Below are 144,179 nucleotides of genomic sequence, written 5' to 3'. Positions count from 1 at the left end.
TAAGACTCAGGAGAGAGAATGGAAGACTGAGAGAGGAAGGTTCTAGGAGATGCAGAAGGGGCTGAATCATGGTACAGCTAGAAAGAACTGGCCTTAAAGAATGAAGGAATTCTTATCATATGAGAAAAGAGAAAAAAGGTCAAAAATTGTATAAAGATGGAGGCAAGTGTCTACATGGTAGGGGGCAGGTAGGGAGCAATAAAGGAGTCTCAATTTTTCTTAACACAAGCCTCTTCTCTAGAGAGTTGTGAAGGACCACATATGAGCCTCAAATACTTCCCTTTGCACCCATCCAAGGCCCATGCATCCAGGTCCACACACTCCCTTTCCCTCAACCTCACACCTTAAGGTTGGAATTATATATTTTACCATTTCAGTGGCAGAAGAAGAAAGAAAAAAATTTTTTTCATTTTTTTTGATTCTAAAGTATAATTGATCTGACACCTCAGCTAGATTTCCTTTTCTATTTGGCCATCCAAGAGTATTAGTATTTGTACAAGTCATCCTCAGACAACCACCTGCTGAGTGTTTTAACAGAAAGAGAGCACCTTCAGATAAAAGTTCTCAAAAAGAAGTTATTCCAAGAGAAAAAGATATTGTCCAGTTCCAGCACCTTCCACATCCTTTATATTGCTTCTCCTAAATAAAGCTCAACTTCTTAGTGGGAGAGTCTTGGTAGAATTTTATACTGCTCTTAGCCCATCAGAAGACTTTTTTCCTACCAAAGGAACTAGAGTATAACATACCTATTTGAAATAGTTCATTTCAAAATATTTTCTGGGATAAAGACTTCCAGTTCTGGAGGATAATGATAGTTACCTGAATTTAAGTCAGTATTTAATGCTATAAAAAAAAAACAACATAAAATCAAAGAATGAAAATAAAACCACACATGACCCTGCAATATTACTGAGACAGAATACCAGGAATTTAAATTTTAAATTCTCTATTTAAATAATAGAGAAATAAACACCACATTCCAACAACACCCCCACAATCACTGCAAGGTTGTAGATTTGAAAAATGGGGAGGAGAAGGCATAAGAGACTCAGTGAAAGAGAGGAGAAGGAAACAGGAAAGATACAAAAATAGACAAAATTACCACCAAAAGGAGAAACTCTAACACTAAATGCCAAAATACCGAAAACAAGATTTGCTGGTTCACAGCACCAGCTACCCAGAAGAAGCTACAAAGGAAGAAGGATAGAAAGTGACAACCTATTCATATGGAACCACGAAAGACCTCAAATTACCAAAGCTGTCCTGAGAAAGAACAGAGCTGGGGGGATTACACTCCCTGACTTCAAGCTATACTACAAAGCTACAGTTTTGTATGTGTATCAAATCAAAAATCAAAATAGTATGGTACTGGCACAAGAATGGACCCATAGATCAATGCAACAGAATAGAGAGCCAGATATAAACCCACAACTATATGGTCAATTAATATATGATGTGGGAGCCATATAAAATGAGGAAAAGACATCCTCTTCAATAACTGGTCCTGGGAAAAGTGGACAACTTACATGCAAGACAATGAAACTGGATTACTGTCTAACTTCATACACAAAAGTAACTAGAAACGGATCAAATACCTGAATGTAAGATATGAAACCAGAAAACTCTTAGAAGAAAACATAGGAAAAAATATCTCTTGAACATAAGCATAAGCAATTTTTTCCTGGGCACATCTCCTCAGGCAAGGGAAACAGAACAAAAATGTGAACAAGTTTTCACATCAAACTAAAAAGTTTCTGTAAAGCAAGGGACACCATCAGCAGAACAAAAAGGCAACCTACAGTATGGGAGAATATATTTGTAAAGGACTCATCTCATAGAGGTGAACATTCAAAATATATAAAAATCTCATACACCTCAACATCAAAAATAATAATAATAACCTGATTAAAAAATGGATGGAGGTTAACTAGTTTCATTGTTCATTTTAAACTATTTTCTATGAAATTGAATATCTCATCATAGACTTCACCATTAAAATATGGTATCTTAAAATGTATCCTGTCAAGTATTCACATTGAGGCACTGAAAGATCTTAAACATAGATCTATTCGGCTTACCCAGGAAATAAAAATGAACAAATTGCCTTCTAAAAAAATGGATGGAGGACCTGAACAGACACTTTTCCAAAGAAGAAATACAGATGACCAAAAGGCACATGAAAGATGCTCCACATGGCTAATCATCAGAGAAATGCAAATCAAAACCACAATGAGATATCACCTCACACCAGGGAGAATGGCCAATAACAAGTGTTGCCAAGGATGTGGAGAAATAGGAACCCACCCACACTATTGGTAGGAATATAAATTGATACAGCCACTGTGGAAAGCAGTATGGAGTTTCCTCAAAAAACTAAAACTAGAAATATCATTTGTCCCAGTAATCCCACTTCTAGGAATTTACCCTAAGAAAACAAAATCCCTGATTCAAAAAGATATATGCACCCCTATGTTTCTCACTGCATTATATACAATAGCCATGATATGGAAACAACCTAAGTGTCCATCAATAGATGAATGGATAAAGAAGATGTGGTATATATACATAATGGAATATTATTCAGCCATAATAAAAAGAAATACTGCCATTTTCAATGACATGGATGGATCTAGAGGGCATTATTGTCAGTGAAATAAGCCAGGCAGAGAAACACCAATACCATATTTCACTTACTTGTGGAATATAAAAACAAAGTAAAACAAAATGAATAAAATAGCAGTAATCTCATAGACATTGAGAAGGAACTGGTGGTTACCATGGGGAGGGGTTAAGGTGGGTGGGTGGGGAGAGTGAGGAGGATAAAGGGACACAAAAATTCACAAACATAATATAAGTTAGTCACAGGGATAGTACAGCACGGAGAATATAGTCAATGATTCTGTAACATCTTCCTACATTGATGGATAGTAACTGCACTATTGAGGCTGAGGATTTAATAATATGGGTAACTGTTGAACCACTGTGTTATATAACAGACACTATTATAAGATTGAATATCACTAATGCTTCAATTAAAAAAGAAAGAAAGTGACAGCATCCAAGAAGTACTGCTTCTGGGAGAGAAGCATATTAAATAGAAAAAGGATGGTGTTTCGGGGAGGCATGGCACCTTGTTTCTTGACATAAAACAAAGAAGAAAAAAATATTAAAAGTCTTAGAGAAACAAAAGCAAAAAAAGAAATATTAATTCCTCCACCTGAACCAGCACTATCAACATCATTGAACTTCATTATATTTCAGGAAAGACTGCTTTTGAATTAGAAACTGCATACATAAGAATATCTAGGAACAGAATAAAATAAAACTAACTAAATATATATATATGTATACAGTACAAAGAAAAGACGAAATTAATTTAGGTTGATAAAAATTATTCTTTTCCCTCCAGAGGAAAAAAAGCCAGGAGGCAGGAAAAAGCATTAACACAATACTCCTAGCTGAATTAAATAGCATCAAATGAACATTCTGAAAATTAAAAGAAAATTAGATTTAGAAATTTGAAACTAAGAACTTTTTTTAAAAACTGGAAAATGTGCATGAAATTTGATTAAATAAAGTAAAGAAATTGTTGTTAAGGACAAGCCATCTCAGAAAAGAAGAACAAATTATAAGGTGACCAAGACAGAATAAATTCAAATGAATATTTAATAAGGGATATTGACAAAATCACAATACCAACCAAGGGAATGAAAAAAATAAAATAAAGAAAAAAGAAAAATGCTTAAAATGGAAAACTGGAAAAGAAGGCCCAACATACATGTAATTAGAATCCCAGAAGATATACAAAATAATAAAACAATGACAAATTTTAAATATAATAAAGGAAATTTTTCTGGAAATGAGAAATAACAAATTTTACATATTTAAAGGTATCACTATATATATAAGAAAACTAGATAAAACAGTCCTGGTAAAACTACAGAACTTCAAAAATAAACAAAAAATTCTCAGGGCTAACAGACAAAAAGACCACGTAAGTTATAGGAGTAAGAAAATTTGACTGGTCTGAGTCTTCTCAAGAGCAATTTCTAAAGCAAGACAACAGTGGAACAACATTGTCAAAAAACTTTAGAAAAAGAAAGAGTGAAGAATTTTATATCCAACCAGCTGTCATTTAAAACTATAGAAAGCAGTTTTGAAGGTGTGAAAACTCAGAGAATATTGTATACATATGCCCTTCTTAAGGAATAAAATGGAATAATCATTATTCAACCAGCAGAGAACTGGGAAAACTTCAGCAAAGGCACTGTAGTGAACATTTAATATGCTTAATTTGGAGCTTAAACTGAAACAAAGAGTGGGACATTTGTCAAAGAAGAAAATGTGAATATTGTGTGTTCTAAAAAAGTAAAATGAATGCAACTAACTAATAGGATAAAAAAAAGTGGAAAATAGAGTAAAGTCATTATACAGGTAATAAATGGGAGTGAAAAGGTACCATTTGACAAACAAGGCTATAAATAATTAAGAAAGGAGATTAAAGGAATTATAAAAGTATAAACACAAAGGTAATAAACGAAAAAAATACAAATTTTCTTTAATGCCAAAAAACTCTTTAAAAGGTAGCAAAACACACAAAATTTAGAGAAATAAAGTAAATATGACATAATACACACAGTAATTACAACATAAAATAATATGACACAGTAGCACCGAACATATGTCATAGCAATAAATGTGAATTAGCTTACCTTGTCTATTAAAAGAAAAATATTTTCTAATCGGCTTATAATACAAAACTCAACTATGTTATATACAAGATGATTTTAAGTATTGTAATAACTTTGTATGGTGACAGATGATAACTACATTTATTGTGACGAGCATTTCATAATGTATATAGATGCTGAATCACTGTATTATATAGCTGAAACTAATAATATTGTATGTCAACTATACTTAAAAGAAAACAGTGATTTTGAAAGATTATACACATAAAGTTAATGGCATAGATGTAGCAGTCAAATGGAAACTATAAGAAAGCAGGGTTTCTAATCCTAATATAAGGTAGAATTCAGATCAAAAACCATTAAACAAGTAAAATTAAAATGCAATGTAATGCCCAAAGCCAGAATTCATCTAGATTATAAATACTTATACCTCAAATAACATATAATGTACATAAGCAAATCAAAAGCTATTAACGCAAAGAGAGAAGGAAACTTACAAATAGGAAAAATGGAAACATAAATAAGGACATAGAGAATCTAAACAATATAACCAAGAATGCATTTCTTATAAATATATATGAAATACAACACTAACCCCAAAAATAAATATATTCTTTCAGGGTTAACACTGAAAAATTTACCCATTTGATATTATGTTAGATGACAAAGAAAACAGCATAAAGTCACATGAAGTAGAAACATTACAAACAACACACGCTAACCAGAAAGCAATAAAATTAGAAGTGAAGAATGCAATAAATAATCAAAATGGCCTTCCAACTTGGGTTTATTTAAAACAATTCTTTGAAATAGTATAAGAAAATATAAACAGAAATTACTAAACTTCAAAATAATATTAAAGTACTACATGTCAGAAAGTCTGTTGGATATACTTAAGGGCAGTGATAATAAGAAAATTCATAGTCTTAAACATCTATATTAATTAAAATGAAAGAATGAAAATAACAAATGAAATTCACAATTCAAAAAGCTATAAAAAGAGTAACAAAGTAAACCAGAAGTAAGCATGAAAAAGGAAGATAAAAATAAAAGTAGAAATGTATGATGTGGAGAATTAGGGAAAAAAAGATCAAAATTTTAAAATTATAATTCTGGTTCTTTAATAAAAATCAACAATAGTAAAAAAAACTAGTCAATTTAATCAAGAAAAAAGGAAGAAAGCACACAAACTAAGATATGAAAACAAGTGAATACTGATAAGAAGACAACTTTGCATGTCTTTATGTAAAAAAAATGTGAAAACTAGGAAGTTTCTTAGGAAAGTATAGCTTACCAAACTTGACTCCAGTAGATATAGAAACTTTAATATGCTTATTTAGAAGCAACAGAAGAAATAATGTTACCAAAGTATTACACAACAACATAAAAAGGTTTTTTTAATAAACAGGCCATGGTGGTTTTGCAGGCAATTCTACCAAACTTTTAGAACCGGATAGTCTCAAGCTACATAATTATTTCAGAGAATAAAAAATAAGAAAAACTTTGAAATTCCTTTTATAAAAAAACATTAAAAAAGAATATTACAGACCAATACCATCTATAAATATCAATACAAAATCCTAAGTAAAATATTAGTTAACAGATTCCAACACTGCTGAAAGATAATCATTTGGCATGGCTAAGTGGGATTTACACAAAGAATATGGGATTTCTGATATTAGAAAACATAATTCAGCATATTAATAGTTCTAAGGAAAGAAATCATATCTTTCTCCTTCCAGCTGCTAAAAACAACTCAGAAAACTTAACACAATTCCTAATAGAAACTCGTGAGAAATAAGAATAGATGGGGATTTCCTTAACATGATAAAATATGTAAAGTCTGCATCTTAATGAGTGGAGACTAGAAGCATTACCATTAAGATCAAGAGAAAAGTAAAGGTGTCCACTATCTCCACTGCTAATTAACACTGGGCAGGAGTATTAGCTAATGCTATTTGACAAGAGAAACAATTAGAGCCATAAGAATTAGAAAAAGGAGAAAGAGAAGGAGGAGAGAGATTTGAAGAAAATGGACATTTAAAAAATTTCAGTTTTACTGAGGTATAATTAACATATAAAATTATAAGGTATTGAAAATGTACATCATGGTGTGACATACATACACATAGGGAAAGGATTCCCCCCCCATCAAGTTAATTAAGGCATCGATCATCTCACATATGTGTGTGTGAGAGAGAACATTTCAGTTCTACTTTCTTAGCAAATATCACTTATACAATACAGTATTAACTATGGTTAAAACATTTTACATTAGGTCCTCAAAACTTATTCATGTTATAGCTAAAAGTTTGTACCCATTCACCAACCTCTCCCTATTTCCCCCATCCCCACTCCCTTGGCAACCAGTTATCTAGTCTGTTTCTATGAGCCTGAGCTTTTTTTTTTCTAGATTCCACATACAAGTGATACTACACAGTATCTGTCTTTCTCTGTCTGCCTTATTTTACTTAGCATAATGCCTTCAAGTTCTATCCATGCTGTTGCAAATGATAGGATTTCCTTCATTCTCAGGGCTGAATAATGTTCCATTGTGTGTGTGTGTGTGTGTGTGTGTGTGTGTGTGTGTGTGTGTGTGTGTGTGTGTGTTTGAGGTATAAAAAATACACATCTTTAGCCACAGATTTGTTGATGACACTTGTGCTGTTTTCATATCTTGGCTAATGTGAATAATGCTGCAATGAACATGACAGTGCAGATATCTGTCCAAGAGTCTGTTTACATTTCCTTTGGGGAGATACATGGAAGTGGGATTGTTGTATCATATGATAACTATATATTTAATTTTGGGGGACTCTCCATACGGTTTTCCATAGTGGCTACACTAATTTACATTCCCACAAACAGTGCACAAGAGTTCCTTTTTCTCCACATCCTCATCAACACTTGTTATCGCTTGTCTTTTTGATGACAACCATTCTAACAGGTGTGAGGTGACATTTCATTGTGGTTTTGATTTGCATTTCCTGATTAGTGATGTTGAGCACCTTTTCATGAACCTGTTGACAATTTGCATGTCTTCTTTGGGAAAATTTCTATGGTCCCTCTGCCCATTTTTTAATCAGGTTGGTGTTTTTTTCTATTCAGTTGTATGCGCTCTTTATATATTTTGGAAATTAACCCTTATCAGATGATTTGCAAATATGTTCCCCAATTCCAGTAACTGGCTTTTCATTTAGCTGATTGTTTCCTTTGCTGTGCAGTTTTTTTTAGGTTGTTATGTGCAACAGATATGTGCACAAGCTTCTTCTAGGGGGATACATTTATTTTTGCTTCTGCTGCTTTTGCTTTGATGTTAAATCCAAAAAAATCATTGCCAAAAAAGATGTCAAGGGACTTACCCCCTTTGTTTTCTTCTAGGAGTTTTATGATTTCAGGTCTTATGTTCAAGTCTTTAATCCACTTTGAGTTAACTTTTGTGTAAGGTATAAGATAGGAGTCCAGTTTCATACTTTTGCATGTGGTTGTCCAATTTTCCCAACACTATTTATTGGAAAGACTACCCTTTCCCCATAGTGTATTCTTGGCACCATCAAAAAATTTGTTGATTGTTTGTGGGTAAATTGCAATATTTCCAGAATCTCTCACCTAGCTTTAGTGCACCTCCATATCAATAGGTGTTTCCAAGAGGTGGAGAGAGGTAGTCCACCTCCATATCAATGGGTAATTATACGGGCTAGCAGGGCTTATCTGGACCAGTTACCAGCTCCTCTCCATCTTGACGGAGTCATCTTGGGTAGGTGAACTTCATCTTTCAGCTGGACCCTCCCCTTGATTGTCTCTCAAAACTTTGTGATTGTCCAAATTGCCTGTTTTGTTCTTAGCGGCTCCCAATAGGTGAGGCTGTGTCAAGACCTGTCAATGTTCCAAGTGGGAGGGTCTCAGTCAGTACCAATCAATACCTAGATGCAGGCTGACAGAAGCCAGGCACTCAAGCAGCACCTTTTAAAGTATGGACCTCTTTCAGAGAAAAATAAACAAAACTTGGAGCTTGGCATTTCTGTCTTCCATCTCCACTGAGCCCTGGGGCATAGTCAGTCAAGACTCATTTCTTTGTTTGCTACAACCCTATGGGATCTGTGAACACAAGCCCCAGACAATCAAGTGTGTGTCCTCTGAGAAGCAGCCACAAAAGCCAGGGCACCAGATATGTGCACAAGCTTCTTCTAGGGAGATACCAGGGCCCTGAAGCAGACCAGAAGAACACGGAGAATAGCCCACCTGCCTTCCAGGTACAATCAACCCCTAAACTGTACTAAATTAGAAGCCTGATCCTCAGGCTGCAGCTTTTAAAGTATGAAAACAGGCCCCTTTCTTGGGGAAGACTGGGAGACAGGTGGTTTTGTCTGCTCCCTGGGTGCCAAGCCCTGGAGGAACAGACACCCTGAGTCTTCCGGACCCATTAAGACTGTTTCATTGTTTGCTAGTCTTAATGATCTCAAGGATGCAAGGCCCACTGGCATTCAGAGCTAGATGTCTTGAGGGCCTGTCCCTTTGTTGAAAATCTTTAAATTGGGGTGCTAGATGAAGAGTCTAAACCCTTCCCTCCTCAGAGAGGTTGGGAGTTGTGATTTCCCTTCTGATTATATGTCACTGTGCCAAGAGTGTGAAACAACCGTTCATACCCGTCTTAATGTGGACATTTTCTTGTTTGCCCCGTATGTAGGAGTAGCTCAGTTACTTTCTGGATATCTTTCAAAGGGAATTGCTCCATGCATAGCAGTAGAGTCGATGTTTCTGTGGGCAGAAGTAAATTCAGGATTTCCTTATGTTGCCATCTTGAACTGAAAGTCATAGTGGATATTTAAATACACCTAGAAACCCCGAGAGAATCAATGATAAAACTACCTCAAAAAATTAAAGAATTAATCAAGGGTAGAAATATAACATGTTGTGGGTAAAATTGCAATATTTAAAGAATCTCTTGCCTGGCCTTAGTGCATCTCCATATCAATAGGTGATTACAAGGCGGAATGAAGGCATATCTGGACCACAGAGGTTTGGGTGAGGTCCCTTTTTTTGCAGCTGTGTCACATAGTCCATCTTCATATCAACAGGTGATCACAAGGGGGAGCAAGGGCATAACTGGACCAGAGATGTTGGGTGAAGTCACGTTTTGCACCTGGATCATGAGAGACATGGGGGAGCAGAAGTGGACATCTGCTTGTAAGCAATAAACATGTTTCTTCCACTTTATTTCTCCCTTTGACTGATTTTGGCTTCAAAGGTAATTTGCCACCAACTGGGAACATATTTTCCCCCCAGAGTTATACCTGGACGTAGTCAACAGGACCTCTGAACCCAAAATCTGTCTTCATGGGTAAGATGCTTGGACAGGCTTCCCGTAGAGACAGTGGGGAGATACCTGGAAATGCCCCCTGTGGATGGGGGGAGGCCCCAGTGGCTGCTGCACCCTTACATCTGATAGCAAGGGAGGATGCGGCTTCACCCAGCCCCTGATGGAGCTTCTACTTGGGAAATGCCCTAGTGGGAAACTGGTCTAGGTTAAAGCACCTCCTAGATGGGTGGGCCCTTCCCCAGAGCTGGGGAAGGGTGGAGATTCCAGAAGCTGTAGAATTAGCTTTCCATGAGATAGAAGACTGTGTAGAGGCCCTGAGTGGCCATGTAGCAGCCGAGATTGTGGGATGTCTGCTTTTTGAAATAGTGGAAAGTATCACCAAGGGGAGAGACACACTTCAGCCGGAGAAAGACACACTTGAGCATTGCTTGGAGGAGCTGGACAATGACCTATGGGATGCCCTTAAGAAAGAGAGGCAGTTATTGAAAAGCCAGGTTGCATCCCTGGAAGATACATTAGCAGTGAGGGAGGAGACAGAAGGAGAATCCACACTGTAGGAGGCCATGGGGGAGGGGGAGGAAGGAGCAGTGCCTTCAGCCCCAGAGATGGTACTGGAGATGTTGGGAGGGGATGAGGGGGTGGAGCTGAGGGCCGAACAGTTGTGCAGGACACCACCTTTCCCATATTAAAGGTCTTCCCAGTTGTAATTAAGAAAATAAAGACACAACAACCATGGGCTCCTCAGGGGGAGGAGCACTCCATGCTCTACCCCTATACTCAGGGTGATCTGGTGGACATGAGCCTCTGGTTTCAGTACAAGCCGTAAGAACCTCTGCCTACATAGCTTTTGAGTCTTTGGGATATGGGGGTGGAAAACATTGTTAGTTCGGGTTCTGAAATGGGTAGACTGGCTTCCCTGACTATTCACCCTTCTCTCCAGCAGCAGTTGCAAAGTGCCCGTCACACCTCAGGCAATCAGGGGATTCTAGATTGGCTGACAGCAGCCATCAGGACAGTTTGGCCTAATCCTAGTGATTGACCATACTTACTCACTAGCTGGGAAACGTATGCAGAGCTCTAGCAGGTGTTATGGGAGCTGGACACAAAAAAATATCGTCTATGATATGGACCCCCAGCACCCCAATGAGTTGTGCACCATAGGAGTGAGAAATCTGATGCTCCATACAGCATCTCCATCTCTCTTTGGGTCCCTAGTGATTATTCTTGTCCCCCACATAGGGAAACCCATAAGGAAGGCTACTCATGCTTTAGCAGATCTGAGGGAGGTTGAAACAATAAGAGCATGGGAGAAAGTATGGGCTACGACTGAAAGGAGAGGTGCAAATGGAGGTCTTAAGGACCCAGATGTGAGTTGATTTGATAAAGGCCGGGGTAGTGAAAGAAAAACTTGATGGCAGCCAAATAGGGTCTTGTTAGAACTTTGGTACCAATTAAAGCCAGAGCAGCAGTTTCAGTTGCTGAGGTCCAGGACACAGAAGCCAGAGGCAAAGCCCCATATGTGGCCTGTGTCCCTGCAAGACTTTCTAGGGGACAGTACTCAGAATTCACCTGGGCCCTAACCCCCACAGGAGGATAATTGCACATTGTGGTTTGACTAAGGTGGGGTGGTCAAGTACCCCACATTAGGGGACATGGTGGGGACCAGAGGCCACATGTAGAATTAGCAATTCATTGGTCCCCTGTGAATGTACAATGTGTCCTGGCGCTGATAGACACAGGAGCTGAGTGTTCTGATTTATGGCAACCCTGAGATTTTCCCAGGCCCTCTGCTGTGATAGATGGCTATAGGGGTAAGGCAATTAGAGTGAAGAAAGCCCACATCCCATTAGGGATAGGGTATTTACCCCCAAAGGAGTATACTGTGTACATTTCTCCCCTCCCTGAATATATTTGGGGGGTAGATATCCTGCAGGGCCTGTGGTCACAGACCACTGCAGGTGAGTTCAGACTGAGGGGACATGTGGTAAAGGCAGTTCTGAGGGGACAAGCCAAGCACCTACCTGTAGCTCTTCTTGTACCTTGGCAGGTGACAAATACTAAGCAGTATAAATTGGCTGGGGGGGCACAAGGCAACTGGAGAAACTCTACAGGAGTTGGAGAAGGCGGGCATCATAAAGCCCACTCATAGTCCTTTTAATTCCCCAGTGTGGCCAGTGGAAAACCCGGACAGCTCCTGGCATATGACTATGGATTACAGGGAATTGAATTAAGTCACACCCCCTTTGCATGTTGCTGTCCCTCTATAGCAGCCCTTATGGACACCTTCAGTCATGAACTAGGGACATATCATTCTGTTGTGGACCTTGCTAATGCTTTCTTCTTTATTGACATAGCACAGGAAAGCCAGGAACAGTTTGCCTTCACGTGGGAAGGCCGGTAGTGAACATTCACTGTCCTTCCACAGGGGCACCTCCACGGTCCCACCATTTGTCACAGGCTTATAGCCCAGGACTCAGCAACATGGAAAAAACCACAAATGGTGTGGCTGTATCACTACATTGATGACATCATGCTCACGTCTGATTCTCTTGCAGATTTAGGAGGGGCAGTTCCTAGACTGCTGCAACATCTAAAGAGAAAGGATGGGCTGTGAACAGCACCAAGTTTCAGGGACCTGCTTTGTCTGTAAAGTTCTTGGGGGTTGTCTGGTCAGATATAATTAAAGTTTTCCCAGAAACAGTCATAGACAAGTCCAGGCTTTCGCTACCACTATGACTGTGGCTGTATTAGAAGAGTGTTTGGGTCTTTTGGGCTACTGCAGAGTGTTTATTCCACACTTGGCACAAATTCTGAAGCCCTTATACTGGCTGTCACAAAAGGGCATCAGGTAGGACTGAGATGAAACATGTGCAGGTGATTTTACTGCTGCTAAGCAAACAGCCCAATGCCATACAGGCCTTGAGTGTAATGGACTCATCAAGGCCCTGTGAGCTAGAAGTTCATGTAACCGAAGATGGTTATGGATGGGGCCTTTGGAAACAGCTTGAACAGATGCACCAACCTATTAGATTCTGGTCACAACTATGGAAAGGAGGCAAGGTCCAGCACACTTTGATAGGGAAGCAACTGGCTGATGTGTACCACATCTTGCTAGCTACAGAGCCCATCACCAGAACAGTTCTGACCAAGGTAATAACCACCCATCCCATAGCAGGGTAGGTGTGATACTGGACCCAAAGGCCACAGTGTGGCATGGCACAGATACCTACATTGGCAAAATGGGGTGCATACTTACAACAGTGTAGCACCCTCTTCAATAGCCCCTTAAGTGGAGAACTCCAACGCTTACTGGGGACAGTGACATGTACCAGTGGAAAGCAGGAAGAACTTGCCTTTGAGCTATTGGTAGACAGGGTCTTTATCAGAAGAGAAAAGCCCCTATATCTGAAGATCCTTGGTACACAGATGGCTCCAGTCATGCACAGCCCCCAAAGTGGTGGGCTGTGGCTTTCCATCCTAAGACTGAGACAATATGATTGGAGGACAGAGAGAGGAAGAGCAGCCAATGGGCTGAGTTGTGGGCAGTATGGCTCGTGATCACCCAGGAGCCTTCCCTCATAGTTGTCTGCACTGACAGCTGGGCCGTCTATCAGGGCTTGACCCTGTGGCTACCAACATGGTACCACGTCAACTGGATGGTTGGTCACTGGCCCCTTTGGGGGCAAGAGTTGTGGCAAGACCTATGGGCCTCTGGTCAGACTAAGACAGTTACTGTATATCATGTGACTGGCCATCTGCCTTTGGCATCCCCAGGGAATGATGAAGCAGACACATTGGCCCAGGTGCATTGGCTAGAAGGAAAGCCTGCCTCTGATGTGGCCCAATGATTACATCAGCATTTGTTGCACAAGGGGCAAAAGACAATGTGGGCTGTAGCCCATCAGTGGGGCTTGCCATTGACCTTTGAAGAAGTCAGCAGAGCCTAGAAGGAGTGCCTTGTGTGCTCTAAGGGGAACTTGCACCAAGTCCCCCAGTAACATGGGACAATAGTAAAGGGACTGATACCCCTTGTCAGGTGGCAGATAGACTATATTGGGCCTCTGCCAATATCAGAAGGATATCAGTATGCTATTACTGTGTGGGCACAGCTACTGGACTGTTGGTTGCTTTTCCTGCACATCATGCCAGTCAGCAAATGATCAAAAGGGGTCTAGAGCATCTCTTTGCAGCCTATGGCCGGTTGCAGGTGATGGAGAGCAATCAAGGCACTCACTTTACTGGACATGCATTACGAGACTGGGTGCAGCAACTGGGAATAAAGTGCAAGTTTCATGTACCATAGAACCCTATCTGGGCAGACATGATAGAGAGGTACAATGGCTTCTTGAAATCTGGCCTGAAGTCAGAGAGCAAGAGTCTGCGAGGCTGGTCAGTTTGCTCATGGGCAGTGCTATGGTGTTTAAATGAGAAGCCCTGAAAAGGAGCCTTGAGCCCTGTGGACATGCTAACACACATTGCTGCCTCTCCCATACAACTGTATGTGCAAAGAGTTATTGAAGAGGAGTTATTGAAGCCAGGATATGCCAGCAGAGCAACATCCGGCTGCCAGCCCCAACTGCATCAAACCCTGGAGACTCTCTTGAGTGGATGTGGCCCTGGACATTTTGACACATGAGCCAGTGATGGCTGGCCCTACTGGCACCTTGAGGAAAAGGCCTAGAAGCTGGCCTTCTCGGTGTTCCTGGAGTAGCAGCTGAATAACCCCCAAAGATCATGGTAGTGTACCCAAAACAACCAGGAGGTAAGAACATCTCATGGGGAAGTTTTGTTTTATCTTTATGGCCAGTGCATGTAGCTCCCATAGCCCTATATATTGACCCAACTGTAACTCCCACAGGGAAGCGGTAAAGGTGTGGTATCCTAGACCAGGACAAGATCCTATTCCTGCCACTGTCCTATCACAGGACCACTCTCTTGCATGCACCCTACTGTACAGACAAGATTTGCCTATGCTGGTGTCATTAAATATGTATCTTACCATCCTTAAGTTTATTTTCTGCTACAGTCGCTGGATCCACCCCTGGACTGCAGCTACCGCGTGATGATTGCTCTGAACTCCGTACCCATTCAGCTACTGGTGTGTATGGAATGAGAGAGCCATAGACTTAATCTGCATAGGACTTTGAACCTAGTTGAACCTACATTGCTCCAGCTTTCTTGCACAAGGGCCATTGTGGAAGATGGGGAGGGAGTAGATTGTGAGGCAAGATTTCTGGAGGGTTGGGCTCTCCGTAAAATTGCAATATTTCCAGAATCTCCCGCCTGCCTTAGTGCATCTCCAAATCAATAGTTGTTTCCAAGGGGTGGAGAGAAGTAGTCCATCTCCATATCAGTGAGTGATTACAAGGGGGAGAGAGGGCATATCTGGACCAGAGAGGTTGGGTGAGGTCCCTTTTTTGCAGCTGGGTCATGAGAGACATGGAGGAGCAGAAGTGGACAAACTGCTTATAAGCAATAAACCAGTTTCTCCCACTTTATGTCTCCCTTTGACTGATTCTGGCTTCAAAGATAATTTGTCCCAGACTGGGAACATATTTTCCCCCCAGAGTTACACATGCAAAAATTGGCAACCTTCATATACACAAATAATAAACAGAAGATGTAAGAGAAAATCCTATTTATATCAGCAATAAAAAAGATAAAATACTTTTAAACAAACTTAGAAATGTTCAAAACCTATAGGCATAAAACTATAAAATACTTCCAAGTGGAAAGACATTCCTTATTCTTGGTTGGAGATTTCAACATCTCTACTGATATCATCAAGATGTCAGCTCTCCCATGAAGTTAATTTATAGATTTAATACAATCCCAACAAAAATACCTGCAAGTTTTTTTCTTCAGGTAAACAAGATATCAATAAAATTTATCTGGAAAAATAAACATGCAAGAATACTTGGAAAACACTGAAAAGAAAAGCTATAAGGGCCTTTCCCTGCTAGATATTAAAAACACCATAACATGTCAAAACTGTTCAAGCTATTCCCTAAAATTTGTGGAGTGTAATGTATTTACCTCAGTAAAAGTAAATAAAAATAAAACATACTATAGAACAGTATACTACTCGTGCATGGACAGACCAATTGATTAGAATAAAAATTTCAAGAACAGATCCAACTGTTAATGGAAATTTTAGTATGTGATAAAGGTGTCATCTCACATTACTTGGGTGATATCAAATGTTTTAATAAATGTTATTGGGACCACTAATAGCCAATGGAAAAAGATAAAAATTAAATTCATTCCTGACATATATATTAAAGCAAAATGAAACCACACAAGCATTAGAAGAAAACACTCAGGTAAATTCTTCTGTAACTTGGCTATAGGGAAGGATTAACAATGACTCAAAATCCAGATGTATTAAAAGAAAAATTGGTATTTTTGACTACATCAAAATAAGAAAACATTTGTGACATAAAATTTCAAAAACAAAGGACAAATAGGAAGAAAAATCTGTAAGAAATATAACAAATGAAAGGGCTGATATCTCTGATAGAAAAAGAAAATAGGAAAAAATTAACAAAAATCCTTAAGAAAAATAGGCAAAAAAAATGGAGAGTCAATTCGCCAATAAAAAATATTTAAATATGATTCTAAACATGTGAAAAGATGTTTTTCTTCCAGCCCCATTAATCAATCAAGTAACTTTGTAACCAGGACAAGAGACAGACCTCCAAAATGTGAATGAACCTATGTGGATAAAGAACTCCAAGATCAGGATCAACACAGTCACCTAAATAACCCTATTCTTCAGACAAAACTTCAAAATAATTATTTAGCACCTGTATATATCATGTCTTATGCTGACCCTTACCCAAAAGGCCCTATAAAACCCCAAACCCTAAACCCTTAAGCGCACATTCTCTCTGAGGTCACCCACACTCCCATCTGAGTGTGTACTATCTTATATCAAATTTTCTTGTTGCATAAGCCAATTGCGCTTGTCTCTGAACTCTTTTCTATGATAAAGACAAAAACACTCCAACCTCCACCTTTGGGGGTAAACGTCTTTGTTGCTTTGCTTTTTCATTAAGCTTTCTAGTCTTAATACCATCCTTTCCTCTCCATTTTATTTCAGACCAGTAGGCAAGGGGAAGTTCTCAGAACATAAACTCACTCCTCCCAGTGCTCTGCAGCTCCCCCAAGTCCTGGGGTGGTAGGGATATAATTCCCACACCGTTCAGATGCAAGCAGACACTGGATACCAGGTGACCCTGGCACCAGGAGCTGGCAAGGAATCTGCCCTATGCCAAGCAGGAGTTCAATGAACTTCCCTTTCTCCCTCTGCTCTTCCTTGCTCTCTGCTGCCTGCATAACTGCTGACATTTGCTTCTACTATTGCTTCCCAAAATTCCTTCCTTACCTACATTCATCTCATCTGGCAGATAATTCTTTCTCAGTTAGAGTCAAGAAACCTCCCCTTTCTGGGTTTAGGTCTCACCAAGAGCACAGTGAGACCTCCCCATATGCAGCTGCTTGACAACAAAGTGATAAGCAAGTGAGCAAATGTGTTGATGGTGCCAGAAGCCAGAACAGACACGCCAAATGGAATGGAGAAGCAAGTAAAGAACTTTGAGAATTTGGATTAAAATTAAAGGTATCGGTATGAGCTCATGGTTTCTTATACACAAACACACACACACACTCACAAATTCTGTCTACTAAAGGAGTTATCTCATCCGAGTTTCTAAATGAAATGCCATCCCTACTAATAGAAAAAAGAGCTCCTCGCAGAAATGCTAATTCCAGGTCTGAGGCAAGAAAAGTTTAGGATCAGCCTTAAACATTTTTTTATGCCAGAAAGCAAGAAAGCACTGAAAGAAATGATGGAAGCTTATCAAAAAAAACACAAGAGCTTGAAGGGCCTCCCACTGACCAAATCTGTGGTGATTAGAGCATGAAAATGAATACAGTAAGAATTATAATCTACTGAATAAAATAGGAATCCATAAATCTGTACTGGCTGTGGGGAAAGTTGGGGTTCCTACGGCCAGGATCCTCATCTGAACCTAAACTACTGGATGATATAACAGGCCTGCTGCGAGGCTAATGCTTCCACATCCATAAGCAGTAAGCTGGTATTAACTGAGTCACTATATAAAGAGCTCTGCGCAGAGCTCTGGGTGGAGCCAGTAACAAAGGATTGCAGACCTGCACACTGTTGGGTGCAGATGTAATTCCAGTGCTCAACCTATTGCCAGGACAACAAATCGGGTAATAATCCCTCTCACCCCAAGAACATTCCATTGTTATTCCCTAGTCTCACTGAATCCATAGTGAATTTGCCAGGGGCCAAAACCCACTGACAAGACATGGTACTAGACGACAATGATGAGGATGCTGATAAATGATAGACGATATATACACACGTACATAAGCTTTTTTACTGTATCTTGTTTCAATATTAATTTCTTTGATTATTAATAATAATGGATTTTAGATGCTTCTATTTCTTCTTTGAAATGCCTGCCCATGTCCTTTCCCCTTATTTTGAATGGAGTTTTCATATTTTTAATAAGATTATAAGCACTCTCTCTCTCTCATTTATATATATATGATAGCAAACCTTTATCATATGTATTGCAACTATTTCTCCTAATTTGTAATTTTCCTTTTGGTAAACAGAAACTTTTTATCTTTAAAAGCTCCTTCTGACAGTATATGAACTTCAAGAAAAATATCTATTGTTATATTCTTACAAACATATTCCTTAACCTCTCCTTAAAAAAAAACAATTAAATATAAAGTCCCCCCACATCCCTAAAAGGCACCACTAAAGCTGAAATGGAAGAGGAAAGGAAAAGAGACAGGAAAGAGGAAGCCAAACTGTGAGGGTTAATGAGAGAGGAGGCATATTCCCTCTGCTGTGCCTTAAAACATTCAATTGCAAGAGGGAAGGACAGGAGGAGAAAAATGTGATCCTCTTACACAGAGAAATTAATTACTTTCTTAGATTTGAAACCTTTCCAATGAAAAATTTCCTGTTGCCCAGAAGTACCTTTCTAATTAATGATCTTTAGTTTCTCAGGTAAGCTCATGCTGCACAAATCCCTTCTCAGCTTATAAAGCAAGAGGCACTTCAGGCTTGAACTGCAGGCTGAAAGGACGGGAGAGTTACACAGAGGAAATGAACTGACAGCTGGAGTCCAAGAGTCCCGCTCCTGTGCTTGGAACCCAGGAGGGGCTACAGGGATCTTTGCCCTGTAGCTCGATGGAGACTCCTGTGTGCTGACTCAAGGCTCCAGCACACTCTTGAACAATCACTTCATAGTGAACTTCTAAATTACTGAGCACAATTGTAGAGATCAGTAGAAAACACCAACCTCCAAAGACATTTCCTACAGCATAATTTGAAGAAGTAGAATACATGAAGCTGTGAGCCACAGAAAATCAGGTCTTCGCAGTAATTAGAAAATTTTCTAAGCTTTCTCTCAAGAAAATCAGTTCATCGGTTAAAGGATCAATTTGAAACATGGTTGGTTTACAAATTTTCATTTGAGTTGAAAAAAATCACAGCCAGATATTTGAGCCAATATTCTAAATAACACCACTAAGACTGATTAATTACTTACTGTTAATAAAATTGTAATGGAAAATTGATTATTCACTAGTAGTTAAAAGCTGTTTTCCACATGCCAGAATGAAGACAGTCTTTAAAGCAGAAAAAAAAAAAAAGCAGCCACTAGAGTATCTTGTTAAATCAGAAAGGGAAGAAAGAAGCTTAATACTGTGTCCCCAGAAATGTAACTTCCTCCCGTAAACTTTGATTTTATAACATTTACTTTCAACAGCTTAATAAATGCTTACCTCATGATCAGCTAAATCCCAACTAGCAAAGCAGTCTTTTTCTTTTATAGCTTGATCCTGTTTGACCTACCGTAGCGATGCCACAAAGCATTATAATATGTATATCTTTTGAATGTGTGTGTGACTTTTTTCCAAGTAAATAGTAGGAGGCCATTTCTGCACTTGCTATGAAAACTCCTATTAGACCTCCACTCAAATCTACCCACCTCATTTGGTTTTTGTGTGCGTCGTGCAGCTGTTCACACTGATGTGATATCTGAGTTAGTTCCCTGCCAAAAGCTATTCTTTTAAATAGAAATAAGAAAATAAACTCTCCTTGAGCAGATCAACTGGACCATGTTTTCTCTTCACTCAAAGGAATACAACCTTACAGAAAGAAGCAGCCAGGTGTTAGCCAACTCATCATCTTTCTTTCAAGGAAAGTCACACCTTCTGTCCTGAGGGACTGCTTTGACCAACCACTACCAATAGTTCTATCATCCTTCTTCCCATGTGAAGACTCAAAATGTGGCATAATTTGGATTCATTTCATTTCATTCTTCTCTATGTCCAGGTCACATTCCATACATAATTTCTTTTTAATACTTGTTATAATAAAATATGTAAGTATAAAAGCAGAGGACATATCAATAGGATTGCAAATATATGTTAGTACCAACTAATACCAGCACGAGTATACAACTGAATTTGAAAGTCATATGAACATTTTTCAGCTACACATTAGGCAGACTGGAATACTAATGTATCCTGTTTATTACATAATAAAATACATTTGCTATAGAAAATTTAGAAAAATACAGATATGCCTAACAAAAATGAAAATCTCCCATAATTCCACTGCCTGAAGATGATCACTGTTAACATTTGGTGTATGTTCTTTCCAATTTTTCCCATTCTTATATATGCAGTTGTTTTTACAGAGGGGGACTTCATGCTGTACAGCTTGTTTTATAATGTTCTTTCTGTCAGATATACACACAAAACATCATTCTTCACAGCTACAGTTTATGAATTTTGTGAATCCCCTAATTTGGTTATCTAAGCCTTTAAAGATTTTTAGATTCTATACCTGGATCCATTTTTTCCTATCACCTTTACTTAATGATTGCTTTATAATAGTTAACACATACTGCCCAGGCTTCCCTTAAAGCCTACTATTGTATCAACACATCAGCAATAATGTTCAGCTCTTAGAAGAAACCATGCATCCTAATGTGAAATCCAACTAAACACATTTTTTATTGAACTATAGCATTTAGTTCCTCAGGCTCATCTGCTATCAATTAGGGTGATAAGCAGGCACTCAAAAGCTAGCTTTTCAATTATGTTTTCTACCTTTCAACTGAAATGTTCCTGTCATTGCATATCGTGTAGTAATTTTGAAAAGGCTTCATCTTAGCAACCAAGTGATAACTTTAAAATCAAGAATCTGAACCAATTAATTTCTAACATTAATTACTTTTTAAAACAAAAGGCACTTTAAAGTAAGTGACTGCAAATATACTTTTTATCCCCTAACAGTCCTTATCTCTTTTTCCCCCAGCTCACAATTCTGTTGACAACTCATGCTCAGACTCAAATCATCATTCAAATCATAATTAAAGCATAATTCTGAGCTCTCTTTGTACATGCTAATTCCACAATCACCAGATGTAAAACCACACAGAAATTCCTATAGAGCATTATTAGTTTGCAAGGAGCAGAATTAAGATGCATAAAGGTATCTTCTATAGCAAGTAAATATTTTGGTTTTAATTACATTATTACCTTGTTTTATGCTACTAATTACTACGATTTATTGTATAATTGACTCAGAAAAAAATATTACCAGAGCAGTTCTGCAGTCTTAAATTGAAGATAGTATATACTAATGATTTTGCCTAAGCCCTCCGTTACCTTAAAAATATAATGTAACATATTTTGTTATAAGTGTAATAAATTGCTTTCCTACTCTCCCACTAATATATAAAGTTATCATATTCTACTTTTACTTGATGATTTATTTCTCTATAAATTATCGGGCAATAAAAGATTGTGTCTTCAAGCCAAGGACAATGTATTGGTATTTTTATTCCCTAGCACCCAACCCAGAATTTGAAAGCTAGTAGGTGCTCGATTAATTTTATTAAATACATTAATGAATTAGTCATCTAAGGTATTCCTTTAACTTAACATCACAAAAAGTATCACTGTTAAATACTAGCTAGTATCTATTTCAGCCTTTACAGATTAAAAACCTGCAGCCTTTAGAGCAAAGACTGAGCATTAGAAATAACAGTTTGCTGTAGATTGAAAACAAATGAACTCATTGTGAGACTCGGCAGTCATTCATAAACCACTTGAGCTGCCTGCCCTCTTGCAGTTTATGACCTCAGTCAAGCCTTTCTAGTGAAATAAAGCCTTGTGTTCACTCTGGGGCCATCTATTGTTCTCTCTGTAATTTGTACCAAATTTTAAAGGTTATAAATACTTGCAGCAAAGCACAGTTGCTGAGCTGCATTCATTCACACTTAGGTGCCTTTTTTTTATTAACTAGGAGACCAGGGACAGGCATTTACTTACTTCATAATAACCTAATCCCGTACATACCTTTGAACTCAGGATATTCTTCAAATGCTATGATTTATTATGTCCTCCTTGGTCACATAATAGTCAATCTCATCAAATTCAACTAGGCCAACCTCATTCTCCTAGGAGTAGTAGCTAACAATAAAAAGTGAAGAGTTATTTCTTATATGAAACTATATATACTTGAATTATTTTCAGATTATAAAAAAATTCTGATAAATTATGTTGCAAATGACAATGAAATAAGTGAAACTAAGCATAGTTAAATACATAAATTTCTCTGCATTACCACTTCTAAGCCTATTTCTTTCTTGTTCTGTACTTTTCGTTATATTTTTCTTGAACTAATGTGCCCTCTAATGGCTAAAATAAAAATATAATCAGAACTGTAAATGTCCCAACATATGAATATTTCTATTTCAGAGATACTTCTTTGACTTGAACCTATGCATTCATTATTAAAAATGGATATGTCTTTAACAAGTAACAAGAAGACTATGAATTTTATCTGTTCTGTATGACAGACAGTGCAAATGAGGTTCAGCAAACAGGCCTTTGTCAAATAGATTTAGATGTTAGTTCCTACAAAAAAAAGTGTCAAATATTTTTAGTGATGTCTATAATTAAGTCTTGCATGTCCTGAAGTTGAAATACAGATTGCAGTTCTGATTATTCGAATATTATAATTGAAGCATTTAGCTTAAGGAAGATATTACTCCAAAACAGAATATTTTGGTTCTTCCTTCATTTTTATTTCTCTAACCTGAAATGAAAGTCTGCCCTAACCTCTAAAAAATACAAACATGTATACACAAAGAAAGTTAAATACTTATGCTATTTATTCACAATTTACCCTCAGTGTTCATGCTATCTTATTTTTGGTTCAGTTGTAATATCAAAAAGTAATGGAGATTCAGTAATTACCCAGTTAGTGTGGCCAGAGGCAATAGTCCTCTGAGCTAAGGCAGGGATTCAGGGAGAAATTGCTTGAATGATTCAGCTTGGCTTATATTAAGTTCAGGAAAGTTATTGTAGTTTTACAACACAATTTATATCTAAGACCAAGAATTTGGTCGAGACAGAAACGCATACATCTAGAAGGGTAGAATTGAAATCAAAGGCATAAACAGAGAATCATGCTTAAAGATTCTTCTGCCTTATTTAAACATTATTGTTAGTACTTTAATTTTTTCCTTATCAAAATTTGGTCACATGGAATTTTAAAGGCCCTTCCAATTTTTGATGCATTAAAAAAAAAAAGACAGCCTTTCACCTGCCTCAGAAAGTAAAGATGTTATTTTCCTATTATATACATGGGGTAACTGTCACTGAGGTGAACTGACCTACTAAACACTGCACCAAGACAGTGATGGAAGCAAGATTAGAACTGAGAATTATTTATGCAGTTAGCTGATTTGGGCTGGTGCTTTGTGTACATCACAGGAATATGTTATTTTGTTAGGGAAAAAAATTACATTTTCTTAAATTAGATTTCTGCCTTTATCTTTCAGCGCTAGTTTTATATAGCACATTCTGTATTCTATATATACAGATTAATTTTTTTATTAAAAGTGAATAGGAAACTATTGAAAGGGCTGCAGGCTGAAGGACAGGAAACCTAGATTCCACTTCTATTTATGCTCCCAAGTGAACCTGAGCAAAGCATGAAAGATTCTGATCCTCAATTGCTCGCCTTATAAAGAAGGAAGCTGAATTTAAAAACTTCTGATCTCCCTTCTACTTTAAAACTGGAGGGTTTTTTTTCTAATAGTAAATGTGGAAAAAATACATAGGCATTTTGTAAATATAACCTAAAATTATAAGATGTTATTTAGCTTTTTTAAGATAATCTTTTCTTTTAGATTTTATCATTGTACTTGACCATTTCTCAAAAATCCTTGATAACATTCAAACAGGTTAGGTAGAAGAAAATATTTGGTGAATGCACTTTTAAACTATAACCACTAAGAATTAATGTAATTCCTATTATCATCTGCCCAAGTTTGTGTTGCTTTTGATTAAGATGTCTATCTTTTTTTTTGTTTTGTTTTTCGGCACATTTCTACCTCTTATACTTTGAAGACAGAAATTACTTCCTCCCAGTGGTAGCATTATTAAAGGAGAAGATTGACCAGTAAATCAAGATTGAGTTTGCCAATCTAATGAACACAAACAACTGAGACCCAGGTGAGTAAATTACAAGTAAAAGGTGAATCAGTGTAGTCTCATATTCTTAAAGGAAAATTTAGATGCAGTATTTCAAAGCATTTAAAAACATATGTAATAAATGTATGTTTGCACCAAAATCAATATAATGATAAACGATTGGAACTAGAGATATCTTGGTTGATAAAGATGAAAGTAATTCCCTAAAGCTCAACACAACTCACATTAGAACTGGCAATTATTCTTGAATCTCATAAATCTCACATTAAAGAGAGATGGAAATCTAGATAAAATCGGTCCAATGGTTCTTCTGTGATTTCAGCACAGCCTCAGCACGTGGAAACTCTGTTGAGGCCTCCAGCAGTTCACCAGTAGCCAGGACTGGAAGTTTTGCCAAGGAGCATTGACTGAAAAACTCCCTTTGTCCTATTTCCACCAAATCCCTTTCATCCTCTTATTCTCTGGAAGCATGAGCAAATCTTTCACTTGTGCCAACAAAAACTAAAGCCAAGTTGTGTAGATAGCTCATGCATAGATCAAAAGAATGGTCAGGAACCTCCATTCCCTGTCTTTACTTCTCACCACAGTCAGATGCTTCTTTGACCTCTGACTGCTTGCCCTGGGCTCACCAAGTAGTTATCACTCCTGCTTCCTTGAAGCCATATGCAAGACCCACACTTGAGGAAGCATACTGAGGGTTATCCTAACTGCAGCCTCATTCTTTAATTTCTGATTTGTATTGGTCTCCAAGCATATGCTTCATGACCTCCTACCCTAGGCTTCCAATTTTGTATCATCCCTAGGACTGCAAAGCTCTGAGATCCCCTGAGCCCTTCAAATATTACTGCTATTCAGGACTTGCCCCCACAAACATCAATGCTATGATGCATGATGAGGCAGAATAAGGTAATAAAATGCTGAAGACATGGACTCTAGAGCCAGAATACCTGGGTTTGAATCCCAGATCTTCTACTTACTAGCTTTGTGACTCTGGACAAGTAACTCAACCTCTCTAGACCTCAGTTTCCTTTCTTACAAAATAGGTTCAAGAGTGGAAACCTTACAAAGTTATGATTAATCATGTCTTTACAAATAAAATGCTCAGAATAATGCCTGGCACATAATAAGTGATCAAAAAATGTTAGCTATTATTAGAATACCCATTTAACATTTCCCTTCAGTCATGATGGCAGAACACTAAAAAAGCAATTAAATTAATTTTAGTAATTCAACCATCTGACAATCTTAGTTTCTATTTTTTATAATCAAGGTGCTCATAATCCTAGTTACCCAGTTTACACCTGTTGTCCTAATTATTAATAGCAACCTCTTTTATTCTCAGTGTCTAGATTTGGATAAGTATGCAATCACCATTATATATATAATATAATACATACCAATTATAATATAGAGTACTCAGTTGTTCTCCTCTATGAGAGAGAATGAATTAGAAGGCCTCTGAGTTCATGTAAAACATGAAGGATGTTAAAATACAAATGGAAGGAAATACTTGAATGTCTTGTAAATAATGTCTAAAATATTATAAAGTGCTATTAGCTTTGGTTAAGATAACATAATTTGATGGCTTTTTTATTTCTAAATAAAGCAAGTTTGAATTTACTTGTGGAGAGTTACTTTTATTTCACTTCTTCGAAATATGTAAGAATCTCTCTGATCTGTGCTCTCACTCTCCTTCTGTTCTCTCCTTTTCCCTACTTGCTTTCACTCCCTCTTGTCTCCACTGAATTGTGAGGTGGGGAGAGGAGTAGGCAAAAAGAAAGAGAGCTTCTCCCCTTTCCTTAAACTCAACCATTAAATCGGGGTCTGCAAAAAAGCTAGCCAGTCTCCAATCCACATCATGTGAGCAATCACTCCTAAATAAATATTAACTCAACTTCTTAATGAGACTGACGTGCTGCCTACTGCACTAAGGAGGCAACTTCAATTTCTTAAATATAAGAAAGAGACAAATAGATTTGGAAGAGTCATCTGTCATTGTGTAATATCTACAGAATAATATTAAACTCAAGAAGTAGTAACATCTTCACTTAGTTCTTTACTAACATTTTAACATACTTAAAATCAGAAATAGCTTCTGGAGAATGACAGAATTTTTTTAAGATTATATTAAAACATATCATATGAGAATTGTTTTTATTTATCATATCTTTTCATTGCATAGGGTAGCTTTTCCAATTTGAATAGTATACTATTTGTCCACCTTTAAATTAATCACATTGCTTTATTATAAGTCATTGATTGATAAAACTTGTAAAATGTAGGCCAAATAGATTTTACTTATAAAGCATATACTGCAATCAATACTACTTACTTAAAAAGTTGATTGATTATATAAACATAGTTCACAATTATGAAAATTAGATATTTCTGTATACCTCAGTAGACATGCAAAATTTAATCTTAAATATGAATCACACTATAATTGCTTGATTGTTGCAATGAGCAGAAAAAAAAAAAAGGATCCTGCAGACAAGAAATTGTGAAAGCAATCATAGAGGGAAATAATTGTTACATTTATGATTCTTTCAATTATGGATTATGGAAACGATTGCAAGGCAACCTCTTCAGTTTCAAGACAGCATGGTGTTTTATATAATAAGGCTTTGAGGAAAGCAACTATTTCCAATAGTGTTTGCAATTTAATTGGCTACCTTTGAAACTAATGAAGTCTTTTTGCTTTCCAACTTTGATTCCCTACTATATTTTAAAACATTGGCATTCTGTCCAACTATTTAACCTCCATTTCTGTTCTTAGATTCTCTGGAGGATAATGCATACATGTTTTACTAGAGCTGAGCAACACTTTCACAGGGAGGAGTAAGGGCACAATCTGTTAAGCATCTGTAAGTTTATTGGTTTATCCAACAATATGCCTACACTGTACCTCTACCCTACTATAATTGCATTGAACGTTTAAAAAATCACCTTAAAACACAAATAGAATTTATTAAGTCCTCAAATAAAGCTAGCCTCTAATGCCTGGCCCATTTAACAGAAATAGTACTAAGAAGGATGCACTCCCTGTTTAAAGGTTTGTCTAGAAGAAGCATTGCCTTAAACAGGCTCTGGTCTGGTGAAGGCTGATGTTCTCAAAGGTATCTGCAGCAACAGAAATGCCAGTTAATGAGTATGGCAGCTTGAGAAATGACAGTTTCAGTGCCCTGGTTTAACCAATAAAAAAAAGGAGGAGTCTTCGTGTAACCAAAAAGGGGGAGTCTTAATAATATTATACTGTAAAGGTGGGGAAAGGGGGGGCTAAAAATGTACACCTCAGGACTAAAAGGGGAGATAAAAAATTATATGACCTAAAAATCCTAGCAGCTTAAATTTGAGGGAGGAAAACATTAATCACAGGCTAATTTCAATAATCCATTTGATTTTCCTATAGTGAGGTCTCAACTATAATATGACATTCTCTGTAATTCATGCCATAGAAAAGTGGTTTTTTGGTTGTCTGTAGAGTGTCATTCAGTCAGTAATACCAACACAGAATGTGTAAGAAAGGGTATTATTAGAGACAGCGATATTTGAACAGAAACACACAGATTCACAAAATGAATTTGCCCACTGTGATATTACCTCAAGTAAATCAATGTTTTGTTGGGTTTCACTAAAACGATTTCTGTTTTTCCTAGGTGGTCTGTGCTTATATAAAACCATGTGAAAGGAAGTAAATGCCATTCTGGGCAGTAAGGCCCAGTCCTCATTCCCACTTCATCAGTGCCTGCAGAGCTCCTAGGAGCCCTTCTGTCCCTCAGACAGCTCCTCCTGCGGCTGGCTCTGCACCCTGCTGGCCCCAAACAAAGGTATGTCATTATTTGACAGACACTGAAGACTCCCAGAATACCTCCCCATGAAATCCAATACTGATTAACTCCCACTTTTATGGCTCTTCTGATACCTCAAAGGATGGATTCCAGGAAGACCTTATTCAAATGTTACTAGAGGACCTAACACATTATCATTAACTATGATAGCAACACCAAATTTGTAATTTCATAATCTCTTTGTTAGAAAAGGCATTGAAAACTGAGGTCAGTTTTCATTATTCAAACATTTATTGTCAATCTACCACACTAGACTAATGGTTGGGAATCTCAAAATAAATACAGTGTCCCTACCCTGAAGGAGTTCCTGATGGGGAAAGTGGACGTATATACAATCATTTTAATGCATGTGTTAGATGATCTTTAATAAGAAATCGCTGCATAACAAGGAACAGAAAATGAATTAGACGTTAAATAAAATAGATACTACCATAAAGAGTTAAGACTTTCTAAAAAGCAATCGTAGACTCAAGAGAGACTCTCTAGGAATTGATAAGCCAGTGAGATCCGAGACAGCTGTCAGCCAGTCTCTCTCAGCCTATCTCTCATATATATTATGCTCTCTCCTGCAATTTGCCCCATTTTTCTACCTTTTCCTATAGATCAGCTCTCTTGGCTCACACACATGACCCATCAACCCTTGAGACCATAAGATCTTACTCTTCCAACACCCGTAGTCAACTAATTCGCTCTCTCTCTCTATCCCCATATCAATTCTGTGGAAAGGGAATCTGACTTCATCCTATCCCAATCCAAGGACAGAGTCTCATAAAAGGAAGTGTGGGGATGAAGAGGAAATAATTACCATCTCCAATATAATAATTTCAAAGTGAACCCTAAAGGAAAGGTCAACATCTTTCAGAGAAACAAAGGGAAAAAAGTAATCCAAGCAGAATGTCATGACTGAAGGTATGGGTAGAGCAAAGCAACCCATGTAAAGACCCATGTTGTATAAAAAACCATGGCCAGGAAGCAACAGATGATGCTGGAAGATGGCCAGGACCCAGGCAGCAAAGTCTTATTCATGCTCTGCTTAGGAGTATGGTTTTTATCCAATATGTGATGGAGCTGGAGTGTCAAAATTTTAACCAGTGGAAAGGCAAAAGCAAACCTGTGTTTTAGGGGAAAAAAAACTCTAGCAGCAGGGTGAAGGGCGGACTACAAGATGACCAGAGTGAATGCACCACTCAAGAAGCTACTGTAGGAATTCAGAAAAGGAAAAGTGCAGTGTCAAAATAAGACCACGGCCAAAAAGGATATAGACGAGAAGAAGGTGCACCAGACTTAGGAAAAGGAACACAGTGGAGGGAAGGTCACAGAAGACACTGCATTCTTTCCGATTTTTACTTGGGGTAGCCTTTCCTATGGTCTCTGAATATTTTAATCCAAATAAATAAAGGCAGACTCCAAATCTTCAGGATTTGAGCACAAGGGGCAGCAAAATAACTGGTAATCAAGCCTTCATCAAAGGCACACTCTAGTTATTCTGTCATTTTATTAAAACGTCTGTCAGTTCAGCCTACCACATAAAAAGGATGGAAATTCATTCCCAATGAAGCTTTAACTTGCGGGTGCTGAGTCTTATTTCATTATGCATTTAATTAGAAGTTTTCACAGTGTTGTTTTCCTTTCAATTCTAAGAATAAAAATTAAAATATGAGAAATGCAAACTTCTCAGATGATCCCATGACTTTGAAGCTACATATCTCAATATATGATCTCTTGCTTTTGCATTTAGAAACCCTGGGGAGCAACATTATCACACTGATTATGAATGCATATATTTTCATAAGAATATGCAATCTTAGCTAGCTCAGCACAGGACACTGAAGTAACTGAGTATCAAATTAAAGATTATTCTTTTTTGTGTGGAATTCACTCCAGCAAGAAATTGAACAAGGGGATTTAAAATCCAAAAACAGTAGGACCACCTCCTGAGACATTATTAATTATTAGTGGGCCCCAGTCTTCCAGTTCCTTATCTCCCTATACACCCAATGCTCCCATTGCTTTAAATTATTATCATTATTTGTTAAGTGCCTTCACTGTGCTTGGTACCCTGCCAAGCACAGAAGAAAAGGTACCATACCTGCCCAGGGGCTTTCTACCTAAATTGCACAAATATCATTTAAGTTTGAAAATGGGCTGTAGTTGTCAATTACAGTATTTTCTGAAGGTTTGGAAGCAATAGAGCAAAACTACAAGTTTCCCTCTTTGGGTCTTCTTTATATTCCACAGCCTGGACTACTAACCCAGAAAACAATGTCACAGAAATATGCCGCAGGTCAGTAATGAGAGGCCATCAAAAGCTCAGAGAAAATTATCAACACTTAGAAACAATCCTGCTGTCTGACTCATTCTGCTCCCTGCTTTCTGGGGGGAGGTGGGGGGGTGAAGGCTGTGTTCAGAAGCAATGGCAAAAAGGGGAGTGGAGCTGACTTCCTCTTTCCTGTCTCTGTCCTACCCAGTTCATGCAGTGACATCACCAGCTGTGCTCAAACCTGTCTAAACTTTCACCATCCTCTCAGAAGCCTTATTTTTCCCAGACATCCACACCAACTCCTATGACAAATGTTTAGAAAGTGGAGTCTGAAACTTGACCTCTGATTTAGATCCTTCTATAAATGATTGTGTTTCCACAAACATCTAAGTGTATAAAAGAAAAATGGGGTGCCCTTTCACCTCTATTTGTCCCCTTCAGTCACTCCCATCATTACTAATAAAAACAACCCTTTTTAAAAATCAAAAACGCTGTGCTTGCCTCAAGGTCAGAGAGATGATAGAGCAAAAGCAGTGAATCGGGGCTGTATCCCACCACGGGATGAAGGAAACCCCAGACAAAAACCACACGAGAGAGCTGTGGAAAGGAAAGCAGGCAAAACAAATCCTTGGGCCAGCAAAGAAAACAGGTAGGGGAGTTTTTGGTGGAGGGGAGGGGAAGTTAGGAAATGGCCTGAGGCTCCAGGGAAGGATTTGGAGGTTGCTCTACCAGAAAGTTCCTTACCTAGTAACTCCACAGCCACCGCAGCCGCGATTAAACCAGCAACAGCCTCCTGGTCACACCGTAAGATCCCCACCAGTGACCTGAAGGTCCACCCCAAGTGGTTTGTCATTAGGGCATTCCTGCTTCCTCCAGCCAGTGAAGAAGAAAGGGAGGAGCTCCTCCTGATTCCACAGAGGGGAACCATGAAGTACACTCAACACCAATGACTGAGGGTCATTTCCTGAGACAACATTATTATACAGAGTGAATTATCTAAATTTGAACACATTTTCCCTTCAAAATACACATTCCTTGAAGGCAAAGCTCTTATCTGAGCATAAATACAGAGATCAGTACATATGAATACATTTCCAAAGGATAAATGCTCATATACCCACTGCATTATTGCCTTAATTCCCACAGAGGCAGCTCCTTAGTGGTTGCAAACTCACGAAAGCACCACCACTATGCCCACTTCTACAATGTTCACCTCTGCCACCTCCTCTGTCCTCTTTTCTGTTTCCCATCTGTATTCATTCAGTCCTACAGTGCCTCCCCCTATGCATGTGCTACATGCATATTCATTACTGTTTCAAAGTTATTTACTGAGTACCTACTATGTACAAGACATTATAATGGGTACAAGGCCTTGTTAAGTTTAGAGTCCTTGAAGTTTAAGCCTTCCATTCGTGTTGCTCTAACCCACCAATTTCTAAAATGTCAACTAGGTCTTAGTCCACTGATTCAATATGACTAAGTTCTGATTCTGGCATGGCATTTGTCTGGAGATTCTTGAATGCATGCATAGTTCATTACTTACTGATACTTTGCAGTCTCGTTCGGACCACCAAAACCCTCGTCCATTTTCTCAGAATGAACTTCTGTTGTTCAATCATTGAAATAAGTGAAATTGCCTTCAATAGCTCAGTAAAACTGTTGTACAGAGATTGTATATAAAAGTAATTTTAAAATAGTTATGTCCACAGATAACTCTGAGAAGATAAATGGAGCAAAAGGAGATGAAAACTATAATTCAATTAAAATAACTGAAATCCTGAGAGAAAGAGGTACAACTGTGCCATATTCACTTGAAAATAAGAGTCTTTAAGGGGGAAAAATTGAGGCAGAGGTGAGTTTTCACTGGACAAAAAGATTTACAGTATCACTTTGCAGTATGAGGAAAATATGGTTCAATTGGTCAAAGTAGAATATATATACTTCTTTTTTGGTATATATGAATATGGTAAATTTGTAGTATTTATACACTAGTTGCTCAATATAAGTTTGCTAAATAATGGATACCCATTTCTCAATTTTTAGCTCCCATTTCATCTTCAAAACCTTGACAAATATCTACAAAAATAATAATAACCAGGTAGGGAACATATTTTAAGAACAGGTTAAATGGTTTAAAATTGGATCAGTCCTCTGCTTTCTCTTAGCCACCCAGAAAAAGACTAATGTATGATTGTCAGATCTGGAATCCATAAATGTCATAAGCACAAAGCTGGATAATCCATATCAGTGGAGGGCAAGGAGGGAGATGCAGAAGACCAGGGAAAGAGGCAGAGAGATTACACTTAAAGAAAACATTTTATAATCACAGTTTCTAAGTGTTAAAGGAATGTTTTTTAATCTTCTTGTATTTTTTCTAGTTTCTGTGGTACCTAAATTCTTTCTATGCAAATTACTGCTTAGGTGTTATTCTTCCTTGCCAGTAAATTCCCTTCTTTTCTACATCTTTTCTATGTATTTTTTACTCTTATATTTCTGCAGATTGTCTAATCCTTGCCTCTTCTCCACTTTTCATTAGTCTGTTCTAAAGTAATCTTTTCTTCCCTCAACCATTTTATTTTTTTCTAATTTCTTCTCAGCTTAAATCCATTAGTATACAATCAGATATACAGACAACAGCAGTAGCTAACACAGGATGCTAGAAATAAGTACAAGAACAATAGCAACATCATCCTATTTTTAAATTTTTTAAAAATCAGCTTTTGTTTAAGATTCTACCTTACTTTCTTTTTCGTGTTAGCAACACCTTTACTCATTTAAAGATAGTAGCCTGAATCAATGTTTCCAACAAGAACCAAACCCCAAGCTAGAAGCTCAGAGAACTCAGGGTCTGTGAAAACTTGCCTATGCCTCCACTTTTTGATGAGAATAGATTTGGGTCTGGATGAAGTCACCGATGTGCCTCTGAAGAAACAAATGTCAGCGCGACCTATTAAAGTCAACCCTGAGCTAGGTAGCAACAATGAGCTGGGGATTAGCATTGACAGCTCCCTTAATGTGATTCTTTTGGACAGGGATTAATTTAATGTGTTGCTGTCAAATGAAACAAAAAACGAGATGGATTTACTAATGACTCTATTCTATACCACACACTTTTCCACCCCTGATCTATGTCAGAATGAATCTGACAGCAAAAGAAAATAATTTTTTAAATGAAAAGGAAGAAGACATTGTCTTCTCGACAAACTTTCAAGAAAGGAGTTTTTACTGGGCTCCCAAGAGGGAGTATGAGCATAGGGTGCGGGCCCAAGCCAAGGGAGACATCAGGCGCAGTCTAGCACCACTCCAGGGAACACATTGAGCAGCAGGGTGGGACCTGGTGTCTGGCCCCAAGCTTAGGAGCAAACTTGCAAGATGGCCTTAACTTCTCCAGGCATTCACCTCCGTTGTGAAAATGTAAGGTTGTATTAGAAGACATCTAAATTCCCTTAGCTCCAAATTTGTAGTATCTAAAAGAGGGGGCCCCCAAACCTTCTAGCAGTATTAGCCTTTTTGCAAAGAGGATTCTGCAGGGAAGCTGTGACAAAAGAGGGGGCGAGTCAAAGAATGAGGGTTGATCTTTAGCAAAACCGTTTGCCAAGTCAAATGCTAAAGCCTCCTTAAAATAATTTGGATTCTTCTTTGTTCTCCTTAACAAAGAAACTTTAATTCGCAGTTCTCTGCGAAGAAAGACAATGCAGACAAGCCATTTTAAGGTGAAAGGTGTCTTGTCAATTAATAACCACTGAATAATTAAAGATTGGCAGAAGGTATTCATCAAGTATCATGAAACTGCATCGACTTAACAATATAGACCGGGCATTATTCTTCCTTGGGATTGTTTTACCCCCTATGAGGTGCACACGCCCTAGTCTTACACCACGTACGTTCCCGTGAGGTCAGTAAACACCCCCGGCCTCCCCGGGTCCGAGTCTGGTCTCGTGGACACGGACGCCCGACCGCAGAGCCTGAGCCCGCGCGCTGGGAAAACACTGAGACGTGCGGCTAACTCAGCCCCGCGCGGGGCAGCCCCAGCCCTCGGGGCGGTAGCTCGGCCGTACGGAGCCTAAGGCACGGGCCCCGGGAGGGGATCCCCGGCGACGGCGTGGCCGGGGGACCCGAGGGCCGTGCGGGAAGAGCCCGGGCGCCGCAGGGAGCGGAGGAACGCGGCGCCTCTCCCTCGCCGGAGCCGGGCGCCGTTCGCACCTCGCTCTTCCGCCGAGACTCCGGCTGCGGGGAGACTCCTGGACCTGCCCGCGGGTCGCGCCCCCGGGAAGCGCTCTGGCTTGGGGGCCAGTGAACGCTCTCGCCCAGCGGCCGCCCCAGCCCGGCCGGGGCCGCGCTCCGCATGCCCCGCGCGTCCTATTGCCGTGCGGCTGGCGCGGTCTGGCCGGGGCCCGAATGGATCGCGGTGCAGAGGCGGTGAGAGCCCTGGCTCCGGCACGGAGCTCGGGGACGAGGCAGCGGCCCGACCGCCCTGCGTTCGGTGCTGTCCCCCCCCTTAAACCGGGCTGAAGGTGCCGTCTCCGCCGGCTCCCCGTGGGATGGAACGAGAGGACGGACGCCCAGCTCCCAGTGCCCTGCCCCGTCTTGGTTCGATCCCACTTCTTTGTGCCTCTCTCTTCTCCGGCTTGTGCCGTCATTTTTGATGCTGTGCTTCCCCTTGTTTTGTCTCTCCAGTCTTTTGCAGAATCTTTTCTGCTTTTCTTTCATTTCTTCTTTTCCTCCCCCAACAAATTAACTAAATATTTGTTTCCACTTCCTAGATACTGGTTTTCCAAGGCAAATCCCCATCATCTCCACCGGCCCCCCTTCCCGGAGCCACCAAAAATAGTCGGAGAGTCAAGGTGGAATTCTGCTTACTGACGTAAACGCGGTGTCCAGAAACACGTTCCCTCGGCCCACTTCCAACCACTAAATTTCTGCTATGCGGGATCCCTAAGAACACCGCTGCCTTAAGGGCAGGGGCCTCTGTGGCATATCTGTCACCGTGTCTCCGATGCCAGGCCCAGAATCTATTCAAGGGCTTAGCAAAAGTCCGCAAGGAGACCAGCGAGCCGAACTAAGAAGCTGAAACCGGAACCCGAAACCGGAACCCTGTCTTATAATTACTCGCTTTGATTTCTTAACACGGAGAAAAATAAAAATATATATATATTGTTCCATATTCATATATGAACACATTTTTTAATTCTTCAAATAAGGTGAAAGATAAATGTAAAAGTAGCACAAAATCTACTTTTTTAAAATAGCCATGTTATGTAATTTTCACCTATAGAACTGAGGTTTAGATCAAGTTCTTAATTATTGAGGTTGGTTGGAAAAGAGAGAAAATTGAATTGCCTAAAACTTGAACTGCATTTATACGCATTTATTGAAATATTTTAAAGATGCCCAGTAATGTTATTTCTTTATAACAGAAAACTACTGTATACACTAACATAGCATATGTAGTATTGAGTACAGATAAGTGAAATACCATAAACAATAACCAAAGTTTGTGTAAAAACTTTTTTAAAAGAGACAAAAAGCTCAAGGGGAAAAAAAAACTTTCAAAGAAGGCTAAATAGAGAATTTTTAGTTGCCTGCCAGTTACCTCAAACCCAAAAGTATCAAGTTTCCTTTGAAATTATTTCTCATTTTTATTAGAATCTAATTGAAGATCACCTGTAAAATGTTGGAAGAAGAAAGACAAGTGGAGAAATATCAATTCTATGCTTAGATTTTTGAAAGAGTAAAAGAACCACAGTACCACCTTGTGGGGAAGAGATTTTTTTCATCTTCTATATTATGATTGTTTTATTTCCCTCTATTATATAATCACAGACACACACATTTTAAGTAAAAACAAAGCCATTTAAAGCACAGGACAAAAACTTGGGTCTATACAAATAAATTGTGAAAATATGCCTCCTCTATTTTTTTAAACACTAACATGTCTATAACAAAATAACTTTTAAGTTTTATTAACAAGTTAAATGTAACAATACATAGTATTAAGAAATTGTCTAATACTACAAATAATACTACAAATAATCACAGAAATCAAATGTAAGCATGAAACAGTAAATATAAAATTATATACACATCCTAAAAGAATAATAATTCTTTTAAAAATCGGTTTAAATTTCACTGTTAAATACTATTTATGGTTTTTGTACTATAGTTTTTTGTTCAGTTGCTTGGACCTGGTAAAGGCATATTCTTAAAACGCAAAGTAATGTTTCATTTTTTTAAGTTGTTTGTCTCATTACATTTAAGATTGGCAAAGCAACCAGACATTTATAGAACCTGTATTTGTCAGTTTAACAAAGCTGTTAAAGTCACTTTGAGGACATATAAAGGGCATAGATCATAAAGCTTGGATCTTGAGAAGATTATAAGCGTCTAAAGCCAAGAAATACAAAACAAAAAAACCTTTTCTCTTCTACTGCACATCTGGAAATATCTTACTTGACATGAATGTTTCCTGCTCTAAAGGTGTTTTCTATAAGGCAAGAGAGAATTCTGGGGTTACCTGTAGGCATTCTTTATTCTCTGTGCTTTAGAATCACAGAGCTGGTATATGCCTCTGACCTTCAAGAAGGACTAAATCAAAAGCATCCCAGGAAGAGACCAGTGTATTTCAACTGTGTTCAGGAGAGCCCCAGGGGCTATCAAAAGATAAGGAGAGGGAACACCGAGAGAGGCCCCTCACTCTCAGCTTCCACGGACTCTGCTTTCATCATTTACACATACAGGAATTCCTACGATTGAGTTTAAACAACAGGCTCCATGACTTTTAATATATTGGAGAATCACTGATCGAACCTACACTACTATAAATCCATTAAAGAATTGCTGTATGTCCTGATGCTTCCTGCACATTTATTAACAAATGAACTTTAACCACAGTTAACCATGCTTCCACATGCTCTATTCTTTTTTCTTCAAAAAAAGTTCATTGAAAAATATACACAGGTTAGCTATCTAAAAAAAAAAAACACTCGATTCAAACAGAAGTATAGTATATTAAATAAAAAAATCTCTATATCACAACTCCAACCTCCACTTCCAGGAATAACAGTTAACATGTTGGTTGGTAGACACTTTTTCTAGACGCTTTTTGTTTCTGGGGATTGATACACACACACACACACACACACACACACATAAAGGGTTTGTTTGTTTCAAGAAAACAGAATCTTGTCACCTGTGTTTTCTCCCTCGATAAGAAATCTTTGTGTCAGAACCACCTACAGACCACCTCGTTCCTTATAATGACTCCATATTATCCAAAGTATGGATGTATATGATTTATTTAATCTCATCTCAATTGTTGAATATTCAGGTTTTTATTTTTATATCATATTTATATTTGCTCTTCTCTCTATTTAAAATAAATTTTCTAAACTCCACCTTGCCAACATTTACACATACAAGTTTCAGTTTTTTACATTACCTCAGGATAATCACACTATCAACCTATAATAAACAACAATTTCAGTATTTTTAAATATAATTTCTCACTACAATATACTTCTCTACCTGAACACTTTAAACACAATAAAACAGATGGCTCTTTTTTGGCATATTAACTTCTTTACAAGAAAACAACAACCTATCTCCTTTTTAGATTTTCCCAATACCTCAAGAATGGGATTTATGCTTTTTAGAGAGCAATTTAGCTATATCTATCAATATTTAAAATGTGCATATCTTTCAATCTACCACAGCAGTAGCTTTTCTACAGGAATAGTCACACAAATTCATTAATTCATTTAACACACTTACTGAGCCCATTTAATGAGTTAACCATTTTGCTACATTCTCATGGAAGAGTGCTTAAAAGAAGAAGAAAAAGAAAAATCTCAGATTATACTGGGGTAAATCTACACTGGATAAGTAATCACACAATATGCTTGTCATTATTAATTATGCGAAAGTAACAGGAAAGCTACATCATAATAAACTAACATTGGGCTTTCTTCTCAAGGAGCTACAAAATGTTATAAAATCTCTCATTACACTTTACTTTTGAAATCCAGTCTTTGATGGTATATTTCTAAAGCATCCCACATATGTTGTTTCTTTTTAAAATTTGTCTCAACATACACACAAACCACTTAAGCCTAATGAATCTTTGATTAAGCCTGACAAATCACTGCTTTCAGCTTATTTAATCATTTTAATCTTTGTCCCAAATTTAATATTAAGATACTTAGGCCTTTGTCTCCTACCAGCCGTTTCATTTTTCTATTGTGAATTCATTTTTCAAATAAGGATAAAAATATAGAATATTCAAATATTAAATAAACACTGCTACCTGGATGAAGTCAATAAGACAGTGAAGCTAAATTTTTGTCTGGCAGCAGTCCCGACCCTGCACTATTTCAGAATCATTGCTGATAAGATGGTTTAGAAGAATCCAAATTCAGTGTATAGAAGGTAGTTTGGGTGTGTCAATGTTTAATGTTGACTTTAATATGCCAAAAGGAATGTAAAAAAGCTAAAAGCCAACATAAAATATAAAGTGTTTTTCATTGCATTAGAGAAATACAGACTAGAAAAAAGGTGTGACTCTTATCAATGGTTCAGTTTTCAAGGATGTCATTTGTAAGAGTAGAAACAGATACCAAGATGATGCTGAGCTATGAACCCACAGAAAATTTAGACATGCCTGAGTGTGTCTAGAGGACAAGTGAGACTTGGCCACCAAAGGTCTATTTCTAAAAAAGAACAAAGATACTGCTGGGAAATAAGTCAGCTTTAGATTAGCAGAGATAAGAAGTACCCATTTGACTCAAGTAAGGGCACAAGCTAGTGTTAACACAGAGGAGTGATTCAATCTGGCTGTTAGCAAGCTTTTTGAGACATGTATGCAGATTTCCTGGAAGCTCTGGTAAGAATTGAAAAGGCCCTAATTTAAGAGACCTCAGAGTGGGCTGGAGATAAAAGAGGAGTGGAAGGGATGTGATAACCAGAGACATACTGTTTTGTTTCTCTTAGTGTGACCCTGGACCCTATTTTTATTCTGTATCTGTTGCATCCTGAAGAAATGTGAGCCAAAGAATATAACACTAGGCCCTAACTGGGGAAAATCATTATGAAGCAGACATTGTGCCAAGTTCTTTCTTTCAAGTTTTGGTTGATTTTAAATTTTGGAAGCAGAGTTCTTTTCTATGTGTATCATGAGAAGAACTGCTAACTACTCTAGAAAAGACTTTTGAGGGCTCATTAATGACACTAACTGCTATAAATCTATGTCCTGAAACAATGATAGGGAAAAACAAAAACAAACAAATATATATATATATATATATATATATATATATATATATATATAAAACAGCCCTGACCTCTGGGGATTGGGGCAGGGACTTACTGGGAAAGAGCAGGAGGGAACTTACTGAGACACTGGTAATGTTTTACATCTTGATTTGCATTTAATAGGTATTCATTTGTTGAAATCCAGCGAATGTACATATACTAAAAATTTGTGCATTATATGTAAAATTTACCGCAAAAAAAATGTAAAAAATTGAACTCTTGCTAATGACATGAATGCTGAAGTATTGAGGGAAAATGTACCAATGTCTGCAATTTACTCTCATCAGTGAATACATCAAAGTTAAGATATATTAATGGGTGAATAAACAGTAAATAGATGGAGCAATGTGATAAAACAAGCAAAGTAAAATGTTCATGATAGAATCTAGGTGATAAATATTTGAGTGCTCACAGTAAAATTATTTCAAGTTTGCTGTATGTTTGAAAATTTTCATAATAAAATATCAGGGTAAAAAATTAATTATTTGGAACTAAGATGGTTTGAAGTCTAAAAGGGACCACACAGCAGGCTAAGAAAGGATCTCTTTACATGCTGTCTAAAACCAACCAAGAACCAGGGAGGGACAGGAATAGACAAGATCAGTATGCCAGCTCATCTCATTTCCCCTGCCTCTGACTCCCGCAGCACCTCCCAGCACACCAGATTACAGGGATTCTCCCACCCAGTGGGTCTATCTTTGCCTGGTTACTCAGCGACTCCATGTGTTCAGCAGTCAGTATGTCTGCCGATACAGCTGTCCACTATATAACCACCCCCAGTTAAGGCACACATCACACTCCAAACAAACAAGCTTAGAAACTGACACACTTGCCCATATTCCCAGTCTCATCATTGGCTTCCACGTTGCTGCCTGAGCCTCATTTGTCCAGTCAGGTTTGGAATTCAGTGCCCCCATTCATGACTATTGGGCTTCTGGATTTCCCTGCCTCTTTCAATTCCATCTCTGGGAAGCTGTAGTTGTAAGGGAAGAGTTTCTGTTTTGGTTCCTGTTATCTCATCAGGTTTCTGTGGTCATTCTCCCAGTTTGGTGCCTGAGGCCCAGCCTATCACATAAATAGATGATGACTGCTGTACCAGAATGACCCCAAAGATAGGTAGTTAAAGAAGACCACAGAGGGTCCTTGACTTGGAAGGCAAAAGGCTCAAAAAAGGATTGAGACAGTAGAAGTTACATGTAAAAGGGCCTGAGGTCAAGCCACACAGTTACACAACAAATGTATTTAAGTCCCTACAATGTCTTAGGCACTATGCCAGGCAATGAGTAACTCAGTGGTGAATAAAACAAATATAATCTCTGATCTCACAGAGTTTATGGAGCTGGGAGAGGTAGTAAACAGATATTAAGAAACAAATATACATAAATACATATACATATTAAAGTGTATTATATATACTATAAAAAATAAGGTTCTTTGATAGACTATTAAGGAGACCCACTTTACACTGGGTGGGGAGGAACTGTCTCTCTGAAGAAGTGTCATTTAAGCTGCAGTCATGTGAAGTGTCGGGGGAAGAGAGAGTCATGGTGGAAGGGAGAAGATAGGAAAATCTGTGAGGCAGATTAATGTTAAAGAAAGGTGAAGAAATCTTGTTTGACTGAAGCCACATGAGTAAGGGGTTATAAGCTCTTGGATAAGGTTTCAGACAAGTAAGCGTGGGCCAGATCCATGAAATCCTGGTAAGCATGTTAAGGTCTTTAGATTTTATTTAAGTTCAATGGGAAATCATGTGGTTTCAGGCAGAGGAATGGAGCCTTTCTGACCCCCAGAAATGGCTCTGGTTCACAGTACCAAGTCTTCTTGAATAATACAAGAATGTTAACTCCAAGAGGTCAGGGATTTTTATCTGTACTGCTCACTTCTCTATCTGTGCCTAGAATAGCTGGAACTTAGTAAACAGTCATTGAATAAACAAGTTCATATCTACAGATAATAAGCCTTCTTTATGATTGCAGATTTAGGTCATATTCAAACTTTCAATGGCTCTGCTCTCCTTTTAGCATCTAACTATGGTTTCAACACTATAGACATTTTTACAGCTTCACAGCAAAGAAAAGCTTTGCTCTCCAGCACATACCCCAAAAATGTGAAGGTTTTTTAAACAGAAGTTTCAATACAATAATAAATAATAAATTAATTGGTGTTTTGATCAAAAAAGTCTTGTTGAGGGAAGAAGAATTAGGTTTCATATAGACCATATAATAAGTATTAGGAAGCCTACAAGTGAGAAAAAAAATGCAAACTGTGAAAGGGAGGCAGGAGAGTGTTGGTGGAACAGTTGGAATTTAATGGTTCATGTAAGAGTTCAGGCGTGGATCTCCAGGCATCACTGGACCCAGGATGCTCAAGCACTGTCATTAGGATTCTCCCATCCAGGCTCCAATTACCTTTACAGGCTACCAATATAGCAACCCTAACAGAAAGAAAATGCCTCTTTCCCATAGCTCTTCAGGCTCTGATAGGCCTGACTTGGTTTACGTATCCATTCCTGAACCAATCAGTGTAGCCAAAGATGTACTACTCTTTGTGGCCACACCTAGTGGTTTACCCACCACTCCAGAGAGGAACGGTCAACCTCACCTGAAACCCAAGTACAGACAGGGGTCATTCTCCAAAGAAAAACCAAGATGGTAACATCAGAAAGAGTGTAAGTGAATGTTAGGTGGACAGACAAAAAGCCACCTACAGAGCACTAAGAATCATTTCTATGTGAAAATATTAATGGTAGAGAATGATTAATAAACATTTTTTACAAAGGAACACATATATTATATGAATAATACAACAAGTAACAGACTCTATGTATATAAACATTCTCTTTTTCCTCAAGGTTTGGCTGAATGCAAATTTCAGGTGAATACTCCAATCAATACATGCACATGAAAAAAAAAACAACTTTTAACTTATAAGTTTTTACACTGACATGGGACAGGAAGGCAGGAAACATTTAGAATAATTGTATGCATTTCTAAGGAAGTTTTAACTTAATTTTTTATCTTAATATTTTTTAATTAAGCTTAACATTGCCACAATGTAGAAAACAAAATTTAGCACTTATTCCAAAATGGTATATACTACTCTGCATAGTATTATGAATGACTTCTGCTTTGGGCCACTTATTAACATAATCAAAAATGTATTCAGCTTTGAGCACATTTATATGTTATCAAAAATTGTGAAATTCTTAAGCATAAATATAGCTAAACCAAATATAACAGACAGAATACTTGGAGAGAATGAAAAACACTACTCTCAATGAGACATTACTGAAATAATAAAGTAGACCTTGAAACACACAAATTATACAACAATGAGAAGATATTCTTGAAAAAGAATCTTTGAAAGAGAAACTGAAGAGGGAGAGAAAAAAAGAACAACAGAGTAGACCCAACAGATATGCCAGACCAGTAAGCTACAATCAATATGGAAGAGTACAACAGAGGAGAGAGGCTTAAAAATGGTGGCGTGAGAGGTGAGACAGAAACCTCCTCCCAAACCCACATGTAATATGAAAATACAGCAAATACATCTAATCCTGAAAGAGCAACAGGAAAAAAGGCTGCAGCAGACTGTCTAAACCTGGGGAAAACAGCAGACCTCAAGGAAAAGGGTAAAGTAACAAAGCCATGATCCGGAGGGACCCAAGTCCTGCCCCAAATCCAGCTCACTGGACGGAGGAAGAGAAACATAGCAGGAAGTGGGTGGAGGCCTAGGACTGCTGAACACCCAGCCCTGGAGATCTGCTCTGGGAGCACGAACCTACATTACATGCTGCTCTGGAGATTAGTGGTGTTGGAAAGCTAAGACAGACAGAATACTTGGAGAGAATGAGATTCCAGATGCTTGTAGAACACATGTCTACAATCGGCCAGTCTGAGACAAAAGAAAGGTGGGCAGTCTGAGAGACTTCCTAACAGCAAAAGAGCTGCTAAAGGGCCAAGGATTGCACAGAGCTTGCTGCCCAGGAGAAAGGACAGGTGGACAAAATTGTTCGGATACACTCTACCCAGCAAGTTGGAAACTTCCAGGAGCTTCAGGCACTCTATCCCCCTGGCTGGGTACAAACCTCTGAGGCCCCCCACCATGAAACACAGCCTGCTGCACCTTCCTCCTAGCCAGCACCACCTCACAAAACGGTAGCCCATGCCATTCCACCAGGCCAGCTAGAGGGCGGCCCAGACTATGGCAGCTACAAGTGCAAAGCATAGGGGCTTCTCCCTGCATGCTCGGACCACAGGCCCTGGCAGTGAAGGCAGGAACTGCAGCTGGGAAGCAGGAAAGAGCTTTCTCCTCCCAACAGGCAACAGCACACTCACATGTGAACCCTGCCAACACTCCAGGGACTGAGCAGCTCCAGAGAGTAGAGCTTCTGGGCACTACAGGATGACACCAACAAATATGAAATGTCAAAGGAAACTGGTTCAAACCAAAATCCTTCAAACACCAGAAAGAGGACCAAGTGAAACTGAACTCATCAATCTTCCTGAAAGAGACTTCAAAATAAAAATCATAAACATGCTCATGGACATACAGAAAATATTCAAGAACTCAGGGAGGAAATCAGAAGACACAAACCTCAAAGAATTCAGTATCTGAAATGAAACATACAATGCAAGGATTTTAAAGAAGATTAAATGAAGTAGAGGAGATGGTAAATGAAATAGAAACTAGAGAACAGGAATAAAAACAAGCTGAGGGATGGAGGGGCAGAAGATGGCGGCGTGAGTAGAGCAGAAGAAATCTCCTCCCAAAACAACATATATCTATGAAAATATAACAAAGAAAACCCTTCCTAGAATAAAGACCAGAGGACACAGGACAATATCCAGACCACATCCGCACCTGAGAGAACCCAGCGCCTCGCAAAGGGGGTAAGACACAAGCCCCGGCCCCGCGGGAGCCGAGCGCCCCTCCCCCCAGCTCCCGGCGAGAGAAGAGCAGGCAGAGCGGGAGGGAGACGGAGCCCAGGACTGCCGAACACCCAGCCCCAGCCATCCGGGCCAGAGTGCAGGGCCCTGGATACTAGGAAAACAGGGCAGCAAGAACAGTGAGCGGGCACTGGAGGCCGGGTGCCGGAGGACATAAGAAAAGCGCGCGACCATTTTTTTTTTTTTCTTTTTTGCTGTTTTGTTTTGGCGAGTGCTTTTTTGAAGTCTTAAAGGGATAGGGACCCCAATACTAGGGAAACAGGGCAGCAAGACCGGTGAGCAGAGGCCTGAGGCTGGCACCGGAGAATAAAGAAAAACGAGCGACAACCTTTTTTTTTAATTAAAAAAAAATTTTTTTTTTTTTAATTTAAAAATTTTTTTCTTTTTTTTTTTTTTGGTGGTCGTTGTTTTGTTTTGGCGGGTGCTTTTTGGAAGTCTTAAAGGGGCAGGGCGGGACACTTAATCCAGAGGTAGGGAATCCAGGGATCTCTGGGCACCCTAACCCCTGGGCTGCAGGGAGCAGGGAGGCCCCCTATGGAGATAAATTGCCTCCCAGCCGCTCCTGCTCCAAGGCGACTCCACCATTTTGGAGCAGCTGCCCGAGCCAGGCCACGCCCACATCAACAGCGGAGATTAACTCCATAGCAGCTGGGCAGGAAGCAGAAACCCTGTCTGCGTGCAGCTGCCCAGAACAAGCCACTAGAGGCCGCTGTTCTCCCAGGAGAGGAGGGCCACAAACCAACAAGAAAGGAAGTCCTTCCAGCCGTCACTCGTCCCAGCTCTGCAAACTATTCCTATCACCATGAAAAGGAAAAGCTACAGGCAGACAAGATCACAGAGACAACACCAGAGAAGGAGACAGACCTAACCAGTCTTCCTGAAAAAGAATTCAAAATAAGAATCATAAACATCCTGACAGAGATGCAGAGAAATACGCAAGAGAAATGGGGTGAAGTCCGGAGGGAGATCACAGATGCCAGAAAGGAGATTGCGGAAATGAAACAAACTCTGGAAGGGTTTATAAGCAGAATGGATAGAATGCAAGAGGCCATTGATGGAATTGAAATCAGAGGACAGGAACGCATAGAAGCTGACATAGAGAGAGACAAAAGGATCTCCAGGAACGAAAAAATATTAAGAGAACTGTGTGACCAATCCAAAAGGAACAATATCCGTATTATAGGGGTCCCAGAAGAAGAAGAGAGAGGAAAAGAGATGGAAAGTATCTTAGAAGAAATAATTGCTGAAAATTTCCCCAAACTGGGGGAGGAAATAATCGAACAGACCACGGAAATACACAGAACCCCCAACAGAAAGGATCCAAGAAGGACAACACCAAGACACATAATAATTAAAATGGCAAAGATCAAGGACAAGGAAAGAGTGTTAAAGGAAGCTAGAGAGAAAAACGTCACCTATAAAAGAAAACCCATCAGGCTAACATCAGATTTCTCAACAGAAACCCTACAGGCCAGAAGAGAATGGCATGATATATTAAATGCAATGAAACAGAAGGGCCTTGAACCAAGGATACTGTATCCAGGACGACTATCATTCAAATGTGATGGTGGGATTAAACAATTCCCAGACAAGCAAGAGTTGAGGGAATTTGCCTTCCACAAACCACCTCTACAGAACATCTTACAGGGACTTCTCTAGATGGGAGCACTCCTAGATAGAGCACAGCACAAAACACCCAACATATGAAGAATCGAGGAGGAGGAACAAGAAGGGAGAGAAGAAAAGAATCTCCAGACAGTGTATATAACAGCTTAATAAGCGAGCTAAGTTAAGCAGTAAGATACTAAAGAGGCTAACCTTGAACCTTTGGTAACCACGAATTTAAAGCCTGCAATGCCAATAAGTACATATCTTTCAATAGTCACCCTAAATGTTAATGGGTTAAATGCACCAATCAAAAGACACAGAGTAACAGAATGGATAAAAAAGCAAGACCCATCTATATGCTGCTTACAAGAAACTCACCTCAAACCCAAAGACATGTACAGACTAAAAGTCAAGGGATGGAAAAACATATTTCAAGCAAACAACAGTGAGAAGAAAGCAGGGGTTGCAGTACTAATATCAGACAAAATAGACTTCAAAACAAAGAAAATAACAAGAGATAAAGAAGGACACTACATAATGATAAAGGGCTCAGTCAAACAAGAGGATATAACCATTCTAAATATATATGCACCCAACACAGGAGCAACAGCATATGGGAAACAAATATTAACAGAACTAAAGGGGGAAATAGACTGCAATGCATTCATTCTAGGAGACTTCAACACACCACTCACCCCAAAGGATAGATCCACTGGGCAGAAAATAAGTAAGGACACGAAAGCACTGAACAACACAGTAGAGCAGATGGACCTAATAGACATCTATAGAACTCTACATCCAAAAGCAACGGGATATACATTCTTCTCAAGTGCACATGGAACATTCTCCAGAATAGACCACATACTAGCCCACAAAAAGAGCCTCAGAAAATTCCAAAAGATTGAAATCCTACCAATCAACTTTTCAGACCACAAAGGCATAAAACTAGAAATAAACTGTACAAAGAAAGCAAAGAGGCTCACAAACACATGGAGGCTTAACAACACGCTCCTAAATAATCAATGGATCAATGACCAAATCAAAATGGAGATCCAGCAATATATGGAAACAAATGACAACAACAACACTAAGCCCCAACTTCTGTGGGACGCAGCAAAAGCAGTCTTAAGAGGAAAGTATATAGCAATCCAAGCATATTTAAAAAAGGAAGAGCAATCCCAAATGAATGGTCTAATGTCACAATTATCGAAATTGGAAAAAGAAGAACAGATGAGGCCTAAGGTCAGCAGAAGGAGGGACATAATAAAGATCAGAGAAGAAATAAATAAAATTGAGAAGAATAAAACAATAGCAAAAATCAATGAAACCAAGAACTGGTTCTTCGAGAAAATAAACAAAATAGATAAGCCTCTAGCCAGACTTATTAAGAAGAAAAGAGAGTCAACACAAATCAATAGTATCAGAAACGAGAAAGGAAAAATCACGACGGACACCACAGAAATACAAAGAATTATTAGAGAATACTATGAAAACCTATATGCTAACAAGCTGGGAAACCTAGGAGAAATGGACAACTTCCTAGAAAAATACAACCTTCCAAGATTGACCCAGGAAGAAACAGAAAATCTAAACAGACCAATCACCAGCAACGAAATTGAAGCGGTAATCAAAAAACTACCAAAGAACAAAACCCCCGGGCCAGATGGATTTACCTCAGAATTTTATCAGACATACAGGGAAGACATAATACCAATTCTCCTTAAAGTTTTCCAAAAAATAGAGGAGGAGGGGATAGTCCCAAACTCATTCTATGAAGCTAACATCACCCTAATACCAAAACCAGGCAAAGACCCCACCAAAAAAGAAAACTACAGACCAATATCCCTGATGAACGTAGATGCAAAAATACGCAACAAAATATTAGCAAACCGAATTCAAAAATACATCAAAAGGATCATACACCATGACCAAGTGGGATTCATCCCAGGGATGCAAGGATGGTACAACATTCAAAAGTCCATCAACATCATCCACCATATCAACAAAAAGAAAGACAAAAACCACATGATCATCTCCATAGATGCTGAAAAAGCATTTGAGAAAGTTCAACATCCATTCATGATAAAAACTCTCAGCAAAATGGGAATAGAGGGCAAGTACCTCAACATAATAAAGGCCAACTATGATAAACCCACAGCCAACATTATATTGAACAGCAAGAAGCTGAAAGCACTTCCTCTGAGATCGGGAACTAGACAGGGATGCCCGCTCTCTCCACAGTTATTTAACATAGTACTGGAGGTCCTAGCCACGGCAATCAGACAAAACAAAGAAATACAAGGAATCCAGATTGGTAAAGAAGAAGTTAAACTGTCACTATTTGCAGATGACATGATACTGTACATAAAAAACCCTAAAGACTCCACCCCAAAACTACTAGAACTGATATCAGAATACAGCAAAGTTGCAGGATACAAAATCAACACACAGAAATCTGTGGCTTTCCTATATACTAACAAAGAACCAACAGAAAGAGAAATCAGGAAAACAACTCCATTCACAATTGCATCAAAAAAGATAAAATACCTAGGAATAAACCTAACCAAAGTCGTGAAAGACTTATACTCTGAAAACTACAAGTCACTCTTAAGAGAAATTAAAGGGGACACTAACAGATGGAAACTCATCCCATGCTCGTGGCTAGGAAGAATTAATATCTTCAAAATGGCCATCCTGCCCAAAGCAATATACAGATTTGATGCAATCCCTATGAAACTACCAGCAACATTCTTCAATGAACTGGAACAAATAATTAAAAAATTCATATGGAAACACCAAAGACCTCGAATAGCCAAAGCAATCCTGAGAAAGAAGAATAAAGTAGGGGGGATCTCACTCCCCAACTTCAAGCTCTACTATAAAGCCATAGTAATCAAGACAATTTGGTACTGGCACAAGAGCAGAGCCACAGACCAATGGAACAGACTAGAGAATCCACACATTAACCCAGACATATATGGTCAATTAATATTTGATAAAGGAGCCATGGACATACAATGGTGAAATGACAGTCTCTTCAACAGGTGGTGCTGGCAAAACTGGACAGCTACATGTAGGAGAATGAAACTGGACCATTGTCTAACCCCATATACAAAAGTAAACTCAAAATGGATCAAAGACCTGAATGTAAGCCATGAAACCATTAAACTCTTGGAAGAAAACATAGGCAAAAACCTCTTAGACATAAACATGAGTGACCTCTTCTTGAACATATATCCCCAGGCAAGGAAAACAACAGCAAAAATGAACAAGTGGGACTATATTAAGCTGAAAAGCTTCTGTACAGCAAAAGACACCATCAATAGAACAAAAAGGATCCCTACAGTATGGGAGAATATATTTGAAAATGACACATCCGATAAAGGCTTGACGTCCAGAATATATAAAGAGCTCACACGCCTCAACAAACAAAAAACAAATAACCCAATTAAAAAATGGGCAGAGGAACTGAACAGACAGTTCTCCAAAAAAGAAATACAGATGGCCAACAGACACATGAAAAGATGCTCCACATCGCTAATTATCAGAGAAATGCAAATTAAAACTACAATGAGGTATCACCTCACACCAGTAAGGATGGCTGCCATCCAAAAGACAAACAACAACAAATGTTGGCGAGGCTGTGGAGAAAGGGGAACCCTCCTACACTGCTGGTGGGAATGTAAGTTAGTTCAACCATTGTGGAAAGCAGTATGGAGGTACATCAAAATGCTCAAAACAGACTTACCATTTGACCCAGGAATTGCACTCCTAGGAATTTACCCTAAGAATGCAGCAATCAAGTATGAGAAAGACCAATACACCCCTATGTTTATTGCAGCACTATTTACAATAGCCAAGAATTGGAAGCAACCTAAATGTCCATCGATAGATGAATGGATAAAGAAGATGTGGTACATATACACAATGGAATACTACTCAGCCATAAGAAAAGGACAAATCCAACCATTTGCAGCAACATGGATGGAGCTGGAGGGTATTATGCTCAGTGAAACAAGCCAAGCGGAGAAAGAGAAATACCAAATGATTTCACTTATCTGTGGAATATAAGAACAAAGGAAAAACCGAAGGAACAAAATAGCACCAGAATCACAGTACTCAAGAAATGACTAACAGGTACCAAAGGGAAAGGGACTGGGGAGGATGGTTGGGTAGGGAGGGATAAGTGGGGGGGAGAAGTAGGGGGGTATTAAGATTAACATGCATGGGGGGGTAGGAGAAAAGGGAGGGCTGTACAACACAGAGAAGGCAAGTAGTGATTCTACAACATTTTGCTATGCTGATGGACAGTGACTGTAAAGGGGTTTATAGGGGAAAGCCTAGTAAACATAATATTCGTCATGTAAGTGTAGATTAGTGATACCAAAAACAAAACAAAACAAAAAAAAAAAAAGGGCAGTTCCTGTGTGGTAACCTCCAATGAGTTCTAGACAAGGGTATAAAGGGCATATAAAAGTGTAGGCAAAGTGTCTGTTTGCGTTTATACAGAAGATCAAAGCCTAATTGGGCTACCCTGAAAATGAACTAAGATACGATATGAAAGAGAACTTCCAACATCAGCACTCTCGGGAAGACTCATGCCAGAAGATGATCATCAAAAACCTCAACAAAGATCCACGCACTGCTACAGCTGTAGATGCACTCATCCCACCAGCTCCTGGACTTGCCATGGGAATGAGGAAGGAGATATATAAGCTGGCCTGTGCATACAGTAAAACAACAAATTTGACTGGATCTATACTGTTGGAACTCAAGCAAGAATTAGGAGAAGTGCAAATTGTAGCGCTACAAAATCTTACAACTACAGACTATTTACTGTTAAAAGAACATAAGGGATGTGAACATTCCCCAGGAATGGGTTGTTTTAATTTGTCTGATTTTTCTCAGACTGTTCAAGTTCAGTTGGACAATATCCACCATATCATAGATAAGTTTTCACAAATGCCTAAGGTGCCTAACTGGTTTTCTTGGTTTCACTGGAGATGGCTGGTAATTACAGATATGCTTTGGTTATGTAACTATACTCCTATTATGTTAATGTGTGTGCGCAATTTAAGTAGTAGCTTAAAACCTATATAGGCTGAAGTTACTCTACAAGAAGATATGTCAAAGAAATAATCAATCTTCCCATTTTCTCTTCCGCCTGCTACTTCTATAGCTTTTCTTCTTCCTTCCTAATTACAACCCTTAAATAGAATTCGTGCCTCATATCAAATTTACCGAGTATCATAACTCCTCCAAGTGGTAAAGATACCTCAAGACAAATGCTGGGCATAGAAGCCACAGGGCATAAATATGCAAAGAAGTAAAAAGCTAACCTTTTCAAACAATAAGGCTTCTCTCTCACTTACTAACTTCACATTTCCCTGTATGGCCCCGGAAGATGACTGGTTAGCCAGAGACGGGTAAGATTCCTCAAGGGAGGAACAACCTAAGACAGGCACAGTCGCAGGGGGGCCATCAGGTGAGAAATTGGGGATCAACAGAGGTGAGGCTTAGAACCTCACCCCCCCTGTTCTGAGAGAAATCTTCTGCATACGTGGATGTTTTATTGCCCTTGTCTAGCTTGGATTAACACATAGTCTACAGGCACACACCTGATCATCTACATTTGCTCTCTTACAACACTAAACTATGTTTTCTACCTTTATCTTGTATCTAGCTACCACTTCAGCATTTTATTAAAAATAATAATAATAAAGAGAGAAATGTGGTATCCACATATAAATCAAGTATAAAAGCCAAATGAGTATTCATATTTGAACTGACTGTTTATAGTTCATAATGCATGAGCAAAACAGAAAGTTTCTGTGATGACTGCCCTTGTACTGTTCACCATGTAACTTATTCATTATGTAAGAATTTGTTCTCCATGTAAGAACTTGTTTGTTATGCCTCAGAAGACTGGAGACTGACGAAAATTAGGCTTGGGGTGGATTAATGATTGTGCATTGAGCATTGGCTCCCCTATACAGAATTTTATTGTTGTTAACAACCATTTGATCAATAAATATGAGAGATGCCCTCACAAAAAAAAAAAAAAAAAAAAAAAGGACAGACTTCCAATGGTAAAATAAATAAGTAACCGGGATGTAATGTATAGCATAAGGAATATAGTCAAGATATTGTAACAGGTTGGTAGGGTGATAGCTGGAACCTAGAATTATGTATATAAATATTTTATCACTGTGTTGTACACTTGAAACTAATGTAATGTAATACTGTGCATCAACTACCCTTCAATAAAAAATAATTATCTAAAAAAATAAAAAATAAAAAAAATAAATGTCAAAAAAAAAAAAAAACAAGCTGAGGCACAGAGGATAAAAGGATCTCTAGGAATGAAAGAATATTGAGAGAACTTTGTGACCAAACCAAATGGAACAAAAGCCACATTACTGGGGTAACAGAAGAAGAAGAGAAAGAAAAAGGGACAGAAAGTGTCTTTGAGGAGGTAATTGCTGAAAACTTCCCCAACCTGGGGAAGGGGATAGTCTCTCAGGCCATAGAGGTGCACAGATCTCCCAACACAAGGGACCCAAGGAAGACAACACCAAGACATATAATATTTAAAATGGCAAAGATCAAAGATAAAAACAGAGTATTAAAAGCAGCTTAAGAGAAAAAAAAATCACATACAAAGGAAAACCCATAAGGCTATCATCAGACTTCCCAACAGAAACTTCACAGGCCAGAAGGGAGTGGCACAATGTATTTAATGCAATGAAGCAGCAGGGCATTAAATCAAAAATACTCTACCTCCCAAGATTATGATTTAAATTTGATAGAGGGATTAAACAATATCCAGATAAGCAAAAGCTGAGAGAATTTACCTCCCACAAACCATCTCTATGGTGTATTTTAGAGGGACTACTACAGCGGGAAGTGTTTCGAAGGCTAAATAGCTATCACCAGAAGAAATAAGACCACAGTAAAGAAAGGAGAACAATTAATTACAAAGCAAATGCAAAATCAAATCAATCACCCCCAATGTCAGTCAAGGGATAGACAAAGAGTACAGAATATGATACCTAAAACATAAAGAATGGAGGAGGAAGAAAAAGGAGGGGAAAAAAAGAACCTTTAGACTGTGTTTGTAATAGTATACTAAGTGAGTTATACTAGCATGTTCCATAGTAAGGATGTTAGTTACCCTTGAACCTTTAAATAACCACAAATCTAAAGCCTGCGATGGCAATAAGTACATATCTATTGATAATCACCCTAAATGTAAATGGTCTGAATGCATCATTGAAAAGACATACAGTCACTGAGTGGATAAAAAAAACAAGACCCATCTACATGCTGCCTACAAGAGACTCTCTTCAACCCCAAAGACATACACAGACTAAAAGTGAAGGGATGGAAAAAAGATATTTCATGCAACTAATAGGGAAAAAAAAGCAAGAGCTGCAGTACTTGTATCAGACTAAATAGACTTCAAAACAAAGAAAGTAACAAGAGACAAAAAAGAACGTTACATAATGACAAAGGAGTCAGTCCAATAAGAGAATATAACCAGTATAAATGTCTATGCACCCAACACAGGAGCAACTACATATGTGAAACAAATACTAAAAGAATTAAAGGGGGAAATAGAATGCAATTAATTCATTTTAGGAGACTTCAACATACTACTCACTACAAAGGACAGATCAACCAGACAGAAAATAAGTAAGTAGACAGAGGCACTGAACAACACATTAGAACAGATGGACCTAACAGACATCTACAGTACACCCCACCCAAAAGCAACAGGGTACACATTCTTCTCAAGTTCACATGGAACATTTTCAAGAATAGATCATATTCTAGGCCACAAAAAGAGCCTGAGTAAATTCAAAAAGATTGAAATTGTACCAACCAGCTTCTCAGACCACAAAAGTATGAAATGAGAACAAATTATTCAAACAAAACAAAAAAGCCCACAAACACATGGAGGCTTAACAACATGCTCCCAAATAATCAATGGATCAATGACCAAATAAAAACACAGATCAAGTAGAAGAGAAGGGAATACTTACAAACTCATTCTATGACTAGCATCACTCTAATAGCAAAACCAGACAAAGACACCACAAAAAAAGAAAATTACAGACTAATACCCTGATGAACATAGATGCAAAAATACTCAACAAAATATTAGCAAACCAAATTCAAAAATACATTAAAAAGATCATCTTGATCAAGTGTGATTTATTCCAGGGATGCAAGGATGGTACAATACTTGAAAATCCATCAACAGGATACACCACACATAAACAAAAAGAAGAACGAAGACCACATGATCATCTCCATAGATGCTGAAAAAGCATTTGATAAAATTCAACATCCATTCATGATAAAAACTCTCAAGAAAATGGGTATAGAGGGCAAGTACCTCAACGTAATTAAGGCCATATAAGACAAACCCAACATCATACTTAAAAGAGAGAAGCTGAAAGCTTTTCCTTTAAAATGGGAAACAAGACAAGGATGCCCACTCTCCCCATTTTTATTCAACATAGTTCTGGAGGTCTTAGCCACAGCAATCAGACAACACAAAGACATAAAAGGCATCCAGACTGGTAAGGAAGAAGTTAAATTGTCACTGTTTGCAGATGACATGATATTGTACATAAAAAACCGTAAAGAATCCACCCCAAAACTACTAGAACTAATAACGGAATTCATCAAATTTGCAGGATACAAAATTAATATACAGAAATCTGTTGCATTCCTATATACTAAAGATGAACTAGAAGAAAGAGAAGTCAGGAAAATGATTCCATTCACAATTGTATCAAAAAGAACAAAATACCTAGGAACAAACCTAATGAAGGAAGTGAAAGACCTTTACCCTGAAAACTACAAGACACTCATGAAAGAAATTAAAGAAGATACCAATAAATGGAAATACATCCAGTGCTCATGGATAGGAAGAATTAATATTGTCAAAGTGGCCATCCTGCCTAAAGCAATCTACAGATTCAATGCTACCCCTATCAAAATACCAATGGCATTCTTCAATGAACTGAAACAAACAGTTCTAAAAATTCATATGGAACCACAAAAGACCCTGAATAACCAAAGCAACCCTGAGAAGGATGAATTATGCTCCCCAACTTCAAGCTCTACTACAAAGCCACAGTAATTAAGACAATTTGGTATTGGCACAAGAATAAACCCACAGACTAATGGAACAGAATAGAGAGCCCTGATATAAACCTAAGCACATATGGTCAATAAATATATACTAAAGGAGCCATGGATATACATGAGAAAATGACAGCCTCTTCAACAACTGGTGCTGGCAAAAATGGACAGCTACATGTAAGAGAATGAAACTGAATTATTGTCTAACTCCATACACAAAAGTAAACTCGAAATGGATCAAAGATCTGAATGAAGGTCATGAAACCATAAAACTTTTAGAAGAAAACATAGGTATATAAATCTCTTGAATATAAACATGAACAACTTTTTCCTGAACACATCTCCTCAGGCAAGGGAAACAACAGCAAAAATGAATAAATGGGACTACATCAAACTAAAAAGATTCTGTACAGCAAAGGATACCATCAGTAGAACAAAAAGGCATCCTACAATATGGGAGAATATATTCGTAAATGACAGATCCGATAAAGGCTTGACATCCAAAATATATAAAGAGCTCATGCACCTCAACAAACAAAAAACAAATAATCCAATTAAAAAATTCAGATGACCATCAGACACATAAAAAGATGCTCCACATCACTAGTTATCAGAGAAATGCAAATTAAAACCACAATGAGATATCACCTCACACCAGTAAGGATGGCTACCATTCAAAAGACAAACAACAACAAATGTTGTCGAGGTTGTGGAGAAAGGGGAACCCTCCTACACTGCTGGTGGGAATGTAAATTAGTTCAACCATTGTGGAAAGCACTGTGGAGGTTCCTCAAAATGCTCAAAATAGACTTACCATTTGACCCAGGAATTCCACTTCTAGGAATTTACCCTAAGAATGCAGAAGCCCAGTTTCAAGAAGACATACGCACCCCTATGTTTATCGCAGCACTATTTACAATAGCCAAGAAATGGAAGCAACCTAAGTGTCCATCATTAGATGAATGGATAAAGAAGATGTGGTACATATACACAATGAAATACTATTCAGCCATGAGAAGAATACAAATCCTACCATTTGCAATAACATAGATGGAGCTAGAGGGAATTCTCAGTGAAATAAGCCAGGTGGATAAAAACAAGTACCAAATGATTTCCCTCATTTGTGGAGTAAAACAACAAAGCAAAACTGAAGGAACAAAACAGCAGCAGACTCACAGACTACAAAGGGACTAGCAGTTACCAAAAGGGAGGGATGGGGGAGAGAGAAAGGTATTCAGGGGTATTATGATTGGTACACATGGTGTGTGTGGCGGTCACAGGGAAGACCGTGTAACACAGAGAGAACAAGTAGTGACTCTGTGGCATCTTATTACACTGATGGACAATGACTTCAATGGGGTATGGGGGGAGTTGATAATATGGGCAAATGTAGTAACCACAATGTTTTTCATGTGAAACCTTCATAAGAGTGTATATCAATGATACCTTAATAAAAATTAAAAATAAAGTAAAAAAATGTACAACAAGGGAAATGTATTACAGCTCTGTGTCTTGCAAGGCAAGTACTAAGCAAAAGAATTAAGCACACTGAGAAAAACAATAACCTCCTATTAACAACTACTAAGATTTAGAACAACATATATTTGTAAAAACAGCATGTAAATAAAGCTAGAAACAACAAAATAAGCTCAATCTTTAGTTTCCATAAGAGCAGAGAGTTAAGACTATGTAATCATTAGTCGTCTTCATTGCTCTATATCTAAAGCCTTTAGAACCTGGCACATAGTAAATGTTCAATAAGTTTTGTTCAGTTAAAGAATGGCATACATAATCACTATCTCTACATATTTCCCTTATTTAATGTGAACAATTTGGTGGATCACTTGGTAACCTCAAAGAGGAACTAGTTAATCCAATACAGCATTTACGTAAATGTGAATTACGAACAAATATATCCAGTAAGATTGTGCCAGTTATGTGTTGCAGTATGTAAGTTTTCAGGCCTAAAAAAGAAACAAAAATCCTACCCATTCTCCATATTTTGTAGACTTGCACTGTCTCAACCTAGGTTCTACTTGCACTGTTCAGAGAATACCAAGTTTTTAGTTGGGTTGCCCCAAAGGCAAATCCTAAGACAAGAATTGAGTGCCCGTGGCTTATTTGGAACAGTGATCCTGACAGGTAAATAGGAAGGTGATACAGAAAAGGAAAGACAGCAAATTCAGGGTGGATTCTTAAGCCAACTGCTCCAAGAGGACACCATGGGGAAGCTCTAGAATTATTCCAGCAAAGAGGTGAAGAGCCCGGTATTTATGCTTCTACACCGTAGGTCACTGGGTTAAGGACCATCACCTGAGGGACGTTAAGCATGTGGACAAAATGGGTTTTGGCAACAAAAGGTTAGCACTCAACAAATACGTAATTGTTGACCCTTGGAGGTCAGGCTGGTAGGCAGGGAAATAGTAAAGGAACCTGAGGGGATAGAAGTGGGACACTCACAGTGTCTGCTACACCAGGCAAGTAACGGCAGTTGGTAGGTAAACAGAAGACGCCAAGAGTGAAAAGGAAGAATATGAAAATAAAATATAACTGCAACTTCGTCTTAGCACCAGTCTAAACAGCCTTTAAAGGCACTACTGTATAGTGGCAACTTCTGTCCGCACTCAGTAACTATCACTGTTGCTTGATGAAGGAGTGAATAAATATGATTTATGACCGAACCGCCCAGGAAAAGATACAGCAGAACACTAAACACAGTCATAGCAGCACTTGCCCAGAACTCTGAATTTTAATTTATTTTTTAAAGTTCACTTTTTGACAACCTAGTAAGGAGGGGGTAGTTTTAATGCAGGGCTTGTTCTTCTGTAAGAGACAGTCATACTGTTTTAGTCATAAAGTTTCAAGAATAAAAATAATAGAGTAAACCTTAACAATTTCCCTTAATATAAACACAATTATATAGTCAATTAAAAATCTAAATTAAAATAGTATCTTGTAAGAAGTGCAGTCATTTAACTTCTTGTTCTCTACATATCCTAACCTTTCCACATTCTTTCTCAGGATCTAATGGCATTTAAAGGCTCAATGTTTAATCCAGACTTCACATCTTATTACAGTCCTGCAGCTAAATTTTATTGCATTCAGAAACCATTTGTATGCCAGTTCAATATGCTTCAGTTGGAGATAAATTATCAATTCTGATGGTATCTTTTTGTAAATTAAGCTACAGATACAGGAAATAATGTATTGTTTTCCAAGGAGGATCAATCTGAAGTTTATTAAAGTTGATAATGAGTCCTTTAGAAAGAGGTAGAAATCAATTATGAGCAGGAAAGTTAAGGTAAGCAATATCATATGAAATTGAACCCAAAGACAACTCCATTTTTGTTAGTTTAATAAATATCATAGGTCAATTCAATTATGCTGTTGTTTTTCTTTTAATGAAGATGGCTTATATTGATTAATAAACTTTTGAATTGCCTGACTGTATGAATAGGTGGAAAACTTACTCTCATTTAGATTGATCAAGAACTGCTTACTTTGATTTCAGAAAGAAATTTCCCCTTAAGCTGTGAATTTCACCCAGTTTGGACCTGGATAATGACATACTAACTTTAAGTAACTGCCATTTATCAAGAAAACCAGATTTATTTACTAGAAAATTTCAAGAAATTTAGAGATTCAAAACATTAACATAAACTGAATGATAATATTTGCTAGTTGTTATCCTCCCAAAATTACCAATTCTACTTAATGCTATGTAGTAAAACAAATTACATTTGATGCTCTCATTACAGTATGACCACATTCCTAAACATCCCTGAGGATTCATTCCTAAAGATTACTTGATCTTATACTCTTTAAAATGTTTTAGTCTGCTTAAATTTCAACTTTAATTTTCTTCTCCTGAAACCAAAGAATCTCACCCACCACCCCCAAGTTTTAAGCATACTTGGCCTTAAATAAGTAGTAAATCATCAGAAAAAAAAGGGAATACTACTAGGAAAATCATAGTCACACAATTCTAAAGTATAATTATCTCATCAAATGAATTCATTGAAAAGGCCTCATATTTTTCCAGCAAAGGCCTGTATTCAGAAAGCATTCTTCATGCAAATAAGGTTACAATTAATCATTTGTCTTAAGGGACCCTAGTATGCACAAAGACAATTTGATCATCTACTGGCTCGACAGAAGACTAGACTGCATTGTCTAGTAACTACAACTAGTTAGTAGAATCTAGCTCAATAGAGCAAAGCAGCCTAGAACTAGTAATCTAGCTCTAAGCTTTCAGGCAAATAACCTCTGGCAGTTTTACACTTCTAGGGCCCATTAAAATGAGACCTCTTCCTCTGATTACCAAGCTAATTGTCTTTTCAAACAGTACACAGTATTGATAAAACGATTTTTAGGACACTAGTTAGTTCATCACGATTGAACTATTTTTATGCCACCCCTTTCAAGTCTCCTTTTGATAATCTACTCTAATTGTCCCCTGCTTAACTAGCCTCCCTTTCTCCAGTCCTTCACTCAGAGAGACTAGTATCCAGTATTGGCTTTAAAGTTCATATGGTCACTGGTGGTTTTGGCAAGCAGGAATCAAAAGCCTAATCATCCCCTGAGTAAACCGATAAAACTGAGGCACCAAATTTACAAACCCAAAGATTACAGCCGAGATCATGGTGTCCTCACCAAGGTGAATTGTGCCATGGACCCTACTAGAAACAATATTCAACTTCAGTCAAAAGAAATGTATTACAAATCAGAATAGAATCACTAACATCATCTACCTTTTTTTTAAATAATAGGAAAATATGCCAAGATGAAAATGTTATCAATGATTTTTAGTTCTTCAAAAAGAATTATTAAAATTGTTTGTTAAAATACATGCTGTTGCCTCTTTGTGATCTTAAGGGTTCTCAGCTCCCAACTGGGCTGTGAAACAGAAACTAAGGCTGCCTCAGTCACATCTTAGACCTACTGGATCAGAATCTCCAGAAGTCATACTAACTGAACTGTAGGTAACAGCTAACTTTTGTTGTCATATCATGTCTTTATGTGTTTTTTTAATGTAGTCTTTCATTCATATTAACATTTTTGAACACCATATAGTTTCTAGGCGCTGTACTATGTATTTTCACATACCATTTTGTATACATAAGATTTAACGATGAATTGACATTTTAATACTTAACACTATGACTCATATCCCTGTTAACAACACAAAATATTTTAATATTGATAGGAATATAGCATAACTCACACAGCAAACTCACTTAGATCAATAGTGACAGCATGGTTAGTCAGCAAATATTAAAATGTAATTGGATTACTTCTTAATTAAGCTAAAGTTACCATCATGGGTTTAGTAATCCACTCTAAAATTGTTTCTGCACTTCAGGTAGTTATTTTCTACCTGAAATAGTTGTCTTAACTCCACTTCTTGAGTGCCTTCCAATACTTCTAGCATTTCTTTAAATATCTGAGCACTGAGATTTCCCAAACTGATCAAATGTGATGGAACACGTGAATACTGAAGATCAAAATAAACAACATTTGGGGATGATTTTCCATTTAGACTATTTCCCTTAACTTTCTGAAGGCCTGTGGGCATAATTGAAAGATACTGTTACTTTTCCTGTACCATGTGTTAAAGTTTAAGTGTGTTACATAATTGAATTGATTAACAATTTTTAGAAGATTAATTAGCATCCCACCAGGAATTTAACAGAACCTTTCATTAATACCTTAATCTTGATAGTACCAATTTCCCTCTCAAAACACTTTGAATTCCCAGGGAAGGCTTCTAAATATGGAGCTTCTATTTACTTAATGGTGCTTTGCTCCACTGAGAGTAGCTCTGTGGGGTGCTGGGGAACTCAAGGAAGATGTGAAATGGGCTGCTTAGGAATGAGAATGCAAAGTAAGTCCTCTCAGCCTTGCAGGTTTCAAGCACTGTATGTCCCTTACCCTGATTGCAACTTCAGCAGAGTGGAATGATATGTTTGCTGAACTAATGAACAGTAGATGGCATCCATTTTAGTGGAAAGTTTTAATTTGTGATTCCCTGAAGCTGTGTGAAATGAAACACCCTTATTCATTCCGGTAAATGAAGCCAAATTGTTTCTGGAATTTCTTCTAAGATCATCTAAGTACAATGATTTGACACATTATTTTGTGAAATAAAACATTTAATGAATGCACTTTTGTAGTGAAGAGCACTATTTCTATGAAGATTATTTTTATTTCTGAAGCATGTTCTTATCTGATTAAGTTTCTCCTTTTAAAAACAGATGCTGAGATGTTTAAGCATCATGATGTTCAAACTTGCCTCAGTTCAGAAAATAAAAATCTATTCTGATTTTACATTTATTTTAGTTAAAACATCAGTTATTTCTGAAAACAATCATAAGTGCCACAATAACACCTTATTATTAAATTTCAATAAATAATCCAAACAGATTAGCATTTGGAAACAAGAGGAACTAAAGCTTACCCTTGCAAAATCTAGAAGTAATATTCTAAAAATTAGTAATTTTAAGATTTTAAGGTTGGAGAGATATTTCAACTGACCAGGAGAGCCTTCTCTACCTGTGGTCCAACCTCATAGTTGATCCTTTGTGTGAAGGGACAGTCATGGGCATGTATTTCTACCCTCTGAGTAGTTACAGCCTAAGGGGTACAGTGATAACTGGGATGTAACTCACAATGACCCCAATGTTAAATCCTTCCATCTACAGTCTGAGACACGGAGACATGAAGGCCTCCATGGGGAAACTCCTCAGCAAGAGAAACCCCTCACAACTAACAATGGAGAATGCAGTTATCAATAAGGCTGTACTTGAAAATCCAGTCCCAATGTCCTCCCTTCCAAAAAGCCACCTTTGTTCATTCCAGCCACTAAATTCCTCTTCTTAGATAATTTGTAACATTTTGATGAGATGTCCTATTGAGAATATCAATTTCCACAAATTTTTCCTCCTTTTGTTAGAGTAAAAAATAAACAAACTGACCAGGAGAACAAAGCATTTTTTAAACTCTCAAATACTTAAGAAAGCTCCATGATAAATAATTGGTATGCCACTTGTATATCAATTTAGCTATTAAATCTTCCTTCAATGATATTACAGGAAATATTTGGCTAACCCATTCCTTATACCTGAAATAAATTAAACAACATTTACTTAGAAATGCAAATACTTAATGTTTTTAGAAAACTATTGAGTGTTTACTACATTTCAGGTGCTGTCCTAAACCTGAGGAGACAGTGGTGAACGCAAAGCTTATGATCTCTGTCCCAGTGTAACTACACCCAATGGGCAGGAGTACGGAGAGGGTAGGAGGACAAAAAATAAACAAGACAACAAATCAGTAGATAATATCAGACAGGTAAAGGGCTAGAAATAAAAGAAAACTGAGTAACAGAAAGTGAGGAGACAGGGAGCTGAAGTTAACATCACTACCTCTGGGGCAGTAACTGAGCTAAGACCTAAGTGATAAAATAGAGACCTCTGGGAAATTTGGGGAATTGCAAATCCAAGCTGGTAACCCCTTATCTATAGATCACTAGTACACTGGAATAGAAATGTAACACATATAAAAACAGGCCTCCTAACATTCGTGAATATAAATGAAAGCCCACATACTTTATGTCTAAATATTTGTCCATTCTAAAGCAAGGTAACAAACTGGTAAAGGAAATATATTCCACCCTTCTATCTTGACAATATTACCTTCACCAGAAAGTGGTGGTATGAGATAAGCTAGCCTTTAGCTCCTGACCTATCCCTTTCTCCTGTTCTGAACTCAACTCTATACTGCAAGCAACCTTACACACCCATGAGTGGACACCCCTCATGTTTAACTTCTTGGAAGCAGTCAACACTGAAACACCTTTTCATCTTGATTTCCACATCACAATTTTTAGTTGTCCACAAATTTGTTTGGCAGTTCCTCAGCCTCCACCCATGCCTGAAACATTTTATTCTTTAAGGCTCTGTTTTAAGTCCTAATCTTTCTTACTTTATGTATCTTCCCTAGGTAATCTCATTCATTTCCATGACTTAATTATCACCAACAGGCCAGTTACCTGTTTTCTCTAGTTCCATCTTTTTCCCAAGACAAAGTACCTACTTGATGACTACACTTGGAAGTTTCTCAGATACTTCTAGCTCAACATCTAAAACTGATTTCTTTATTCTTTTCTCCCCCAACCTTGTTCCAGTTCTTTCTGCTTCTGTAAATAGATAGCACCTCTCCTATCCAAGTTGCACAAGTGAGAAATCTAAGAATCAGCGTTTATATTGCCCTTTCCTTTACCTCCTTCCCCCACATTCAGCCCATCACTAATCCCACCAATTCCATTTCCTAAATCTCTCTCAAATCTACCCATTAATCTATAACCTCTATGGCCACTATGTTGCTCAAACCACTATTTTTTCTTACTTTGACTACTGCAACAGCCTCCTTACTCAACGTTTCTCAAACTTCTTCACACTATGGCTCATGTTGAAAATGATTACATTGTAAGATACACTGATATGAAGGATTTGGAGGTAACTATTTAGGGGTCAATTCAAAAAAATTGCTTTTCTAACACGCCATAATTATGAAAAATGAATACAAGATATTAGACGCAATGTTAAACATTGAATTTGCATAAATATCACATATACTTTTCAAACATTTAACATTTTATATGCTTTCATTCATAAATATAACTTCTTAATATAAGATTTTATATTTGAAATGACTATCAATTTCTGATCAATACTTTCAAGATGATCTCTTCAAATTCTTGACGGTCATCATCAAAGAGAAACTTTATTTATACAGCAAATCGCAGGCCCACTCTTACCAGGTACATTGTGGACAACTGACATTAAATTGAGGCCCAAGCTTCCATCATTAACTCACAAAATTAAAGAAGTTAAAGGGAATGCAAAGTCAAAATTGAGGCGAACTAACATGGATTCAGCCTCCTCCCTCATTTCTCATGCTTCAAACTGTAGTATTTAGGATTCTTTGATTGCAAGTGAAAAAATACATCCTGAATCAGCTTAAATGAAAAGTGGGAATTTGATAGCTCATAAAATCGAATCACAGAAAGAGAGAGGTGGATTGGATCTTGGGGATGACTGGATACAGAGACATGAACACTGCTGGGACTTTATTATCAGGACCTAGTGAAAAGGTGCCACCCAGACCCAAAAAGGAAGTAGTCCTCATGGAAATAGGACAAGAATTGACTCTAGACTACTATCAATATCAGAAGTCTTGGGGTAGAAGTATTGGGGTAGAAGATGCTCAAACTCACGTAGGAAATTCACTTTGAAATGCATCAACAAAAAGAAGATGCATATATGTACGGGTGGATGAATAGACGAATGGATCCTTGATAAAACAAGTACAGTAGAATGTTAATAGCAGAATCTTGGTGGTAAGTATACAGGTGTTCACTGAAAAATTCTTTCACTCTTTTTCTATGTTTGCTATTTTTCATAACAAAATTTGGGGGAGGGTGGAATTAAGCAGGAGAACAGCATCATGGCTGTAGTGATTAGTCCCTTGTCAGCAGGATTCTAGTCCTAACTGAAAGTATAGAAAACACATCTTACACCCCAGGGAAAGGGAGAGCTGGCAAAAGGTATTCATTCATCCAGAACATAAAACAAGTGTTTCTTGAGTTGCCACTTGGTAGCATCTACCACATTAATGTCAAGGTGTTAAAGAGAAACCAGATATGACCTGCAGAATGATAGTACAAGGTTAATAGTTCGGGAATTCAAGTAGAGAAATGACAGGCAAAAATGGTTATCCCCAAGGGTATAAAGGGCATATAAAAGTGTAGGCAAAGGGTCTGTTTGTGTTTATACAAAGGATCAAAGCCTAATTGGGCTACCCCGAAAATGAACTAAGATACGATATGAAAAAGAACTTCCAACATCTGCACTCTCTGGAAGACTCATGCCAGAAGATGATCATCAAAAAACCCCAACAAAGATCCACGCACTGCTACAGCTGTAGATGCACTCATCCCACCAGTTCCTGGACTTGCCATGGGAATGAGGAAGGAGATATCTAAGCTGGCCTGTGCATACAGTAAAACAACAAATTTGACTGGATCTATACTGTTGGAACTCAACCAAGAATTTGGAGAAGTGCAAATTGTAGTGCTCCAAACTCTTACAACGACAGACTATTTACTGTTAAAAGAACATATGGCATGTGAACAGTCCCCAGGAATGGGTTGTTTTAATTTGTCTGATCTCTCTCAGACTGTTCAAGTTCAGTTGGACAATATCCACCATATCATAGATAAGTTTTCACAAATGCCTAAGGTGCCTTAATGGTTTTCTTGGTTTCACTGGAGATGGCTGGTAATTACAGATATGCTTTGGTTATGTAACTATACTCCTATTATGTTAATGTGTGTGCGCAATTTAAGTAGTAGCTTAAAACCTATACATGCTGAAGGTACTCTACAAGAAGATATGTCAAAGAAATAATCAATCTTCCCATTTTCTCTTCCGCCTGCTACTTCTATAGCTTTTCTTCTTCCTTCCTAATTACAACCCTTAAATAGAATTCGTGCCTCATATCAAATTTACCGAGTATCATAACTCCTCCAAGTGGTAAAGATACCTCAAGACAAATGCTGGGCATAGAAGCCACAGGGCATAAATATGGAAAGAAGTAAAAAGCTAACCTTTTCAAACAATAAGGCTTCCCTCTCACTTACCAACTTCACATTTCCCTGTATGGCCCCGGAAGATGACTGGTTAGCCAGAGACGGGTAAGATTCCTCAAGGGAGGAACAACCTAAGATAGGCACAGTCGCAGGGGGGCCATCAGGTGAGAAATTGGGGATCAACAGAGGTGAGGCTTAGAACCTCACCCCCCCTGTTCTGAGAGAAATCTTCTGCATACGTGGATGTTTTATTGCCCTTGTCTAGCTTGGATTAACACATAGTCTACAGGCACACACCTGATATCTACATTTGCTCTCTTACAACACTACACTATGTTTTCTACCTTTATCTTGTATCTAGCTACCACTTCAGCATTTTATTTAAAATAATAATAATAAAGAGAGAAATGTGGTATCCACATATAAATCAAGTATAAAAACCAAATGAGTATTCATATTTGAACTGACTGTTTAGAGTTCATAATGCATGAGCAAAACCGAAAGTTTCTGTGATGACTGCCCTTGTACTGTTCACTATGTAACTTATTCATTATGTAAGAATTTGTTCTACATTTAAGAACTTGTTTGTTATGCCTCAGAAGATTGGAGACTGACGAAAATTAGGCTTGGGGTGGATTAATGATTGTGCATTGAGCATTGACTCCCCTATACAGAATTTTATTGTCGTTAACAACCATTTGATCAATAAATATGAGAGATGCCCTCACAAAAAAAAAAAAAAGGACAGACTTCCAATGGTAAAATAAATAAGTAACTGGGATGTAATGTATAGCATAAGGAATATAGTCAAGATATTGTAACAGCTTGGTAGGGTGATAGCTGGAACCTAGAATTATGTATATAAATGTTCTACCACTGTGTTGTACACTTGAAACTAATGTAATGTAATACTGTGCGTCAACTACCCTTCAATAAAAAATAATTATTTAAAAAAAAAATGGTTATCCCATTAACTTAATCGGCTTCAGTTTGGTTACTGCACTAATAAAGCCCTGGTTTTACTTGGACAGCTGAGATGACGGGATCCTTCATGAAGATAGAATATGCCCACAGAACTTATTTGTGGTGGGTGATAAACTTTAGAATTTGTTCTTGTAATCTTGAAGTTTAAGTATTTTGTTACATCTAAATATAAATATCACATAGGTACAGAATGCAGGAAAAACTGGAGCATTGTGAGAGATTGGGAGTCACCATTGTAAAAGTGTATAGATAGTCAATACCCTAAGATCACCAGAGAGTGTACAGTGAGAAGGGATTTTTCTTTCATTTTTTTATCCATTCACCAAACTATCATTGAGTGTTACTAGAATTACGAATAAAAAATGACAGAATGTTTTCTACAAGTTCGTAACTTCTTGATTGCAAAATACAATGACCTACTTGAAATCCCAAATGTGTTTAACTTATCTATAAGGCAATTTTTTGGTTGGCTACTCCTTAATTGGAAAGCTCTCTCATCCAGTGAGTCAGATCACCATTCCCTCACCTTCCTCCTTTATGAGTGTTCCTTTTACATCTCTGAGACTTAAAATTTGACATTCCAGGGTTGCATTCTTGGTCCTTAAACCTTCATCTCTAACTCCAATTTTGCCAGGTAGGCTTTAGGTCAAACCAGCTAAGTAAAGTTTAATAGTTTAGAACTATCCATTAACAACAGTACACAGGCGATACTATCTGCCTTGGAGATATACTGACCTAGGTTCTACTAGCTTATTAAAATCTTAATTGTTTTGCTCTGTGTGAGCCTATTTTCTCATGTCCTGATAACAGCAACAAAAATACTTGATTTGCAAGTCTATTAATATTAAATTGCAAGTTTAAGACTTTTAAATGTTTCACATTCGATACTGTACTATTAATACAACCCATCTTCAGATGAACAAGACAAATGACGCCAAATTATAAATATCTACCTTACCTAATATTAACTTCTGTTCGTGAGCACTCAGCCTACATAGTGTTATTCAGGTTACATGTCCTGGCTCGCTCTGTATTGTTTTCTTTAGAATCTCTCATAGCGTCAGGGAATGGCTCAAAGTAACAGTGGCAACTGCTACTTTCCATATAAGACGTTGAGGAAAACACATTTTTTTCAAGTCTTCTTAAACAGTTCACCGTAGCTTAGGGCTGAAACTGAAAAGTAAGCTTCGGTCACAAAAACTCAGTCCAACGCTGCCCCTCTGACTGCAGGTCTCAGAGAAAAGGCAGCGGGACCACAACTGTTCCCCAAGCAAAGTTAAACACAACTTTTATCTTTCCCGCTGGTTCCAAAAGGACCAACCACATCGATAGTCCGTCATGCGCCGCGCCGCTTCCGTTCGCGCATTTTAATTACGTCAGCGTGTTAGCTCTCGCGCTATCATTAGGTTACTGAAGCCCTTTGACAAAGATCTCGCGAAACTTGTTCTACAGGTCCAAGCTAGACTCTCACTGTCCTGCACCCGACCCCCAATCTGTTCTTCCTTTTTCTGTCTCAGCCGCAGAATTCTCCCGCCCCCTCCCTTGAGCACCCAGCCCTCTTGTTTCCGATTTCAAGCCGGAACCGGAAGTTCAGTGGGCGGAGCCCGGCGGCGGAAAACGCCGCGGAGCCAGAGCCGGGACTCGGCTGTGGCCGCTGCTCTCGTCCCCGCCACGGATCGCCGTGGCTCCAGGCTGAAGGTCGGTCCGGAGGCGGGTGGGCGCAGGTCTCCCCCGGAGTGTCCGGGCGGCAGCTTCCCGGGCTCCGCAAGGGATCATGTCTACAGCCTCCGCCGCTTCCTCCTCCTCCTCGTCGTCGGCCGGTGAGATGATCGAAGCCCCCTCTCAAGTCCTCAACTTTGAAGAGATCGACTACAAGGAGATCGAGGTGGAAGAGGTGAGCGAGGCCTGGCACGGAGGCGCGGGCGCCGGCCCTTCCCCGCCTCTCCCTGCCAGCGACTCCTCAGGCGGCTCCACGCCCCTCTGATCCGCGGGGCCCCGCCGCGTGCACCAGGAGTCCCCACACCCCAACAGAGACAGGGTGTAGAAGGGACTCTCCGCACTCAAGTGCTCTGGGGTAGCCCTCTTTTTAACTCACTTCGGCACTCGAGTTTGCATTTGATACTCCGGTGTCTGGATTTGGGTCTTTTCAAACGAGAGGATGAACTGGTGAGATAGCGTAGCCCACTAGTTACTTCTCTTATCTGTAAGTAGTAAATTCATTAAAGAGCATGGCCTGGAGTTTGAATTCGCTAAGACGTGGCGCTCTTACGAGTCAAGAATTGTATAATGTTCTAGCTCAGTGCCTGGCACGTAGTGCGTGTTGAATAAATTGGTAAATTAATACATTAACATGTCTAATAAGTGTTACCTTGAGTACAGTGTGGTTCTCAGATTCGCCAGTTCCATAGAGCAGTAATAATGTTAAATGTCCTGTCTTCAATTGGAATAACTTTAGATTTCACCGTTAGTAATATAGACTGGTCTACGATGAAAAGATGTTTCAAGTAGCATATTCGGAAGAGAAAGCTAATGACAACCAGAATGTAACACCAGACCAAGAATGGCTGTTAGAAAAACCGAGTCCATTCTTTACTCCACAATAATTTATTTTAGAGCAAGGTAATGTGCCTTTAATACATTGCTACTTTTCAAATTTACAGAGGAGTGGATTGGTTCAAAGGACCTTAGATTTAGAAAAGTAGAAACTGTGTATATATATTTTAAAGACACATTCTAGAAAATGTTAAAACTTGGTCGAAAGTATCAGTTACCATTTATCATTTTTTAAAAATATTAAATACTTTGTACATATGCCATAAAGAATCTTGTATGTCCTATATTATAAACTCTCAAAGAGGTATCTCTACTTTAAAGATCCAAAATTGTTTTTAGGTAGTGGCAAGCTAAAAGTGAGATACTTATCATTCAGCAAATAAATTTTTTAGTATACATGTATTGGAAGAATAATGGATTACTTAATCATATTTTCTGACTGCATAAAGTAACCTAGAAATCATGCCCGACAGCCTCATTTTACAAGGCAGTGTAATTGGAAAGAAAAAGGTCTTTGGAGTTAGAACATTCAGTCTATCAGCTGTGCTACTTATTAGCTGTATGATTTGGAGCAAGTACCCTAACTCATCCCTTTAAAGCTTTAGTTTCCTTAACTATAAAATAGGGCTAATAGTTTCTATTTCATTTCATCTGTATAACATATGCTAATAGGCAATAAATGCAAAACATCCAACACAGTGCCTAACACATATTACTAGGAAACTGAGTTCCAGAGAGTAACAGTGTCCTGCTTTAAGGTCACACAGCTAAAAGAAGAACCTGTATTTTGAAAAGAGGGGGGAAGTGTGTGTGTGCTTGTTTTCTGTTGATGCTATGATAAATTCCTTTTTCAGAAGTAGATAGTTGATCCAGCTTTCATGGCTAACATTCTTTCTTTTTTAAGAATAAAAATTCAGTGAGTCAGTATAAAAGAATTGCAGTTTTTAAATAAGCATTTACGTCTACTCTGTGGCAAACTGCTATGCTTGTAGAGTGCAAATTGCTATATAATAATAACTTGTATTTCATGGTTTACCAAATGCTTTCACAAACTTACATCATTTGATTCTTAAAACCATAGTTTTTATACACTGCTTTCTAAAGCATTTTATATTCTTCCTCCCTCTTGGAAGAATGAAAGTTATTAAGGAGACATTTATCATTTTGCTGCTTTTCCCCCAAAGCGTATAATTTCTGATTATAGGTTTTTATGTTTCCAAAGACCCTGCTTTCAGTTCAGATAATGTTTCAACAGTTCTTCGGTATATTTAGGATATTCTTAAGGAGTAGATTTTTGTTTTTAGATGAAATTTTCTATATTAAACACTCATTTAATTTTTCTCAGTTTTTAATAACTGCTTTATTTTCACTTTAAAGATTGAATTTGGATTTATCTGATGTTGAAATCATTACATAATTTCCATCATACTCTTCATGTGCACATTAAAACAGTGTGATACAACCCAAAGTTCCCCAATGGGCACTCAGCACCTACTTCTCATCTTAGATTCTGCTTCTGGGTTAAAATCATGAATAAGAGAACAGAGAAAGATGACCAGTAATGGAGTATTTTACATTGCTTTCAATATTTTACATGGTACAAGCATATTGCCTATAAATAAAACCATATTCTATATTTCTCAAATAACAATGTAATTGAATCAGCATTATATAGATTCAGTTAGAAACTATTTTAAGAAAAACACTCCAGCCACAGGCCAAATGTGCAATCATTTAGAAGATGCACATTCTTAAGGCATTAGCTGATTTTAATCCTTACAATCCTAATATTTGTGACTTAGTAATATCAGCGTGGCACTTCTTGAATTCAGTTCTGTTACCAAATTATGTAAGGTCTCAGACCTAGAAACCTACATAGGTTGGGTTTTTGGGGGAGGTTTTTTGTTTTTTGTTTTTTTAGTTTTTACCAACCAGGATGTGAGTGTAGAGAATGATAAACAGTGAGGTACGTACACTGGGGACTAGGTTTTAAGAAGTGGTAAGGCGGTGTGGTGTGGTGAAAAGTGTACTGGGCTGGGTACTTGGAAAATTTAGATGCCTTGCTGATTCTGTTATATTTCTTAACTTTGAGCAAGTCACCTCATTTTTCTGGGCCTTTGATTTCTCATGTAAAATGAGGGATGGAACAAGGTCATTTAAGATCCTTACCTGTTCTAAAATGAAAACATGTGTTTCCAGTATTTCTACTCTGTTTCCACAGTAAGTTTTAGAAACAGTGATCATGATCTCTCATGGAATGTAGTTGGCGACCAACTAATCCTAGACAGGGTAAAAGATAGTCCCATTTTACAGGTATTAATAAGTAGTCATAGGGTTTCATTTTCCAGAAACCTCATGTTCAAGGAAGTGGTCCTTGGACCAAGAGCTGGGGATTGACTTTGAGGTTTTTTATTCACTAGTCAGGTGCTCTTTCCACTGGATTTACAGCGTTGCTTTTGTTGTTTCTGAAGTACTATTCTGAATGGAAAAACAGAATACTTTTTTCCTTTATAGTTGGTTCTGGTCATTTAATGAGCACTCTCTTCCATGCACAATACTGCCAAGGTACTGTAGATAGGAGACTCTTAGGATTCTCTTCTTAAAAATTTTGACCTGTTTTGAGACTAGAATAACAGAAAAATTAATAAAAATATTTTCAGAACCACAGATTTAAAACTATGAATATAATGTAAATTGAGCACTTAAGCTATAATTTGAAAGTAGAATTAATTACAGAAGATTCCCTATAAAGTGGGCATCATAGGTTCTGAAAGGCACCAAGATGAATTGTCTTTGCAGTGGTTCCTCTGCCTAAAGTGCTCTCCCGGTTGCCCCTTAAAACTGCATTGGTTGGCTCTTTCTCACCTTTCAAGCCCCGCCTCAGATTTTCCTTCTTAAAGAAGCTTTCCCTGAACAACCTAGATCTCTGTCACCTTTATTATCCTTTATGACACTTACGAGTAACCAAAATTGTGTATCACCCAGCAAAATGTAAGCTGTCTTACTCACACTTGTAATTCGAATGCCTAGTACCTAAAAGGTTGTTGAATACTCACTGAATGAGTAAATGAAGTTACACGGCGTAATCATGGGAATTTCATGCTCATCTGGTCCTCTTATAGTACGTGTGATAAAACCAGAGGTTAAGATAATTTGGTGATTCCACTAAAGCAGCTTTTGCACTAGAAATCTGATTCTCTAAATGTTGATGGCATTAAACTCCATTATATCTAGCAAATACTTCTATTTAGCAGGGGTAAAAGATGCTGTAAAGGATCAGGTGCTGTGAATAAGCTATGTATTGGTGGGCCTTCACTAAAATGTTAAAAAGACCCTATTTGGCATAGTTGCTTTTTAAAAAGGAGACCATGTTGATCTCAAGTATAGCGTATGAGCAAGGCACATACAACCTCCACAGCATTTGTATGTTCTTAAGGTTTGTTATAGAGACACACAAAGGTTTTGTTTTAAAGAGAAATATACAAAGAACTTTGGCAATAATGTGTATATTGTAGTTTTAGGTTATAAGTATATGGGCAACTAATAATAGAGAAGAACCTAATTTACAGTGGCTTGAATAAACTGAGTCCATAGATTTGTTGAGCAGCATTTAATTATGGATATCCAGAATTATTAATAAATTGTCCCATGTAAAATTTGGTGATCACTGGTTTCAGAAGAAATCTGGAATTGTTAGCACAGTGAATAGATAGCCACAGTAATTTTTATATTGTGCGTGGTAGGTTAAAAGATGATAGAGGCATATTATTTAAAAGAAGGGCTTATTAAGAGGAACAGATGTCTTATGTCAGGCTTTAAAAGATTGCATGAAAAATTCAGAAGAAAGTTTAAGTAATCAAAGCTTCACTTTTGTGTTATCAAGTTTGTCTTGTCAGCAGATGGCAGGTCCACACTGCCACAGTTTATTAATAGATAATTGAAGTTCTGAAATAGAGGCTCCAAGTTCTAACTAATAAATGTAAGATCTCTGCTTGTTCTGTCATGTTCCAAATTTCCAGCCAAAGCAATAGCAGCCAGCCCAGGGTCCGTTTGCAGAGTCCACCGAACAGGGCCAACCAAAGTGACAACATAGTCACTGAACTAAAAATAACATGAATTGGGGACAATTAAGAATTATTTCATGGTGAATTAACAGAACAAGGGCATACTTCCTTTTCCATGTAATTTAAGTGGTTTTGTCTTTAGTAACCTGACGTGGATGAAGAAGTGGAGTAGTCTTCCATCCTAAAGTAATTCATTTTTAAAGGAGTTGCTTTCTTTAAGCACACAACAAATTCAGGTTTTGGCTTTTATGCTTTTTAATACTGATTGCATGAAAACACTCTACACTAACATCTCATTTCTTCTGTTATATTTTTATTAGGAAATTAAATTGAAATCTGCTTTACTCTCTGAAGCTAAAGTTGTGGACCCAAAACCAAGAGGACTAAACTATAGAAGGAACAATGTGTATCATGTACATATATGATGTATATATTATTATCTAAGAACATTTCTGTTGAGAAAACATTCATAAATTTAGAAGAAAATATTTCTAAATTAACTTCCCCTTTAAAACTAAAATCTTCTTTACATTCCTCCGTTCTTCTATTTTTACAGATGAGGGATTGTTAAAAATATATGAAATATTTATTTCTTGGTTCACCATTTTGGCTGGATGGGTATGATCAGGGAGATACTTATAATTTAGGTGTATGCCCTTTTTTTACGCTGTTGGTGAAATCGTTGGGGAAAGCTGTCATCCAGAACAATTATTAATCATAATGTACCAAAGAAATCTGTATTATTCAGATATGAATGTGATCCAAAAAGCAGATTTGATTTGTGAACTTGAATTCAAAATTTGGCAGTAAGTAAAAACTGTCTTCCTTTCAGTGTTTTGTAGTTTGAATATTGGGTTTATCATTGTTTACCTCAGTTCCCAGCATCTCCCAGTTTTCCATCTGTGCCATTCTTTTTTTATTTTTATTTTTTTTTATTGAAGGGTAGTTGACACACAGTATTACATTACATTCGTTTCAGGTGTACAACATAGTGATTCCACATTTATATACATGGCGATTCTAGATACCAGCTATCACCATACCAAGCTGTTACAATATCTTGACTATATTCATTACATCCCGGTTACTTACTATTTTACCATTGGAAGTGTGTACTTTTTTTTTTTTGTGAGGGCATCTCTCATATTTATTGGTCAAATGGTTGTTAACAACAATAAAATTCTGTATAGGGGAGTCAATGCTCAATGCACAATCATTAATCCACCCCAAGCCTAATTTTCGTCAGTCTCCAATCTTCTGAGGCATAACAAACAAGTTCTTACATGGAGAACAAATTCTTACATAGTGAATAAGTTCTTACATGGTGAACAGTACAAGGGCAGCCATCACAGAAACCTTTGGTTTTGCTCATGCATTATGAACTATAAACAGTCAGTTCAAATATGAATACTCATTTGATTTTTATACTTGATTTATATGTGGATACCACATTTCTCTCTTTATTTTTATTATTTTTAATAAAATGCTGAAGTGGTAGCTAGATACAAGATAAAGGTAGAAAACATAGTTAAGTGTTGTAAGAGAGCAAATGTAGATGATCAGGTGTGTGCCTGTAGACTGTGTGTTAATCCAAGCTAGACAAGGGCAATAAAACATCCACGTATGCAGAAGATTTCTCTCAGAACGGGGGGGTGAGGTTCTAAGCCTCACCTCTGTTGATCCCCAATTTCTCACCTGATGACCCCCCTGCAACTGTGCCTGTCTTACGTTGTTCCTCCCTTGAGGAATCTTACCCGTCTCTGGCTAACCAGTCATCTTCCGGGGCCATACAGGGAAATGTAAAGTTGGTAAGTGAGAGAGAAGCCTTATTGCTTGAAATGGTTAGCTTTTTATTTCTTTGCATATTTATGCCCTGTAGCTTCTATGCCCAGCATTTGTCTTGAGGTATATTTACCACTTGCAAGAATTATGATACTCGGTAAATTTGATATGAGGCACAAATTCTATTTAAGGGTTGTAATTAGGAAGGAAGAAGAAAAGCTATAGAAGTAGCAGGCGGAAGAGAAAATGGGAAGATTGATTATTTCTTTGACATATCTTCTTGTAGAGTAACTTCAGCATGTATAGGTTTTAAGCTACTACTTAAATTGCGCACACACATTAACATAATAGGAGTATAGTTACATAACCAAAGCATATCTGTAATTACCAGCCATCTCCAGTGAAACCAAGAAAACCAGTTAGGCACCTTAGGCATTTGTGAAAACTTATCTATGATATGGTGGATATTGTCCAACTGAACTTGAACAGTCTGAGAGAAATCAGACAAATTAAAACAACCCATTCCTGGGGAATGTTCACATCCCTTATGTTCTTTTAACAGTAAATAGTCTGTAGTTGTAAGATTTTGGAGCGCTACAATTTGCACTTCTCCTAATTCTTGGTTGAGTTCCAACAGTATAGATCCAGTCAAATTTGTTGTTTTACTGTATGCACAGGCCAGCTTAGATATCTCCTTCATTCCCATGGCAAGTCCAGGACCTGGTGGGATGAGTGCATCTACAGCTGTAGCAGTGCATGGATCTTTGTTGGTGTTTTTTGATGATCATCTTCTGGCATGAGTCTTCCCGAGAGTGCTGATGTTGGAAGTTCTTTTTCATATAGTATCTTAGTTCATTTTCAGGGTAGCCCAATTAGGCTTTGTTCCTCTGTATAAACACAAACAGACCCTTTGCCTACACTTTATATGCTCTTTATACCCTTGTGTAGAACTCATTGGAGGTTACCACACAGGAACTGCCCTTTTTTTTTTTTAATCATTAATCTACACTTACATGACGAATATTATGTTTACTAGGCGCTCCCCTGTACCAGGTCCCCCTATAAACCCCTTTACAGTCACTGTCCATCAGCATAGCAAAATGTTGTAGAATCACTACTTGCCTTCTCTGTGTTGTACAGCCCTCCCTTTTCTCCTACCCCCCCATGCATGCTAATCTTAATACCCTCCTACTTCTCCCCCCCACTTATCCCTCCCTACCCACCCATCCTCCCCAGTCCCTTTCCCTTTGGTACCTGTTAGTCCATTCTTGAGTTCTGTGATTCTGCTGCTGTTTTGTTCCTTCAGTTTTTCCTTTGTTCTTATATTCCACAGATAAGTGAAATCATTTGGTATTTCTCTCTCTCCGCTTGGCTTGTTTCACTGAGCATAATACCCTCCAGCTCCATCCATGTTGCTGCAAATGGTTGGATTTGCCCTTTTCTTATGGCTGAGTAGTATTCGATTGTGTATATGTACCACATCTTCTTTATCCATTCATCTATCGGTGGACATTTAGGTTGCTTCCAATTCTTGGCTATTGTAAACAGTGCTGCAATAAACATAGGGGTGCACTGATCTTTCTCATACTTGATTGCTACATTCTTAGGGTAAATTCCTAGGAGTACAATTCCTGGGTCAAATGGTAGGTTCTGTTTTGAGCATTTTGATGTACCTCCATACTGCTTTCCACAATGGTTGAACTAACTTACATTCCCAACAGCAGTGTAGGAGGGTTCCCCTTTCTCCACAGCCTCGCCAACATTTGTTGTTCTCTGTCTTTTGGATGGCAGCTATCCTTACTGGTGTGAGGTGATACCTCATTGTAGTTTTAATTTGCATTTCTCTGATAATTAGCGATGTGGAGCATCTTCATGTGTCTGTTGGCCATCTGTATTTCTTTTTTGGAGAACTGTCTGTTCAGTTCCTCTGCCCATTTTTTAATTGGGTTATTTGTTTTTTGTTTGTTGAGGCGTGTGAGCTCCTTATATATTCTGGACGTCAAGCCTTTATCGGATGTGTCATTTTCAAATATATTCTCCCATACTGTAGGGTTCCTTTTTGTTCTATTGATGGTGTCTTTTGCTGTACAGAAGCTTTTCAGCTTAATATAGTCCCACTTGTTCATTTTTGCTGTTGTTTTCCTTGCCTAGGGAGATATGTTCAAGAAGAGTTCACTCATGTTTATGTCTAAGAGATTTTTGCCTACATTTTTTTCTAAGAGTTTTATGGTTTCATGACTTACATTCAGGTCTTTGATCTATTTTGAATTTACTTTTGTGTAGTATGGGGTTAGACAATGGTCCAGTTTCATTCTCCTACATGTAGCTGTCCAGTTTTGCCAGCACCATCTGTTGAAGAGACTGTCATTTCGCCATTGTATGTCCATGGCTCCTTTATCAAATATTAATTGACCCCATATGTTTGGGTTAATATCTGGATTCTCTAATCTGTTCCACTGGTCTTTGGCTCTGTTCTTGTGCCAGTACCAAATTGTCTTGATTACTATGGCTTTGTAGTAGAGCTTGAAGTTGGGGAGTAAGATCTCTCCCACTTTATTCTTCTTTCTCAGGACTGCTTTCGCTATTCGGGGTCTTTGGTGTTTCCATATGAATTTTTGAATTATTTGTTCCAGTTCATTGAACAGTGTTGCTGGTAATTTGATAGGGATTGCATCAAATTCTGTATATTGCTTTGGGCAGGATGGCCATTTTGAAGATATTAATTCTTCCTAGCCATGAGCATGGGATGTTTCCATTTGTTAGTGTCCCCTTTAATTTCTCTTAAGAGTGACTTGTAGTTTTCAGGATATAGCTCTTTCACTTCTTTGGTTAGGTTTATTCCTAGGTATTTTATTTTTTTTGATGCAATTGTGAATGGAGTTGTTTTCCTGATTTCTCTTTCTGTTGGTTCATTGTTAGTGTATGGGAAAGCCACAGATTTCTGTGTGTTGATTTTGTATCCTGCAACTTTGCTGTATTCCGATATCAGTTCTAGTAGTTTTGGGGTGGAGTCTTTAGGGTTTTTTATGTACAGTATCATGTCATCTGCAAATAGTGACAGTTTAACTTCTTCTTTACCAATCTGGATTCCTTGTATTTCTTTGTTTTGTCTGATTGCCGTGGCTAGGACCTCCAGTACTATGTTAAATAACAGTGGAGAGAGTGGGCATCCCTGTCTAGTTCCCGATCTCAGAGGAAATGCTTTCAGCTTCTCGCTGTTCAATATAATGTTGGCTGTGGGTTTATCATAGATGGCCTTTATTATGTTGAGGTACTTGCCCTCTATTCCCATTTTGCTGAGAGTTTTTATCATGAATGGATGTTGAACTTTGTCAAATGCTTTTTCAGCATCTATGGAGATGATCATGTGGTTTTTGTCTTTCTTTTTGTTGATGTGGTGGATGATGTTGATGGACTTTCGAATGTTGTACCATCCTTGCATCCCTGGGATGAATCCCACTTGGTCATGGCGTATGATCCTTTTGATGTAATTTTGAATTCGGTTTGCTAATATTTTGTTGAGTATTTTTGCATCTACGTTCATCAGGGATATTGGTCTGTAGTTTTCTTTTTTGGTGGGGTCTTTGCCTGGTTTTGGTATTAGGGTGATGTTAGCTTCATAGAATGAGTTTGGGAGTATCCCCTCCTCCTCTATTTTTTGGAAAACTTTAAGGAGAAATGGTATTATGTCTTCCCTGTATGTCTGATAAGATTCCGAGGTAAATCCATCTGGCCCGGGGGTTTTGTTCTTTGGTAGTTTTTTGATTACCGCTTCAATTTCGTTGCTGGTAATTGGTCTGTTTAGATTTTCTGTTTCTTTCTGGGTCAATCGTGGAACGCTGTATTTTTCTAGGAAGTTGTCCATTTCTCCTAGGTTTCCCAGCTTGTTAGCATATCGGTTTTTGTAGTATTCTCTAATAATTCTTTGTATTTCTGTGGTGTCTGTCGCGATTTTTCCTTTCTCGTTTCTGATACTGTTGATTTGTGTTGACTCTCTTTTCTTCTTAATAAGTCTGGCTAGAGGCTTATCTATTTTGTTTATTTTCTCAAAGAACCAGCTCTTGGTTTCATTAATTTTTGCTGTTGTTTTATTCTTCTCAATTTTATTTATTTCTTCTCTGATCTTTATTATGTCCCTCCTTCTGCTGACCTTAGGCCTCATTTGTTCTTCTTTTTCCAATTTCGATAATTGTGACATTAGACCATTCATTTGGGATTGTTCTTCCTTTTTTAAATATGCTTGGATTGCTATATACTTTCCTCTTAAGACTGCTTTTGCTGCGTCCCACAGAAGTTGGGGCTTAGTGTTGTTGTTGTCATTTGTTTCCATATATTGCTGCATCTCCATTTTGATTTGGTCATTGATCCATTGATTATTTAGGAGCGTGTTGTTAAGCCTCCATGTGTTTGTGAGCCTCTTTGCTTTCTTTGTACAGTTTATTTCTAGTTTTATGCCTTTGTGGTCTGAAAAGTTGGTTGGTAGGATTTCAGTCTTTTGGAATTTTCTGAGGCTCTTTTTGTGGGCTAGTATGTGGTCTATTCTGGAGAATGTTCCATGTGCACTTGAGAAGAATGTATATCCTGTTGCTTTTGGATGTAGAGTTCTATAGATGTCTATTAGGTCCATCTGCTCTACTGTGTTGTTCAGTGCTTCCGTGTCCTTACTTATTTTCTGCCCAGTGCATCTATCCTTTGCGGTGAGTGGTGTGTTGAAGTCTCCTAGAATGAATGCATTGCAGTATATTTCCCCCTTTAGTTCTGTTAGTATTTGTTTCACATATGCTGGTGCTCCTGTGTTGGGTACATATATATTTAGAATGGTTATATCCTCTTGTTGGACTGAGCCCTTTATCATTATGTAGTGTCCTTCTTTATCTCTTGTTACTTTCTTTGTTTTGAAGTCTATTTTGTCTGATATTAGTACTGCAACCCCTGCTTTCTTCTCGCTGTTGTTTGCTTGACATGTTTTTCCATCCCTTGACTTTTAGTCTGTACATGTCTTTGGGTTTGAGGTGAGTTTCTTGTAAGCAGCATATAGATGGTTCTTGCTTTTTTATCCGTTCTGTTACTCTGTGTCTTTTGATTGGTGCATTCAGCCCATTAACATTTAGGGTGACTATTGGAAGATATGTACTTATTGCCATTGCAGGCTTTAAATTCGTGGTTACCAAAGGTTCAAGGTTAGCCTCTTTAGTATCTTACTGCCTAACTTAGCTCGCTTATTGAGCTATTATATACACTGTCTAGAGATTCTTTTCTTCTCTCCCTTCTTATTCCTCCTCCTCGATTCTTCATATGTTGGGTGTTTTGTGCTGTACTCTTTCTAGGAGTGCTCCCATCTAGAGCAGTCCCTGTAAGATGTCCTGTAGTGGTGGTTTGTGGGAAGCAAATTCCCTCAGCTTTTGTTTGTCTGGGAATTGTTTAATCCCACCGTCATATTTGAATGATAGTCGTGCTGGATACAGTATCCTTGGTTCAAGGCCCTTCTGTTTCATTGTATTAAATATATCATGCCATTCTCTTCTGACCTGTAGGGTTTCTGTCGAGAAGTCTGATGTTAGCCTGATGGGTTTTCCTTTATAGGTGACCTTTTTCTCTCTAGCTGCCTTTAAAACTCTTTCCTTGTCCTTGATCTTTGCCATTTTAATTATTATGTGTCTTGGTGTTGTCCTCCTTGGATCCTTTCTGTTGGGAGTTCTGTGTATTTCCGTGGTCTGTTTCGTTATTTCCTCCCCCAGTTTGGGGAAGTTTTCAGCAATTATTTCTTCTAAGACACTTTCCATCTATTTTCCTCTCTCTCTTCTTCTTCTGGAACCCCTATAATATGGATATTGTTCCTTTTGGATTAGTTGCACAGTTCTCTTAATATTGTTTCATTCCTGGAGATCCTTTTGTCTCTCTCTATGTCAGCTTCTATGCATTCCTGTTCTCTGGTTTCAATTCCATCAATGGCCTCTTGCATCCTATCCATTCTGCTTATAAACCCTTCCAGAGTTTGTTTCATTTCTGCAATCTCCTTCCTGACATCTGTGATCTCCCTCTGGACTTCATCCCATTTCTCTTGCGTATTTCTCTGCATCTCTCTGTCAGCATGTTTATGATTCTTATTTTGAATTCTTTTTCAGGAAGACTGGTTAGGTCTGTCTCTTTCTCTGTTGTTGTCTCTGTGATCTTTGTCTGCCTGTAGCTTTGCCTTTTCATGGTGATAGGAATAGTTTGCAGAGCTGGGACGAGTGACAGCTGGAAGAACGTCCCTTCTTGTTGGTTTGTGGCCCTCCTCTCCTGGGAGAACAGCGACCTCTAGTGGCTTGTGCTGCGCAGCTGCGCGCAGACAGGGTTTTTATTTTAAAAACCTACTTTCTAGCTCTTTCTTTTACTTCATTCACCTGTTGCCTAATTCAAATATTGTCCTTGATTCATCTCTTTTCCTCTCCAGCCGTCCTGCCTGCATGAAGACCATCAGCAAGCCCTTCGGACTCTTCCTCTGAAAAGATATCCCAGATCCGCCCATTTTTCTGCAGTTCTGACAGCCTTTCCAGCTGTTGTCTCTTGCTTGGGCTGCTGGAATAGCTTCCTATTTCCTGTTGCTATATACCCTGGCTTAGCTACAATCCATTCACACAAGAGCTAGAATGATTTTTTTTTCACGTAAAATCATATTTTATCTCTCCTCTTTAACATCCTCCAGTTACTTCCCATTGTGTTTAGACTGAAATCAAACCCCTTTTCCTGGTGCAGAGCACCATTCAGGATCCAGACTGTCCAGCGTTATCTTGCATCACTCCTCCTCCTCTCACTATTCACCACCCACCCTGAACGCTAAAGTATTTCTCTAGGTCATCAGTAAAATGTCACCTTTCTTATTGAGACCTTACAGGACTACCCCGTTTAAAATTATATGCATATGCACTTAACACACAGAATTTGTTCCTTTACTTACCAAACTTAGAATTCTCTAAAATATTTCTTTTGTTTTATATCTTCATCTTTATTTGTGTCCCGCCACCAGAATATAATAAGAGCAAGGAGTTTGGTCTCATTTGTTCACTTCTGGACCTTGAGTGCCTAACTATACTGCCCAGCCTGTAGGTGGGGTTCAAATATTGTTGAATGATGGGGAATGGGGATTTTTTTCCCTGCAGAGCCTTTACACGAGTTGTTTCTTCTTTGGTTGATTCCTTATCTCATTCTGTTACCAAGTTAGTAACCTCCTCAGGTGGCCTTCCAGCCGAAACTATCCAGCCTGAAGTTTCCACCAGTCTCTGTCATATTATTGTATTTTTTTTGTTTCCTACATGGCATTTTTTTACAGTCTGACATTTTTCTTACTCATCCCTTTGTTGACTGTCTTTTCTCCTCCCTCTCTCCCTTGATTGAAAGTACATACCACTGTACATCAGGACCTTTGTCTTATTTACATCTGCATCTCTGGTATCCCAGATGGTAGCTGGACAAGAAATACATTGGTTTCAGGAGGAAACAAATGAAGTTCATTGTTCTCTTGGCATCAGCCTCACTTTCACCCCTTGAAGGCAAATGCCCTCACTCCCTGCTTCTGACTCGGCCTTCCCCGTTGCTTTCCCCTGAAACTCCGCTGAGCTCTGCCTTGAGCTCCCTGTAGGCGAGCTGCCTACCATCCCACAGTCTCTTACGTGGTTCCGTCTCTGTCCTACAGCAGCTTCCTTTCTGCAGTCAGAAGTCTCTTCGATTTTCAGTTACCTGCTTTTCTCTTGGCAAGTTTTTCTGTATCATTTCTGTGTCCTTTTGGGGCTGAGAGAACCTGAGTAGGGCCTCCCTCCGTCTCTCTTGCCACTCCTCATCATCTGTAGCTTCCCAGGTTGGCCAAGTGTGTTCTTTGAGGCTGCCTACTCCTGGGGACCTCGGTGAGAAGTGGGGGAGAGGGAGCAGGTCCGTTCTGCCCTCGAATTCCTTTGCTGATCCTGAAGGGGGAGGAGTGGTTCTGTAGCCACCTTGGGCTCTCCTCAGCTGGGAAGTATGGAAGAAATTGTTTAAGTACTATTGTTTGTCCTCAGTTTTTTTCTCTCACTTTTATCCCTTGAAGGCAAGGGTGAATTTTTTTTTTTTCTTTTCACCCCTAACATCTCTACACAGTCCCATGTCCCTGACCTCCAGGGATGGGAGAAGGGATAGAGATTGAATAAGCCATCAATGGCCAATAATTTAATCAGTCATGACTGTAATGAAGCCTCCATAAAAACCCAAAAGGACGGGGTGCAAAGAGCTTCCGGGCTGATGAATGCATAGGTTGGGAGAGTGGTGCACAAGGAGGGCATGGAATCTCAGAACCTTTTCCACATACCTTGCCCTACGCATCTTTTCCATCTTGCTACTCCTGAGTTATATCCTTTTACAATAAATGGTAATCTAGTCAGTAAGATGTTTGTCTGAATTCTGTGAGCTGCCTTAGCAAGTTAATGGGACCTAAGGGAGGGGGTCATGGGAGCCTTCAGTCTGCAGCCTGTTAGTCAGAAGCACAGGTGATAAGCTGGGTTTGTGACTGGTATCTGAAGTTGGGGGCGGGTGGTCTCCTAGAACTGAGTCCTTAACCTGTGCTGTGAGATCTGATGCTATCTACAAGTAGATAGTGTGATAATTGAAGACTTGTGGGATACCCAACTGGTATCCAAGAATTGCTTGGTGGTGTGGGGAAATCCCTCTCTGCACATTGGATTTGGTGCTCAGAATCATTAGATAAACAGAAATTAAATTGTTTAAGCATCACTCTGTGCTTCTAACCTCACCTTTGAATTCATAGGAATAATTTTTTCTATCTTGTATTTCAGTTTATGTATACAACCTTGGACATCTTGTACTTTCTACATAGTCACTTTAGATCAGTTGTTTCACCATACATATGAAATATCTTATGGCGCTAATGTGAGTGGAGCCTTTTTAAGGGTTTGAGCTCATAACTTACTTGGCTTTGCCTGTTTTTATCTTTCAGAGTGTTCCCAGAAATTGCTTTTTTAAGCAAAAGGGAGAAGTTTTATCCTCATTGGCCACATTTTGTTCACACTAATTGAAGTTCGGCTCAGAGTCAGCTGCCATCTCAGCACTAGGTGGCACTGTGCACCACAGTTAGTCATTCACACCTTTTTTGTAACAAGTGCACAATCCTCAAATATGATGCTTGGAATCCTTGCATAGGCATTCCTGAGAAAAGAAAATGTAACAAGGGGAGACATACTAAGTGCCAGTTACATGAATGTACTTGTAAATACATGGTTGAAAAATACATTAAATTACGTCATGGTCATTATTTCATAGTAATACCAAAAAGGTAGGCTGGTCTCAATCCAAACCTTCTTAGGCTAGTGTGATCTCAAAGCTGAGATTTGTTTTAGGACCCCTTTGCTGTTCATCATGGTTAATTGTGAAAGAAAAGAGTAGTAAAGCTTTTCAGACTGATGTCCTTTTGCTTACTTTTTATAAATTTTTGAAATGTGCCATAATATAAAAACTACAAACATTTATAAAAGTTCTCATGCACTTACTGTTCTTTTGTGATGTTTAAGGAAATGCTTGGTTTTGACTTAGGAACCCTACAGATACTCACTGAGGAAAATGTAAGCATCTTCCTTTTATTGGTGAGAAAAGAGAAGCTCATAGATGTTAACTTGGCGCAGCATGAATAGCTCCTGGGTATACAGAACCTGTGTTCAGTCTCAAGTCTATTGGGTTCCAGAACCTGGGAGTGCTCTTCCTGTTACTGTAATGGTGCCAGACTTAGCCAGTACCCGTTCATGTAAAGGTAATGTGAGTGACAAGTGCAGGGACAGATGTTGGCTCCTTTCTCTTATGAGAGGTGTGGAGAAAACAAACCCAAACAGTAGGACCCTGAACATCCAGAGTTAGGAAGGGAAAAGGGAAAGTCACCAAAGGAAAGACTGGCTGCTAGAGATGTTGGCCTGCTTTTGCCTGGAGAAGCCCAATTCCTTTAAGTCAGTGACATACAGAACTGAGCAGAATATAGAGTGAATCAATCATTATGTACTCGAGGTCTCAAATGCTGGCTTCCCTGAATACTTAGTCTCCATATGATCTTGGGCAACTTGTAACCATGAGACTGAGTTTACCTGCCTTTAAAAATGGAGGAGGATGAAATGTGTTAATGTATGAAAAAGTACATAGACTAGTACCTGGTACATGGTAAACATTCAATTAATGTTAAATGCTTGGGCAGTTTTATACATTAAGCAACATGAGAAATGTCCCTACTGCTTTATGTAATTTGAGCTGTGGCGGGAGTCGCCATACACCCCAGTTTACAACTACTATCCTGGTAGTTATTACTAGCTCACCTTTCATACTCTACAGAAGAGGCCCAATATAGGCAGTAAAGTATTTGCTCACTGTAGCTGCAGCCGACTTTGTTACAGAAGAGTTTTGTGCCCAGGGATTTGTTCATGTAAGTTTGTCTAAAGTGAAGACTCTTCCTCCAAGGGAAGATAGAGCTGCTGCTTTCTGATACATAATACAGATAATGTGTGTGCACATTAGGACCCCTCACGTTTCTTGGTAGACTGCCTAGCATCAGACTGCACTTGCTATTTCCTAGCTATATAGCCTTGGGCAAATTAGTTTACTTCTTTAAACCTAAGGGCTCCATCTGTTAAATGAGGGTGGCATTAGTACCTGTCACCTAGGGCTATGTAAGTGAGGTAATGCATATAAAGCACTTAGCTCAGTGCCTATTACATAGAAAGTACATCATAAATGACAACTGTATAGGGACGGTAGATTTTTTCACTTAAGGAAAAGGCTGTGACACAGTACTTATTAAAATCCATTGAAATTGAAAGATAGAATTACACTTAAGTCCTTTACAATTATTAAAATCTATTGATTTTCTGATAGGTATCAAAATAAGTAATAAGTATTTTTTTGTTGTTTTTATATTATGGCAAATTTCAAACATTTATAAAAGAGAATGATGTGAGAAAGCAATGAACCCTTGAGGGTACCTATCAGTTAACTTCTGTAATAATATAGTACATGGCCAATCATTATTTTATTATTTTTAAAAAACTTTCATGAGATATATTTTGTACATCATAAATTTCACCCATTTCAAGTGTACAATGATTTGTACAAATTTACTGAGTTACGTAACATTATCATAAATCAGTTTTCGAACATTTTCATTACCTTGGTAGGGTACTTCCAACCCAGATTCCATTCTCAGCCCTAGGCAACTGCTGATCTGCTTTCTGCCCTTATAGATTTGCCTTTTCTGGACATTTCCTATAAATGGAATGATACAATGTCTAAGTCGCTTGTGTCTAGCTTTCACTTGGCATAGTGTTTTTGATGTTCATCCACATTGTAGCACATTCGGTAGTTCATTTCTTTTTCTAGATGAACAATGTTCCTTTGTATAGATTATGCTTTTTTTGTCTATCCTTCACAGTGGCCAGTCTTCCACTCCCTACTCCTGCTTATTTATTTCATAAATGATAGCTTAAAACCTTGTTATATATTCCTGCTTTTTACTTTTACTTTTCCAAATCATCTTGTCTCTATCCTCTTATACATCTTACCTGTTTTCATTTGTTTTCTGTCTCCAAGAGTCTTTTTTGTTGTTTTTGTTTATGGTTTTACTTGACACTGAACTGGTTTCTAGACCATAAACTTTCAAAGGTACAGTTCATTTCATTATCTCCTGCCTTTAATGAAAATACATACTTGCTTAGTGTCAGATCCAGATAGTGAAGGTTTTTCTAAATTCTTCAGTAAGTCTTTCAGATTGTGTTCAGTGCTACATGTTGTGCTGGAAACTGTTTCTAATTCTCATGATTTTTTTAAACTCAGGTTGTTGGAAGAGGAGCCTTTGGAGTAGTTTGCAAAGCTAAGTGGAGAGCAAAAGATGTTGCTATTAAACAAATAGAAAGTGAATCGGAGAGGAAAGCTTTTATTGTAGAGGTAAGTAGAGAGATAATCATTCCCGTTGTATAGTTCTTCACTTCAGACACTCTGAATTTAATCTTATGAAAAAAATTGTTTTTCAGTCATTTTTCTGTATACCCAAATATCAGCAATTTGGCTGAACCAAAGGTTCAGGAACACTTTTTCATTCATACTCTTAGTTCTGATTAGAAACTTGGAGAAAAGTGACAACTACATAAATGAATCCATCCCTGAATTAAAATACAGTCTCATCCATGTAATTCAGATCTATTTCAAGGCATAGAATTTAAATTTTAAAAAGAAAAGAAATGCTATTTTCTCCCATTACCTAAAATTAAGAAGGGGAAGTAGTATGCATTCATTTTTGACTGAGTATTTTTAGAAATTCAAATGAGATCATTTTAAGGGAAGATAATTTCAAATTTGATTTTACTCATTTAGCATGAAAATTTACAACTCTGTTGTCTTAGCTTTGATGATGAAGATTTTGATGATCATGAGATTATGTATTGTTAGATTTATTCTTTATTAATTTTGTGCTATGTTGTGTATTAGATTATTGTATTTCATTAAGTCAGTGGTTTATCACTTTTTAACCTCATTGGCCAAAGGCTGAGTGGTCTTTACCTTATAAACCATCTGAGTTTATATGTTATTTTATTTAATTATAATTTCAAAGTATATTTCATGATACATTTAACTGTGTAAAGTGAAGAAATTAGAATTTGGTAGTGATATGATAATGCTAATTTTTGTAATTAGTTAAATGAGTTGAGAAATGCTGATAGTTTGATGGAGTCATGAAGAAAGGTGATCTGTAGTAGTATATTCTAGAACTTCGGCCTCAGTCTTCCCTTTTTTACGATTTTTGTTCATGGTTTAGATAAGGTCATAGATCCTATACTGTTGTATTGGCAGCTTGGCAGCTTCACAAAACTAGGTAAAAGTATGTGTGTTTCATGCTAGGGATCAAGAGTCAAAAGATCACAATAGCCTGGAGAAAAAAATGTTTTTAATCAAATCTATACAGACATGTACTCTAAATTGTCAGCTGGTTCCCTACGTATTCTTATTTTTAAAAGTTTTATCCCCCACACCTCCTGTCAAGTTTTCTGCTTCTCGGAAGCAACTACTTGAGCTCATCCTTTAGTTTTTTTGTTTTGTGTCCCCCAGTCCAGAGACTCTTTGTTAACCTTCTCTAATGAATCAGCCTCAAACCTTTGGGATGATAAAGAGGCAGCCTCCAAGCTGTGTGAAGTAAGGGAGGGAAGGGATCTTTGGGTCTAACTTTAAACTAATATTGCCACTCTTTCATTAGCTCATTGTTATAGGAAGCTGGTATTTACTACCACTCTCCAGCCTTTTAGAGCTTTTGTGAGATAAATGTGGTTGCTTTATACTTATTTTCATTTCTTTTAGGTCTGCTCTTTCAGTATTGCTAGTCATTTGATTTCCAGCTTCTAAAAATATGTGGTGTTTTCTCATTTCACATTGTCTTCATCCTTCCGCATACATGCTTTGAGAAAATATCTTTACTGTCTTAGTGGGATTTGGCAATGAGGCAGAAATAAATGCTTGAATAATCTGCTATTTAAAGCTCAGTGCTAAATCTAACAGGATGAAATATAATAATATATATGTATATATAAATAAGAATATAATAAATAGTGATATTAATTCTTCTGTTAGGACTGAAAACCCACAAACATTGCCTACAGAAAAATACAGCATTCTAATAGCACATAGTAACAAGGTTTACCTTAGTGGATTTATATGAGTCTGCAGTATAATGCAGGTAATAGAGAAGTAAAGGAGGAAGGGAGGGAAAAAGGGCAGAAAAGAGAGAAGAAAGAGCAAGAGGCGGTTTGAGGGGGATACATTAATAGGAGTTTGAGATGAAGAGCAAGATATTTGCATACAGGCTGACTTCACTGAATATGACTTTAATGTGAATCCTTGGATTGGAGAAGATTAAAACTGGAAGTAGGGAGACCAGCTAAGAGAAGGCAATAGTAATTACCACAGCAACTCAGGTTAGAATTGCTAAGGCAGTGGTAGCGCAAATGGAGAGGAAAAAATTGGCACAAGATGGGAGACTATAGGAAAGAGAGTGCAGGTGCAGATTTTAAATCTAGTGAAGTTCTAACCCTCCTACACCACCACTTCCTGGCTATCGGGATCCTGACTATTGGTTGGGATAACTCAGCTCAGTGCCATCTCTGGGATAATGTCCTAACATGTCCTGGCAAAGTTAATTTCTTCTTATTTGTAGTTTTCATACCTTGTTCATAACTCCTGTCATAATACTTAGCACATTACTTTAATGATTTTTTTTTACATGTTTCTCCCCCAACTGAATTGAGAGAGCTCTAGGGCAAGGATTCTGTGTGCCATTCTGGGGGTGGGGGTGGGAGGGCACTTATGATGGTTGTGCCAGCTACAGAGCAAATAGTATTGTTGAATGATTAAACTAATGTTTTGTACAACCCTAAGATTCTCATGATACTGTGAAAGCAGTTCCTCAAAAGTTAGCACTTTTTAACAGAAACCTTAATTTGTTACAGCTTCGGCAGTTATCCCGCGTGAACCATCCTAATATTGTAAAGCTTTATGGAGCCTGCTTGAATCCAGTAAGTTTGTCATTTTTTCACTGTCACCTGTCTATAAAAAATGACATGGCAGATGTGTACTGGTGTGTAGTTTATGAAGCTATTTTGATCTGTCATGTTATTTCTGGGGGGGAAATATACTTGTGTTTGTTTCTCTTCTGTTAGCAACACAGTATATTGGAGGGGTTTCTTAGGTGGTCTTACCCAGTAACCACATCTTCTTAGGAGGCTTATCCTATCCTGTGACAGGATACTCGACTCACTAGCACTGGAGAAAGTCCCCAAAGATCTGGTGACTGTGTCTGTATATACATCTCCACTCTTAGACAGTGGGACCCTACAAGACAAGGTCTTAGATCGTGAAAAGTTTTTTTTTCTCTAATGCCATTCATATATTAGAGACCAAAAGAATAATTTGTAATGCATTTATAAAATCAGAGGTTGAATTAAATCATCTCTCAAGTCCTTTAAGATGCTGTAGCTCTGGTTAATATTTTGACCTACATTTTGTTTAGGTGTGTCTTGTGATGGAATATGCTGAAGGGGGCTCCTTATATAATGGTGAGTATCATTAGAACTAGTAGAGTAAATAATTGAAAAGTTTTTAATGTAACCTGTAACTTAAATGTTCTTCACAATTTACCCTCAGAAGTCCAAGAGGAGGTAATTAAGAATCTGCTTAAGATTAAAAGGAAAAAGATGCTACAACATTAGTATGTGAAATTTAGAAGTCTAAGTATGTCAACTTTTTTAATTGATGGTACTTTGCATAATGTTAAAAAGCATTTAAGTAAAGTAAAATTTGCTTTTTAAATAGATTTAAAATATCTTCATACTTTTTTCTTTTTATCTTCTCTTAGATTTGCACCTCCTCATTTTAGACCTCTTTAACCATGCATCCATTTAAATTTTTTATTTTACTTCTCAAAAAATAAACTAGTAAAAACTCATTTCACAGACCATTTTAATTATAACAGTGAAAGAAAACTGTATCATTTAGTTACCTTTATAGAGGAGAACTTTTTCACAAGAAGAAATACAAATGGTTTCTTTCAAACACCAACACCAGTACCTAAATGTGTTATCTCTTGTTGCACGATTTATATAAAATAGCTGCATTTATTTTTTAAAGTAACATTAATTCATATAAACATTTATTTGTATTTACAGCCCATGTGTTCATTATTTTAAGAGTTATCTGATACTCCGTTGTTTTACTTGGTTAGCTAGTTTTTAGCTATTGTAGAAAGTGTAATTGGGAGCATCTTGGTACCCATGATTGTGTTTCCTTCTGTACAGTTTCTCTGTGTCTCTCCTATAGTAGTGTGCCATCACATTGCTTACCATTTATATTATTGTGTGAAAGACTGTCCATCAATTTGAAAAAGTGTGATAACGTTTATGAATTTTACTTGAATGAAAAGCTGTTACATGTTAGGTACCTGTGTGGTAGTTGTTCACCTGAAATTAGATACTTCCATCATTTTACTTAGAAAAGAACTAAAAGTAGGGCTGAGAGGAACTTTGGAAGAAAAACAGCTAGTTATGTGTTCTGACAGTGCTTGCAGTCACCACATGTCTTCTATATGCAATAAAGTTCTTTTTAGTTTGTACCTTTTTCTTGCAGTGCTGCATGGTGCTGAACCCTTGCCATACTACACGGCTGCCCACGCAATGAGCTGGTGTTTACAGTGTTCCCAAGGGGTGGCTTACCTTCACAGCATGCAGCCGAAAGCGCTCATTCACAGGGACCTGAAACCACCGAAGTAAGTTCTAACGTGGCATCTCTCCTGCCACCCTCTACCCACCCCCTCATTCAAGCTGATGAGTGCACGTGAGTTTCTCTTTTCTCTTTCCTTTTAGTTTGATCAAGTGTTTATTTTTAACTCCATTTTCATCCCTTAGTCATTTACCTAAGCTTGCATTTTAGAATGTTGTCTTTAGTAGGATTTTTATTTCAGTAAAGTTTTATTTTTAGTAATGCCTTCCTTAGATTAGCATATTTCTAGAATCCATTAGCCTTATAAATCTTATTTTATGCCTTCATATGAATATTATTTTATGTGTGCAGTTAGACAGTTCCATGATTTGTGCAAAGACAAACCTGTCGTGTTCCATGCTATATCCCTAACAACTAGCACAATGTGCACACGTGGTAGACATTCTATTACAAATTTATAGAATGGTTATTTTCAGAGGAAGGCAAGAGGGAATTTCTGGCATCTGGGTAGAAATTGAAATCCTTTTCCCATATTTAGGATTCTGGGAATCTTAAAGAACTTTAAAATTCCCTAAATAAATACTTGAAAAGGCTGCAACTTTTGTAGTTTTGTTTGTATCAGTATTCAATTAAAGAAAATATACATGTGGTATTTATTGTCTCCTTTTTGCTGTAAGTTCTGTCGTCTTTATCCACCTGTGACAGAGTGAAACTGTCCCCGGGTGCCCTTCTCCGCACACCCTACTCTGCTTCTCCTGGCGATCACATTAGTCCTCAGATGAGACATTTCTCCTAGGAAATGAATCTCAAGTATTCCATTCTCTTGATACTGGTTTAAAGCATTAAAGCATGCCTTCTTGGTATAACTTGTCACTCTCACTTCTAATCCAATATCCTTTACATAGGTTCCAGTTCTTGGAGTCACTGTTCTCATTTGGTGTACCTTATTTCTACTCCCAGGCTTAAACTGATTTCTCTTTCCCCAGGCAACCTGGTCAAATAAATGCCTAAGCTCCAGATTCATGACACTTTTATTTTTCTAACTTAACTCCTAGGGCTGTTGTTATCGTAGTGCCTTCTCTTGGCTAATAAAGAAGAAATCACTGAACTTTTGTTGCCTGGTTACAGAGACTGAGTCCTCATTTTCCTCTCTGTATTAACATGGAGTCGAATTATCAAAACAAATTCATGAAAATCATAGTGCTCATCCAGCAGTAAATTAATGATTCTAAGGGTACAGGCAAGCCTCAGGTACAGACAAAAGGTTCTTTTTCTGGAGGAGCTAGAAACCATCAGCTGCAACTCCCTCTACTGTCTATTTTCTTCTGCATTAGGGAGTGTTTTGGCTTTTGAATGACTGACTAGCCATTAAACAAATATATATGGAATGTCTAATAAAGGTCATTTCAGGTTTCTAACGTCTTTTATGTTTCTTAATTACACAGCTTGAACAAGTGCGTCCATTCTCTGTCCACCCCTACTCCATAAATCCATAAATCATTGGTTTATTTAACCAACCTATTTAGAACAGTTAGGTTCTACTGAAATCATTTGTAGATAGGGACTCTGCTTTTGCTAATTAACACCATTAACGTATTTGTAAGAGGTCTAGTCTAAGTCATTCCTCTTGGGCATCCTGTGGCTGGCCTCCCCCTGTAGTGTTGCAGATTGTCTTTGGGGCACCCAGTGGACAAATTAGGCTTTAGAATTAGAATTGATTTTTTCAGAAGGTACTAAGAAAAAGAAAATTCCTTGGAATGGCTATGCCTTCATATACAACTGTATTTATAAGTACATATGCTCTAGGTTATTGTCACCTGAAAACCTTTGGGTACTGTGGTCGGGAATAGTTCTCAGAATAGCACATAAAGATGGCACCTGAAGATTTGATCAGTTGTTTTGTACAGTACCATATTGTGCTTATGCCCCTTTTAAAATTTTTTGAAAGTTCATTCACATGTACATCAGAAATAAAAATGTGGTTTTGGTCCTGTGTGAAAAGATAATTTAGGTTCATATTTCATTGAGTATTAAAGTCTTAAGAGTAAAGGAGTAGTACTTGTAAAAGTATTAATATGAAATTCATTCAGAAAAATTGTATCTTGAATGTGCCAGAAACAAGGAAACCAGTTACAGAGTCCTTACCTTGGGTAGAGGGCAGTAAGAGCTTGACCAAGTACACAGAGACAAGGGGACATTTTTGTTACTGAGGTACATCTAATAGTTAATTGTATTTAGCATTGTTTCCGCTTACTATTATAGAAATAGTTGTGGCATTATGGAGATGTTAGTGTAGTTTATCTGACTTATGTTGGACATTAAAAAAACCTTAGTTTTCTAAACAGTCTGTCCAGTTAGAGTTTTAATACAAATTAGATACAGAGAATTTATAAAATTTGTAATTATAATGGACTTCCATATATTGCTGTTGAATAGGACTACAGTATGATGATGCAAATTGTATTATCCAACTTATTTCTGTTTGTCATCAAAAGGAAAACCTAAGAGTATGCCTCTTGGTGGTTGTACTTGGGTAACATGGCACCGAGGACAGTCAGAATTCTTAAGTTCAGAAAATGTTCTGGAAATCTTCCGTGGTCATTTTAACCATAATAGAGTTATATTTCTCCCATAAATATATATATATATATTCTAAACATAAAAGTAATTTGAGGATTGAACATTTTCAGAAGTATCTTCAGAAGAAGGACATTTAAAATAAGGATCATTTTTTTCTTTCTGCTGTATTTATTTTACTTTGTTTTCTTTAAATTATATGTTATTTTTTAAAATAGTGCATGTTCATGATTAAAAACAAATTCAAATAGCATAGAAAAATACAAAATAAATCTTTCCTGGCTCCCATTTCCATTCCTTAAAGGTAACTACTGCTTTGTTCTGTTTTTTTAAGCATATGTGGTTATACTATACATAATGCTTTTTTCACATACACATACATCTTTTCATATCTATATATAGCTACCTCTATTTTTAAGGGATAAATAATATTCCTCATTACCTGTTAAGTAAAGTAAATACTTAAAATAGAAACTATTCTTGGCCTTATGAGCAATCTTAGACTTGGAGACTTGATTTGTAGAGCTGTTTTTAGAAGATGAATGCTACTGAATCACTTGACATTTTGAGATTGTGTGAAGTTTTTAATGCTTAATTGATTCTCAAGCTTTCCCACCCCTCAGAACAAAGTTATGATATAATATAACCTCAATAGATCTGAGAGTTGTGATAGCATCCCAAAACCTTCCCTTTATATCATTGTGAAGAACTTATTGTAGATCACCACACAGGAACTGCTCTTTTTTTTTTTTTAAGAGAAGTATTATCAGAAAAATGTACTTCCATAGCTGATCATCCGACACCCTTTAAAAGATCAAAATTAAGAATATGTAAAGCATGCATTAATTGTTGATTTGCAGTTAGTTTTATCCTATCAGGGAGTAATCCCCCCTTTCTTTCTTTTTTTTTTTTTGTTATCATTAATCTACAATTACATGAAGAATATTATGTTTACTAGGCTCTCCCCTACACCAAGTACCCTCCACAAACCCCATTACAGTCACTGTCCATCAGCATACCAAAATGTTGTAGAATCACTACTTGTCTTCTCTGTGTTGCACAGCCCTCCCCTTTCTCACACCCCCCACATTATGCATGCTAATCATAATATCCCCTTTCTTCTTCCCCCCCTTATCCCTCCCTACCCACCGATCCTCCCCAGTCCCTTTCCCTTTGGTACCTGTTAGTCCATTCATGGGTTGTGTGATTCTGCTGCTGTTTTGTTCCTACCATTTCTCTTTCTTCTTATACTCCACATATGAGTGAAATCATTTGGTACTTGTCTTTCTCCACCTGGCTTATTTCACTGAGCATAATACCCTCTAGCTCCATCCATGTTGTTGCAAATGGTAGGATTTGTTTTCTTCTTATGGCTGAATAATATTCCATTGTATATATGTACCACATCTTCTTTATCCATTCATCTACTGATGGACACTTAGGTTGCTTCCAATTCTTGACTATTGTAAATAGTGCTGCAATAAACATAGGGGTGCATCTGTCTCTTTCAAACTGGAGTGCTGCATTCTTAGGGTAAATTCCTAGAAGTGGAATTCCTGGGTCAAATGATAAGTCTATTTTGAGGAACCTCCATACTGCTTTCCACAATGGTTGAACTAATTTACATTCCCACCAGCAGTGTAGGAGGGTTCCCCTTTCTCCAAAACCTCACCAACATTTGTTGTTGTTTGTCTTTTGGATGTTAGCCATCCTTACTGGTGTGAGGTGATATCTCATTGTGGTTTTAATTTGCATTTCTCTGATAACTAGCGATGTGGAGCATCTTTTCATGTGTCTGTTGGCCATCTGAATTTCTTTTTTGGAGAACTGTCTGTTCAGTTCCTCTGCCCATTTTTTAATTGGGTTATTTGTTTTTTGCTTGTTGAGCTGTGTGAGCTCTTTATATATTTTGGATGTCAAGCCTTTATCGGATCTGTCATTTACAAATATATTCTTCCATACTGTAGGGTACCTTTTTGTTCTATTGATGGTGTCTTTTGCTGTACAGAAGCTTTTCAGCTTGATATAGTCCCACTTGTTCATTTTTGCTTTTGTTTTCCTTGCCCGGAGAGATATGTTCAAGAAGAGGTCACTCATGTTTATGTCTCAGATTTTTGCCTATGTTTTTTTCTAGGAGTTTTATGGTTTCATGACTTACATTCAGGTCTTTGATCCATTTTGAATTTACTTTTGTGTATGGGGTTAGACAATGGTCCAGTTTCATTGTCTTACATGTAGCTGTCCAGTTTTGCCAGCACCATCTGTTGAAGAGACTGTCATTTCCCCATTGTATGTCCATGGCTCCTTTATCGAATATTAATTGACCATATATGTTTGGGTTAATGTCTGGAGTCTCTAATCTGTTCCACTGGTCTGTGGCTCTGTTCTTGTGCTAGTAACAAATTGTCTTGATTACTATGGCTTTGTAGTAGAGCTTGAAGTTGGGGAGTGAGATCCCCCCTACTTTATTATTCTTTCTCAGGATTGCTTTGGCTATTCGGGGTCTTTGGTGTTTCCATATGAATTTTTGAACTATTTGTTCCAGTTCGTTGAAGAATGTTGCTGGTAATTTGATAGGGATTGCATCAAATCTGTATATTGCTTTGGGCAGGATGGCCATTTTGACGATATTAATTCTTCCTAGCCACAAGCATGGGATGAGTTTCCATTTGTTAGTGTCCCCTTTAATTTCTCTTAAGAGTATCGTGTGGTTTTCAGGGTATAGGTCTTTCACTTCTTTGGTTAGGTTTATTCCTAGGTATTTTATTCTTTTTACTCCATTATGAATGGAGTTGTTTTCCTGATTTCTCTTTCTATTGGTTCATTGTTAGTGTATGGAAAAGCAACAGATTTCTGTGTGTTAATTTTGTATCCTGCAACTTTGCTGTATTCTGATCAGTTCTAGTAGTTTTGGAGTGGAGTCTTTGGGGCTTTTTATGTACAGTATCATGTCATCTGCAAATAGTGACAGTTTAACTTCTTCTTTACCAGTCTGGATTCCTTGTATTTCTTTGTTTTGTCTAATTGCCATGGCTAGGACCTCCAGTACTATGTTAAATAACAGTGGAGAGAGTAGGCATCCCTGTCTTGTTCCCGATCTCAGAGGAAAAGCTTTCAGCTTCTCGCTGTTCAGTATGATGTTGGCTGTGGGTTTATCGTATATGGCCTTTATTATGTTGAGGTACTTGCCCTCTATACCCATTTTGCTGAGAGTTTTTATCATGAATGGATGTTGAATTTTGTCAAATGCTTTTTCAGCATCTATGGAGATGATCATGTGGTTTTTGTCCTTCTTTTTGTTGATGTGTTGGATGATGTTAATGGATTTTCGAGTGTTGTACCGTCCTTGCATCCCTGGGATGAATCCCACTTGGTCATGGTGTATGATCCTTTTGATGTATTTTTGAATTCAGTTTGCTAATATTTTGTTGAGTATTTTTGCATCTACGTTCATCAGGGATATTGGTCTGTAGTTTTCTTTTTTGGTGGAGTCTTTGCCTGGTTTTGGTATTAGGGTGATGTTAGCTTCATAGAATGAGTTTGGGAGTATCCCCTCCTCCTCTATTTTTTTGGAAAACTTTAAGGAGAATGGGTATTATGTCTTCCCTGTATGTCTGATAAAATTCCGAGGTAAATCCATCTGGCCCGGGGGTTTTGTTCTTTGGTAGTTTTTTGATTACTGCTTCAATTTCGTTGCTGGTAATTGGTCTGTTTAGATTTTCTGTTTCTTTCTAGGTCAGTCTTGGAAAGTTGTATTTTTCTAGGAAGTTGTCCATTTCTTCTAGGTTTTCCAGCTTGTTGTCATATAGGTTTTCATAGTAGTCTTTAATAATTCTTTGTATTTCTGTGGAGTCTGTCGTGATTTTTCCATTCTCATTTCTGATTCTGTTGATGTGTGTTGATTCTCTTTTTCTCTTAATAAGTTTGGCTAGAGGCTTATCTATTTTGTTTATTTTCTCAAAGAACCAGCTCTTGGTTTCATTGATTTTTTTTCTATTGTTTTATTCTTCTCAATTTTGTTTATTTCTTCTTTGATCTTTATTATGTCCCTCCTTCTGCTGACTTTAGGCCTCATTTGTTCTTCTTTTTCCAGTTTCGATAATTGTGATGTTAGACTATTCATTTGGGATTGTTCTTCCTTCTTTAAGTGTGCCTGGACCGCTATATACTTTCCTCTTAAGACTGCTTTCGCTGCGTCCCACAGAAATTGGGGCTTTGTGTTGTTGTTGTCATTTGTTTTCATATATTCCTTGATCTCTATTTTAATTTGTTTGTTGATCCATTGATTAATTAGGAGCATGTTGTTAAGCTTCCATGTATTTGTGAGCCTTTTTGTTTTCTTTGTAGAATTTATTTCTAGTTTTATACCTTTGTGGTCTGAAAAGTTGGTTGGTAGAATTTCAGTATTTTGGAATTTACTGAGGCTCTTTTTGTGGGCTAGTATGTGGTCTATTCTGGAGAATGTTCCATGTGCACTTGAGAAGAATGTGTATCCTGTTGCTTTTGGATGTAGAGTTCTGTAGATGTCTATTAGGTCCATCTGCTCTACTGTGTTTTTCAGTGCTTCCGTGTCCTTACTTATTTTCTGCCCGGTGGATCTATCCTTTGCGGTGAGTGGTGTGTTGAAGTCTCCTAGAATGAATGCATTGCAGTCTGTTTCCCCCTTTAGTTCTGTTAGTATTTGTTTCACATATGCTGGTGCTCCTGTGTTGGGTGCATATATATTTAGAATGGTTATATCCTCTTGTTGGACTGAGCCCTTTATCATTATGTAGTGTCCTTCTTTATCTCTTGTTACTTTCTTTGTTTTGAAGTCTATTTTGTCTGATATTAGTACTGCAACCCCTGCTTTCTTCTCTCTGTTGTTTGCATGAAATATGTTTTTCCATCCCTTGACTTTTAGTCTGTGCATGTCTTTGGGTTTTAGGTGAGTTTCTTGTAAGCAGCATATAGATGGGTCTTGCTTTTTTATCCATTCTGTTACTCTGTGTCTTTTGATTGGTGCATTCAGTCCATTTACATTTAGGGTGACTATTGAGAGATATGTACTTATTGCCATTGCAGGCTTTAGATTCGTGGTTACCAAAGGTTCAAGGTTAGCTTCTTTAGTACTTACTGCCTAACTTAGCTCACTTATTGAGCTGTTATATACACTGTCTGGAGATTCTTTTCTTCTCTCCCTTCTTATTCCTCCTCCTCCATTCTTTATATGTTTGTTGTTTTATTCTGTGCTCTTTCATGTTTCCTTTAACTGCTTTTAGTGGGTAGTTGATTTTATTTTTTGCCTTTAGTTAGTATTTGGTTGGTCTGCTTTCTTTGCTGTGATTTTATTTTCTCTGGTGACATCTGTTTAGTGTTAGGAGTGCTCCCATCTAGAATAGTCCCTGTAGAATACCCTGTAGAGTTGGTTTGTGGGAGGCAAATTCCCTCAACTTTTGCTTGTCTGGGAATTGTTTAATCCCTCCTTCATATTTAAATGATAATCGTGCTGGATACAGTATCCTTGGTTCAAGGCCCTTCTGTTTCATTGCATTAAATATATCATGCCATTCTCTTCTGGCCTGTAGTGTTTCTGTTGAGAAGTCTGATAATAGCCTGATACATTTTCCTTTATAGGTGACCTTTTTCTTCTCTCTAGCTGCCTTTAAAACTCTTTCCTTGTCCTTGATCTTTGCCATTTTAATTATTATGTGTCTTGGTGTTGTCCTCCTTAGGTCCTTTCTGTTGGGAGTTCTGTGTATTTCCGTGGTCTGTTCAATTATTTCCTATCCCAGTTTGGGGAAGTTTTCAGCAATTATTTCTTCAAAGACACTTTCTATCTCTTTTTTTCTCTCTTCTTCTTCTGGTACCCCTATAATGCGGATATTGTTCCTTTTGGATTGGTCACACAGTTCTCTTAATATTTTTCATTCTTGGAGATCCTTTTATCTCTCTCTGTGTCAGCTTCTATGCGTTCCTGTTCTCTGGTTTCAGTTCCATCAATGGCCTCTTGCATCTTATCCATTCTGCTTATAAACCCTTCCAGAGTTTGTTTCAGTTCTGTAAGCTCCTTCCGGACGTCTGTAATCTCCCTCTGGACTTCATCCCTTAACTCTTGTATATTTCTCTGCATCTCCGTCAGCATGTTTATGATTTTTATTTTGAATTCTTTGTCAGGAAGACTGGTTAGGTCTGTCTCCTTCTCTGGTGTTGTCTCTGTGATCTTGGTTTGCCTGTAGTTTTGCCTTTTCATGGAGATAGGAATAGTTTGCAGAGCTGGGACGAGTGACGGCTGGAAGAACTTCCCTTCTTGTTGGTTTGTGGCCCTCCTTTCCTGGGAGAACAGCGACCTCTAGTGGGTTGTGTTGGGCAGCTGCGCGCAGATGGGGCTTCTGATTCTTGCCTGGCCACTATGGAGTTTATCTCCACTGTTGTTGTCGGCTTGGCCTGGCTCCGGCTGCTGCTCCGATATGGCAGGGCTGCGTTGGAGGGGGAACAGCCAGGAGGCTGTTTATCTCTGTGAGGGGCCTCTGAGCTGCCCTGCTATCCAGGGGTTTAGGATGCCCGGAGTTCCCTGCTGCTGAACTAAGTGTCCCGGGATGCTTCCGTCTGGCTGTGGGGTCCCTGTCCCTTTAAGACTTCCAAAAAGCACTCGCTTTTCTTTGTCCCCAGGGCGCCAGCTGCAGGGACCCGCTCACAGGTCTTACTGTCCTGTTTCCCTAGTATCCAGCACCCCACACATGCACTGTGTCAGCGGTCCAGTGCAGATGGCTGGGGCTGGGTTTTTAGCAGTCCTGGGCTCCCTCTCCCTCCCGGCTCTGACTCCTCTCCTCCCGCCGGGAGCTGGGGGGAGGGGCGTTCGGCTCCCGCCGGGCCGGGGCTTATATCTTACCCCCTTCACAAGGCGCTGGGTTCTCGCAGGTGTGGATGTAGTCTGGCTGTTGTCCTGTGTCTTCTGGTCTCTCTTTTAGGAAGAGTTGTCTTTGTTGTATTTTCAAAAAAATATGTGGTTTTGGGAGGAGATTTCCGCTGCTCTACTCATGCAGCCATCTTGGCTCCACCTCCTGAGTTATCAGTTTTTTAAAGGAATCTTAATAGCTGGGTATGTGAGTTCTTTTAACACTAGCTGCTGTAGCCAATACAAGTCTTAGCACAATAGAAATTTATTTCTCACATATGTGAAATCCAAAACAGGTGTTCCTGTTTGGCAGATGACCTTCCATATGGTCATCCAAAGACCTAGCTAGGCTCTCTGCATCTTGTACTTTATGCCATCTTCCAAGACTTTGGGGACCTCTGCATTCAGCCAGCAGATAAGGAAAGAATGGAGATCATGTTTGACAGGTTTTTTTCAGCCAGAGGTAGAATTGACCTATGTCCCTTCTACACAGGTACTCATGGCCACAACTCAATCTTAACCATACTTACCTTCAAGTAAGTCTGGGGCATGTCTTGTATGCTCCAGAGGAAGAAGGGATGGCTTGGGTGAGCAGCTGGCCAGTCCCAGCCATTTGCCTTTTGGTAACCCAACATCTCAAACCACAGGTAGAATCACTCACTGCCCTTTGCCACTTAAACATCCAAAGGGCTCTCCCGGGCACCACCCAGCTCACAGTCCAGGGTCTCAGGATGATGTGCAGTCCCCTCCAGCTGGTCTGGGTGTGACTCCTTCAGTCTGGAAACAAATTAAAAATACAAGTTATCTGTCACTTTCCTCCTCTCCCCACTCCCAACACACACAGTGGCAGAAGAGAGGAGAATCCGTACAAGTATCCATTGGGAAAAGGGAAGAGCGGAGGTGCACAGCAGCTAATGGTCTGTCAGGATGAATGCGTGCCTGGTCTGGTCCCTCTACCCTAGAGTTGTAAGAAGCTTCTAGATCAGATCCTGTTTCTGCCCTTGGGGAGGAACTCCCTTATCCATTGCTCCTGACTCGGCGTCACCCTTTGGGAAGCTCCCTCATGTGTTCTCTGTAGCCGTGTCAGGAGTGGGTGTTGGGGCACACGCTCTCCTCAGGAGCTGCGTGACTGCTGTCGCCTGCTCCCTGCTGAGGCACATCTGGTGTCCTGAGGATTGTTGGAAGACTTAAACACCAAAGGCTTTTTATTCCAGACTCTGTTTCTTTGGCAATATGATTTCCTCAAAAGTAGGCATTTGATCTCTGTGATTCTAGTCAGTTCCATGTGGATGTGACTACTATCAGAATTAGTAGTTAAGCCTTGAACCTGGTTTATTTGATTCCTGGCCTCAGGGCCTTTTCTCAGCTGAATGGAGGCACCATGAGGCCATCAAGTTTACATGGGAAGTACTTGGTCTTAATTTTTTCTTTGCTGCAGTGCTCAGTCTTAATGGGCCTGTGCCAGTCTTATTTCCTTCAATTTGGAGTCTAGAAACACTCAGCTTTTCCAATCCTTTAAGCCACAACTTATTACAGGAGACATTTTACCAAATGCTTTCCCACATGTTTGCATGGATTTCTATCTTCCCAGCCTCCAGTTTCCGTTTTCTTGCTGTCTACTACTAAGTTAGTACCAGTTACATTCGATTTTTGTTAGAGCAGCACCCACTTTGGCAGCATTTTCTAATGTTGGTTAGAGTGACACTGTGGTAATAGGTAAGCCCTGAAATCTCATGACTTAGCAAAATACAAGTTTTTTTCACTTGTAGGTACTCCAAAGTGAATGTTCTGTTGAATGGGCAGTTGTTTGTGCGGTAGTTGAGGACCAGACCCACCTCTGGTTTGGCTTCAGTGGCACATGGGGAAAGGAAAAGGAGCATGTATGTGGGAGTTGTTTACATCCGGGCTTGTAAGTGAAGTACATTGCTTCCATCCACATTACACAGGCTAGAGTGGTCATTAAGTCACATCTAACTAACTGCTCAAGAGGATGGGAAATGTAAAGTTTTCTCATGTACCCAGGAGGGAGATGAAATAGGGTCAGTGAGTAGCTAACCAGTCTTGCTGCATTAGGCTAAATTAAAGACTCATTTTCCATTTACCATAGGTGAGTAAGAACAAAGGTTTGCAGCCTCTGGACCATGATCTACTGTAGGAAATACTTAACAGTCTTACCATATGTGTACATATTGTATGTATACAACTTAACAACTTGCGTGAAACAATATTTAATCTTACTAGTTGTGATGTACTTTCATATTTTCTATTCTATTTTTTTAATACTGTTAATGTCTGCTAAATTGATTTTGTGATCTATGTTTCCAGATATGATCTAGGTTTTTATGATGATTGATTTTATGACTAGACACTGGGATAAGTAGATTACAAGCAATTTATGAAGGTATTGATATCCATCCACTCCCATTTCAGGACACCATAATGTTGACCTACCAGAAGTTTTTAAAACCCATGCTCTCTTTGGGCCCAGAGAGAAATAATAGGAAGGATTATGGGGCTAGAGATAGGAAACATCAAAATGGGGGTGTAGCTGTCTCCTTAAGAGGACTACATGAAGGTCAGTTAATTCTTGCTCATATTCCTCTGAACTATTAAGCTGTTGTAATAACTAGGTAATATTTCACAGAAGCTGAATTGTGACATTTTGTTTAAACCTTCCTATTTCCACAAATAACTTACTACAGAAGTAAGTATTGGTCTTACAACCTTTGTTTTTTGTTGTTTTTTTGTTTAATTTTTTCAAACAGCTTGCTACTGGTTGCAGGGGGAACAGTTTTAAAAATCTGTGATTTTGGTACAGCCTGTGACATTCAGACACACATGACCAATAACAAGGGAAGTGCTGCTTGGATGGCACCTGAAGTTTTCGAAGGTAAAATGACAAAAGTGTGATGTGACTGATAATCTTCCTTGCTACTCAATGTAAATACAAAATGTGTTTATGGCTTTTCCCTATTTCTGTGGTTTCATTTCTGCATAGCACATACTTACAAGGTATATACCAAAGTCCGGAGGTATTAAATACAGCCTTAGATCTGAAGACTCATAGCAAGAATTAAGTTGTCTAGCACCTTCTATGCAAGTTCAAGCATATGTACAGTCAATCCTCACTTAGATTCCATAATTGCAAAATTGCTTGTTTGTAACCCTAAAATCATTCCTCACGGTACTTTCATAGATATTTGCAGGCATGCACAGAGCAGGGAAAAATTTTGAATCACACAACACGCATGTTCCCAGCTAAGACTGAACAAGACAGCCCTCTTGTCTTCTTGTTTCATATTGTGTTATTCTGTGATCTGTTTAGTGCCTCATTTTTTTCTTTTTTGGTGATTTCACTGTTTAAAATGGCCTCCCAGAGTAGTAGTGAAGTGCCTTCTAGTCCTAAGTGTAAGGAAGCTGTGATGTATCTTAGCAGACAAAATACATATGCTTGCTAATCTTTATTCAGGCAATTACAGTTACAGTGCTGTTGGCCGTGAGTTCAGTGTTCATAAATCAGCAATCGTGTGTGAAACAGAAACACATGAACAAGATTATGTATCCATCAGTTGACAAAATGCTGTGAAAAGGTTTGCAAGAACCTAACCCTGTGTTTCTCCAAGGAGCAAATGATTGAGCATTCAGTAATCCAGTGTTCACAGCAAGTATATAGAGTATAAATACCAGAAACAATAAAATTCAACTGTGCCTTTGTATTGGCTTCCTGGCAATTAAAAATTGACAGTCTACAGGTTAAATGAGCATGTCTTAGAAGGAATGCACGTAATTGGGCAGAAATATGACATTAAGAAAAACAAAAGATAAACTTAGGTTTACTTTCTTTTACATCTCCATGTCTCACTCAAATTCTAAAAGAGTGATCCATAAATTTCATACAAGGTTTCTGTATAAAAACCTCAGAGTTTTGGGGGTTTTTTAAAGAGAAAAGTTGAACTGAAGATGTGTGATTTGTATGTTAGGAAGTATGAGTGCCCCGTTAAATTCAGATATATTGAGTAATCAGATTCTGATTAATGATTTTTTTCTTTTCTTTTTGATGAATTTAAAGACTTCTCTTTGTTTGTTTGTTTTTAGCCAGCCAAGAGAAGGAGAAATTTACTATACATCTAGTCACTTGAATGGGCCTATTTTGCCATAAAATACAATTTAAAAGTTAGTGGACAAGCAGGTGTTACATTATACAAAATTAAGTAACACGTCCTGTTTTTGAGTTCATATACAGAATACATGTAATTGGCATTGCTTTAAAATCATTTACTTAACATATCTTTCTGTGAGTTAAAATAACGCAGTATTACTATAGTTTGAAGAGCAAAAAGAATACAGAAATAATAGTTATTGGTAATTAATTAGAGCAACAAAGCTCCATTAGACTATGTAAGTCTCTTCATTACTGAGATAACAGTATCTGTAGCCCAAATTAGATTGTGATGTCATTGTAATGCTTCCACTGTACCGCTAGTACACATGTAGTACACATGCTAAGTACATACATAGAGGTTGCTTTAATAATTGTTCTTTCTTACAGTGGTAATTTGGGGGGTTTCTTTGGTTTGGTGGGGTTTGGTTTGGTTTTTTAGCTGTTCATTGTGCTGATTCACCTGCTAATGTAGTGTTCCTATAAATTTTGCTGCATAATCTGCTCACTATAAATTTGTTACCATAATTTTCACTGCTTACAACTTGAAGTTTGCAAGTTAAGAATTTTATCTTATGAAATATTCAGAAAATCTTTACACTAAGTTAGAAATTTCTTCTACTTTGATAGTAGAGTACATTCATCAGAAAATAAAGGAAGAAAATTAAGATTAAAAAATTATGAAAAGGAATGTACAAATGTTTCAGACTCTGCCCCAGAGAAGGTATAAATCTAAATAAATGAAACATAAGTCCTGTGACTCTTGATGAAAAGTTAGAAAATGACCAACTTTCTGAAGTGCAGTTTTTAGTGCATTATTACTTAATTTATTTAAAAATTTATTTTTGCAAAGACTTAAGGTACTTCAGAAAGACTAATGTCTCAGCTCTTTAAGTAGCATTCTCTTATTTTGTACACAATGCTCTTTCTAAAATTTATGAAAGCAGTTGTTTCTGTAAGTCATGTGGAAAAAAGTTTTGAAATTATACCACCTTTTCTTCTAGGTAGCAATTACAGTGAAAAATGTGATGTTTTCAGCTGGGGTATCATCCTTTGGGAAGTGATAACACGTCGGAAACCCTTTGATGAGATTGGTGGCCCTGCTTTCCGTATCATGTGGGCTGTTCATAATGGTTTGTGAAAAGGAGTTTTTTCCTTAATGTATTTTGAGAGACTTTGGGTTCAGGGGAATTTGATTCATACTGAGTTTTAATGGATTTTAAGTAAAGAGGCATTATTGGTATTTTCTACTCTATACTTTTCTGCATTTTCCTGTTTGGAAAATTGTTTTCCTCCAAAGACTGTTTATCCCTGTCATTAAAATGTACAATTCCTGGTTGCCATGATACTTTTCTTCCATCGGACTCCAGCACAACCCACCAGCACCCCAAATCAGTCTGACAGTATGAGAGCGATTCTGCCCTTTGTGCAGGGCTGAGGAGGCCTGCTGGCTGTGATGACAAGGGGAAGGCCATCTTGACAGCCAGTGCACACTACCTAGGTTGGCTTTCTCCAGGGGATAAAGGCTCATCAGACTGGACTGTGGGAAGGAAATAAAACATTAAAGTTAAATAAAATCTCTCACATGGTTAAGATAATTGTGGAACTGTAACTTTTTTTCCTGAGGAAGCAAGGATCTCACTGAGGAGAGAGAGCAAAGAAAATAGTAGTAAGAGTTGTTACTTAAGCTCTTCTTGAAGCCAAAACACAAAGTATTTCTTTACATACTCTTTCTTTTTGTCTTCTCTTCCATCCTTACGAGGTACCATTATTGCCTCACTTTACAGTTTCACAGATTAGGAAACAGAGACCTAGATAAGTTAAGTAACTTGCCTGAGGTCGGAAGATGAGTAATTGGTGTTGCTCGGATTCAAAGCTTGATCTTTCTAACTCCAGTGCCTTTATTTTTAAGTTATATTGACTTATGGACTCAATGTCCTTGCATCTCTCCTATTCCTTTTATGTCTTTAGTTACAGTATTTCTAACCACTCATGATGTTAGAATACATCTGCTTCATTGATCAAGTTACTCACATTTGCTTTGGGAAAATAAACTCTTCATGAAGGAAATAGCTAAAGCTTCATAACTTTTAACATCACTCTGTTCTTTCATTTCTATCACTTGATTATAATCATTCTGATTAAAGGCATTTTGATTACTATTCCACAAGTGATGTAAATATCTGCCTATTCAAGTCATTCATAGATTTTCAAACAACACTATCGTCTGAGTGACTTCTACCAGTTTTACATCACGTTTTGCCAATTTCCCTTTAATGTCATTGTACAGAATGCTAGTGCATTGACCAAGACGTGTTTTTTCTTTCAGTTGTCAGTCAAGAATTGAAATTGTCAGCTAAGTAAAGAATAGAACTAATTTGTTAATTGATAAAATTATAAAGATTTCATTATATTTCAGGACTCCTCTAAGTTAAAGACCTTACTTATAACAGTTACTTCATATTACTACATTTTTTATAATTATGCAGAAGTTGGCAATTTTTAGCTTGTGAAATGATTGATTCACAATAGCCAAAAGGTCTGCCTCCCACAAAAGAGTCATTTGGAGGTCAGTGAGTTTAACACCATAGCAGATGACTTTTTAGATATGGAAGAAGATTTTTCAAACACACTTGAAATTTTTGCAACAAATCTGAAAATAAAGTTCAAGTAAAATTCAAACTACCATTTTGTTTTTCTTAAAACAGATTACACCATTATTAGTTGTTAAAAGAATGGTTATAACAAATGAAATATTCTCAGTTGTGCTATCACATAATGCATGTAAAAGTCTTAATCTAACTTTTCAAGTCTTCTCTGAAAGCCTCTCCTTTATGAAAATATGTTAATCTAAAGAATAAAAAAATGTGCTTGTATTATTCAAAGGAAATCTTAAATTACAAGATCTATAAAATAAATACTGCTTTGGAAAATACATATAAAAAGCTTATGCCATTGTTTGGGTAAATACATTCTTTCCCCAACCCCCTCTAATTTTCAATTATAGGTACTCGACCACCACTGATCAAAAATTTACCTAAGCCCATTGAGAGCCTGATGACTCGTTGTTGGTCTAAAGATCCTTCTCAGCGCCCTTCAATGGAGGAAATTGTGAAAATAATGACGCACTTGATGCGGGTATAATCCTTCTTTTGAGGGGCTTTGGGTTTAGGAGAATTTGATATGTACTGATTTTTAATGGGGTTTTAAAGTAAAGGCACATTATTGCTATTTTCTGCTTTATGCTTTTCTGTATTTTCTGTGTTAGACGGGGCATTCATTACTCATATAATCAGAGGAGGAAACTTTATTTTGGAAAAACATTCTGGACCTACTTTTTCCTCTTGCTTAACTGAGTGGATAGATGTGTTTGTTTCTGTTTCTTCATTGGTAACATGAAAGAAACTGAATTAGATGATCTCTAAAGCCTTTACAGGACTTAAGTGTCTTATTCTAATACTTGCTAAACTAGATTTTAAATATTCTTTAGTACAGATTTTCATCAAGTAGTCATCTGCAGGGCAAGAAAGAGTCAGCATTCCCAGACATACTTACTTAAGTGACTTTTTACCTTTGGTTTTTCATTACATATTTTCAGCTTTTCATTTGCCACTAAAAAAGTAAAACTAGGATTTACAGAATTCTTTAGTTTTGGAGAACCTTTTTAAATAACTATCAATTTCCTAGTCTATAAATCAAATGCTTTTAGAATCATTTGAATAATTTTAGGCCTCTAGTTTTGGTACACAAACAGAATCTGCAAGTGATCGCCTGACTTTAAAAAGTTCACGTACTTGTAAACTGCCTGAATTTTAGAACAGTTTGGTCAGTAGAAGAATCTTCAATCTCCTTAAATATGGACTACATGATTTCCTGAGTGGCCAAAGATTTAGTTGGTTTATTCTATTGAATATAATTTGGGTAAACCAGCTTGAACTAATCTGACTAGAGCTTACCATCATTTGGATAGCAGCTGAATACTGAATCCTAGGCCCTAAAGATATGTCATAAGAAAACTTAGTCTGTAGTCAGATACCTTAAAACGTTGGGATGTATAAATTGTTCAGATTGTAATTGTGCTTATATGTGCTTTGTCTAATTTGAGAAGAAAACCTTTCTTTTTTCCCTATAAATTCTAGTTTTTGTCCAGCAGATACTACCAATATTGAATCTCCATTTTATAAAGGGACATCCATAATCTATCCTTGATATTATTAGTTCTAACAATTATTCTATGGCATACCTATCTCAGTTGTGACACTAACAATCATTTCAACAATTGGGGGGTTTACATCACCTCTGAGAACATAAATACGTTCCATATAGTTAAGAAGGAATGATACTCTGGTATTTCATATGTTCCTCTAGAGAGATTTGCTCTTTTCTCCAAGACTATCAAAGCTCTGTAAATAGATACTTGGGTAGATCCATGGCATTGATAACAGTTAAAATTCAGAAGAGTAAACACATCATCATCTTTGTAAAATGGAAAACTTAGGGCATGTATTGGATTCAAGTGTCTACAAATGCAGTATATGCTAGGGAAAATGAAGTGGCATCTTTGTTTTATCCAAATCCCATGACAAGGAAAGAATTCAGATGTACTACTCTTCAAGTTAATTTTTGCAGGATTTAATTTGTATTAAAGAAATTTTAAGTTGTGATTTACATTTTTATATGTAGTACTTTCCAGGAGCTGATGAGCCTTTACAGTACCCTTGTCAGTATTCAGATGAAGGACAGAGCAACTCTGCCACCAGTACAGGTAAATGGATAGATTGGAAGAGGAATAACCTAATTTTTTGGTGTCTTTCTTCCCACGAAATTATAATCAAGAAGCAATGAATGATGCCCTCATTTACATTTAAATTTCATTTCATATGATTGATTGCAATTTTGAGTTTCCAGGTGCTTCATTCTCTGTGAAGGTACCCAGATTAAAAAGTTGCTGAAAACCTGCTTCCAAGTCTTGGAGTTCTTGCATAGTTAGGTGTAAAAAGATTGGATGTTGTATTGCTGTGAAAATGATTCTAGCAGTTTTTACACAAATACTGCTAGAGCAAATATTAGAAATTGTTGTAAATATATGCAACAGTATATTTCTTCACCATAAACACCCTATATTTTGTTTTGCATAGAGGAGTCTACAGAGACTCTTACTTAAGCTGCGTTTTAGTTCAAAGTTCCTTAGCTTTCTAAATATCAAGTAGTGGTGAGATCCATAGTTTGTGGTCATCAAAAAGATACTAGCAGTACTACTCTAGCTTAGGAAAATTGAATTTCTCAAGACAGATGACAGTTTAAACATTCATTATTAACTAAAATTAAAAGGTATATGTACACATATATTTATCCTGTGCTTAAATTTTTATTTGTACTGACATATTTTTCCTGGTCTGTTCCCACCTCAGAAGTTTTATATTTATTTTAAGCTGGTTTACTGTCTGCTAGTTGTTTCCAAATTCCAGTTTTACTGAAAATCTTCTGAGTTGCTCTGAAGTCTAAAGTGAACTTCTCTGAAATTCCATTATTTGCTTCTACCGCTACACCCAAACCCCTTTCCCCGGTTGTTCCCGTGCTGCGACCTTCAGTCCTTTGATCCTTCCACCTTTTCACTGATCCTCTGTCCTCTTAGGCCCTTCCTCCCTTCCTCTCTCCACTTAATTCCAGGCAGTTATTGTAATTCCTTTGGGAATAATCCTCAACTTTCTAGCCTTTGTCTCAAACTTGTGTTGCTAAACCACATGCCTCCTTGAGTCTGACATTGTGCTTACTCCTTGGGTGTCCCAGTGCAGCTGAAACTGACTAGAGATGACCCGTATACCATCTTCAAATGCCTGTTTAGTGCTGCTTAGTTGTACTATATTTTAGTCCATCTCCCTCTCCTAGATGACTTGATTCTGTACCTCAGGCTCTCCTCAAACTCACCCCCTCACCACGCGTCACCCTCAGCTGACCTTGATTACTATTGCTCTGAGAAAACTGGAGTCATCACAAAATGCTTCCACAAGCTCCCTAGCACATCTGCCCACCTACTTGTATCTGTGCCTCTCTACTGTGCTTTCTGTTACTATAACTGAACTGTCTGTCCTCCTAGCCAAACGCAAGCCTGCTGTGCATTAGATCCCATCTGCTCTTCCCACAATTATTCCCTGTCTCTTCTGTGATCAGTGTTAGCCTATTGGGATCATTCCCAGAGCATATACAGTCTATATTTACATTCTCTAGCTTCTCTCTTGTGCTCACTCCATTCAGGCTTTTATTATACCACTACTCCACAATTGCTCTTCTCAAGACCAACACTTACTAATCTAAATGAGTGGTTTTTGGTTCTTACCTTTTTTTGACTCTCAGTAACATTTGACACAGTTCACTGCTCTCGATCCTACTGTACTTTCTTCAGCGGGTCTCCAGGATGCAATACTAGTCTGGGTTTCAGCATAGAGCCTGGCCACTTGTTCTGATGGTTTCCTATGCTGGTTGTTCCTCATCTTTTCAACCTAAAAATGTCAGAGAGCTCAGTCATTTGGCCTCTTCACTTACCATTGACTCCCATTTCCTTAGTAATTTCACTCAGTATCATGGCTTTATGTATCTTCTATTTGCTAATGCTTTGCTCCATCCCATACCTGAACTTCACACTCATGTGTCCAACTAACTGCTTGACATCTCATAGGAACTCAACCTCATCATTTTCCAAACTGAGCTCCTGAGAGTCCCTTCAGACTCACTCTTCTCATGGTCTTCCCCATCTTGACTAACAGCCACTCCATTCTGTTGGCTCAGGCTAGAAACCTTAAAATCATCCTTGACTATTAGAAGGCTGTGTAGGCATTTTGGTTCCCTTTTTAGGCTGTCCTTAAATTTCATATAAAATGTATTTGTTCAGGTATCATCATTAGCATGGAAATTCTCATTTTTTTCTACTCAAATCTTACTAGTTTAAAAAAGAATTAAAGTTACGTATTATTAAATAAAGTATGTGTATTATTTCCAACCTATAATCATAAATGTCAAATGTCTCTGCTTTCCTAGGCTCATTCATGGACATTGCTTCTACAAATACCAGTAATAAAAGTGATACTAATATGGAGCAAGTTCCTGCCACAAATGATACTATTAAGCGCTTAGAATCAAAATTGTTGAAAAATCAGGCAAAGCAACAGGTTTGTTGTTATTAAAAGTAAAATGGTATGGTAACCTTGCTAGTAGTCATGACATTATACTAACTGAACGTAATTATTTGCCATCTACCATTATGTAAATCCTGAACCTTCTTCCTGAAGCAGACAGATACATGTAAGAGTAGAGACAGACATGAAAACCGCTTACCATTTATTACCCAATTGTTTTCCCTTCTGATGATTGCTGCCTTTGCCAACTGTGCGCCTCCCTCCCAAGGATGATCCCTAACTTGAATGGTTGACGGTTAAAAATGTCACCACCTTGGCTGTACTGTCCAGTTAACATTGTTGTTCTAAATCTATCGTTTCATGTTACTCAGATTTATTATATTTTTTCTGCTACTGGTTTAAAAATATTTTGAGGAGTGATTTTTATTATCTTGCCTAAGGCATTTAGGTTAACTAGTGTTTGGAGCATTTAACTCCGGACACCAGTGACTGCCCTGTCCAAATGGCCAGTATCTGCAATTTGCTCTCCCTGACCCTTGTAACTCCCTCTCCCTGAAAACTTGCCTTTTCTTTCAGAACAGAACAGAATCCTTAAGAATCCTAGTTGGTAATTTTTCCTCCTAGGCTGCCCAAGATTTTTAAAGAACTTCAGTAATTCAAATTGACCTGTAATTTTAACAGAGTGAATCTGGACGTGTAAGCTTGGGAGCTTCCCGTGGGAGCAGCATAGAGAGCTTGCCCCCAACCTCCGAGGGCAAGAGATTGAGTGCTGACATGTCTGAAATAGAAGCCAGGATCGCTGCGAACACAGGTAAAAAGGAAATAAAAGCCCAAAGAGGAGTGAAAATGGTAGTTTTAAGTTGTTTCACTAGTGGGAATGTCAGGGCTTATTTGTATCTTAAACTTATTTAAAGCAGAAAGCAGGCTTATAGTACACTTTCAGCAGTTATTTGTACACTGATCTCAAATTCCAAAGAAGTAAGGTATAACTTACCAAATTATTTGGATCATAAAATATACCTTCCTAATCGCAGATTTTATCAAATGTAAATTCTTTCAACTCAAATATAAGCTGAAAATGTAAGTGAAAAATAGAAATTTTGCCAATACCACAATCTTAGAAGGTTTTGAGTTGATTCTACTAGAATTTTGTGCTGATCTCAAATAATTACAAGTGTTTTGAAATGAAATTAGAAGAAAAATATACTCCAGACCCAGGTATAATTTGGCCTTACTGTCTACTCCTCCTTCTTCCAGTAGCAAAAATAGCTCAGTAAGTTGTGGTTAATTCTTTTTATTGTAAAATAAAAGACCATGGTAATTTCATTCAGTCTTGAAAAAGCTAGCATTTAAATTCCATTTTGTCAGTTCTTAAAGTAATGAATTATAGAAGGACTGGTCAGCACAAAAACAAATATGTTTTGTTTCCTGAGTGAACTTCTAACCCTCTTTTCTAACCAGATTTCATTTTAGTAATACTGACTTGTTTTCTTGCCAGTTCCCCCAGGGGTAGAGGGGACATGTGGAAAATGTGGAAATATAAACAAACAAACCAATCTTCCAGGATTGTTCCACTGAAAGATAAACACTTAACATTTTTGTGTATTTACCTCTAGTCTTTTAACTATATATGTGTATATAAGTATATTTCCATGTGTATTAGCATATATATTTTTTAACTTAGCTAACCAGGTTTGTTTGTTTTTTTTAAGGTCTTTTTTCTCATTCACTTCATTTTTTTCTAAATAGAATCTTCTCATTTTGTGTAGAGCTCCTTTCAGATGGAAATTGTCCAGAGGACCATCATACTATACTTCCTTCAATTGATAATGATCACTGATTTTATCAGTTAGCATCAAAATCAGTTACCATGGAATATCCAAAATAATAGTGTCTTTAACACATAGGCTCTATGTTTCACACATAAAGAAATATGGGAGTAAACTTTGTGATGATTAGGCAATTGGGCTCCTGTTTTTCTCTGCCACAATCCCACAGTTGTGTGGCTTCCATCCTAAAGGTTCCAAAATGTGATCCAAAATGGCTGTATATTTCTAATCATCACATCCATAATCCATTCAGCAAGAGGAAAGAATTAGGGGAAGGCATAAAGGGCATATGATCAAGCTTTTTCAATGAGCTTTCCCAGAGTTCCTCCTAACAACTTCCACATAGATGTCATTGGCCATAGTAATATGGTCAGATGGCTACGCATGGCTCCAAGGAAAAGAAGGCTCAGTGATCTTTTATCTGTGAACATTGCTGTTGTAAAGTTAGGGTTCTAAGAAAGAAGGGAAGCATAGAGATCAGCAGGGGGCTAGAAGTCTCTGCCACACAGCTAGATCTTTAGAAACCCTCAGTTGAATGGAGGTTACCACTCACAAGTCCTCCTGGTCTCTGTGAATCACGAGTGTGTCTGTGGAGGGAGGGTGTCTCAGTGTAGTGTCAGATGAGCAGTGCACACGGGGACATACCCTCACCCTTGGGAGAACCTTCTCACTTCGGGATGTCGTTCAAGTTAGACCTGCCAAATAGTGATCTTGCTACCCTAAAATACAAAGTCATGTTACAATAACAATTTTTATATTTTTCTAGTCTCAGTTTTCTAGTCAGGTACTGGTTTATAATTCTTCTTCACAAAAGTGATATTTCACTAGATTAAAGCTAACAAATTTAGTTACCCTGTCCTTTTTCTGCCAAAAGTAAAACAAATGCTACTGAACATCCATTGAATTTTACACCCTTCAGATTTTTTAGTGAGTTGTCTTACTTTGAAAGGTTCGTATTTTTCAGCCTTTCAACACTGTTCATGTAGCATGAATATACCCTAAATTTTAGAAATTACAATACTCAGTTTACTAGAAGTATGTATGAATATTGCGAAAGCATAAACATTCATACTGTGACTTAATAATCACTGAATTTTACTTTATAGAACACTTCAAGAAACACCTAACTTAAACATATATATTCCTGTGTTTATGTAATTAAATTAAATATGGCAGCTCATTTCTTTTTAACTCCTCCCTTGCCTCCCACTTTCATCCTAGCCCCCATTGCATATCAGTGGTTTCACTGAGGTAGATTGCTTATGTGAATATGTTTGAAATTTAGCTTCCTCATTACCTTGCAGCTTTGTTTGTCTCTGTTCCCCTTTTTTTTTTAATGCTACTTAAAGCCAGTACGTGAAACGTCTTTCTTTATTGGTAGTTGTTTGCTCCTTAATCACGCTTTTTCTCAGCATGGATGAAGTTAGTTAGTTCTGCATGCCATTCTGCATGAAGTGTTATTAACATAACTATTTCAAAATTACTCTGTTTTTGTAGTTACTTTTCTGTGTTACTATTTGTGGTTGTTTGCATGTATACTGTATATATGTGTTTTTGCAGCCTATTCCAAGCCTAAACGGGGCCACCGTAAAACTGCTTCATATGGCAACATTCTGGATGTCCCTGAGATCGTCACATCAGGTATCATAGACCACCTGAGTTGGTCTTCTAGCTGTGGAACCAAAATAATGATTCCCTAGTACTTACAAAATGCTTCTTGCTCCAGTTTCCTTAGGGCATGAAAATAGATACCTTGCATGCAGTAATAAAAGAGACAAATCAAAAACTGTACATTTGTCCACACTGAAGTGGTCTTGACAGGATACCTCAGATCTACAAAATTGAGGGTAAAATAGAAAGCAAAGTAAACCTTTTCACAGAAGGGAGAATAGCAGCCCAAAATTTTACCAACTTCCTCTCATATTTTAAGTGAGCAACTGAAACCAGACTTTTTTTGCAGCCAACAGAAAGAGGAAACAACTATTAAAAAATATTGGTTGTTCTTGGCTCCCCTCCTTCCTTAGTTACTACTACTGGGGCTCCCTCTAGGCTTTCTCTCCTGGCCTCCTTCTGTTGGTAGCAAGCGAAATATGAAGTTAAGAAAATAGAGTTGCCAAATACCATTTTGCCTTAACCTAGAAAACAGAAACAAAGTAAAACCAACTGAGATTTGCTGTTTTGCATGGTATCTTGCTGAAGAATCATGGTTAATTGTGATTGTTGTGTATTATCAGGAGAAACTTCTTGCACATATTTTTATACCTAACTCACACATGGTACTTCAGTGTCTCAAACTGGTAAATTGCTTTTATTTCTTATGGTGATCGTTTTGTAGATGAATCTAAATCACCATTTTTGATAGCAGCTTAATGGTGTATGTGACCATCAGTATTGCTTAGTACATGTTATCAAAGTTATCATTTACTTATCCCTCTGCTTAGGTTTTCCTCTATCCCTTCCCCCAACATTTTGATGAGGAATTGTACACTTTTTCCCTGATACCTTCATAAGTATGATTTGAGTGAATTCTTCAGCATCCTGTACTTTGCCTGTCATTATGCTTTTAGCATAGTATTGCGTTATAGTTGAATACCTAGTGGTTCTTTACTCCTCTGGTAAACTGAAAACCAAGAGTAGTGACCATATGTTTGTTACTTATTACTGATTGTATCAGCAGTATCTGGCTCAATGTCTCACACATAGTGTTTATAGCAAATATGTGCCTGTTAAAGAAATGAACAAGCCATTATTGAGCTCCAGTGGCTAGGAACTAGGATGTATGTAAAACCTATGTAAACTATAAATATGTATAAAATACAAATTATATCATTCTTAGGGGCCATTTTATCTGTATAAAACCATTTTATATTAAAGTTCATTTTTATTCAGCATCAAAATCATTTATTTTACAACATCATTGTTGCTGTTCAGAGAATAGAGTTAACCCATTTCTCACATAATAATCTTATTGAGTCGTGGGCTGCTTTCAAAATTAACAAAACACTTAAGATCATTTTTCCTCCATGATGAAAATACTCTGTTCAAGTGAATAATATACTGACTTAAAAAATGACGTTTAAACATATATACTGCTGAGCTGTGATTACCTTAAATGTTTGAGGGAATCAGGAAAATTTAGGCAAGTGGTGATATAATCTTAATCCAGGTCTCAGGTAAGCATGAAGAACACACACACACACACACACACATCACACAGTAGGCGATATTGCCAATACCAAATAAGGTAATGAGAGGAGAAGAGGAGAAAATAAGTCTCAGTTCTCAGCAGGGTGAATTTACCCACCAGGGCATATTTGGCAATATCTAGACACGTTTTTGATTGTCACAACTGGCAGGTGCTACTGGAATATACTGGGCAGAAGCCAAGGATCCTGCCAAACATCCTAACAATGTATTGGACAGCCACAACTGAGAAACTGTGGTTAGATGTCCTGTGTGGCCTACAGAGTAGTTTAAAATACATCTCTTAATTGACCATAACAGTTTTGCAACCAAGTTGTCAGATAAAACTATAGCTATATTATAGATGAAGAACTTAGATCTGATGATTTTGGGTGGTTTTCAAGTTACACAGCCAGTGTCCCTACTTGGATCTTCTGACTCCAACAAATCACATACATTTTCTCTTCTTTTTTTTTTTGAGTCAGAGAAGATAGAATAATTTTGCCTGCTCCTTCTTAGGACTTATATTAAAGAGAGGTCTTCAGCCAGGAGACCCTGTTTTATGACATTGGATCCTTATGGAGTCAGGAGACCCGATTCTGCTAGAGCAACAGCGCTGTTCAAATGGAAATAGTATTCAGTAATACATTTTATTAAATATCCATGTTGGTTTTTTTAACCCCAGATATCCAAACATTAACCTTGTCAGTTTTATTTTAATAGAAGAACGCAAGCACTAGAATTGAAACAACTGGACATAAAAGCCAAACAATTTGTAGGTTATATTTTTAAATTAAATATGAAAATATAACCTATGTTTTGGGAATATCTCAAATGTTTTTTATAGCCAATTTAATTATTACTTAATATATTTATAAAAAGTATAAATGTATTTATTTAATTAAAAATTATGCTTAATTCCCCAAATTCCTTAGTACCATCTAGAATTATTTTCTTAAAGTCGATTTTCCTCAACTTTTGTGGTTACCAGATACTCCTTGATACATCCAAACTGGCATTAATTAGCATTGGATCCCAGTAAGCACTTTTAAAATACAGTCTATTTTATTTTAGTACAAAGTAGTTTCAGTAATCTTACCTTGGGCCATGTGCAATATACTGAGTTTAATGTATTCCTTGGAATGAACTGCCTCGTAACAAGAGCATTCCTTTAAGCATCATAAAATTTTTTATGTGACTTACTGGCAGTGTACAAATTGATCTTTCTGAAGTGTTGCTGCTTTCATTTTCTAAAATCTTAGCAAGTTAAAAAAAATTTTAAATACACTTAATGCTATAGAATTGTTTAATACATCTTTATAATGATTTAAATGCCTAATATATAGTCATAGGTAAGCCAATCCAAATCTTGTTTTTTGCCTGCTCTTATATACTATGCAGTCATTCAAATGAAGAACAAGTACCCAATGGATAACAACAGTATTCATCAGTTGGGTCATGCAAAAATGGACCTTTAATACCTCTGAACTTTCTGTGGATCATACTCTACAATTCTTTATATCTCTAATTCATTGATCCTAGCTCTAAAGAAGCTTTAGTAAACTGTGGCATGGATACTCTTCCCTTCTACATCCCACTGCCCACAGAGTGGCCATAGATCATTCTGGCTTCCTATTACCACATAGAAGCAGATTACCAATAGTATGACATTTTGTGAATTCTTCATTTGTGGAGAAGGTCCTACCAAGTAACAGACTGCTATCTAAGCAAAGTAAATGTAAGTGTAAATGTTTCTTGCTCAGTATCTAAACCGTTTAACCTAGTTTTCTAATCCATTTGTTTACTGAACATTATAAGCTGATAAATTGGAATGGACTTTTAGGAAAGCCTGTTTCCTTTTCTGAATGTTTTCCTTAAAACTTGAAGATTTAAGAGCATAATCCTTTCTTCTTTCAGCCAACACATTTTAATTGTGTTACTTTATTTGAAGAAAAGAGAATGGGTAGCAGATTATTGGGTTGCTTATTTCTAAACTTAATTTTTAATTATTTTTTTTCCTCCCAAGACTTTCATAAGAACGTGTATCTTGATTTGGTTCTTTTATCTGGATTCTGTTGAATTCCCCACATTTCATTTTTGTTAGCATCCAAGCATCTGTTGCCCACCCATCTTCATCTCAAATACTTACATGAAATAGAGAGGTATGAATTGTGAGACCATATAGTACATTCTGATGATAACATTTGATCCAGTGTTAGAAGGCCTTAATTTTACATTTCTTAAAAATCCAGATGTCAAAGATTAACAGGTAAAATGTCAAAAACTTTTCAAACAAGAGCAACTAAATTTTCCAGCTAAAAGAATGTAGAGTAAGACACTGAGAAATTAAGAAAGCTAAATCAGGTTTTGTTCATGGCTCTGGCATCAGTAATCCAGGAAGATCAGCAGTCCTGCCCTGGAGTCCTTGTGTGAGCAGTGACAGCCCTTAAGGAAATCAGCTGTGATTATAATGCATTTTGAAATCCACTTGAAAAAAAGTACTGGCAGGTACATATATACATACCACCTGTAAAAGATTTAATGGAAACATTAGTCTTCTGCATTTCCTCCCTAATATGAAATTATTTGTACATAGTTTATACCAGATTGATTGCTGTTATAAAGTGAAATAAATATCCAGTATGTGATTTGCAAGAGCAAATTTTTCCATATACTGACATTGTTGTGGTCATTATGATTATTATAACTGTCTTTTAAAAACCAGCTAAATTAGAAAATTTTGTAGAATATATTTAAAGTTTTTATTAGTGCTATTATAATATTGTAATTAGTAGTTCTGAATTTCTTTCTTAGTTGAGACTAAACTATAATGCTTGATTTCATTGAACAGTGGTGCTTTAGTATAGCATGCCTTTGGGTTTTTCTGAGCCTAAAATAGTAAGGTGTAGTATTTTAGGGTGACAGAAGGCCTTGACCAAACAGGTTTTTTTGTCTTACATACTGTTCTTTAAGGGTATGATAAAGAAGAGTGAATACGCAAATGTTTTGAGTCGATCTTAATGAAATATATAAAATATTTTTGCCCGGGTCCCTGAAGAACCTGAATTTAATTTATATGTATTGTGTATCATATATTCTTAAAACTGAGAATAAATTTTAGATGTCCTTAGGATTTCAGCTGCATTTAGATCTCTTAACTGAGAAAAATTTAATGAATATTCTCTTTTAATCTCGGTCAGATATTTAGCTCTATTTTTTACCATGAGTATGATAAAAGTATTTAAGTAGAATATGCAAAGACCTGAACATATTTAACAGAAAAATAATGGGTCCTCAGGTTTCTAATACTTAGGTGTTGTCCTCCTAAAGAAGTTTCAACTGTCTAAGGTAATTAGCAAATAGATGGGGTGGGTGGGGTGGGCTTTGTGGAGTCCTGGACAGCTTAAGGCAGAACTGCTATTCAGCACCTGGGCACTGTTTTGCTTTCTCCATCACAAGAATAAAACCTTTCTAATACTGTATTTGGTTTAAGAGCCAGTAGATATTAATGTTTATAAACACTCCTTTAACTATAAGTACATACATTATTAATGTAATCACCCTCTTTCCCCCTCCCCACCCCTCAAAAATAGTGCAGTGCCAATGTGAAGAAACAGTGTGATAAAAAGAATTGAGCTTTTTTAGATCTGGCAAATTCCTACCTTGCCCAGATAAGTGTCATTAGCAGCTATAAACCTTGGATTAGGGATGCTATGAGGCCCAGGGAGAGAGCTTCACTGATGTGGCTCTGCTATATCTGCCATGTGTAGTCACTTCACCTTCAAAAAAATTCTATACTGGTGGCTAATGTAAATAGGGAGGTTCATCTAACTCCACACTAAATATGTATGTAGTCTCTTTCTACCATATTGTAGTCTACCAAGATCACTTTTTAATCGTAAAAAACTCTAACCTAATAAGGCTGGTTTATTAGAAAAACTCATCAATAGTAAGTGCTTTCCTTTGGTTAGAGAGGGGAACAAAATGCACCCTAAAGGGCCTTTCTAAGAAATAAGCCAGAACTTGTTGAAATTATTAAAGGAGTGTGAAATTTTTGGCAGTCTAAATGAGAAAATATATTTTTAAGTGGATACTCAGTTTACCATGAAGCAGTAATTTAATACTGCAGTGTATAGTGCTATACAAATTTTTTTAAATCTTAGGTATTTTACACCTGAACAATGTTCCACAATTTTAATATTCAAAACTTAAGAATCAAAAAATCTCCAACATTTTGGTTAAGAGATACATGCAGGAAAATGTAGTGTTGATTTTTACATAAAGAGTCTTCGGGAAGTTTGGAAGGTAGAAAAATGAAAGTATTTAAGGTAAGGAAAACTATAAGCCTACTTAGAGCAATAAGAACAACCACTAGAATGACTAGGACCTAAGCCAGCTGTCTCTGCAAGGATCTGTGTTCATACACCAGCTCAGGAAATGAGTTGTACTTAAAAGAGCAACTTTTTGAAAGATGGATTCTGTTTTTGTGACATTATTGTAAAAACAACGGACTTAGTCTATACGCTGCTATTCCAACTACCCTTTCTTTTTTGTGGGATGGGGAGTAGGATGGGCTAGGAGTATGTGTATTCTTTTTATTGCCCTTACTCAGAACTTAATATAAAAACTCATTTGTTCTCTGTCTTAAGTCGTGGAAGCTCCAGAATGCATTGCAGAATGAAATACTCTGAATGTCATTTGTGGGTTTCAGATTCCTTGATCAGGCATCTGTTGACATCATACTGCCCCTCATTTCTACATTTTTCATTAATACTACCATGTGTAATATAGGTATACATATACCATAAAGCCATGAAAAATTGCAATTGAAGTGAGTTTCTAAATTAATATTTAGTTGTAAAAAAATTCAGAATCTAAATTTACTGAAACACATCCAGTAATTTTCACTTATAATAATAGGACTTTGATTTTTTTTACATTCATATTTCCAAATTATGGCTTAAAACTTACTATTGGAGCAACAAGTATTTGTTGATTGCAACTCTTTTTTGCCTTGTCTGTCTGAACTATTTGCCAGATGGTGTCTGCTGTGGTTATGCCAATTAGAATGCATTGCTTGATATTGCTTGCTTTGATTCATGCTGTAGTTTGAAGATACCTCATTTTATGGCATTTGTTAAATAAACTCTTCTTAACCCTTCTTCTTTTTTACTCCCCTTTCCTTCTACCTCCACCTAGATTTGAGTTTGTTTTGTTGTATTGCAATGATGATGTAATGACTTTTAGACACATGTGCTGGGTGGTTCCCCAGATTCACAAATGTCACTAATCTGAAAAGAGAATTCCAGACACTTTACAAGCCTGTTTCATCTAAGCTAATTTTAGAATGATTATGTTGAATGAAATGTGCCTAAAATTGCTTATTAGTCATGGTGTTGAGGTTCCTTTTTGTCCTTGGGAAACAAGAATAGTTAAAAGTTTTCACAGAGGTGTCTTAGTTTGCCCAATGCTTGATATCTAAATGTGCAATTTGGTGCCACGTTAATTTGTAATGGAAATTAAAATAAAGTGAAGCTTAAAGTAAATTTAAGTTAAAATTATGCAAAGAATTCTAAAACAGCTTGAAATGGAAAAGAATGGTATCTTACACTTTCAAGGGTGGCTATAAATTTGAGTGCTATATTCACTAACATTGCATTAAACACTGTTATTCTTTTGTAAGGTCCTTTTAGTTTATGTGCAAAATAATAATGGGGTCACATGTATTAAGATGCTAAATTACATTGCTTATTGATTTAAATTAAGATACTCAGGATTATGGAATTATGAAATTTTAAGAATGATTTCTTTCTGCCAATCAGGTCACAACAATGTATTAGAGTGCGTGTTCGTAGTGTTGCTCACTAGTTGATAAATTACATAACAGAGCTTTCAGAGTCTCAAGAATTTTGAGTATTGTGTCAGCTGTTACTCATAATATTTTGGTGTTTCCTTTTAGACAGCTGATCTCTCATCTTAGAAGATACTGTACAAACGGCCCTATTCCCAAATAAAAATGCCAAGTGAAGCAATTGCTCAATTCATTCTATTTTGCTGAAGACTTAGATTTGTAGAATTCTTTCATAAACTGACTTTTAAATTATTATTAGCATAGAAGTTCTTGAAGCAGAAGTAACACAGTAGTCTGTTTCACCAAACTATATATTTAAGAATAAATGAGTCATTCATGTCCAGTAGAAAATTAAGAGTTGTTGTTCACAAATAATCAGTTACCAGGCTTTGACAAAGACTAATGGGATTAAGTAAGTGTATAATAAATTTAAGCCTAAGCATCCTTTTAGGCCCTGAAATGAACAAGGCTACTGGTTAAAGTCAGTCATGTCTTACAACCTCCTAGCTGTCTTGCTGAAGAAATCGTAACGTAAGGACCTTGAAATAGATGCCATCATCAGCCCCAGCCCCCAAGCATTCATCTATTTAAATACATGACAGAAGATGGTGGAAGAGAGTTCAGCAGCTATTCGTGTGGTAGGAGTGGTTATTGTATTAGGACATACTTTGCTGTAGGCCAGCAGCTTTTGAGTTAAAGCACTGCAACTTTCTCTTCCTTTCCTTACATCTTTCTCTTCTCTTTTTTGTTTTTGGGCTTTGGGTTTTGGGTTTTTGTTTTTGTTTTTTTCACAATATACTCAGTTATTCTTTTTCCCACAAACATTCTGTATAGATTCAAGGAGCAACAAATTCCAGTTTCTTGCTGTAGCATTTATACCCTTACTGTCTGTTTGAATAAATTTCAATATTTTACTTTTTTATTTTTTAAAAGGTAACGGACAGCCAAGACGTAGATCCATCCAAGACTTGAGTGTTACTGGAACAGAACCTGGTCAGGTAAGACTTTACATTCAAATTCTCTGTCTTTGAATATTAATAGGCAGAAGCCAGAAATTAACTGTAATATATATATACTCTGCAATATTAGTTTTGAGAGTTCACCAAAAATTGTAATAGAGAAGTTCATGCACTTGAACTGAAATACTTAGGAAAAAAAAAGTATAGATACCATTATTAATTTAATTTGAAGAATAATTTGTGAAAGGTTGTTTAATTAAGTAGTGCTCCATGTAATGTGGCTTTATATATGCTTTAATAAGGAATTACTCAGTTTTGTAATTTAGCAATTTATCTATCATTATCCTCAATTATTAGTGTTGTCTCCTTATTAATGAGGGGAATAAACATTTCCCCAAAAAGATGTCACCCCTCCGGGATCATGTAAGGCACTGACATACCTGGAGGACTCCAACATCTTTTAATTGGAAATAACTACTGGATTTGTATTTTTAATATATCCTTAAGAAATATTTACTAAATAGATGGTTAAACTGTAGAGAGGCTTCTATCCCCATTGTTAGGGTTTTCCTTCATCCTTGTATTTCTGGATGTTCTTAGTTCTAAATTCCCCTCACCTCTTTATCGCTGCTGCTTTGTCAGTGATCCATCCAGACAGTGCTGTAGTTTAGTCTGTTACTATTACAGAGTTTTAACTAACTAGTATATAAAAGTAACAGCTCAGTCATTGTTTTTTCTGTTAGATTAATAAACTTGACATATTTAATTTATATCTTTTTTAAATTAAAGAGCTAATTTTGTGTATTCATTTGTTTTCAGCTGTGCTGAAATTTTGAGTACAGCATGCGTCTGTAGTGATGAAATACATTATGGCCTATACTCATGTAAAATTATAGGATTATAGATTTATAAACAATGACTTATGTTCATATGTATTAGTACTTTTCATCCTAGAAAGGTGTTTTATTATTATTTCACTTTTAACCATACTTTTAAATTTTGGAGATTCTTTGGTCATTAGTAAAAACTTGAAAGCCATCAGCTTAACTAAATTAACAAATACCACTTGATATATTTAAATGATAAATACCCTTAGTCTTCATTCATATCTGGAAATATTTTTCTCACAGTGCCTATACACTCACTCAGACACATACACAAACACAGATATGCAAACAAAATAGATATACATAACATTAATTTATTATATATTTTATGATATTAAGTGACCCTAAGTCTGAAGGTATTATAAAAAATACAATCATTTTATTTCATTTATTTAATAGTTTTTTCAGTGTATCTGTTTTTATGAGACCCCAGAGCTTTTGAATGAAGTGTCCCATTTCCTCCCCCTCAAATACTTAAGGTATTAATCAGGGATTTTAGGAACAGATAGTTTGACATCTGGTATTTGCTTTGATTCCTTACAGGCTTGATGAGCTCAGTCTTTTTAACTCTGTTTACTATTGCCAGTGATATTCCAGTTATGAGAAACTCTAGCCAAGTGTTCTCCCTTTGGCTAAGAACAAGAAACTTGCTCCCAGACAGTGCTGGACCACCTGCTAGGGCCAGTGCCTCTCTCTGTTCTGTGTAATAAAGGCATTGCTATAATTTAAGACTGAACTGAATTGAACCAGGCCTTACTTATTGCCTCACAAGGTCTGTATCACATGAGCGTATGATTGTTACCCTTTTCATTTCATTACCTTCAGTGTTTTACTTACTAGTAAAACACTGGAACTGAGGCAGCCTATGCTTATGGAACAGTCATTTGCATGAATTGCCAGGGACTAGCCCAAAAGACTTGGAGTGAGGGGGAGCTTGGTATGGCAGTAAAACCTGTTCTAAAACAGGTGATATGTAGCCATTGTATGGCCACTTTTTAAAATTGATTGGCTCTTTCAGATGCTTACTATTACAAACTGCCTAATACCTGGTTTGGGATAAGAATTGCAAACAGTAATCCTAATGTATTATGAAAACATTTTCCCTGAAAATATTATGGTAAATGACCATTAAATCTTCTTAATTACTCTTGAAAATAACATTCATGATTTGAAGAAGAAAATAATCACACTGTGGATTTTTTAAATTGAAGATGTAGTTCTTTTTAAAGTCTGACTGAGCAGTGATTAAACCAATGCATGAGGTTTTTGTTTGTTTGTTTGTTTGCTTTGGCCTTGGAAATTGATAAAGAACATGAAGAAAATAACGTGCCCACCAGTACAGTCATCATAGAAAGAAAAAATTCAGTGGTAAAGTTTGATACTACATTTCATAGAGGAAAGTGAACTGACTAGAGTTTGAACCTTAACTCTTGATTTGAGACTGATCTTAAAATCTCTTAGGCTTTTCATCTGTAAACTAAAATTAAGCTGGTTGTTTTTATACCACCATTTCTATTGTGGGTAATACTGAATGAAGCAAGCTTCTTTATTAAAACAGCTGTATTTGTCTAAAAGAGTGCATCTTTACAATAATACAACTCAGTTTTAAATTAATTCTGGAAGTTTATTAAGAATGCACAATAGATCTGGCCTACTAGATACTTTGAAAAGATACTGAGAAAATAAAGAACAGCCCCTGATATCCAGAAACTGATCTGACACTGAAGCTTCAGTGTTGTTAGAAATTGGACATAAACAATTTCTCAGAACACCAATAGACAAGGTTATGCTGAGACCATAATAAAATGAGACAAAACAAGACCGTTTTATAGTGTTACCTAAGCACAGACAAAAACAAGGTCACTGCCACCCACTGAACATCACCCTTTCCCAGGTGCCTGAGTGACTGCTGCTGCTTTACCAGTTGCGGCTTCATCTTCACACTGGTCTGTCCTCCCTGTAGAACTGCTCCTACTTTTTGATAGTAGCTAATCTAGAGTGAACCCCTTCTTCCTTGGAGCATCCCCAGAATCACTCAACAAAAACCCAAATCCTGTCATAAGCTCTTTGCAAGCCCTCGTAATGAGACAGGCTGTAGTGCCCTGTGGTGAGCATTCTGCTTCACTGCAGCAGATACTAAACCCAACTCATACCACTACAGGGGTGTTCCTGGAGGTCTTTGGTTGGGAGCACTGACAATACCAAGAGGGCTCAGTCCCTAAGGATGTTATTTGCACAGACCAGACTTGAGGCCCAGATCAGTTAGAGAACTACAGTAATTACAGCTGCCATTTATTATGTACCAACGTTCTGCCAATCAGGCCTTTAATTGCTATCTAAATCTTAACCTTATAAATTTGGTACTTTTTATTTTCCTCATTCTGTGGGTGGATAAACTGAGGATTAGAGAAACTTACCTAAGGCTCTTAACTCACCTAAACACTGCCAATAATTGCTATAACCAAGTTTTGAATCCAGATCTGATTCCAAAGCACACAAACTCTGTCATTCCATCTTGAATTTAAAACAATGTAATGTGCTAAAGTAATCTAGCTCTCTTCAGTTTCAAATGTTTGGGCTTCTTGATAGTCTACATCGTCATTAATCATTTAAATAGTTTTCAGTGATGATAAGTTTACCTGCATCATACTGTTTAGCAAGGCAAATCACCTTAATAGCAAATTCTACAAATGATTATATAAATTTATTGTTTATACGTCTGGGTGAGCCATTCTAAGTTTCACTTAAATAACACCTTCTCATGTATACCTGTATTCCCCTTCTGGAATTGTATACAGTATAGATCCATTTTCTAGATTATTCTTCAAGGGGCTGTAGTCAGTGAAAAATCTCTACAATTGTGATTATTTAGAGAACTGGACATAGTGTATTTCAATATGGATTTTAGAGTCTACTTTTACTAGTCAGACAGGACATTGGACAAGTTCCTTTATTTCCCTGAGCTTCAGGAACCTTACCTACCAGTGGGGACCATAACACCTACCCCTCGGACTTAAAACGTGTGAAAATACCAGACATACAGTAGATGCTTAATGTTGTATACCTGCCTCCCCAGAGTGTGCCTCGCAGGGCTCTTAACACTTCCTTGTTCTCACTATAGTGTATTACCGTCCAGAAATAAAACAAAAATAGCATTTGAAAAGAAGTAAAATCCATTGGCATTCTTTTGTGTATCATAGAAGCTTCTGTCAAGGCTCATAGAAAGTATTTGCCTTAAAGGCCTTTTATCACATATCAAGAGATATATCATCATTCATTGTTTTTTATTTAAGGGAAATAACTTACACTATTTCTTTTGTCCATTCTCAATCTTCTTTAGTGTAAGTAATTTCTCTTAAAGCTCTAAATAGGAAGCTTACCTAATAGTTTTAAATATTGCCTGGTTCATAGTCTGCTTTTCTGTTGGAGAATTTAAAAGCCACGTAAGAATAATAAAATCTAGAATTCCCTACTAATGAACTACAGTGAAGCCAGAATTAGATTGAGCTTTACCCTTGGATTAGAAAGAATGTTTTCAGTATACCCTGTCATGTGTAGATTTGATTGAATTCTCTGTGACTCATAATGGAGGAAGTTTCCTTATAAATCCACATTACCAACTGATATCATTTCTTTTAATATTTATACTACTCAAATGTTACTTCAGCAAGAATATCATATAAATTAACATTTAACCTCTAATTTGTGCATGTGTAATTTTAGCAACTAAGAAGACTTCTGAGTGTTTTAAATAGCTTTTAAATGTCATTCTAAATAGTAGCACTGGCCATATATTCTTGACTTACGAAAATATTTTCCCAGTCTTTCAGGTGAGACATTAAAAGCAAAGCTTTGTTTTGGTCTGTAAAATAGCTCCCAATTCCTTTTTATAAATACGGAGATGAAGTCCTTGTCAAAGTCCAATTGTGGTTCATGTCTACTGATAGTTACTCGCCTCTGTGGTTTAGATATGACTCAATATTCTCTGTTGCCTTAAATTGCTGTGTGGCGTTTCTGTACTCTTGTGACCCCTTTTCATATATGACCCTTGTGCTAAGTTCAATTCCTATGTCTCTCTTAAACTTTTCAGTTTATATGAGAATAAAGTCATTGTAAATGTCTTAAAGGAGGGAGCAACCCAAGTGAGTTTTATAGTTTGAGAGTATTTTTGGCCATCAGAATTTTACTAGTGATTTTTTTTTAAATAGCTACTGTAAAATAAGACTTCTTCTGTATTAAGTTGTAAGCAATAATGTAAATTTAACCCACAAACTAGTTTGATTTCCTTTTTTATGTTAGGTATTACCTGTTCCTATTTATTCCTTTTTATTTTTCAGGTATTCAAAATACAGTTAAAGCTTATTTTTAAATATTTCTGTAGTTTTTTATACTAACAGCTTAGCATATTATGTACTAATTCTTTGAAATATAAAGATTTATTTCGTTAATTTATGGATTTAAATTTAACTCATAGCTTTTCCTGTAGCTTTAAAGAAATGTGACCTACAAATGTTAGCCTTATTTAGTTTTATAGCAGTAGGAAATCTCAAGTAAAACAAGAGTATGTACATGAGGTGCTAAGAGTTTCTTGAAAGTAGAAAGTGAAAAGAAATAATAAGTAGCAAAGAACTCTCTTGGGAAATATTTAAACTTAAAGAAGACTATGAATCACACTAGGTCCAAATACAATTATTTATTTGAATATGACAGATATTCACTGGGCCTTTTTTTAATATAAAAGATCCATTCTTATACTTCATATTTCTTATAATTCTTACTTGTATCTTGTTTAATGTCTCAAAACTATTATAACTATGGTCAAATCATTGCACTCTTACTAATCAAGACTTCCTTTGAGTCAAAGGTTGAAAGGACTCGGGAATAATGCAATAATATCTGTACTTGTTTTACCAAGGGTAACAGCATCCTAAAAGTAAGACATATTTCATCATTGGTTCTCTTTGGTATGTATTCTTATTTTTATATACAAAAAGTAAATAAGCCTAGGCACCAGTCTTATACCTGAGTGCCAACAGCTTATGTTATTTTATTCAATGAGTATTTATTTATGTGGTTATTGTATATTCAGCAATTTCCTAAATCCCGAGATACACAATATAAAAGTACACATGATCTCTACCCTTAGGAGACTGTAATGCTTTTGTTGAATCACAGACACTGAGAGTATATAAAGCATTTCTGGCTCAAGTTGAAGTTTCTGTAGGAATGAACTGAAAATACAGCCAAAATTCAAAGGAGAAAAATGTCTTTGTGAAAGGGTTGTGTCACTGAATATGTTTATAAGAACTGTGATTTTGATCTAGACGGAATTGTTAGGTGCTACAAGTCTACTCATATTCCCATCTTATATTTACAACAGCTTAATGCCATTTAGGGAGCATTTTTATCGTGTCAGGACACTCCAGGTACATTATTTCATTTGTTTTTTTTGACAGCCTGATGAGGTAGATAATACCTCATTTTACTGTTGAGTCTTAGAGATTGTAGTCAATGGCAGACCGGAAACTCAAACTCTGGACTGTATTGTCTCTAGGGACCTGAGTTCTTAACTGTTACTACTCCTTCTCATCCAGACTTGGTGAATGAGCAGCCTCAGGCTCAGAGAGGCTGAATTACTTGTTCAAGTTCACACAGCTAAAAATGGCAGAACTGAGATTTAAATCCAGCTGTCCAAAGTATTAGACTAAGTCATGTGAATTTGCTGATATTTGACCTACAGAAGTGGCAGTTTTGTATAGCTTTGTGCATGCTTTTTACACAAAACCATATTATCATTAAATGAATATGGGGTCCAGATTAATAGCAGGGAGGGAAACAAGGGCATAAGAGATGTCAGAGGAGACAATTTGGATAGATAAGATAAACCTGCCAGTGGAGGGTCAGGAGAGCCAGGGTGAGAATTTCAGAACTGATCCAATAACAAATAATAAATGAACATGTTGGCTTCTGCACACTGCTAGGCACTCCTCATCCTCAAACACAGGGTCTGGCTTTGTGTAGCAAGAATGAGCACATAATGTTCAAGGGAACCTCAGTGGGTTTACAGGATGGAGGGGAATTAGCAAGGAAGAGAACAGAATGAGCGTCATGATGTGCAGGGCACCTTTATGGGCGTGCCATGAATGAACTAAGGTTTTGGAATGGCCAATGTGATTCAGAGTTGAAAGTTATGGTATAGAACTCCAAAAGTTATGAAGCAATTTCAGTAGGTAACCAGAATGAAAGTAATATTCCATCAGTTTTTCATTCCTTCAAAATTACTGTACGATTTTATCTGTGAAATTGTAAATTTTAGCACCAGATGAAGCAATAAAAGTCATCGCATCCTTAACCCAACTCAACCCCTTTGCGCATAAAGAAAGCAACACTTTCTTAGAGTAAACTAAATCAGACATTGTACGATAATTGAACTCACATCAACTAGTTTCTAATCAAGAGTACTTTTCACCATTACATTAACTCTTATTTTACTTGACGTAGTCTTTAATTTGGTGTTTCTATGTTTACATATTGAAAGTGAACATCGGATTTTTTATGAATCTGTATGTTTTTATTTTTCTACTTTATATAACAACATATTCTTTGTGAGTTCCTGTTGGGTGTATTCAGTAACATTTTAAGAAAAAAGGTGCTTTTAAAAAAAAAATCCTGTGAAATGCATTTTAGTTTATATGCCCTTCAAGAGTTTTTAATATATGAAATAGTAATACACAGACAAGGATATAGGTAATATGTAAGTTATGAAACCTAATATAAAATGAATACCTCTAAACCTACCACCCAACTTAAGAAATGGAATATGATCAATTCCTGTCTCTCTGTATATTCCTAACTTGTGACCTGTCAGCCTCCCACCAGACCACAATGCCATTTTCTATCATATATCACATTTCTAGACTTTTTTATGAATACCCTTTATCTAGTTAAGAAATTCTCTTCTCTTAAATGGGATATAAGTTTGGTAAGTGTAAGTTTCATAAATGGATATTAAGTTTTGTCAGATGTTATATACAACTGTTGAGGTTTTTCTCCTTTATTCTGTTAATGTGATAAATTGGATTAATTCATAGATTAGTAATAAGATTAATTTAGAATTCCTAATATCATCTTTTCATTTGTAGGATAACTTCAGCTTTTTTTTTTAATGATTTCATTAAATTTCATTAGCTAATATAATTCTTTAGGACTTTTGTCTTTTGCATCTATTTTCAAAAGTGAAGTTGGTAGTTTTTCTTACATTGTCTTTGTTTACTGATCTGTTTTACTGCTTTCACAGAATGAGTCAAAGTTTTTTTTTTTTCCCTAGAATAATTTCTTTAACATGGAAAATGTCTTTTCTTCAGTGTTGGCTAGACCTCACCTGTGAAACCCTTTGGACTTGACATTTTCTATTATATATAGAAATTTTGGTGATTTATGTGTCTAATTTGTTGCTTGTTAAGGCTTTTTGGGTTGGTTCGTGTGTTTTTACTAACTACAAAATTTTTGTAATATTCTCTCATTCTTATTTTGTCTCTTGCGGGAGGCTTATAATCCTTGATTCTTTTTCTGACTACGTAAATTAAATCCCTTGCTTGTAAGTTGTCTCTCCTGATTTTTTCATATAAATATTTAGAATAAAATAGTTTTTTCTCTAAATGCCTCTTAAGTGTTGAATCCCACAAGTTTTAGCATTATTCATGTAAAATTCGGTTCAAATTTGGTTTCTTTGATCAGTGAGTGATTTTAAAGTGTTTTTAAATGTCTAAACATTTAGGATTTTTAAGGTTAATTTTGAGTCAGTACAAAAAGATATGATTGATGTACTACATTTTCTTAAACTTTGAGATTTGCTTTATAGCTTAATACATGATGAGTTTGCATAAATGTCCATAGGTGCTCCAAAGGAATGCATATTCTCCAATGTTTAGGCATAGGATTCATGCATACCTTTAGGTCAAGCCTGCTTCTCTTGGGGTTCAGGTTTTACTCTGTTTTCATTGTTTTTTGGTCTGTTTTTAGACACCATTTACAGAGGAATATTAAAGCGCCTCAATGTGATAGTGAATGTGCCTCCCTCTCCTTGCAGTTTTATTGCTTGATTTCTTTGGAAGCTATAAGTACCGCATATATTGTGATGGGTACAGCATATAAATGATGATGTGTTCTCAACTGAATCACCATTGTTTCACTTCTCACTAGTAAATTTTTTATTTTTCCCTAGATGTATTCTCTCTGATACTAAAAACATGATTCTATTTTGGGTACTTTCTGCCTGGTTATCTCTTTTCATCCTTTAACTTCATTTTCTGTCTCTCTCTCAATTAGATAGGTCTCTTATATAAATATGCATTTAATCCAGCCTGACATTCTGATTTTTAAAATATCTAAACTGGAGAGTTTAATTCATTTAAGTTTATTATGGTTACTGATAAGTTTACTTCCTCTTAGGCTTTCTGTTATTTCTTTTTTTCTCCTTTTTTGCACTTCCTTCCAATTGAAAGTGTATTTCTCATTCTGTCATTTTTCTCTCTGATTTGGGAGTTATATGTGTTACTACTTTCAGTAATACCTAGGAAATTTTAACATTCAGCCCAACTTAAAAGTTAGTGTCTTTACCCTCATCCTGAACTATATAAGGATTTTTAACTCTGTGCTTCTCTTGCTTATGCTATTATTACTCAGATTCTTTATTTCACCTTATTTGTTTAGTAATTCTATAAATTACTCTTTGTTTCCATCATTTAATAGTTTCGGAGTATAGATTCATCCTTGTGTTTACCAGTATTCCTGATTGCAAGTTGGCCCCTCCATCAGGGAAAAGTTTTTCCTCCCCTTAAAGTACATGCTTTAGAAATTTTTATGGTAAAGATCTGTCTGTGGTACACTAGTTTTTGCTCATCTGAGAATGTAATTTTATCCTTATTCTTAAACACTTTTGTTGGTTAAGCATTTCTAGCTTGCCAGTTAGTTATTTTGTAATATTTCAAACTTTTGAAAATATTTTGAAAATATTACACTTCTGGCTTCCTTTGTTGCTGTTGAATATCTTACTAGTATTCTTTTGTGGATAATCTCTTTTTCTCTCTGGCTGCTTTTTACTGTCTTCTACTTTCCTTTGTTTTCTAGGATTTCACTATAACATGACCCTTGTATAACTCAATAGTGTAGGTTTCCTCTAATTTTTTCTGCTTGGGATTTGTTACGCCTTCCATCAATTCTGGACATTTTTTATGGATTCAGAGCAGATACATTGTCTCCCCTCCACGCAAAGGCACTACCAAAATGGATGAACTACTTGCTGTCTGGTTTTATAGGGTAGATTTTTTTCCCTAGTTCACTCTTATCCTGAAAGTGAAGGCTTTCTTGCATTTTAGCTTTAAGGAAGAGAGTTCTCCAGTCATACTTCCATCCTACAGAGACCCAAGACTTTATACCTGTTCCTCTGAGTGAATCAGGCAGTTAAAAATGAAAGTTCTAGGCCATTGATGTTCAGCTGAAATTCCCAGGGCTAGCAGCATAAGCATTTACTAGACTCCTGGTTCTGCTTTATTTCTGGTCTAAGCATTTCTCTTATATTTTGCAAGCCCTTCAGTTTTTAAGAGGTATGAGGTATTAGTGCATATAAGTTTTATGTGTGTGTGTGTATTTTGTAGATTTATATTTCTTAGACAATGATTTGTTTTTTACAGGAGTGTTTCAGGACCTCTACTGATAGAAATGGAAGCCTGTATAATGGAAATTTTCTTTGTTTGGGTTTTTTTTTTTTTCAATAAATATCCCATTTTGTTCCTCCTTTCACTTTTTTCCTACAGGTGAGCAGTAGGTCATCCAGTCCAAGCATCAGAATGATCACTACCTCAGGACCAACCTCAGAAAAGCCAGCCCGAAGTCATCCGTGGACCCCTGATGATTCCGCAGGTGACCAGTTTATTTCCTGCTAATTAAGAAGTTGAATGCATCATGTTTATTTTCAGTTAGTGTGTCATTACTCTATTATTTACAAAGGCAAGCATTATACAGTAGTCTATATTTTCATATTAGTAAAATCAAATATTTAGCAATAAACTTAAAAATGTCTTTTTTGAATACTGAGACAGAAACGATTTTACCCTCCACAATTTTTCCTTCAAGCTACTAAACATGTGCTTTGAAAATAGTTTGTTTTGGGGTCTTTCCAGATAGGAAAATACTACATTCTTGATACTTCAGTCTGTGAATTTCCTGTCATGATCCATCCTACTGGACAATGGAAGAAAGTCATTATCTTTTAAATAACTAAAATTACCAGAATTGTAAAAATAATTATCTTCATCATAGTCTTTTGTTTTAAAGCCACAAAATATCATATACTTTAGTGAGAAAAAAATTTCCGATCATTTACAATTGTGTAATTTTTAACTGATAGGAAGACTGCATTTCAGTTACATAAATATTCTGTTCAATAGACCTTTAAAAGCCTGTTCAGAGTTATTAAAACTCTCTAACATAAGTAACTTAACCAGTCAAAATGTTAGTATTAAAATCTAATGATGAAATAGTTTTATTATAAGCAAGTAGGAAATTATATACTGTAATGGAATTAATTTTTCCATAGTATTAGGAGAGTACCTTGATAAATATTCAGCAGCATGCTTTTATAAAAGTTATTATTTGCATGTTAATTATTGTCAGAGAAAGAAAGCTGATCTCTTAGACCTTGGAAAATCAAGCATTTGGGATTTTATATAAGATCACCTGTATTAGTAGTGGCAATTAAATTGAAATTTAAAAATCAGCCTTCTGTCTTTACAAACTAAAATACAGTTTACAAGTTTTTATAGTTACTTGACATGGTTTAGTCAAGTTCATAATTTAATTTAAAAAATTAACTTGGTGGCTTTTCTGTGTCATGTAAGAGAGAACTGTGTTTAGCCAGGGGTGTACTCTCTCGTTTTAGTAAGTTTAAATTTAGTGGTGACAAAAATTCCTCCAAGACAGCCCAACCTGGGATTGCCCAGAACATTCACCAACCACTCAGCACATGTGCAGAATTCACCGTGACATGCTGCTTCTCAGAGATAGACAGGGACTAACCATTAACATTTAGGTAATACCACCTCTTTTTAGTTCCTAAGCCCTCTGGCGAGTTAGTACTCACCCTGACATGACAGCATGGCCTACACCTGGTACTCAGCCTAGCAGGGCCTCTTAACCTCAGCCTAGATGTATCTAACGTAGACATGCCAGTCAACAGATGGCAGATTGTGTGTTCTTAAGAGGAAATCAAATTTCTCTTCTGTCCCCCTCATTTCACTGCCATGTTTCCACTTCATGTGTTCTCCACCCTTTCAACCTCCACCTCATGTTTTTCTCTCCTGGGGCCTAAAATGCCACAAAATCATCAATAGCTAGAAATCATATCTAGGTCCATACTGCAACATCAGCTGGATTTGGTCTTTGCCTTGAAGTGTATGGCAAAGAGGTGATTATCATTTTTAAATAATTTGAATACAACTTCAGAAGTGACTCTGGTTTAAATTTATAATTAGTGAGGATCACTATTGTACTATCTCTAAGAAAAATATTGATAAGCAAGTAGAATAAATTACAGTGAAGAGATAGGGAAAGCATTTTTCTTTGAAAGCCCACTGACTTGGGAAAATGAGAAGTGCATTCGTAAGTTAACCAATTAATTATATTTTTTTAAGTTTAAAAGTGAAGAGGTTTCTTTGTACTTTCAGAGAAAAAGAGCATAACAATTTAAAAATCATAGCATTTATTGAGTGTTCTTGGGTTTCTATTTATAACAATGGAGATAAAGAAAGACATATACCCAAGAACAGCTAGAGAGAGAGAGAAATGCCTAGTCCCAGTAGAGGGAGCCACGGGTGCGGGTGGGGGGAAGCTCACTGAAGAGTTTCTCCTGTGCTTAGTACTTTGTAAAGATAGAAATATAAGGCATGGCCCATTGCCTGCAGTCTGACTATAGAGTCATAATATACTTTAAAAATAAACTCATGCTATAGAATAAACTGCTAAATTTGCAGTACAAGCTGAGTGTTTTAATACTTGAGAAATCAATTAGAAAAGACCTGACATACTCTGCAACTTTTTTGTAAAATAGTGAGACGTGTTCTGTAGTCATAAAGCAGAAAGAAGACAGCATTCCACATGAAGAAAGCACATAGTTAGAGAAGGTGATATGGTTATAACTATTGTGTTTGAGGGGCCAGAAAATATTTCTCCTAATGTAACCAAACAAACATGAGTCTTGACATTCCGGAAGAGAGCTTCACTTTGATTAGCCATTGAAACATTAAAAAACAAAACTTTTAAGGTATAACCTTACAATCTTGTGATCAGCTACTACTATTAGAGACTAAAAGCTAAATACTGGTTTAAGCATAAGTGAGAAAGTGAAATCTCACTTGGTCTTAAGAAAAAAATGAAATTCAATAGAGGCCCTTTAAATTCCCTACCATCAAAGAGCTTTAATTGTTTGAATAGCACAATCCTTGGGCTTTTTTTTCCCCCCACCTCCCAGAATACTGTGAATCATTGATCTATTATAGTTAATTCTGAAGTATATATCATATGCAGGGTACTTATCGGGTATCAAACATTGAAGAAAGAAATGGGAGTGGAAATGTTAAATTGAAAAAACTCCTTAAAGACACTCATTTTTTTTAATATTAAATAAAGTCAGGGGAAATCATTTTTAATCAATTTTAATTTTATGGAAAGTAGTTTAAAACTACTGTTGTGGGTAGGGAGAGGGTCTGTCAGAGAAATAACAAGTGTATTTCTTGTTTACCCATTTCAGAAAAGCATTTATGTTAGCATATAACTTTAGAGTAACTAAGGCTCTACTAGGCAATACTCTCTTATTCTTTCTTTATCATGCTTCATTATTTAATAAATGTTACTTTCTTAATCTGAAATATAAACTTGACTATTTAAAGTCCCTTCCCAATTCTTTATGTAGTATCACAGTGGCAATATGAATAAGAGTAATAACCATCACCACCATGTGTTGCTGGCATTGCATGGGATTCCTTACATGCATTATCTCATTTGATCTGATTCAGCTTAGCTTTTGATTCAGCTCTAGCTTTTAGAATGTGCAAGCACATTCTCAGTGGCTGGAGTATCAGTCAGCAGTAAACTACTGAAGTGATTGAATCATGAAACTCAGTGTTTTTATTGCATCGGATGCAGTGCCCTGTGTCGTCCTGACCTTGCCTTTGTCTGCACCACTCTTTGAAGGAGTTACTTGTCAGCAAAAGGGCTGAACAGTTCACTTGCTTAGGTCGTTTGTACAGTGGGAAAGTGGCTGCTTCTGAAATTGAAAAGTGCATGATACCTCATAGTGACCCCATGGGCTCTGGAGGCATGAGTTAATGCTGGGAAGAGCCCACCACGTGCTGCATGTGTGTTATTACAGCAGTTTTACCTCTTATGAAATACAAACAAAACCCGTCTGTTCAAATAGTCTGATAAAATTGACTGGATGTTTGAATTAACCTATTTAACTGTTTTGGGTATGACTTTGAGCCCATTCCCATACTGTTCATGTGTGTTAATGCGCTCCCATCAGTGTCATCTCTCATTTTCCACAGTAGCTCTCATTTAGGGGGCAGGGTAGGAGTCTCATGCCAGAATATGTATAAAACAAAGGTGACCCAGTGGAGTAGAATGTGTCTCTTGCCTTCCACCTTCCCAGGTAAAGAGCACTCATTTTACGAGAGTGGTCACAGCCTTATAGTAAACCTAACATGTTCAAGGAAAGAGAGCTACGGGGTTTGATTAGATAGGGTCAGTGAAGACTGAGTAAGTCCTGTATCACTGTTTTGGTTTTTAATTAAACAAGGGCTTACAAGCTTTAGTATTATTCAGTTTATAGCCAACTTAAATTATGAGAGTATGGCTGCATTCTAATTATCTGGTAATAAGGTGTCCTCCGTTTACCTTGAGAATTCAAAAATAGACTCCTTTCATTACCAGGAGCAATAACTTCTATTTTACGTGTTATATGCTTTAGGGAAAAAATACCAGTATTTCATGCATGCTTTCTTGCTTTTTGTTTATAATCACTTATGACCGAAAGTAAATAAAATACATACTTGAATTCCAGATACCAATGGATCAGATAACTCCATCCCAATGGCTTATCTTACACTAGATCACCAACTACAGGTAAAGGAGTGTTTTCTCAGTGAATATTTACTTTCTCTGGAGAAAAAGTTTAGAGAATTTATCATTAAAGCTGATGGTTGTGTTCTTGTCTGTCACGTATTCATTTATTTATGCTTGTAGTTGGCCTCCTTAAACTTTAAAAAGCAAGTTCAAATGAACGATTCTCTTACTTAAGTCAGTCAAACTAATTGGCAGAATCATATGTTCTTATATTAACAGTCATCTTAAAATATTCCCATATCTTTAAGACTGCCAGGAATAGCATTTTTCTCTTCAATTTTAGTGAATTAAAATTCAGAATTCCTATAAGCTCATTTCTATTTAATAGATAATTGTGGTACATTGTCATGTTCATAGTGACTGAAGATATAAGTAACACACTTCTGTGTCTTCTCATGAGTATGAGAGCTGTAAATATCTTTTGGTATAATACAGTTTAGGAACATGAAATGTAAATTCAGAGGCCAAGAGTGTTCTAGTCATGGTTCCCTTTAACAACGAAGTGTCAGAGCAGCAAGTGTCAATCTAAGTGAGCTAACTCTGACAGGAGGACCCTGAGATTTTTAGGGTGTGGTCTAACACTTGCATTTAAAGAATTACTGCTTTATGCTATTAAAATGTCACAGTACCTTAACTCTCAGCTAGATACTGAAATTTGATTTAATTAATGTTTTAACATTTCTGATTTATTTTTAGCCTCTAGCACCATGCCCAAACTCCAAAGAATCCATGGCAGTGTTTGAACAGCACTGTAAAATGGCACAAGAATACATGAAAGTTCAAACAGAAATTGCATTGTTACTACAGAGGAAGTAAGTTATCTTTTGTGAATAAAGATTAAAGCACATTAGTATTTTGAGTTCAATATATTTCAGGTACAATGTTGTTTGAAAACATGAAAACTTATAAATTTTAGAATCAATCATTAAGCATATTTCCAACTTGGAGATTTTTATGTATATTCATTTTTAAGTTTTAAGCACCCTTTGGCTGTTTGTCATGCAAAACTCAACCCTTTGGACTCTCTTATGTTAATACTAAGAAAAATAAACCTGTGCTACATAAATATATGTTTTATGTTGTCAGAATTTTAAAGTCAAAAGCTGCTTAGATTTATTATTATAAAAATTTATTATTTCCTTGGGCATAGGGAAAATAATTTAATTTACTAATGTTCAGTTGTGCTTTATCTTAGAAACATTTTTGAAGATACATTCCTTCCAGGTTTATATTCAGTAGAATTCCTTAGTAGAGGGCTTTATTTCATACCTATGGGTATTTTTCTGGGGAGTTTTATGCTCACACGTTTTCTGACTTTCAAAGACCGCCTCCCTTCTTTTCTTAAGAAAGTTACAGTATAATTTCCATTCTTGTTTTTTTTTTTAACCATAACTCTCATGAAATTTTTTATACCCCTGATGCTGACTTTTAGGGTAGCAATTAAAATGAAGTGTTAACAGGAAAAAATCATGGTAACTGTATGTATATATGGCAGTAGGATTCTCTTTATAAGTCTTAATCTAAATAAATGACAGTTCTGGTTTCCTGAAGTAATTGTGGAAAGTTTTCTGTTTGTACTTCCAAAAACCAGAAAAAGAATAGTTTCATTCCAATCATTGATAAAATGATTTAAGTGAATTCAACTTTGTATCTTAAAGGTAAAGGCTGGATAAGAAATAAATATTAGAGTGCAAATTGTGGAACTGTGGAACTTTTGGCACTTTGTATTAAAGGAAAAAACCTGTATTTCTTATTTCACACATTTAATCTGTGCTTTTTTCATACTTTAATCTTTTGATGGACTACTATGCTAGAAAAAAAAATGGGGGGACATAAAAACTATAACAGTATTGATCAGTTTTAAATACTTTAAATGCGAAATCTTCCTAGAAAATTCTTCTGAGAACTTCTGGGTTATATTCAGTCATATCCAGTAGCCTCACTTTAGGAGCTAATATTTAATATCTCCCGGATTAAAGAGACTTAAAGTTCGTCAGGCTAGAAAAGATTCTGAGGGTCCTCCCTGAAAATGTTTGCAAAAGTGAGTAATTTCAAAGTAGTACTTTGTATTGTTTTCACTGTTTTAAAATAGGAAAGAGATTTAATTTGATAATACCTATCTTAATTAGCTTGCAAATGGTGTAGTTAAATGGGATTGTGACTATAAAAACATATTTTAAGTTTTAAAGTAGAATGTGAATGATAAAAACCTCAAGTGTTTCCCTGTAGTCAGATAAAGCCCTTCACAGTTTTTTTCCTTCCTTCCTACACAGAAGGGATACCAAATGAAATTTTCTGAAACTTCTATTATATCATTTCATTTGTTTCATTAATTGTCAAAGCGCAGTTACTTATTAAAAGGATTAAAGGATTATGATATTTGTATGGTTATATCAGGAGACTAGATAATAGTTTCCATTTCGGCCCACAATTATATTTGAGTAGGGTACCTAAAATGCATAATGATAGATCCAGAATAAAAATTGTAATTAATTGAGCTTCCCTCATCAGCTATTAGGGTATGAATTTTTCCATCATGTATATTTTCTTATGCTGTTTTTTCTTAGGCAAGAACTAGTTGCAGAACTGGACCAGGATGAAAAGGACCAGCAAAATACATCTCGTCTGGTACAGGAGCATAAAAAGCTTTTAGATGAAAACAAAAGCCTTTCTACTTACTACCAGCAATGCAAAAAACAACTAGAGGTCATCAGAAGTCAGCAGCAAAAGCGACAGGGCACTTCATGATTCTCTGGGACCGCTAAATTTTAAAATATGCAAAGAAAGACTTTTTTTTTAAGGAAAGAAAATCTTTACAATGACAATTCGTGAGTGTTAGCGTTTTGGCGTGTTCTGAATGCCAATTGCCTATATTTGCTGCATTTGTTTCATCGTTTTCCTTTTCTCATGGTGGACATGCTCTTCAACTGTCCCCTTGCAAAACATGGGGGCATCTGTAACTTGAATAAGCAGCAGTTCTCAACTTCACAACAGACGCTGTGAACTGTGGCAGTATATGCATGCTCATTATGTGAACGCCTTACAAAAACGGGGGGTCAAACTAGCTGCTATATGCAAACATCATCTTTTTTTTCGAGGTGGAACCTCAAGAATGATTTTGTTCTTGTATCTCATCTCAAAAAACAATTTTTTTTCCAAAAGATGGTATATACCATGTTAAAGACAGGGTATTATAAATCTAGAGTAAATGGTGGTACATTATGGAAATGCAGAACCTTTAGGAATAGTTCAAAGTGAGAGCTTTGAATGCCAACATCCTTGGATCAGGATTGAACTTAGTTCCATCCATAAAATATTTAAAGGTAAGTGGTGGCTGCTGTATTTAATAAAAGCGTATTTCATTAGACTAAAATTTGACTGATACATTGAACAAAATGAAATCTTTTCTTAAGGTATAAAGATTTTAAAGATTTTTAATTCTGTTTGCGTGTATGTGTGTGGAAACTGTAAAGCTTTTATGACTATTAATATTTCTTAAATGAAATTAAAAGGTAAATGAACGTGATCCAGCTTAAATGATCATTCCTTCCTGCAATGATTATTGGCTTGTTTTATTATATATTTGAAAAACTGAAAAGAAATAACAGAAAATGGAAATAATTGCTCCAGCTAAAAGCCTCGGGCTTAGATTTCTGTTACAATACCAAATAAGTAAAGAAACAGGCAAATGAGAAGTTAGTAAGGAAGTTAAAGAAGTAAATATAAATTGGTCAGTTATCCTATTAATCAATATTGGAGTAATTGATTTTCCTTTGCATCCTAGAATGCCTGTTACCTTCCAACACTTTTAAGGGCATTTCAGCACTTAAAAAAAGAGGAAATTTATATTGCTAACAGTAACTTTGCTACCAACTTTGAAAATAAAAATAATAAAACTTCATTGAAATAAAAGACTATATATAAGCTCTATTTTTTCAGTTGGTATTATATCACATTTTGATACCAGTACAAGGTGTCTTGAGTAAGGATGTCATCACCCTCATTTTCATAGCATTAATGTTTTATGAAGAGAAAATTTTAAATGAAAGCTGAAAGCATAATTGCTATGATCACTAGAATTCTATCATGATTGTATTGTAGTTTTGCTCTATTTCAGATAAGCAAGTTGGCCTAAGAAGTTACCAAAACTATTCTTAAAAATGCTAAATAAATCAAGTAACTTCTCTTCCATTATAGTTTCTTTCTCCCACTGAGTTTTATAATGTATTTCTTGTGTATACAAGCAATAAAGGTAAAGGATAGTTTGTACTAAAATGTGTCATTTCCAGCTTCTCTAAAATCCATTAGAAAGTTATAGTAAATAAATATCTACTATTACTTCATTTAAATAAAAGGAGGGTTCTCATTCCCAAATAATCTGGTCACCTAGTTGAAAGTCATACTGTTCTCATTATATTAATAGTAAAATAAAATTGGCACAGAAAACAGTTGCAGGCTAAGGAGAAGTTAAATACACCCACAGCACTGCTGCTCACATGTACATGTGTCACGCCACCAAGAGGGACCTCGTCAGTGTGTATAGACTTTTCCA

The 144,179-nt window shown here is 37.1% G+C and overlaps 1 protein-coding gene across 2 annotated transcripts; it reads left to right on the top strand.

Moving 5' to 3' along the window:
- Window positions 1-68,786: 68,786 nt before the first annotated feature.
- Window positions 68,787-143,902, top strand: MAP3K7 (mitogen-activated protein kinase kinase kinase 7). Of its 2 annotated transcripts, XM_036896831.2 has the most exons (17): window positions 68,787-69,232; window positions 87,570-87,680; window positions 90,230-90,295; window positions 90,790-90,835; window positions 91,902-92,040; window positions 104,214-104,338; window positions 106,612-106,740; window positions 108,615-108,745; window positions 110,291-110,372; window positions 112,643-112,773; window positions 113,422-113,551; window positions 116,130-116,210; window positions 124,537-124,601; window positions 135,265-135,370; window positions 139,566-139,627; window positions 140,324-140,439; window positions 142,195-143,902. In XM_036896831.2, the coding sequence occupies exons 1-17, from the start codon at window positions 69,113-69,115 to the stop codon at window positions 142,373-142,375; spliced, it is 1,821 nt and encodes a 606-aa protein (XP_036752726.1). In that variant the 5' UTR covers window positions 68,787-69,112; the 3' UTR covers window positions 142,376-143,902. The 2 variants fall into 2 exon arrangements, with proteins under 2 accessions (XP_036752726.1, XP_036752727.1); XM_036896832.2 differs by lacking the exon at window positions 116,130-116,210.
- The last annotated feature ends 277 nt before the right edge of the window (window positions 143,903-144,179 follow it).

This window comes from Manis pentadactyla, chromosome 12 (assembly GCF_030020395.1).
Source record: "Manis pentadactyla isolate mManPen7 chromosome 12, mManPen7.hap1, whole genome shotgun sequence".
NCBI lineage: Eukaryota > Metazoa > Chordata > Mammalia > Pholidota > Manidae > Manis > Manis pentadactyla.
The sequence above is the reverse complement of the archived record's forward strand: the minus strand, read 5'-3'. Positions and strand labels throughout refer to the sequence as shown.

Bases quoted from the DNA above. Each gene is read 5' to 3' on its own strand.
- MAP3K7 (XM_036896831.2), top strand. From the start codon at position 69,113: ATGTCTACAGCCTCCGCCGCTTCCTCCTCCTCCTCGTCGTCGGCCGGT. The intron at 90,836-91,901 runs GTGAGTATCATT...TTTTTCTTGCAG, and splicing joins AGGGGGCTCCTTATATAATG to TGCTGCATGGTGCTGAACCC. The intron at 113,552-116,129 runs GTAAAAAGGAAA...GTGTTTTTGCAG, and splicing joins CAGGATCGCTGCGAACACAG to CCTATTCCAAGCCTAAACGG.